At 39.3% G+C, this 144,179-nt stretch overlaps 5 protein-coding genes and 1 non-coding gene across 11 annotated transcripts in view; 3 read left to right on the top strand and 3 right to left on the bottom strand.

The window, feature by feature from the left end:
- Positions 1–13,453, bottom strand: part of LOC116255123 (protein SCO1 homolog 1, mitochondrial) — a 21,865-nt gene extending 8,412 nt beyond the window's left edge. The window contains exons 1-3 of the mRNA XM_031630881.2: positions 11,563–13,453; positions 10,706–10,879; positions 8,669–8,759 (exon numbers count right to left, since the gene is read on the bottom strand). Of these exons, the coding sequence (XP_031486741.1) occupies positions 8,669–8,759; positions 10,706–10,879; positions 11,563–11,796 (499 nt within the window). The 5' untranslated portion in view covers positions 11,797–13,453. The remainder of the gene's footprint in view (positions 1–8,668; positions 8,760–10,705; positions 10,880–11,562) is intronic.
- A 12,639-nt stretch (positions 13,454–26,092) lies between these two features.
- Positions 26,093–26,166, bottom strand: TRNAN-GUU (transfer RNA asparagine (anticodon GUU)). The gene has a single exon. It is a non-coding gene; the product is annotated as a tRNA-Asn (tRNA).
- Positions 26,167–35,676: 9,510 nt separating this feature from the next.
- LOC116254347 (anaphase-promoting complex subunit 1) lies at positions 35,677–106,996 on the top strand. 6 transcript variants are annotated; one of them, XM_031629724.2, is made up of 36 exons: positions 35,678–36,029; positions 36,245–36,308; positions 36,585–36,669; positions 37,177–37,451; positions 38,073–38,178; positions 38,258–38,421; positions 38,740–38,927; positions 39,011–39,080; positions 40,105–40,275; positions 40,361–40,848; positions 42,632–43,091; positions 53,700–54,038; positions 54,969–55,052; positions 57,223–57,315; positions 57,410–57,469; positions 59,045–59,143; positions 59,293–59,433; positions 65,102–65,182; positions 71,598–71,669; positions 73,434–73,505; positions 75,521–75,614; positions 77,446–77,531; positions 78,740–78,817; positions 78,908–79,029; positions 79,113–79,273; positions 86,606–86,682; positions 86,774–86,887; positions 88,053–88,151; positions 93,909–94,049; positions 94,132–94,305; positions 94,509–94,572; positions 94,666–94,805; positions 94,869–95,023; positions 95,573–95,651; positions 95,721–95,819; positions 106,511–106,996. In XM_031629724.2, the coding sequence occupies exons 1-36, from the start codon at positions 35,797–35,799 to the stop codon at positions 106,901–106,903; spliced, it is 5,421 nt and encodes a 1,806-aa protein (XP_031485584.1). In that variant the 5' UTR covers positions 35,678–35,796; the 3' UTR covers positions 106,904–106,996. The 6 variants fall into 6 exon arrangements, 2 of the variants coding, with proteins under 2 accessions (XP_031485584.1, XP_031485583.1); XM_031629723.2 differs by having other exon boundaries at positions 94,866–95,023; XR_004172684.2 differs by lacking the exon at positions 106,511–106,996 and having other exon boundaries at positions 35,677–36,029; positions 94,866–94,949.
- Positions 81,768–83,066, top strand: LOC126410060 (uncharacterized). Its single transcript, XM_050077784.1, has 2 exons — positions 81,768–82,309; positions 82,606–83,066. The coding sequence occupies exons 1-2, from the start codon at positions 81,808–81,810 to the stop codon at positions 82,641–82,643; spliced, it is 540 nt and encodes a 179-aa protein (XP_049933741.1). The 5' UTR covers positions 81,768–81,807; the 3' UTR covers positions 82,644–83,066.
- An 11,655-nt stretch (positions 106,997–118,651) lies between the features above and the next one.
- On the bottom strand, positions 118,652–123,342 carry LOC116255097 (ABC transporter I family member 20). Its single transcript, XM_031630847.2, has 7 exons — positions 122,876–123,342; positions 122,640–122,773; positions 119,929–120,048; positions 119,630–119,725; positions 119,374–119,526; positions 119,144–119,221; positions 118,652–119,043 (listed from the first exon to the last, which is right to left on the bottom strand). Exons 1-7 carry the CDS (start codon positions 123,021–123,023, stop codon positions 118,807–118,809), a joined length of 966 nt encoding a protein of 321 aa, XP_031486707.1. The 5' UTR covers positions 123,024–123,342; the 3' UTR covers positions 118,652–118,806.
- Positions 123,343–142,316: 18,974 nt separating this feature from the next.
- The window catches only part of LOC116255011 (protein PMR5), a 9,319-nt gene continuing 7,456 nt past the window's right edge, over positions 142,317–144,179 (top strand). Inside the window, exons 1-4 of the mRNA XM_031630702.2 lie at positions 142,317–142,698; positions 142,788–142,959; positions 143,100–143,278; positions 143,368–143,526. Of these exons, the coding sequence (XP_031486562.1) occupies positions 142,388–142,698; positions 142,788–142,959; positions 143,100–143,278; positions 143,368–143,526 (821 nt within the window). The 5' untranslated portion in view covers positions 142,317–142,387. The remainder of the gene's footprint in view (positions 142,699–142,787; positions 142,960–143,099; positions 143,279–143,367; positions 143,527–144,179) is intronic.

Genomic DNA, 144,179 nt, shown 5'->3' with positions numbered 1-144,179 from the left:
GCAACTCATTGCATAGATTTTGTTAGAATATGTTGCTGTGGGAACCGGGTCCATTCCTGGACCCGGTTCTATGGGGTGCGGGTATCGAGACGGGCTCGGTACCCTAGGCGGCTTCTCCTCTCTCCCTCTTTATATTGTCACTTGTGTTTAGTGTTGAATTAAGTGAAATATAATTTTCTCTCTCCTAGGGTTGCGGTGAGCCCCTAGGTCAGAGCCTCCCCGTGGTTTTTCACCTCTTTCTGAGGTTTTCCACGTAGATTGTGTGTTCGTTCTCCACTCTCTCTCTCTTTGTGGTTCGTGTTTCTACATGGTATCAGAGCCAGCGGAGTTGGAGAAGCGTTTTTTCCAAGAATCGTCAAGTTTTTTCGTCGCCCGACGCCGTTGAAGTTCCGGCGCCGCTGCTGCCCTTGTGACGTCGCCCTGCTCTGCCGCCGCTGTCCTTTGTTCCGCCGCCGCCGTTCTCTGTTCCGGCGCCGCTGCTGCCCTTGTGACGTCGCCCTGCTCTGCCGCCGTCGTCCTTTGTTCCGCCGCCGCCGTCCTCTTTTGTGCCTCCGCGGTCCTCCGTTCGGCCCGTTCTTTGTTTCTGCCACCGTGGGTGGCCTCTGTGTTGCGCCGTCGCCTGCTTTCCGTTGCCGCTGCCTCATTCCCGCCGCCGTCGCCGCTGCCTCCTTCCCGTCGCCGTTGCCTCATTCCCGCTGCTGTGCCTCTTGTTGCTGTGTGCTTATTTGTGATGGCAGAAGCGATGGGGACTCAAAAAGATGCCGTTCTTGACACGGGCAGTGCCTCCAAGACTGAGAACGTGCCGATCCAGGTCACCTCCATCCGTCTGACCAAGGACAATTACCTATCTTGGTCTGCCGCTCTCGAGATTGGGATTACTAGCCGTGGGCGTCTCTCTTACATCACTGGCGACAAACCTGCGCCCATCAAATCTGATCCTCAATGGGCGACGTGGGCGTTGGAGGACAGCCAAGTGAAGGTGTGGATTATCAGCTCCGTGTCATCCGATATCCAGCCCCTCATTCTGCGGAAGCCGACCTCTTTTGATATGTGGACTGTGCTTGCAAAGATGTATGGTCGCAAGAAGAGACATCTGCGCACCTATCAGATTAAACGCAGTATTTACTCTCTGACACAGGGTGAGTTGTCTGTTGCTGCCTTCTATGCTGCCCTGAAGACCAAATGGGAGGAGCTAGATTATCATGTGACTGATGAGTGGATGTGCGGTTCAGATCATTCCCTCTACTGGGAAAAGGAATGGATGGACCGTACGTTTCTGTTTCTGGGAGGCCTGCGGGATGAATTTGAGTCTATTCGTAGCCAGATTCTTAATGGTGATGAGATTCCGGGGATAGAGGAAGTATATGCTCATGTTGAGTCTGAAGAACAACGTCGCCAGGTGATGCATCTTGACACCGGTCATGGCCCTTCTGCCTTTGTCAGCCGTGCCTCAGGGACTGGGCAGCATCCTGCCCGACATTGCACTCATTGCCACAAGTTGGGGCATTCGGTGGATTTCTGTTGGGATCTTCATCCCGAGAAGAGACTGGTCAGAGGTCGTCCTCCCTCTGGCAAGCGTAGCCCTTCTGTGTCTGATTCCAGTCAGAGCAATTCTTCTAGTGGTGCAAAGTCCAAGTTGTCCCCTGCTCAACTCAAGGAGCTACAGGCGTACATCAGCCGTCTATCTACTACCCCTGAGGAGTCCTCCACGTCTGAAGGGGCTCAGCTAGCCCAATCCCTCGTTGCCTCGACTGATCAAGGTAACCCTTCTCTTGGTGATTGGATTGTTGATAGTGGAGCCACTCACCACATGACAGGGGACTCTAAACTCTTTCAAGAATATCAACTTTCCTCTGGCAAGCAACGCGTGTCTATGGCAGATGGGTCTTCTATCTCTGTGGCTGGGAAAGGGAGCTTGTCCCTGTTGAACAAATACCGTCTCCACAATGCCCTGCATGTTCCAAATATTCCTGTGAACTTACTCTCTGTCAGCAGTATTACTAAAGAATTAAACTGTAATCTGATTTTCTCTGCTGATCATTGCTCCCTGCAGGACTTGGTGACGGGGAAGAAGATTGGGATTGGTTCGGTTACTGATGGGCTCTACGGGCTGCCGGTACAAGTTGCTTCAGCATTGATTTCTGCCACGAGTGGTCACTTGTCTGGTGTGAACGATAGATCTACTGTTCTGCGATGGCACGAGCGACTTGGACATCTCCCCTTCCAGTTAATAAAGAAGTTGTTTCCTCATTTGTTTGCTTCTGTCTCCATTGACTCCTTCGCTTGTGAAGTGTGTCAATTGGCTAAACATGTCAGGGCTTCGTACCCTATTTCTTTGAATAAAACCACTCATCCGTTTGCCTTAGTTCATTCCGATGTTTGGGGTCCTTCTGGAGTACCCACGTGTGGTGGTTGTCACTATTTTTTGACGCTTATTGATGATTACTCTAGATGTACGTTCGTGTACTTGTTGCGAGAACGTAGTGAGGTTCCAGCAGTTGTGAAAAACTTTGTTGCCTTTGTTGAGACTCAATTCCATACTACTGTTCAAGCTTTCCGTACGGATAATGCAAGGGAATATGTCTCCCAATCCCTTGATGAATTCTTGAAAGGCAAGGGTATTGTTCATGAAACCTCTTGTAGTTATACCCCTCCTCAAAATGGTATAGCTGAACGTAAAAATCATCATCTATTGAATGTTACCCGGGTCATTATGTTCCAACGTCATGTCCCGAAGCGGTATTGGGGTGATGCACTTCTCACTAGTGCACATCTCATTAACCGTATGCCTACTAGGGTGTTGGATGGTCAGTCTCCTTATTCTACCCTGTGGCCCACTCAGAATCCGTGGCCTCTTACTCCTCGTGTCTTTGGGTGCAGTTGTTTTGTGCATAATCATAGCCCTACTCTCAAAAAACTTGATCCCCGGTCTATTAAAGGAGTTTTCTTGGGGTACTCTTCCACTCAGAAGGGGTATAAATGTGTGGATCCCACTACTTCCAAAGTGTATGTTTCGAGGGATGTCACATTTCATGAACATGAGTCGTATTTTTCGGTGAATCCTCTTCAGGGGGAGTGTCTTGGGAACAAAGGGGAAGAGTATTCCTCTAACCAGCTGATTCAGTTTATGGAGTTTTTGGATTACAAGGTTAGTCCCAGTGTGATTGACACGGTCACGGTCAGTAATGAGAAGGGCAGCCATATGGAAGGGATCACGGTGGATGCTCAGCCCACTGTTGCCCGGGATCACTTGTTTGGCCAGGTTTATGTCAGAAAGGAGAAAGCTACAGTGGAAGATGTTGGTGATGAGGATAGAACCAATCCCAATCCTGTGATCTCCCTGGATGACCCAAGTCCATCGAATGAAGAGCTCCCCATTGCTTTGCGCAAAGGCACCAGGTCATGTACTTCTCACCCTATTCAGAGATTTGTTTCTTATGCTAAGCTCAGTACAAATTACAAATGTTTTATCACAACCTTATCCAAAGTTGTTATTCCCAGGTCGGTGGATGATGCTAAGGATGATCCCAAGTGGTTACATGCTATGACAGAGGAGATGGGTGCGTTAGCTAAGAACAAAACATGGGAAGTTGTTGATATCCCTAAAGGGACACACTTAGTTGGCTCTAAGTGGGTTTACAACGTGAAGTACAAACCTGATGGCACTGTAGATCGATATAAAGCTCGTTTGGTTGCAAAGGGGTTCAGCCAGAAGTATGGGATCGACTATCTTGAGACCTTTGCTCCTGTTGCAAAGTTGAAGACCGTGAGGGTTATTCTTGCTCTTGCTGTGCACAGGAAGTGGCGCATGGACCAGCTTGATGTTAAAAATGCGTTCTTGAACGGCCATCTGGAGGAAGAAGTCTATATGAGCATGCCTCCCGGGTATGTTCAAGAGGGAAAATGTTGTCACCTCAAGAAAGCTTTGTATGGCTTGAAGCAGTCGCCTAGAGCTTGGTTTGAGAGACTAAGGATCGTTATGAAGTCTACTGGGTACAAGCAAGGAAATGGAGATCATACCCTATTCATAAAGCAGAGAGATGGTCTGGTGAGTCTTCTCCTTGTCTACGTTGATGATATGATTGTCACTGGCAGTGATGAAGAAGAAAACAGAAAGATGAAGGAGAGATTAGCTAAAGAATTCGACCTCAAGGATCTGGGTAAGCTGAGATACTTTCTGGGGATAGAGATTGCTCGATCAGAGACAGGGCTGGTTATGAATCAAAGGAAGTACACTCTTGACTTACTAAAGGAGACAAGTAAACTTGGTTGTAGGCCCTATCTTACTCCTATAGAGTCGGGAACTAAGATAAGTATCAAGACGGGCACTATTCTGGATGAGGAAGGAAAAGGGCGATATCAGAGGCTAGTAGGTAAGCTTATCTATCTTACTCTAACTCGCCCTGATATCACGTATGCGGTAAATGTGCTAAGTCAATTTATGCATGCTCCCACGGATTGTCACTGGAAGAGTGCAGAAAGAGTGTTGGGATATCTACAGAATGACCCAGGAAAAGGACTGCTGTATACTCGACAAGACAAACTTACTATTGAGGGCTACTTAGATGCAGATTGGGCAGGTTGCACTGACACAAGGAGGTCTACTACAGGGTATTGTATCTTTCTTGGAGGTAACCTAGTTGTTTGGAGAAGTAAGAGGCAAGAAGTATGTTCGAGGTCTAGTGCTGAGGCTGAGTACAGGGCTGTTGCAATGGGGGTTACAGAGATGCTGTGGCTGAAGATTCTTTTGACTTATATTGGTGTGGAACTGGGAGATAAAATGAAGATGTACTGTGACAACAAGTCTGCGATTAATCTTGCCAATAATCCAGTTCTACATGACAGGACCAAACATGTGGAGATTGACCGTCATTTTATCCGGGAACGCATTGACTCAAAGGAGCTGATTCTGCCATATATGAAGTCTGAAGATCAAGTTGCAGACGTCCTAACTAAAGGGCTTTGTACTTCTTCATTCGAAAAGAATGTTAGCAAGCTTGGCATGTTTGACATGTATGCCAAGCTTGAGGGGGAGTGTTAGAATATGTTGCTGTGGGAACCGGGTCCATTCTTGGACCCGGTTCTATGGGGCGCGGGTACCGAGACGGGCTCGGTACCCTAGGCGGCTTCTCCTCTCTCCCTCTTTATATTGTCACTTGTGTTTAGTGTTGAATTAAGTGAAATATAATTTTCTCTCTCCTAGGGTTGCGGTGAGCCCCTAGGTCAGAGCCTCCCCGTGGTTTTTCACCTCTTTCTAAGGTTTTCCACGTAGATTGTGTGTTCGTTCTCCACTCTCTCTCTCTTTGTGGTTCGTGTTTCTACAGATTTGATGTTTGAAGATATAAGTAAATTAACAGCATAGTTGCATTTGTGGATAGAGGAAAGAAGATTACAAAGTTCATCCATAAAATCACACTTTTGTTTTGAATCTAACAAAGACTCAGTTCACCAACAATAAGGAGACCTTGAGACCACTTATTGCAAGACTTGCTACTAATTTTATCATGTTCCAATCATAGCCACAAAAAGCAGATAATATTTAGAAAAGAAACGCATTTAAAATGCTAAAAAACTAGTAACCTGAATAAAATGCGAAAAAAATGTATTTTAAAAAAAATGTAAAAAATATGTTTTATTCCCGTTTTATTCGTTTTTTTTCATTTTTCCCGCTTTTTCATTGTTTGATGTTTCACAGTTTTTTCATGTTTTTTCAGTTTTTAGTTAGCAGATTTTTATTTTTATATTTTCAGCATTTTATTTTTAAGATTTTGGCCACCTTTCTTTTTCTTTCAAAATATTAATTGTTTTAAAATTTGCCAAAAATTTCTCGTTTTTTCCCATAAAAAACAACTTTTTCGTTTTATGCCTTATCAAAACCTCATCGTTTAAAACCCAAAAATGATATTTGTGGCTATGGTTTCAATCTTTGTTAGAATATTGTGTTGGTCTCAAAAAGATGGTTGCATCATCCAAGTGGAATGCATCAAAATCTATGTCACACGGGTACTCCTCCAAAGGAGGAGTACCCGTATGGTACCGGTACGACGCGGGTACCGGTACGGGTACGGGGTTGGGTACGCCTTTTGAAATGATCCTTGTTTCTATTGGTTTTGCGGCTCTTTTGCTAGGTGCTTTTCAAGTTTTCATATAAGTTGTAAATTGTAATGACTGTATTAATGAATATGACAATATGTTATTCTGATTGTGTAATTTTTGATATAGATATGTGCAAATATGTTATTTTTCTGCATTTTTTGACATATATATGTGTGTGTGTACGGCCGTACCCCCGTACCCAAGTTTTTTGAAAATGGTCCATACCCGTACCCGTACCGGCACTCGTACCCGTACCCATGTGACATAGATCAAAATATTCAATATTCTAAAGAAAAAGAGATACATGATATTATATTGAATAATATTTTTTTAGGATTGTAGAATCAACTGTGAAAACCGAAAACAATAGAGCCTTTAGACAAAGTTTTACATATGGTAGATGGAGAAGAAAGTCCAACAATTGGATATCATTATGAAGCTATGGATAAAGCTAAAGCAGCTGCGAGAGAAATCTATGATAATGATGAGAAAAAGTAAACCTTACTGAAAAACAATTGACAATCGTTGGAAGCATCGACTACAACATCCTCTTCATGCAATTGCATATTATCTCAACCCTAAGTACCATTATAGCCCTCACTTTTCTAAGGTGTTATATATATATATATATCTTATTCACTTATTCATTCTTTGAAATCCCATGATGTAATTATATGTGTTCTAATTATCTTCTTAAATTTTAATATATATTTGCATTATTTTTGCAATCATAATTTACAATTTATAAAGCATCCTGAGATAAGGTGTGGTTTAATTCAATGCATTAAAAGGTTGGAGATAGACATCTCATCTAGTGTAAAGGCATGCAAGCAGGTAATGGGCATCAATCTATTTAATTTTAGACTTTTAATTATTTAATGTTTTAGTTTATGATTTAATTTCAATATTACAACTACATATCTTTGCATGTAGTTGTTCACTTCTATCTTTAGCTTGATCTATTTGAAGAGGCAAGTGGAGATTTTGGTACTTCATTAGCTGTCATCATTAGGAAGGAGCACAAGCCAGGTAATACCCTAACAAGAGTTTCTGAGTGAATGTGGTGACAATCTAAAGTCACTTAAAGTTAAAGTTTAACCACACTAGACAACTGATAATAGTAGTTGTGACATATGTGTTTTGGCCTTGTTCTGCAGCAATGTGGTAGAAGATGCATGGAATTTGTGCTCTTGAACTTTAGAAAACTGCTATTCATATACTTAGCCAAACATGTTCCTTATCTGGATAGTGTTTGTGCATTATAATTTTCGCTTGAGAGAGAGACAATTGAAGAAATCCTATTTTGATCTCATTTCCTTGGATAATATATATATGTGCAAACACCAATGGATGAATGGGTTATGCAAGGAGTTTTAGATGGAAATAAGGAAAATTTATTTGACTATTATACAATACAACAATATATTTCTTCTATTTTCAAAATATTGTCTTTTTTGTTGAGTACAAAAGGTAATTGAGTGTCTTTTAATCTTATTTTTTTGACTGAACGACTCTTTAAAGAAATTAGAAATGAAAGCTGAAAACGTTGAAGAAGCAGAACCCCAGATTGTTGGCAATGAAAGTGATAAAATAGCAAATCATGATTGTGAAAACGCAGTAGAAAATGATCCAACTAGTTGTACTCCAATTGAAACATCATCTTCCGCTGATAACTCGTTGAACAAGAGGTTGAATAAAAGTATAGAAGTTGAGTCTTGGAGGTTTGGAGTCGTGTCTAGTTGTCTTGGAAATCATACTTTTTAATTTCTAATTATTTCTTCAGTTTAGATAGTTTTCAAACTTGGCTTGGATTTTGGTTGTACGCTATGTTTAAGACTTTAAAGTTTCAAATATGAAGTACGAACTATTTTTCTGAATTTTGCAATTTTCATCCTAAGTCCTTCGTAATTTTTGGATTTGTAATTCAAACTTCAACAGTATACTTGCTTAATAGATGTATGGCTTATAACTTCATATACTTTTAATGTTTACCTGATGTATTTGTAGGCTGCAAGTGAAAAGTGGAACCTGAAATGTAAAAGTTAATCATTTGAATCTTTGATTGCGCTCAGGTATGGACATGCCTTAGTCTTCAATTATTAGGTGGCTGATGCAAGTGCTCATATTGTTGGGATATGCAATTGTAGATAGCCAAATGATTAATCATCCCATTTTTTGTTACTAAATGAAAAAATCTATCTTATTTATGACTCTACCATTGGACTTGTTTATCAAGTGTATAAGTAATTAGACCATTTTACAGTTTTTTTATGCATACACAATCTATAAATTGTTTTCCTTCAAAACTAAAAGTGAACAAAACTTGGCAGAGGCACCAAGTTGACTTGCCGAGGCACGAGTCACCAGTGGACCAGTTAATCTGGATGTCATTTATGTGGATAATTTTAGGTAAAAAAAAACATGTTGATTTTTGTCATTATCCGTGTTCTACATTTCAAGTAGAATTTTTCTTTTTGCAAGCGAGACATTGCAAGAACCCTCTATAAAGGCATTCTTGCTAATAGCAATCATTCCTACCTAGTACTCACCCAAACTCACCAGAATAATCTACCTTCAATATGGCGTTTCTTCTCCTTGTCATAGTAATATACTAGTCCAGCTCCAGTAAGGGCAAGTAATAAAAAACTCAACCATGAAATTGGCTGCAGAGAACAGCAAAAGCTTCATAAACAAGTGGAGTAAAAAAAATTCCAAACAAATTTATGTGGAACAGCAGATGCATTTTCAGCAGAAGCTTATTTGACTTAATAAAATACATATGGTCATAAATGGGGTGGCCATAAGTTGGTTGTTAGCTATACCATATGAGCTGAGGAATATGGAAATTTGTATACGATTGCAACTCAATTCAGAATTTACTTATTGCAAGTGTCATCACATTACTCATGCAGGAAAAATAAAAAGAGCAATTAAATCATGGTTTTAAAGGTTGCAGTTAAATTTCACAAATGTTGACCCTTAACATCATCTCCAGGTATTCTTCAATATGGGATGTACCAATAGGTCCAATTTTGCATATGAATCTGCAGAAGTGTCACATTACTGCACCAAATGTATTTCCATACCATTATGACCCACATTGAACAACAGAAGTCGGCATTTTCGAGCTAGAATTATGTGTGAAATGTGAAGAACCATCACCTTGTCCACATTTATGTGGGAGGATTTTCAAGCTCTACAAAGGATAAGTCAACAAATACATTCACCACACAAGCACATCTTTTCCAGTGGGACTGTTAACTGCTTTGGCTGAACCAGAGTAATGACTTTTAAGATCAAATAAGTTGGCAGGAAAAAGACATTATAGCTCACAAAGAGCATAGCAGATGAAAACGAGCCTGATCGAGTGCAACAATTTGTCAAATCTGAGAGGACACATGCAAGACGTGAATGTGATGGAGTTTGAACAGAATGATGGAGTAAGCACAGAATGAGAAGCAAAATCAGTCCTTGATCAGAATATAATCTAATTAAGCAACAAAAGAAAAATGCTCTCCCAATAAAAACACATATACATTAATGTCAAACACTAATAAAAGGACACGGACTGTGTATGCCATCAAAATGGTCTGAACAAAACTATTGAGATCAAAATAGATGGGAGAAGGCATGTATACTTGTTCTCCACTGGAGCCAAACTTTTTATAGCTGACAAAAGTAGCAGTACAACAATAACCATAGATCATATAGAAAAAGAAAAAGCTGCTGTTATTTTTCCTAAAACTACCTCGCAGTGTCTAAACACTACTAAGTGGTTTTCCGAATGAGATGATGCATGCTTTTATACATTTATGTGCTAGGCTATGTAACATTGATGCCCCTAAAGAGCTGCCACACCTGCATAGGCATGATGCAGGTGCAGGTATGGATGCAGCATTAGTGCAGTGCCGGACGTGGTCAGGACACATCTTGGTGCGGTCAGCTGCACTGGTCCCTATTGTCCACATTTAGACATGCATCTGACCCGTCTCCACTGCAAGTCAAGTGTGGACAACCTGCATCAAGGATGAAACTAGTCCTCTTTCCATTTGAAGGACTAAATAAATAAGTAAAATACTGGAACGGGCTTAGGGTTTGAATAGCCAAACTAAGTGATTTATGCTTGAGTCTTTATCTAGGAAAGGTGCAGAACCACCACAATAATGATGTATTGCTGAAAGCCACACCAAGCTCATGCCCTGTGGCAAAGGCTAAACACATGCCTGTGGCAAAGGCTGTACATGTTTGTTCAAAAGATCATTTCTCAAGAGAAAAGAAATGGGATGCGGCCCAGATGCTTTCTCTCTATAACTAATCTCTTTTATCCCTATATAAAGGATCAAAGGGTCCATAACTCAGTTATCATTCTTACATTCGACCACAAAAGGGATGCAAATTAATATTTTCAACAGATAGTCTCCCTTATCTATAAACTAGACAAAAAGAAACTATCTCAACAATTATGTAGCAAAAACTTTTATGAACATACATATAATGGGACTTATTTCTTTTCCCTTTACAAAATAAAAAAAATAATAGAACTAAATTGCATGACTGATAATCCAGATTAACCCAAACAGATAAGCAAGAAATTTGTTTAGAAACAAACCCCGCCACGGACTGGCTTTCCTGCAGGTCCACTCGCATCTGAGCCCCTTTTCTCTTCTCCAGATGTTGACTTTTCAGTTGGATCATTGTGAGAAGACTCATGTTTTACCGCAGCGCTAGATAAAGTTCTAAAGATAAATGTTGAATTCTGTCCTCTGTTTTTGGATGGAGCGACCTATTGAATGAAAAACAACAACCTTATAAAGCCTTTTAAGAAACCTAGAGAGAGTGCTGCAGTTAATTAGAATCCAGCAGAGAAAGAAACGAAAAGGTGGAAATGAAATTGTACGGTGCTGCTTGTTACATAGGGGTTGTTGATTTAGAAAATTTAGGCACTTAACTTGGTTCACTTGCTACGAGAATGCTTCAAGGCTTTAAGCAAAGATAGAAAAAGTAGACATTTAGCAAAGATAGATATATCACACTAAGCCCGATGAATTTCAATTGTATCAATAACACCATCCTTCAATTGCCTCCCTACCCTTTCATTTCGGAGACCTTATCAGCTCCTCATCTCACAGAAAATTTAACCAAAATGCCGAACAAAAGAATTTCTCAAAGCCTCTTGTTTATGTACTTCAGGCATGCCCCCAAGATAAGCTCACTGGAACTAAAGAGGGGGACTCCAAAAAGGACAGAGGCAATTGATAGGAGGATGAAAAAATTAACTTGCCGAAGCGCATATAAACAACGACATTAATATAACATTTTTCATCTGAAAATGAATCATGCTGGAGAATGAAATCTGCAACGAACCGAATGTGCAAATCCAAGTAACGGGAACCGCACCATAACAAGGAAATCACTAGTCTTCCAAGAATCAGATCTGACTATTATTTACCCAAGAGAGGCGCTTACCACAGAGCCAAACTTTCCGACGGCAATGTAATGACGGAAGAGTCCAATGGCGGGACGAAGATCGCATGAGGTGAAATGAGCCCCTGCTCTGAGCAAGGAATAGTCGAGGGCTTCGCCACTGGCAGCAGCGGTAGCCAGGGACGCCGCAGCACCAGAGGAGGAAACAAACGTACTGCCGCCGCCACCCTTGGTAGAGACGTGAAGTAAACCACGCAATGAACGGCGAATAAACATGATGGCACCACAAGCACCGCTCGCCGGCAAGGCAGCCAGATAGAAGACTGGCGAGGACAGAGAGCACAGCTAATTAGGAGACCGCCTCCCACTCGCCTTGGTTTTCTGAATTCCCCCACTCCGATCACTGCCACAATCCGGCGGATGAAACCGAATAGAAAGAGCGCCAACAAACCTCATGCGACGACGAGGCCCCGCTCTGTGACTTCCTGTGGGCGGAGATGGCAAGCACCGTGGCTTGCCGCCCAAGCTTCTTCCACCTTCGGGTTCTCGTCGAGACGTCGACCCGGTTCCCTCTCTGTGTTTACAAGCCAATCCGGCTTCGGTCCCAGTTATTGGGTTGCAGTTCAATAACATGCAACAAGCCACATGCAGCTCGCTAACCCAGGCTGTTGTTCAACAGATTGGACTGCTTGACTTTTGGGTATTGTTACGGACCTTCCTCCGGGACAGCCAAAGCTCTCGGCACTGGCCGAGAAGACGGCGCCACACGGCCTGTTACGAGCCAAAATTTGGACGACCCTGCGGGTCGAGCCATGCCCAGCCACCATGCCCCAAAACAGCAGCCAACCAGGGCCAAGCCGGAAGAGCAGCCACCTTTGGACTCCCAAGGCCTTCAGGATGCAAGGGAGGTTGCATCAGCCAAGGATGAGGCGCGAACTCAGAGCCGTGCAACCAGCCAAGTTAACCCCTGCCCCCTCCGCTGTCCTAGTGGCAGCAAAATGCTCTCTGCACTTTGGGCCATATCTGGAGATTCCTCCATCAGAATCTAGAGAAACCAGTGCCGTTCTCTTCTTGACTTCCCCAGCTTTCCAGCAAGCTACTGCATGCAAAGAACGGAGCTGGAAGTCAAAATCTGTAGACGTTTCTCAGAGGCCCTGATATTCTGGAAACAGGCCGGCAGCCGCAGAACAGTTCCAGCTCGCCAGTCCCAACCGCACAGCTCTGCTCAGATCTCACTCTCTCGCTGGTACCATTAGAACCCTGACATCTCAGGCTTTCCAACCAGATATTGAGAACCCAAATCCGAGCTGTGGTTGAGGAGAAATGCGTCTGAGAACCCAGGCCTAATTCTCGGCATCCTCAGGCTAATCGGCCAGCATACACAAGAAATGCATCTCTGATCAGAGACCAATATCTCGATGATCCAGGATCATCTTCGGGCAAATAAGGTACCATTGGAAAGCTTGTCTTCTCCCGGTTCTAACAAGATATTGTTTTCCCAATTCCGAGCTATACCCAGAGAGATATGATCTACCGAAGCCACTACTGTCTGTCGGTCAGAACCAGCGCAGAATCTGCCTATCACTACTAACGTGAAGGGCTTGTCTGGCCGAGTCAAGGGCGGGTAATCCAGGAAGCTCCCAACCTGGGGACACCACAACAGGACACCTTGGGGACACTGAAGCAGGGCACCGTGGAGGACACCACCTTCTAGAAGGTTCTGGTAGTCTTCCGTCGAGATTGACCGAAGAAGCCCAAACGACGAGTTATGGCTGGTGGTTTTCCCAAGAGCAGGTCGTTGGCATCTTCAACTCCCTTCTTTCCCAGCTCGTGCCTTCCGCAAACCCATCTTTATGATAGACAGCAAGGACCTGGGCAACCGTTGGAGCTGAAGAAGATTCTTGAAGCTCCCTGTGTGACTTCCCAAGGTTGGCAATCAATGCCACCAGCCAGCCTTGCGTGACTTTGGAATGGAGCGAACAGGCTGGCAGCTCGTCCAGGAAGCAGCACCCGAATTTCCCGTTTTTGTTATAAAAACCCCTCTTAGCTTAAGTTGTAGGAGGCTTTGATCAATATACTTAATCTATATTTTCTGTAAACCAGAAGGGTTCATCGACGACTTCAAATCGCCAATGGCTCGATCATAGCTTCAATGAAAACTTTCTTTCTCCCTTCAAACTCTGTACTCTGTTAGATATTTCCTGTCGCTATTGTTTGCTCGACGGTGAAAAGCTTGCAGCATATAGACTGTGATCTCCAGCAGCGTGGACGCCACCGGCTATCCCAGCTCTTCGATTATCCTTACGACATTCTGGAACTCCTTACGCAGACCGGGGAGATTTCCTGGCGGTGACACCCCGCCTAGACCGACGCATTCAACCTCTCCTTAACTGTGGCATGGTACACTCCAGTAGAAGAAGAAGAAACATCTGAAGTGTGTCCCTTCCCACGGCATGGTACGCTCTGGGGAGCCTAACAGCTTCGCACACTCCGACACTCGGGTAGGATCACTGTGCTACAGCGATCGTGCTGGCAACGAAGCTCTCGTTGCCTCGACCTCAACTTCCCCTTGCACCCTGCCCTGTCCAACGGCAGAACAGTCCCCTTCCATAACGCTTCCGCAACCATTCCACTTCCGCATGCACCTCGTCAATCCTTGGCTTAATTCCATTCCACCAGAAGCCAACTCCATCTCAAGCATTACCCTGCCATCCACAGGTCGAATCCCATCCACATTCGGCCCGTTCACTCCCTTTGGGCCTCTCCTGTTCCAGGCGAGACTTAAGCAGCAGTGGCATCAGGCCACTAGAAGCAGACAACCAGCCCAGCTGAACGTGTTCCTGGCTTGGCGACCGACCTCCAAGACCTCTCCAAACACCCCCGAAAGTTGGAGGGTGACACGGCCACAGGAAACAGGCCACAGGCCGAGCAACAAGCAATAGCACTGGCCGAGCGTGATCGGCCATGCGCGCAGGTGAGAAGGCTGACAGACTTGACCAGGATGGCCGAGAGTGAGTAGGCAGCAGCAACAGCGCTGGCTGAGCAGCGGCCAGGCGCCCAAGCAGAGACGGACAACATCAGCAGCAAGGGCCGGGCACAACAGTAGGAGGCACAGATAGCAGCGACCAGTTGGCGAGGTTAGGCGAGCTAAGCAGATCGGCATCATGGGGCAGAGCTCAAGCAGTGGAAGACCGGACCCAAGTGAGCCAACTAGAACCGAGCTCAGGTCGACTCCAACCCAAGTCCTCCGCGGTAGTCTAGGATCGAGTTCCGTTAGCGCTGAGACATTTTCAAGTCCATCTCGGTTCGGTAATTAGTCAAGTGTGTTTGCTTTCAAATTGACTCGAGTCATTTACTTTGAACCATTGTACCATCTAGGTTAGGTCTTATAATCTGAGGCGCCCTAGTACTATATAATTGGTATATTCTGAATTATTGAAGTAAAGTTGTTTGAGGTTCTAATTTTTTTCCATCTGTGTGGTGTTTAGTCCCTTGTCGGAAGGTGGTGTAATCTGAAGCTCTCCAGCCCGTGGTTCTGGCCGGAGTGAAAAAAGGTAGTGCATGATGGTGGTGGTTGTTGGAAAACCGCCATTGCCGACGTATTCCTACGAGCAATTCCCTGATGCATAGCAATCTCATCGCGGTGCAGATGCCTTCGAACACGGAGGACTTCTAAAGGCCGGTTGTGATTTTGGGAAGGCCTGCGAGAAGACCAGTTGGAGATTCCGGTTGGCTAGTACTCTAGGCGGCGACAAATCCGGCAGAGAAAAGCCAGGTAGGTGCCGATTTCTCTCCTCAGTTCCCACCAACTTCTTGTCGTAGATAGACTAGGCGAAAGACTGCCCTAGTAGGTTGTTTCTCCCCTGGAACATCGGGAGGAAAGCAGCTGGAAAGGTAGGCCAGAGTTCGGTCTAAGCGAACCAGCTAAGTTCGGCTCTAGTAGGCGGCATTCCCCTTGTATAATCCATGGAGTGTGTGGCTGGAAAAGTCAAGCTACCCAGCTTAGCTAGTTCTTGTGTTGAAGTGAAACCGAGGGGAGCGACGGTCCTCACCGGTTGACGGCCGGTAAAGATTGTGGCGTTCTCTAGGCGGAACTAAGCCGAGAACTGATTCGGTGTCGCCTTAGCTCTCATGCAAATCTGAGAGCGGCACCGAGTGTGGAGAGGAGCTGCGTGTAATCTAACAGCATAGCAATAATCACCCAAACGAAATCTGCACATTGGGCAAGGCTGCATCCAAATCCGACCTGGGGCAGAGGCAAAGTAAGAAGTGCCAGAATCGCACGGACAGCATCTAGAATTTTTGTCGTTGCACTCTTTCCGATGACGCCTCGTGGACCCTCAACCAGACTCCCGAACTGCCCTTCGTCATTAACTTAATCTTCAATTTGGTACCAAAGTCGAGGAGGGCAAAAGTGTCATTTGGCAAAGGCATTTAAGCTAATAGCATGGCCCGGAGAGCATTAACTCCTCGCGCGTTCCCTCGGTCTCCCGTGTGTCAAAGTTCGAAGCACTCATTCCTCAAGCCCTCCATCCCCACTGTTCCATCTGCCATGTGTCATCATCCGAGGGTCCAAGCCCTTCGAGTCCCCTAGGTGCATTCAAGGTAAGTCATTTATCTCACCTCGCGAGTCCCTCCCTTCTCGTGAGCTTCTCCCTTCTCTTCGTAATCCTCCTTAGCCATTAATCCCCCTAACCACCCTCGATCTCCTCTCTTAGCCTTAACCATCTTGACCGAGATCTTGTCCCAAGCCCTTCGAACCCAGTCCTCAACTCACTTATCCTAAGCCTAGCCTACTCGACCTAACTTACTACGCGAGTAGTCCCTAAGCCGTGAGTGTCATAGCCTATCCTAGTTCCCTCATCACTTCTCACCTTTGAGCGCATCGACAGTAAGAAGGCTAGGAATACCCAGCCACTTTGGTCATCTCCCTTCCATCTTCCTATTTCCCCCTTATCCATTGCTTCGAGCTTAGCCTTGCTAGGCAATTCCCTAGTAGGATTCATCCCAGGTCCATCGTGTCCATCATGGTGTGGATAGCCTAGCTTCGTAGTCCCTCGCCGATAGTTGCTGATGACGGTCGACCGAGGCTGCAATAGGAGCAGATTAAGCCCCGACACCATCGTCGTCTCCCTCGGCCAGGCAGGCTGAGCCACTAGCGTCTCCACCATCATCCTCAACCAAGCGGGTCGAGCCTCCAACGTCGTGCACAAGCATCCTCCCTCTTGGCTAGGTGGGCCGAGCGCGTGCTGCGTCCCACCGTCGCGCATAGGCGTTAGCTTCGACCAGGCGGGCCGAGACCTCCATCTACCATGCTGAATTGATCAAGCCGTAGCTGAGCTACTGGTCTTTGCCTGATCCCCTTGCTGAAGCCGAGTCTTCGGCCAGGTACGTTCTTACCCCCTATGGAACGTGGGCAGGTGTTCCAAACCCGGCACTTGCCAATTGCCACCAATAGTGGTCCATCGGTGGCCCATTGCCTAGGATCTGGCTACGGGCTAGCAAGACCACCTAAGGGCGGGTGTGGTTTGGCCGATTAGGAGGTGGTTTGTTGAGTGAGACGAGTGAACTTGTGTATCGCCAACGGTTGTAAGGCCTTAACCCCTAGTATTGTAGTAGGTTGAGACCGTGGGCGGGTTAGCCTCACTTGTATCTTTACCCAGGGATGTCTTTAAGCTGGGGATTCATGTCCGGCGGGTGTTAACTTGTAAAGATTTTAAGTGATAGGCTTGACCGACGCTACATCGATTGATCTTGGGATAGCAGATCGGCTTAGGGCAGTGGTTCTACTGGCTCTATGTGAAGGGTCTGCGACAAGTATCAACTGGGCTCACTCAGCCCAGCACTGCTTGACTTTTGGGTATCAACTGGGCAACTCAGCCCAACAGCGCTCACTTTTTTTTGAGTAAGCGAGAGGTTAACAATCTATCATTTAAAAAAGAAGCTTAAGCCTCTTCTATTCCTCATGTTTTTGGAGTGTTGGGTTGCGTCGGGGTTAAGCAAATGGTCGCCTTCAGCTCGGCAAGGTGCCTTCAATGGAGACAAGCCGTCAACCTACTTCTCGCTCTGACCAGCTATGTTACACCCCCTTCACCTCTTGATAAAGGCAAAATAGTTCTTATTTTGAGGGAGAGGAAAGGGGTAGTGCATGATAAATCTGTACTTGGTCAATTGAACTCAATCCACAAACTTGAAAGCCTGTAAATAAAAATTGAGCATTTCAAAAATGGCCTTGAGCTCAGGTCATAACGTGCCAAACAAACTACAGGGACATTCCATAAGTGGCTTTGGGCTTATGTTGATGAGTGAAATAAATTGCCGGCATTTTAAATGTTCTCATGTGTCTAGAGTTTGTATAGTCATTTGCTTTGTTATGTACTTCCTATGTGTATGTTGAGTCTTTGGTTTATGCTTGAGTGTTCACCTGCGATGGAGTACCCTCTAATCTAGTACCAAGTGTATGTAATGGGATTCTTGTTTTGGGAGATCGGCATGAATCTTATAAGTGGCTTCGGCCAACCCTATGTAAGGAAGTTGAGATTATTCTCTTTTTTTACCTCCCTCATGATATACAAGTTTTCCAAGAGAAATACATTACAAGTTTTCTTTATTCACACTTTGTGTCCTTTATACACTTTGTTTTTCAAATGATCTCTGTGCCCTTTTCGATTGTTTTAAGATTGATGGCATAAGGTACTTGCCATTCCACACAGATTGAAGTTGTCTACTCGTGACAACTGGTATCAGAGCCAGGTTCGCATATATGGCAAGGTGGGACGATGTGAATTGAGTTTGTGTAGATGTAGCTGACAGTTAGTTGCAATTCTTGGCAGCATGACGGGATATCAAATAGGTTCATCGGTTGAAGGTGGATCTCAGACTCGTTTGCAGAAGAAGCAGGGAGTTGGTGCTAGATGTCAAGCACACCAATAGAAGCTCGACTAGTTGCGGTCGAGACGGTAGTTGAATCGCTCAATAACTCTATGTCAAAAGCGGCTAGAAGTTTTGAGGATTACAATGTCGGGATAAATCAGAATTTGGAACATATGAACGTATGCTAAAGGATGCTATGGCACGCGTTTTTTCTTTGAATGATGCTTTGGCAAGTGTGGCAAGATGAGGTACACGTCCTCAAGGTTCACAATAGGTCCTTGGAGAATCGGTTCACTTCCTTGGGCTAAGCTTGAGGTGTTGGTGTGGCACCTCGATTGAAAGTCCTTGAACCAAAGAAATACAATGGAACTCGAAATGTTAAAGAGTTCGAGAACTTTCTCTATCATGTGGAGAAGTTTCTTAGGGTAAACTGAATCTTTGATGATGACACAAAGATTTATATGACAACAATGTTCTTAGGGGACGATGCCATGCTTTGGTGGCGTTGAGGAGAAAGTGATATGGAGAAAGGTCTATATGTTATTGACAGTTGAGAAGGATTTAAACAAGATATGTGTGACTTCTTTTTGTTCAAGAATACTGAGTACGCAGCTAGACAAAAACTTATGGACTTGAAACAGACATGTTCAATCCATGACTAAGTAAAAGCCTTTTCGGGGAAGATGCTAGAGATTGCAAGTATGTCAGATGAAGATAGACTTTTCCACTTCATGAATAGTTTACAATCATGGGGGGAACAAGAACTTCATCGGCAAGACTCGAATGATTTGAGCTGTGCTCTTGCGACTGCCGAACGGTTGATCGACACAAATAGACGACACAAGTTTGAATATAAACCCTTCAACAATGCAAAAAAAGGTGGGAACACTAGCAACAATAGAGGCAGCAATAGTAGGAGGACGACAAAGAAACTAATAGTTTGACTTTCCAATAAAGCGGTGGTGGAAATGAATTAAATAATAATTTCAAATCTTATTGTCCACATCAACAACCATTGAAGTGTTGGTACTATGGTGTCCCTCATCTCATTTAGATGCACATCTAAGGGAACAACCAAGCAAGTTCTTCAAAACAATCAGATAATGCAGTACAATGTGAAGAAGAAGAAGGCCAAAGATGGATGTTCTCCAACTTTTGAATGCTTTGAAAAGAGCGGGCAAAAGCAAAGGTGACAACACCTTCAAATGGTCTTATGTATTTAGACATCCTGGTAAATAGAAAGTCCACAATGACTATGGTGGACACAGGTGCAATGCATAACTTTATTTCATATGAAGAGAAGAGGAGATTAGGCCTCACCCTCGAGAAGAGAGAGTTACGCATGAAGGTGGTGAACTCAGAGGCAAAGCCCATCTGTGGAGTAGCCCGAAATGTGGTCATGAAAATTGAGAGTTGGTCAAGTAAAGCCAACTTCTCGGTGGTCCCGATGGATGATTTCTGGATGATTCTAGGCATTGAGCTCCTTAGCATGGTGAAGATGATCATGATGCCGCACTTGTGCAGTACCGACATTCTGGATGAGAAATCCACCTGCATGGTCCCAACAGTGACGTTAAAGAAAAACAATGGTAAGGCTGTGATGTTGTCTGCTCTACAATTGAAGAAATGTTTGAAGCATGATGAAGATATGTACTTGGTGGCAATTAGGGAAGTGCCTAATGACTCCGCTGGTTTGGTCTCACAGGCACTTGCGCCTATCTTAGAGAAATTCGATTAGGACAATGCCTATGGAACTCCCTAGACAACTGCCACCTTGGCATGAGGTGGATCATGCCATAGAACTCGTTTTCAGTGCCAAACCCCTGGCGATGACACCTTGTAGGATAAGCCCTATTGAATTGAAGGAACTTCACTAACAACTAGATGAGATGCTTGTTGAAGGCATAATCAGACCCTCCAATGCTTCTTTTGGTGCACTGGTGTTGTTTTAAGCAAAACTTGATGGCTCCAAAAGATTGTATGTGGATTATAGGGCATTGAACAAGATAACAGTAAAGAACAAATATCATTTACCTTTGATTGCAGATCTTTTCGATCACCTTGATAGAGCATGAGTATTTTCTAAGTTGGACCTTTGATCATGATATTGGCATGTTCGGATTATTGACAATGATGAGCCGAAGACAACCTGCATCACTCACTATAATGTCTATGAGTTTTTGATAATGTCATTCGGGTTGACGAATACCCCTGAAACCTTTTCAATTTTGACGAACAAGATATTATACCTGTAGTTAGACAAATTCGTGGTGGTCTATCTTGATATTGTAGTGTACAGCAACTCTATGAAAGACCATGTAGGACACCTGCGAACAATGTTCAAGGTGTTGAAGAAAAGTGAACTCTATGTGAAGCGTGAGAAGTGCATATTTGGATAACAAAAAATAAGCTTCATTGGTCATATTGTGGGAAATTGTCAGCTGCGGATGAACACAAAAAAGGTAAGAGTTATTTAGGACAGAAAACCACCAACCAATGTGTAAGAGTTGCATTCTTTTCTCGCTTGGTAAACTACTATTGATGATTCATTGAGGGTTCTATTTGATAGTTACGTCCCTCACTGATTTATTGAAGAAGAACCAAACTTGAGCTTGGGCAAAACTTGTAGGAGATGCCTTTGATCAATAAAAGAGGGCCCTGATGCATGAGTCAGTGCTCAGGGTGCCCAACCACACCAAAAAGTTTGAAGTTCACACTGATGCTTCGGATTTTTCCATTGGTGGAGTGTTGATACAGGATGATCACCCAATTGCCTATGAAAGTAAGAAGCTTAAAGACGTGGATCGACGCTACTTTGTGCATGAAAAAGAAATGACAATAATTATCCACTGCCTTTGCACATGGAAGCATTATTTGTTGGGAGCTTAGTTTGTGGTAAAAATAGATAATGTAGTCACAAGCTACTTCGAGACCCAGAAGAAGTTGACCTCGAAGCAGGCCCGATGGTAGGAATTTGTGGAATTTGACTTTGCCTTGGAGTACAAGGCAAGAAGGACTAATGTCGTAGCCAACGCGCTAAGTCGGAAGGCAGAGTTGGCAACTACTAGAATGGAGACATCTGAAGCTCTGCTTGAAGGTGCTCCTCTCAGGCAGCAAGAAGACATGAAGCAGGACTCTATGGCGAAGCATTTGGTCATGGCAACTAAGGCAGGAAAGACGCGGGGATTTTGACTACGTGACAGACTTTTGATAACAAAGGGCGGACATGTGTTTGTGCCTAAGTGGGGCAGCCTTCAGCGGGAGTTGCTAAAGGAGTGCCATAACATGTTGTGGGTAGGCCATCCGGGCCAGGAGTGGACATTGGCACTCCTTGAACGTGGCTATTACTAGCTACAAATGCAAGATAATGTTGATGCATATGTGAAGACTTGCTTAATTTGCCAACAAGGCAAGGAGACGAACCGAAAGACTACCAGCTTCTTGGAGCCTCTTTCTATTCCAGATGACCATGGGAACGCCTCTCCATGGACTTTGTCGTTATTTTGCTCAAAGTTGATGGTTTCAGCTTCATCCTTATGGTTGTGGATAGATTTTTGAAGTATGTCATCTTTATCTTAGTCTCTAAGGAATGTCTCACGGAAAAAATGACAGAGTTGTTTGTGAAGCCCATAGTGAAACACTGGAGCGCCGAAAAACATTGTAAGTGATCATGACGCCGCTTCATAGGTAGGTTTTGGTGCAAAATATTCTGCTTGTAGGGTTCAGACTTGTTGTTCTCAACAAGTTTTCACCCGCAAACCGACGGTCAAACTGAACGCATCAGTGGCTCATTAGAATAATATCTTTGACACTATGTCAGTGTGTCAGTGCAAATCAAAAAACTTGGGTGAAATTGCTTGATGTAGCTCAATTTTGCTATAACTTACAAAAGAACAAGTCTTCTGGGCGTAGTCCATTCGAAATAGCTATCAGGCAACAACTGTTGATGTCGCACACCCTTGCTGCTCAGGAGAAGGGATGGTCTACCTTTGCCTATCAGTTTGTCCACGACTGGCAGGAACAAACGGAATTGGCCAAAGCGTTCTTGTACAAGGCCACCAAAAAGATAAAGAAATTTATAGATCAGACTCGAAGGCATATGAAATTCCAAGTGGGAGACCAAATCCTCTTGAAGATTTACCCTGACCACATGGCTACCTTCCCTCATATTTGCGGGTGTTAATCTGCAAGTATGAAGGACCTTTTACAGTACTAACGAGGATCGAAAAGTTAGCGTACAAGCTAGACCTACCGACAAACTTCAAGGTGATTCAGTGTTCCACGTTTGTAACCTGAAACCCTTCTATTTTGATGATGAAGACCCTGATAGGAACATCCCAGAATGAGACCCGATCATGCAGCGAGCCCTACCAATCAAGCAAGAAGCAGACTGGTAGATGGAGCAGATTCTTCGACACAAAACAAACTATCTAGGCGAGTCGAAGAAGTACCATTTGAAGTGGATAGAAGAGCATAACCCAACCTAGGAGTATGCATTCCGTATCAAGCAGCGCTACTCATTGGAGGTCAGAGCTTACTACGAAGCTACTGGTGTTGAGGACGGCACATGATTTGAAGGGGGGAGTCTGTTCCCCTATATCTAAAGTCTGTATAGTCATTTACTTTGTTATGTACTTTATTTGTTTATGTTGAGTCTTTGGTTTATTCTTGAGTGTTCACCTGCAATGAAGTACCCTCCAATCTGGTCCCAAGTGTACGTAATGAGATTCTTTCTTTTGGTTGGTCGGCAGGAATCTTGTAAGCGGCTTCAGCCAATCCCATATAAGCAATTTGAGATTATTCTCCTTTCTTACCGCCCTCGCGAAATACAAACTTTCTAAGAGAAATACATCATGATTCTTTATTCACACTTTCTGTTCTTTATGCACTTTGCTTTTCAAATGATCTCTTCGCCCCTTTCGATTGTCTTAAGGTTGACGACATAAGGTGCTTGTCATGCTGCACAGACTGAAGTTGTCAGCCTGTGACATAAAAAACGCCATTGTTAAATTTTCTTAACAAAATGTACGTTCTGCACAAGTTCTCACCAACTTTCGCACTTGCGCCACTTGTTTTAGGAAATCTTCTTTCATTTTTATTTGGACAGGTATTTGCTAAATGGAATTACTTTTTCATTTCACCCAAACTGGTCCAATAAAGGAAGCATCTAACTAGTAGGGAAATGAAAGTGATTAGAAGTCCAATCTCTTGAGCTTTATACTTGATGACTTGTACATCTTCCTATAAATAAAAATGAGAAAGTATGTAATGTATTGACCTTATGCATGACAACGGGTTCTTATTATGTTACAATCTAGTGCATGCAATTTTATTTTATTTTGATTCAATAATATAGGAAATTTGAATGGTGAAAAGTGAATTCCAATGTTATGAATAAAAAATTAAGTGGAACAAATGTTGATAGGTCACAACAGTGGTCAACAAAAGACACAACAAGTTCTTGCACCCACATCTCAGTGCATTTGTAACTCGCTGTCATATTGTACTTGAACACCATATCTAAACATAGTATAATTAATTTAGACGTCATGTGTAACTCAGTTTGACATTTTTGTATATCAATTAATGTACATTGAAATTTTGATACTATGACAACATATCATGTTTAGGTTAATTATGGTTTGTTAAATGCAGCTGCAAAGATTTGCAATGAGGACACAAAAGACTGGTGACATAGTTGTGGTTGAGGATGAAAATGTTCTCATATATTTTTGCATGCAAGAACATGCCAACAATTACTTTGATACATGTGAGAAAAAGTGTTACAATCTACAAAAGTCACTATAATGAACTAGATTTTGCACATGAGGATCATTTTGATAACATTGTAAGGCTTCTGGTGTGGTGGATACCAACCCACTCCTAGCAGCTTTGGTTTAGCTCCAAAAGGCTAGAAACCTAGAACACTAAATACTTAACAACTGCATTAATAAGTATGTAAACTTCTCCTAGTGAGGCACTACAATCCACCCCCTTAAGACACACAGATTCACATGTGTAGGATTCTTGGGGCACATGTTGAACCACCTCTAATACCACTCTAGCCCACTCCCATATTGGGTTCAGGCTCCAGTTTGGTGGAATCCAACTCACCCTTTGGTATTAGAGCAACTCTTACTCTACAATGGATCAGTCCTAATCATGCAAGCATGTCTTTCACTTTGATAATAAGTTGATTTATTGGAGATTTCTTACATTTATAGATGTGTTTAACTATTATTGATGTTTAGTTGTGTGGGAGAAAACTGATGTAGATGTGGATATATAATTATAGAAATGGAACTGACGTAGTAGACATGACACGTTGCACTTGTTAAGGAACTAAGGAGGAGTCAGCAAAGACAAGTGCCATTCGAGTGAGAGAGGGCAGATAAGACTGACAACTCATATGACCCTGCTATTTTCTCGAATGCCTTGCATACACTTATTGGGTCAGTATAGAACAATGCTCCACAAACTACCCCAGCCCAGACCACAACGCCTCCACCATCAGCACCACCAATACCACACACATAGTATAAACATTTTATGAGTATGACCCATCCAATTTCATGGTCAAGGTGGGGATGACAAGGCTAAAGAATGGTTGAAGAGGATTGAGAAAGCCTTTCTGATGTCTGACATGCTTGACAACCAGAAAACCAATTTGGCCATATATACCAGTTGGGGATGCAAAGAATTGGTGGAGTACACTTAAGGAGATGCAATTTGTAGGTTTCATGGTTACTTGGGAGGAGTTTTTTGTGGCTACTTACATCGCTAAACAGGTAAGGAAGAAAAAAATGCAGGAGTTCCTTAATCTAGCCTAGAATGGAGGAAGTCTATAGGATTGTATTTTGAGATTCTAACACCTCTGAAGGATATTGTCTGTGTACCTAGCCCACTAATTTGGATAAAGCAAATAATTTGTCTTATGATCTGTCGTGAACTGTGAATTATAGTGATAGGAAGTAAAGCAACAAACTTGAATGAGGTGATTAAAATTGGTCTGTGTATGGATCAAGAATTGATTTGCATGCAGGAATGCAGCAAAAGGAAAAAACAAGACAATAACGATTCATCCCAAAACAAAGGTATGAAGCCAGTCATCTTCATGAAAAAGTGTTCCCTTCTTCACAAAAATATAAACCAAGACTATTCACCAGACCTGGAAGGGTGGAGTGTCCTACCTGTCGACTACCTGAACAAAGGAAAGCAATTGCAACAACAGCAACACATAAGTCAACCACATGAAGGAGCACCAAGTCATATTGAGGACTTGGATAAATACCTCCTCAGTAAAAGTGAACATTCCTTGTTAATTAAATTTGAGGAGCTTCGTTATCTTTCATATTTCAGAAAATTACATACTTATATAAAACAATTGTATACTATTTTGTGTGTATTGAAGATGGAAATGAAAATAAACTTAGTCATGGCGTGTCTTTAGGAATAAGGTTGTGGATGCGTACAAATCCTAAAGGCCACCTTAACAAAAATGTCAACTCCCTAAAATAATGCAGTAGAAGCGTGGTGCTCGATTCGACCATTAAGTTTAATGTTTGGGTGTTCACAAGGATGTGTTCATCGCTTAAATTTCGGAAAGGTCTTTTTTCATCGTTGACATAATACTTTGTTCTTTTGAGCCAAAATCAAACTGACTAATCCACAGAGCTATGCAGTCTTGGCACATGGCTTCCGCTAGAAGGAGGGCTTGAACCTCCGACCTTGTGGTTAACAGCCACACGCTCTAACCAACTGAGCTATTCCAGCTAATTATTTTGTTATGGACTTTATTTTATTTAGTCAATGAACTTAAATTTTTAATGTTCATCTCATATACGTGAAAACGGAAGCATCGTTCTAGATTAAGCTGATAAAGCTTGATGAAATATGCCATTTGTATAAAGAACCAAAAAAGTTTCAATGGTGCACAACCATTTTAACAAGGGCAACTCTCAATCCTTAATATGATATTAGGATAATATCTTTCACAATCAAACCGGGGAAGTGATTAATACACACGACACAGTGCGACTAGTTGCACTACCCATCACTTGGTGAAAGAAAAAAAAGAAAAAAAAAACAGAGAGAGTGATTCGGAAACGTGAAACCCTTCATTTATCTAAGGAAATGGAGCTTTGGATGAATCATCCTCTGGTAGGGCTTGCAAGTTGCATGTACCAACCTACTCCCCACATACGTGTCAAATATAATTTTTTTAGGGTTGGGTGGGAAGGAATTTTTTCCATTTTTTAAAAAGGAATAGACATTTTGATAATTTCTATTTTCCATTTCTAGCAGATAGTTATGGCCATTATGCATTTAATTGCACCAAAAATCATGCACAAGGCAGTCTATATAAACAGGTCCACACATCAAATGAAGGGAGCGACTTGGGTGTTTAAGCACTCTCATGTTTTGACCCATATAACGTGATTGTGAGGGTATTTTTGTCTTCTTCTTTTTTGGTGTCATTGGGGAGTTCTTGTTTTTAATGATAAGTGAAGGGTAGTCTCAAAGTCTCAAGAGCCGGCAGGGGCCTTCAAACCAGGACCCGTAGATCCCACCAGGTGGCCCAATGACCTCTTTCACCCTTAAACTCTAGAGAAACCTTAGAACCCTGAGAATTGCCTAAAACAAGTCTAGATAGAACAACTCTAGCTCCACAAGACCCCATGAATGGTTAGGGTTAGCTCACCCGCCTTGCCACCCAATTCAGGTACACTCACCAAGCATCACCTGCTAAATTTAGATCTCCTAACGTGCTGAACGTAGAACTTGGCCAAAATGAGCTGATCCTACTAGGATCAACTTGGACCCAGCTCAACCTAAACCAGAATATCAGCTCTGGCTTAGAACATGCAATTCATTGAATTATCCCTCTCCTGCCTAAAATAGACTCGAGCTGCACCTAGCCTTGACCAAGTCACGTCAGCTCAAGTCGAGCTAGGATCAAGTGCGTTACTGTTAGATCTACTTCTCTTCAAGTTTAGATTCAAAAATTTATTTCTAACTAACTTCTAATGCAAATCTCCAGCTCAAACTGAAAATAAAGTCCACTGAACTGGAGTGAACCCAGTTCGGACTAGAGGTAGACCTGCCATGATTCAACTCTATTTTCGTTTAGTTGGATTTCAGTTCCTTCACTTCAAGTTTAGTTTATTTCAGTTCCTTGGCAAATTGAACTACTTTGATCAGGACTTTAAATTCACTTCTTTTTGAACTGATTTGAACTTAAATAATGAGTTCCAAATTGAATTTTAGATGGATGTGTGTTTGTATTGAACTTGATTCTATATTCATAAGTTCAAATCCTGAGAATCTTGTATTTAGTAAAAAAAAAATCCACTTTTGCGCCTCACGTAAGACACTTGTGTCTTGTTATTTCATTTCATGCATCCTATTTTCTGCATAAACCTATGATATACGATGCATACATGTAACTGCATCATATTTAGACCTCAAAAACTAAAATCCAGATCTTCTAATCTCAATTATAGATTTATGATATGTACTTTGTTTGAATTTGAACCTTTGATCTGAGTCTTTGATCCAAATCGTCTATTGAATCTGGGATCCATTTTTTAGAACTTTCTTTTGATTCATATCTCACCCTAGATCTCTCTGGTGATGATGCAGATCTGTGATCCAAGTTCATTAAACCTGGACACCTCTCATTTTGGTGCCACATGTGAATGACATACTTCATACAGTAAGGTATCTGCACCACATGTTCTCATTTTCTCTGTCTCCTTACAGGTTGTATGAGTTTTTTCATCCAGAGCTTCTTAGTAACTCTCCAAGATCGATCTCTTGCTTCTTTTTTTATTTTTGCTGGGAAAGGAACATGAAATCTTGAAAATATGATCCAAACCTAGGTTTAATACATGACATTTTATGATCTTTGTTTCTCTAACCTATGGCTTGATGTGAGTGGCAATTTCTGAGCACCAACCTTTAGTCCCATATATCAAGTCTTGGAGGGGTCGACCGCCACTAGAGTACTATAAAAAGGGGTTGGCCCCTCTCTACTGATAGTTTTCAAGGTCTAATGAAAAGCAAAGTTTTAAGGTCCCAGCCTCCCAGGTTTGAGTTAAGTTCTTGGTTCAAGTCACGGTAGTAATAAACCAAGTTTTCCCAAGCTCAATGCCTGTGTGGCCACCTCGTGCTTAGGAAGATGGTGCAGGTCAGTCGGGGTTGTCCAGGGTTAGGTATTTTCCTTCACTTTTTTTTTGTCTTTTCCTTTTTGTTTTATTAGCGGTATGTATGCCTCAGGTAATTTTCCACTTTCCTAGTATGTTTAGTGTAATTTTCCTTTCTGCTCTAGGATAGTTTACTTTTGTTTTATATTCCTGCGCCTAGGCAAGTTTGCTTTATGCTCATACAATATATTCATCTTTTAATGTCTATAGGCCAAGCATGGAGGTCAGGTACGCTTCCTCTTCGTTATCTTCTTTATTCCATTTTAGTACTTAAATTCTGAATTATATTTTCTCCTTGTTCCATGCACACATATAGTTTCTCTTTTGCCGTATAGTATTTAGACTCATGCATGCATAGTCACTAAGATTTGATCTAGCCCTATGCACACAACACCATTTACCTACGGATTTTGTCAAACATGCTTAGTAACATGTCCTTGACAGTTGTCTAGGCACATGAAAGCCTTAATTTGTTCTAATTCCTAATGAACACACACATTTAAATAATGTTTTTGAAAGTATTTCTCAATTCAAAGGCTCATCTAAAACCCTAGATTCATGCATGGTCAAGATGAAACCCTAGTTTAAGTCCTAAAACTGAGCTCAAATTATAAGGCCTATCCAAGACTGGCCTTAGAACCTATGACAGTAAAATCCTAGACTTAAACCCTAGCTCAACCTAACTCAGTACAACCCAAGGTGAACCCTAATCCCACATGGTCCCTATACTAGGCCGATCCAAGCCCTGATAGGCCTGAAGAACAAAGAACATTGGATCTGAATTGTATGAGTTTGGACAATGATTTTGGATCTACAAATCTTGAATCTTGGATGTGGACCTCCACAACCTAGAACTCAATTTGAACCTTGCATCTTGACATTAGAATATGGATTTTAGTACCCTTGATCTCTCGAATATTAGATCTCAAAGCCATGGAATTTTGCATCAATACTTTTGATATGGATTTGGATCTCCACGGCTTTGAAGATGATTAATTTGGATTTAGATTTGGATAATATGAACTTGAACTGTGATGTTAGATTTTAAATTGAATCTCATGGATAATGGATTCCCAAACCTAGGTCTTAATTTAAACTTAGTGATACTTCATTATTTTGCACTGGATTTTATCTTAGATGAATTTCAATTTGGATCATTAGATAAGACAGAATTGGATTTGGAATCAGTTTTTGGATCTCATATGATTAGGACATGGGATAAAACTTATTTTGAGACATTTGAAACTTGATATGAATTTATCAGGGCCTGAAGAACAAAGAACATTGGATCTGAATTGTATGAGCTTGGACAATGATTTTGGATCTACAAATCTTGAATCTTGGATGTGGACCTCCACAACCTAGAACTCAATTTGAACCTTGCATCTTGACATTAGAATATGGATCTCTCGAATATTAGATCTCAAAGCCATGGAATTTTGCATCAATACTTTTGATATGGATTTGGATCTCCACGGCTTTGAAGATGATTAATTTGGATTTAGATTTGGATAATATGAACTTGAACTGTGATGTTAGATTTTAAATTGAATCTCATGGATAATGGATTCCCAAACCTAGGTCTTAATTTAAACTTAGTGATACTTCATTATTTTGCACTGGATTTTATCTTAGATGAATTTCAATTTGGATCATTAGATAAGACAGAATTGGATTTGGAATCAGTTTTTGGATCTCATATGACTAGGACATGGGATAAAACTTATTTTGAGACATTTGAAACTTGATATGAATTTTGGATCTGGATCTCGATGTTGGATCCTATGAATTGAGAATGTGAACTTATGAAGTCTGGATCCTAAAACTATAGAATGTTTGAAATTGAAGTTGAAATCAACTTAGATAATGGATTTGGTTTTGAGTTTTGCATCAAAACAAGATTGTTCGCACACCTCCTTCCGGCGGTGCGGACACAGGGAACATCCTGCGCAAAGCAACAAAATTTGGGTTTTGCTTGAAAAATAAATTTTAAACCAAAGGAACCCGCCCATTCATACAAGGATTGATCGTTCCTACAATCATAGCTTGAGTGGATCCAGTTCTTGGTGGAATCGATTTGATGAGATCATGGAGTCTGATTCGTTGCTCATTTAAGGAGTAGGAAAACCATACATACTTACACTCAACTTTCTCTCGTGGCATACATCATTCAAGCCATTCAACACATAGACGAATGACGCATCTTTTCTCCTATGCGTGGTATTCTTTTCTTCACGATTGTGTACAAACAGGACCTTTTGAAAATCAGATTTTTGTTAATGAGATCATTTTTTTTCAAAACATTATTTTCTGGTTTTCAAAACAGCGATTTGGTTTAGATAGGTTGTGAGAATTGCAGGAATGCATGCACATATGCTTTTAACATGTACATTTCTTTCATGGTGACCCAGTGGACATCATTCCCAGCTTTTAAATTGAGAAAATTCCTTCCCACTCCGCACGCGTTGGCCAGATTCATCCACCATTTACGTGAGGTATTAGCATCAAACGTAATGCCATAACATTTTATTGACTAGAATAAAAGAGAAATGCACCAAGGATCTTGTTTTTAGGTCAGGGAATGAAGCTATCGATTTGGATGAATCGAATCAGCTTTGGTTGGGAATATCTTGACTTTTTCGAAGTGCATGAGTCAAGTAAAATTTCTGCAAGGCATGAAATGAGAATGGCCAAGTGACGTGTGGGTGTGGCCATTCCTAGCCGATTTTGAAGCCAGCTCAACCAAATCACCAACTCATGGCATGGTGAGACTAAGATTAGATCACTATAAGCTGACCGCAGAAATTAGATAGGCAGGTTAGGGTCTGGTTTGTGGCGTCAAGCGCGCAGAAATTTGGCAAGCTAGTGGTCCGCCTAGCTGATTATTGCAAAATAGCAGAAATATGGCCATTGACTTGGGCTTTGGTGAGCCAAGGGCGAAGTGTGCTTGAACCCTGACTTCCGCTTGATAGAGGATGGTGACAACCTCACCATGACTGCTGCGAGTCACGCCATGGTGAAGGTGGTCTAGTCATGCTGGCAGCCAGCCTCTCAACGGCTGCTTGGCAAGACCAACTCCTTACTTTCTTGTTGAGCGATCAGCCATGCATTTCAATCGATTGAAATAATATGTAGGGTGAGGAGAAGACTGACCTGAGTCGATGGGGGGATTGAGGCGAACACGAGCTGGAGTTGTGCCTAGAACATGGTACAGAACAGGGGACGCTGGGCTTAGCTCGGGTTCGACTTGAAATCTTCTAAGTCACTTTACTCGAACCGCGATTTGAATCAAGCAAGAGCCGCTGCTGGACTTGACTTGAAGGCAGAGAGCAGGTAGATGTCAAGCAAGTGATGCCTGGACTGGCTTGAGGACGCCTGGACCAGATTACCTTGGTGGGACGTGACAGGAGAAATTGGCTGGAGGAGATCACGCCTAGAGCTGGACGACTCCTCCTTGGCGGCTGTTTCAGCTAGAGTGAGGTATTTGCTGGCTGGTAAAAGGGTTCCTCTTGCTGGTTAGCAAGGGTCTGGTTTTATAGGCACCATGTCATGATGAGTTGGTGCTGGGAGTTGCACATATTTATTGGAAACGGGTGAAATCAAGAGACAAATTCTCTTGAATTTGGCATGTGGAAGAAGGTACCTTTGCATGCAAGGGGCACCTCTTCCCTTACCAATCGATTTTCTTGCTTTTGTTGGCTTGTTCGTCTAGTTTAGCTCGAGGAACATGCAAAAAGGGCAGGCTCGTCTCTTTTCTTCACTTTCAAGAATTTCATGTCGGCTGGAAACCAGTTGATTTCTAACCAGCTCATTTGGTTACCAAAGATAAAATGAGAGGCAGAGGAGGATGCCATTTATGGCTGTTTCCTCTCCTCTAACCAGAAAATTTTCTGGTTTCACTCTTCAAACCATGTTTGAATGGCACACCCAGCAGGTTGCCTTAATTAAAAAATTTAGATTTTTAGTTTTTGATTGTGCATGTTAGTTAACTGAAAAGTGTAGTTCATATTTTCCTTCACTCATAAGTATATTCACGTGTTATTTTAGTGAAGTTTCTGCAGCAGAATCATAGGTTAGATTCTTATCTAGTAACACCCTAACGGTTTTCTAGTTTAACGTTATTTTTGATCGCTTATGTTTGTGTAGCTAGCAACAGGCATAGTCTTGGATAAACATAGTTGTCGTAGGGATTTGCTTTCATTGATTGATATTTGTTTAGTTACAGTCTCAGTTTTTTTTTGCTATAGAAGGTTTTATTTGTGTTGGTTGTTTGTTACTACTATCAGATTTGGTTTAATATTGTTGTAGTTTGCCTTGTTTAGAGTAGTTGGTGAGTGTAGAGCTACCAACTAAATTACAGGCCTACAAGCTATAATATAATTAATTTAGAATAGCTAACTCTAATTTTATAGTTTAAATCTTTTTTTTTATAGTTAGAATTAATGATTGCATTTTGTGTGGATCAGTTTTTAAGCAAAAAATCATTGTTAATCTTTAGTTATAGCAAATTTAATAGTCCAAAACTGTTTTTTACTGTTTTCAGGTTCTAAGTGTAGTGCTTTGGTGTTTTACTTTGGCTTTCCCTGCAAGTTTACTGTAATTTCTGTTGTAGTTTGATCTATTACATGGTTATCTAATTAGTTAATATAGTTTTAGCATGAAATTTAGTCTTAAGTATGATTTATACTTAATTCTACTGTTTGGATTGCTCTTTACTGCATTTTCCTGCTTTAGGTATATATTGTGCAAGTTATTTTTACTTTAATGCAGCTTTTACTGTAATTTCCATTGTAGTTTAGTAGATTGCATAGTTATTTTGTGTTTAAACTCGTTTTTTTTTTAAACTAATTGTTTGTTATTAGATACAGATAGTTTAAAAGTACAAACTGCTATTTGCTGTGTTCTATGTTCTTGAGAGAAAAACCCCATAATTTTGTGTTAGGTGTTGATTTTGGCTATAATTTTTGTGGTTTAAAGTATAGTTTAGTAGGAAAATAAGTCATCTTTTGTAAAAAATAAAGTTTTAAGTGAAAACTACTTGTTAATTAGTAAATATAATGAGTTTTTTAATGTAAACTGTCTTAGAGAGATAAAACACACATTGTGTTTTAATGTTTGTAATGATGATACGTTTCTAGATTGTTGTTTAATGGAACATATTATTTTTTATGCCTAGTTGTGTGATTTTGCAATTATTTTTTTGTTTTAGCAACCTACGTCAGCACGAGTTCCATATTTTTTTGTTCACATACGAAATGTCATGGAAAAAATCTAGACTTTGAGTAGCCGGCATTAACTAAGTTTAGATGTTTTGGACATAAAAAACACCCTAAGCCAGTTGTATTTTGCGTTAACATTTGGTTAGCACACACTTATATGCATATACATAAAGTGTCTTATTTTTGTACTTCGACAGCCTTGTATTGCTGTCATTTTGTGCTCTAACTTGTTGTGTAGCTTAAACTTCTTTTGTGCATCTTGCAACCAGTTCAAAAAGGAAGCAAGACACGTCAAGCAGGATGTTGAATTATCCATGTTAGAGATTGGAGGCGCTATTTGGCATTGAAGGGTTAGCAAACATCTTCAAAAGAGCCACCATTTTTAGATTTAGGATTTTAATTTCGTCTTGTCTGCTAGGATAAGTTGTAAACTTTTGTATTGGAATTTCATTATATTTTGAAGGCATTCTTGTACTAGTTGGAAAGAGCCTCTGCAACACCGTTGAGTATTATTGAACTATCTTGTGGATTTTTAATACTTCAATTAAGTAATACTATGTGTGTTCTATATTTATTATACTTAACATGCACAAAGTCTTGACTATATATGTCCAATTGTAATATTCTCTAGAATGTTAATCATTTCTATGCAGAAATACAATCAGTCCTACATAAGTGCCCACTTCTTTTTGCCTATAAACAACGTCTACAACGATTGGTGATTCTATAATTGGTACATGTTAATAATGTCTATTCACATTCTTTGAACCTAAATTTCTAGTTAACAATGTGATTTATATTTTTCACCGCATTTTGAAATATGTCCCACAAGCAAATGTGGTGATATGCATGTGGCCACACATGTATTATCACACCTACAATAATGTTGTCTCATCATAGGTGCGTGAAACATGTTTATTGCCTCAATAATAATGCAAACAACCTCACAAAACTATCTATCATTTGTTCATATAGAAAAACACCATGTAATAAGCAGCTTTGTGCATGATAGTTGATGCCCACTGATGCCCACAACCGTTCTCCTTCATAGCATTATCTCTTATTTGTTGAAGTTGTTTTTCAGGTTCAAAAGTACGAAAGATATAATATGGTGTTCACCATCCCACTTATTAATATAATTGCCAACTTGTTAACATAAATATCAACATCAATACTAACTATTCTATTGTTGGTGCAGGAGCATGCTTAAGCTTGGGCATCGGGCCGACCCAGCCCGATAAGGAGGCGGGCCCACGTCGGCCCAACACCTGAAACTCGGGCTCAAGCCTAGTCCGACCATGAAAGCGCGAGCCTGAGCCCGAGCCTGGGTCAAGCTTGACTAGATTAAATTGAAAAATATAATTTTTAATATAAAATAATATATAAATATAATTAATCATAATAAAATATTATATATTTATATAAAAATTAATAAAATAAATATTAAAAAAAATTATCGAGTCCACCCAATCCCAACTTATGAGGGGTACCTGCCGGCAGCCCCGATACTTATGCTTAAGCATGCGTCACCTTTTAATGTGACTGCAATTAATGAAAGAGCCAACCGGTTTTAATGTGACCTCAACCTCGAGGCAATTAATGAAAAAGCCAACCGGTAAGTGTGATCAACAAAAAAAAAAAAAAAAAGCGTTAACATAAAATCTGATGTTCGGGAGCCTCCTAAACACCAACTTTTCATGCCATACAATTCCTAAAGTTCCTCCACCGTGGGGCATGTGAAATGACTGTTTGGTCCTTACTGGCGTTGGGCTTTTGGTGAGTGAGTAGAGAAGCGCGAAGGTTCCTCCTAGTAAATTGCCGGCGACCGATAACTTACTTTCAAGTGTTCATCAAGCTGTTCTAAAAAGCCAAAGCGCGGGAATTACGATCCTCCTCACCCCTCCATCCGTTTCCCGGTCCTTCCCTTTCAACCTCGACGCCTTGCGGGTTGCGGCGCCTGGCCGCTGGAGGCTCTAAGGATGTCTGCGGCGGCTGGAGTTCGCACTCTCTCGGTTCTAAGGAAGTTCAAACCCTTCGGTCTCACCGTGGAAACCATTGACGGAAATCCCGAACGATCGGACCTCCACGAAAAGTATGCCTATTTTCTTTTCAGTCCTGAGATCACTAGGGATCGGAACAACGCGTCAGAGTACGAGGCGGCCTCTGCCTCCTGCGATTCCAGCGACCACGAGATCTTCATCAGAGGAAATCAGTGAGCGCCTCCCTCCCTCTCCTTCTCTCTCCACAAGTCCGGTGCTTTTGCTCGATCTCTATTTCCTTTTCGGTTGTTTCCATACAAAGGGAATTCCTCACATTGCTTAACAATCAATTAGGGAATCCGCTTTTATATATTTTTCATGTTTCATACGTTTAATTGCACCTTCCGAATTATCTCTTGTAACCAGTTAGTTTCTGTGTTTGTCGCAGGATCATATGGAGCGCAGGTTCACGAGTTCATAGGAGGTACACCGCATCTTCGCCGATTGTCATGGTACTTATCTTCAAGGCTTAACACTTGCAAGTTGATCATAAGTCTTCCGTTTATTTTGCACAATCTGATATAAGTAGGGGCCTTGTGGCAGCATTTTCTCCTAAGCCTCTTATTCATTTCTCATCAATAACTTTCCGTATCTATCTGGTCGGGCTTCAATATTTTGCCTGACTTGAGAATCATTCCCCTGGATTCTTTCGTTAGGTTCATGTACTGTTGTAAGGTCCTTGTTACTCTTCTTCGTGCTCTTGCTCATCTGAGATGTGGCTTCTACAGGCTTGCTGGTGCCGTATGGAGACACTACCGGAGCCAACGCTCTGTGTGTTGCAAGTTGAGACGCTAACGATGTACAGGCCGTCCGGTACGTTTGTATACCCAACATCATTTAAAACTACTATTGACTATCTGAAACGCCGATCTGTCCGAGGACAGATGATATGGAGCATAAACGTATGTCCTGTGGAAGATGTTTTATTAGCATTGAAAGGAATAACCATCTTTCTTTGGGTACGTCTGCAGGCGAAAAATGAGAGAGGTATAAGAGGACGTTGGAATCACCGACTTGGACTTATAATCCCTTCCATAAAATTGAAACATGCACGAAAAAATTATATATGCAACGAGCCTAATTGAGCTTAAACAAGCATGCACAACAGTGCGTCGCTCATTTAGTATTCCAGCTTAAAGATTGAGATTGAATTCAACTTGTCATCATATGAATCGAGCATGAACTTACCGTTTCTGAAGCTGCACGAAGTTCAAATTGCTCCCTATTTGTAGGACACTTGTTTTGTATGGAGATGTCTATTTTATTTACATGTATACCTGTTAATTTCCAGTATTAATTTCCATACGGTGAATGTTACAGGTGAAGTGGTACGGCTCCCACTTACACATTCCATCTCATCAATTTGGTCACTTCCATTTGGTTTGCTACTTCAGAGGGCTTCAGACGGCCTCTGTCCTTTTACCGCCTCCAATCCATCACTATGTACTAGTGATTTGTCACGTATAAATCGGGAGCATGGTGCTATTCCTCAGTATGATTACAGTTCACATTGTTCTGCTGGTTGCAGTGTTGAGTCGGAGCTGTCTATTACGGCGTCTCATTTTATATTAAAGCATCCTTTGCAGGAACCCCAAGTAAGCTTCATTGGTTCTTGCTCGCTTGTTTTTCGTAAGTAAAATTAAAATGTTATTGTTTTTTTCAGGTGTCATAACATTACTTATCTCTACTTGTTTTCTCATCGATGCATTATTATAGTACACATACTGCAGTCTTAGCCATGATTGAATATATTTCGTTTGTCGTAAGTGGATGATGTAGTGTATGATGGTTGATAATTCTTTGCTTTTATCAAGTAAACATTTTTTTTTGAAAACTAAATATGCAAAAAGTGGTACTCAAGGGTTTAGAATTCAGATCTTTAAAACCATGGTACAGTATTCATCATAATACGAATACCTAGATCATATCAAGACTCCTGAAGAAACAAGTACCAATTGTTTCTTTTGCTACATGTCTCTGCATTTGCCCCATCCTATGGCTGGTTGGGATTCCTATGAATGATAAAATTAGATGGACTGCATTTTGCCCGGCACAAAAACTGAGTTGCTATTTGAATTACTCAAACAAAGTGGAATTATAGTATCTTGCCTTCTAAATTGATAGCTAATATCTATGTTAAGACAAAGGCAATTGACCTTCAATTTCTTTACAGAAGGCTATTAGTATAATTTGTTGTTTATTTTGTATTTTTACAGGTAATTATTGTTGAAGAAAGGGGGAAACCATCCATCATGAATGATCTTGATGAAAAGATAATTTGGACCGGTGAAACTATTCCTTTAGTTGCATCATATAATAAAGGTCCATTTTTATCATAGATAACAATGTCTTTGTATGTAAGTATGCTTCATTCTCTTATCATATATGCATGTTTATGCAGGCAAGATGCAGCATTGTATTTGGAGAATTGATAGAGTTGTTTATAATTCTGAAACTAAGGCTGCATGCTTAAGAGATCATGCTCATTCTCCAGATGATCTCTCAAAGCAGTTTTGCTTTCACAAGATATGGCAGGGAAAAAAGTCTCCTGCTCAAGCTTCTAAGGTGATAATGTTATTCAATGACTTGCTTTTGTTATAATCAGACAACAATGGTCACATAAACTTGTTTACAATGTTTATGAAAACAACTTGTTGGCATTACTTGTGAATCTTCAAATTAGTACTGATTGCTACAGTTTCACTCTAAGGCTCCTCTCTTGAAATAGATGTTTTGAATTTGCAAACAAGGACCACATGAAAGTTCTTTGGGGAATCACCAATTAGTAAGACTACAAAGGTGTCTTGGTTGCTCCTGTGATCATGGTATAAGATAAACATTTATCTTCTTTTTGTTTCTGATTTCCTACCTCTTTCTTTCCAGGTTTTTTCTGCAACCGATGGTGATGGAATGCCAATCATTTGTTTTCTGCTTCAAGAGCAAAAGTGTCTTTTCTCTGTTAGGTTACAGACTGGTGAAAGATTCACTGACATTTTCTATGATGTTAAGCCTGAAATGAGCTGGAGTGTGCCTGCTATTGCCGCAGCTCCTGTTGTTGTAACACGCCCAAGGTTTGTAAGACCATAGGTCTTATCTCTGCTACTCAAATTTGACCATGTCCATTGTAAGTAATATTTCTCTTTCCACATTCCAGAGTCAAAGTAAGTTTACTACAGTTCTCTGATGTGCTTGTCATCAACAAGGAAAAAGATATTCTTCTTTATGTAAGTTTTCATTGTCACCTTGAGCTTCAATAGTCATCAGACTTCTTGAGATTTATATTTATAATTTCGTCACACACATATCAGAAGAAACTCTGGTCTTTCTTTTCCATAATCATATACTTCTGTAATTCATTCATGTCTCCAGTGCCCCTTCCAACATCTAGCTGGCCTTAGATTGGTTGCATCAAGCTCATTGTGTGTTAAACTGTTAGAGCTAAGGTTAGGCATCAGCCCGGCTTGGCGTGGCCCAAAAAGAGCCCCTCAGTCCTCAAAGGCCTAACATGGGCTGATAACATACTGGGTCTGATAAAAACCTGGCCAGGAAAAGAGGGTTGGGATTTGGACAGCTTTATTGGGTCTTTGCTCTTTATGCCAACCTACAACCTGTTTGGGAGCCCAATTCTGGACCTTCTGAAGAGGGAGAAGTCCTATCAGAAAAGGGGTCAGCTTCTTTCTGCCCCTTGAGCTCAACTCTGGGGCTTCTAAAGAGAGAATAAACCTGCTAAAAAGGGTCAACCTCTTTTCCAGCTGCAGAGAGGGAAGGGGGGAGGGGGGGGGGGTGGAGATGTTCTTGGAACTGTACATGAGGCTGACAAATAACATGATGTGAAAAAGCTGGTTTTCTTAACCTGTGCTCTATGTTGCATATGTGAGCTTGACTTTGGCCTTAAATCTTGATGTGAGCCAGGGTAATTTTGCTTGCCCTTAACTAACAGAAGCTTTCTGATTTGTTGCACATGCAGCTAAAGTATCTCTAAGCTTTCTGATTAGATTTTTCTCGGAATAGAAAACTGATGGACGTTGGGCACAAAAGAAACAGGAAAAAGCATGAATAAAATCAGTGGAAGGATTCTTCTTATAGTAAATAAAAAGTCATAATAGCAGCAACTCTATGTAACAATATCATGTAATTCCATGACAGAAGATTAAAAAGAGTTCTGCCGGATTTATGGAGTAAAACTGCAAATCTCATTCCTTTTCCTGTACAAATCACATTATTTTTTTTTATGCTGTGATATGCCAGTCTGGAAGGCAATGTTTCTGTAAATACACATGGCCTATAAATATTCAACTTGGAGTCAATCTTGGACACCCAACCTGTCTTGGGCAAGCAACAATTGGAGTCGAGCTGAAGGTTACAGGATTAGCAGATGCTGTGGATGGGAGAGTTAATTTGATCCTAGAGAATGGCCAAGTACTGATTTTGTCATGTGACTCTCCATAACAAAAAGACATTCGCATATCCTGAAAATTCTAAGAGTTTTCTTCTGTTTGGCCAGATGTTCAGGTGCAACTTGCAAACAAGACCTTCTTCTTCACTGGTGAATGACTGTATCACGGCATTAGCTGAAGGGCTGCACCCTACTTTCTATAGCCAGTTTGTAGTTATGTTATGGGGAGATGGTGATCCAACCTCCCTAGCTAAGGCTGATATTCACATTAATTCAGAGTGGGAGTCTTTTACTAATGTGATCATGGCCATGTGCAAAAGACTAGGTTTCAATTCATCAGCAAATTCAGACACAACACAGTCTTCGTGGGAGTTCCTTATTCAAAGTCAGTACCACCTGAAGTACTCTAGTAGGCACTTCTTCTCTGGCTTTTCTATTGGATCTATACATGAGCTAAAGGATTTCAAGAGCACTATCACATGCAACCTTGCTGAGCAAAGTAGGGAAACATCATTTTGTGTGCAGTTCCTCACAGAGGCACTGGATGCACTGCATGCTGTTTATGAGAACTATAAACTTGACAATCTACGGAAGGGGTATGTTGTGATGGTCTATGTAAGATAAAGTTTTTTACTTATAAATGATCAACTGGAAAATTCCTCTGTTCGCATATATATTCTCTAAAGAACAGTAGTTTATCCACTATGTTCACTGATTACATTTTCCCCTCATTGGAAAGTAGAGAGTGAATTTTCATTGATCCATGAACAGAATTAATTTGGATTCTTACCAGGTATTGAATCCCTAATTGAATGGTATAACGTTACTTGCATGGTGGTTCCAAGCTAAATCCTTGCCTTTTCCATAATGTGTTATCACATATACTGTGGCCTGCTTAGAGGTTTTCCATACCACCAGTTTTGGGCATTTACCCAAACATAAGATTGTTGGTTCATAATCAAGCTTCAATCTGAAAGGGATTTTAGATACTTAAGTTATTTTTTGGGTGATATTGCAGTAAACATTCTTTTTGACAATTTCAGTTCACAAATTTGGACTATGCGATTTTTTTTTTTTACATCAAACTGTAAATATGAAACCTAAATATCCCAAATCAAATAAATAGAATACAGAACAAGCAGTAGGAAAATGAGAACGTCCTCTTTCCTCCTTTTGTGTTTTGAAATAGGAACTAAGTGACTGTTTTTGTCCACAGGTGTATGCTCTCTTTTTCTCATGTATCAGGAAAAATTTGTATGTTGAACGTAACAACCAACATATTTATGTCAAAATTTTCTATCCTATATAATTCCATCCGTATGAAATGTTTGCTTTCTGAATTTGAGATGTAGTCCTGCTGTTTTTAATATTACTTATAATTAACCTGTTTTGCTGAAATTTGTGATGCAGAACCTTCTGATTTATTACTTTGACTTTTTGTTGGATTTGTAATTGTCCCAGCCATTAAATTTCTAGATATATGTTGTTAAAATCATGTTTGAAAAATTATAGACAATTTAGGAAACTAAAATATCTGAGGAACTTGAGAATGTAAAAAGAATAATATTCTCAAAGGATTGAAATTATGGTATAGCATATCAACCATTATGAAGTGCATAAAACATCTGACACACAATAACCAAGAGCATACACTATGAACAATACATGCGTCTCACAAGAAAAAATTTAAATTAAAAGTTAATAGCTGAGAGCTGATTCATAATACCTAGAGAACTTTGCAAAAAGCAGTTTTTTTCACTCATGAGATTTAGTGGGATTTGCAGTCTCACACCTTAAATGCACAAGGATGTTTCGAGTACTGCCAAAAAGAAATAAATATAAATAAATTTAACGTGTGGTTTAGGTGCATCTTTCGATGCGTCCTGTAGAATACATGGTTTATCTTTGAGAACAGCCAGGGGAATCTTTTACATGCATGATTCGTGTTTCTGGTTTGAATATCTGACCAGAAACCTGTCCATGGGTTTAACTTGCTTTCAACTAACCTGTAATTTCATTAACTTTTTGTAATCTACACATTCTTAATGCCTTCTATGTAACCTAAAGTTGCTACTATTTTCGCTATGCCACAACTTTTTGCTTTATAGCGTTTATATATTTAGCTTCTTAGGGAAACATGCGAACATGCCCTTATATGATAATTAGCATATGAATATAGACATCTCCGTGGTGGATAGCATATGAATGTTGACATCCTTGGAGAGTTTTTGCTTTGTTAAATTGCTTCATTGCTTATATCTGTATTCTTTAGATTCTGCTTCTTGAATACTATTATCTTTATTTAATTATTCACTTATTCAGCATATTGCATTTTATGACATGCTATTTTGTAATTGAGCTACATGTTTTCATTTATAGGGACATCAATCTCCTAGTCAGCCTCTTGCTTGGAGTTGCTACTTCTCTTGGTGAGTCAAACTATGTCGATCACTACATACGTGATTTTCCAGTTCTTTTACTGGAAAGCAGAATATTTCAACCAGCATCAATTCCCAGGATGCCACCATGTTTATTCAGATGGTTGCAAGCTTGTCTCAGAAATGGTTCGAACTTTGCCAATTGCGATGACCTTCCACCTCTATTGCGTAGGGATGGAAGTCTTGTGGTTGACTTTTCTCGTAAGATTGTGTCATTTTATAGCCTTTTAATGGGAAGTGAAAGAGTTGGAAGAAAACTTTCTTCTGGAGTATACTGCAATCTTGCCGAGGGATCTGCATACAACAATGAGCAAGTTGTTGTGCTTGCAATGGTTGCGGAAACATTTGGACTGCAGCAGATGGATCAACTACCAGCTGGCATCTCTCTTCCCTTGCGTCATGTATGTTATTATGCCATATTTTGCAGCTCTTCATTTCCTTTTAATTGAATGAGATTCTTGTTCCATTAATTAATTTTGCATTTTTCTAGAGTTATAGTCATTACTATTTGCTGTCCTTCTATGCATTCATTGGTACTGAACAGAGTGAACCAAAGAAAGCTACATGATATGATAGATCTCACTTTCATTATTTCACATTAATGCAAATTTATAGATGCCTTAAATTAGGTTATAAAATAAATTGTTTTTTGAGGGATCCGTCAACATTGAACAATAAAAAAGCGTTTGCGTAACAAGACTGAGGCTAGGCGTCTTTTATTTGCTAGTTTCTGAAGGGGGTTTCCTATAGATTGGGGGTTGAGGTATGCTCCATCTATTCAGGAAATACATATTCAGGAGCTTAAAGGGGCAAAAGGGAGTGCCCAGGTAGGGACTTGAGTTCCACAATTTCGTGCTGTGACAAATAGTAGAGGCATTGACACCAAACTGTTAATATCTATCAGTAACACAGAGACAATGGTGAGTTATGTTTAGATGACCATCCTCATCATAGGCTTACATTTTAAGAGTTGCAAAATGAAGGGTCTTAGATTTCTTTGCTTATAAAATGATGTTAGACTTCGGGAAATTGTGAACTGTTTCTTGATTCCTAGATTTTTGAATATTTCAAAGGCATATATGCAGTTAAGTTCTTGAAAAATTTACAATATCACTAGGCAGCCCACCTTGGTGGATGGCCCATATGTATAGTGGCAACCAATTTTTATGGATTTTACTCATTTTCCATTTTTCTTGTAAACCAAACACATGGATGTTATCTTTGTAGCTATTATGGTTTTGACTAATTTTTCTTGTAAAACCAAACATATGGCGTTTGATCTACAGCTAAAACATTACAAATCGGTATAAAATGGACATTTTCTAAGTGTGTACCTAAGATTTTACAAAAAATTAATAATTAACGGCCAGAATTTTTTTTTTTTTTGCTTATAAACCTTGTTCATATGTCTGAACAATACGATTTTTATATTGGTTTTTATATTTTTGGACATGAACATTTTGCATCATTAGTTTATGTGAAAAAAAGCGTAAAAAATTATCTGATTGGACAGACCAGCTACTCATTTCTCTCTCTCCATTTTCTAAAAAATCTAACTGCATAGTTGAATATAGAATGTTGGAAACATAAGAATAAAGAAACTCGCGTTTGATGTCCAGATTCCAGCCTGATCGCAACAGATGGGAAGATAAATTAGACAGTGATTAACATAGTCCCAATTATTTTATATATATATATATATATATATATATATATATATATATATATATATATACATATTATATCATAGCCACAAATATCTCGATGTTTAAAAAATATCATGATATTAATGAAAAAAATAAAGAAAACGATAAAAACAGGAAAATAACGCAATATATTAAAAAACGTTAAAATGAATTTATCACGATTCCAACACAATTTTTATTTCATTTTCTGTTTTTATTTTTTTGAACTTTTGTTTTGTTGTTTTATTTCCTCTTGTTTTAGTTATTTAACACAACCTCCTAAATGCAATACAATACTTTTTACTTTTTAATCTCTTGTATTTTTGGCTAACATTTTGATTTTTTATTTTTTAGAAAACTCCAAGATTTTCCCCAAAAAGAAAACAGCTTTGCCAATAAATACCCGAGAAAAACCCGCTGATAAAAACATGAGAACAATATTTGTGGCTATATATATGTGTGTGTGTGTATACATATATTGTATATATTATGTATGTATGTATTTATATTTTCAGCAAACAGTTATACATTCATGAACAACACAATGCAAAGGCATTTCTGGTAAAATGGTTCAGGATAAAAATACAACTATACAGGTGAAATGGTTGCACAAAGGTTTTATCAGATGATAAACGATATGACACATGACTTGGCTAAAGTTGCCTGAATCCAGAGGGGACTTTATTTTATAAACCAATATATCTATGCCTCTTCGGAGGAAAAAGGTGTTTTATCAGTCATGCTGCAACTACCCATTGGACCAGAGTTTCTGCAAATTAAATTGAAAAGTTTTGGCTCCACACCACATAGTCTTTTGTATGAAACCATTTAAAAGTAAGAAGTCCCTGTTGTGGATTACATGAGTCTTATTCAAAAAAATATGCTAGCATGTTCTGCAAAATCAGCTTCTTGTAGACCTTCCACAACATGCACCCAAGTTGGTTTCACACTTTCACTTCATGATGTACTCGGTGTTGTGAAGAATGCTTCACCCTATGTAACACGGGTACTGTTCTCTCTTAAAGAGCAATACCCGCACCTACCGGTACGATACTGATATGGGTACCCGTACATACTCGGGTATGTCCTGGGTATGGCATTGACCGTACTGGGCACGGTCAACGTACCCGAGTACATATCCGTCAATTTTCAGACTTGGTCAAAGTTGACCGAGTCGAAAATTGGCCACAGGTTAGGGTTTACGTTTTTTTTTTTTTACTTTAAAGAACACACAACATCTGCGTTTCACCCACAGCGAACAACAGTGCTCACTGCTCAGGCGAACAGTAAATGCAACTCTCGCGACCTCCGTCCATTGTTTTCTGGCACGTTAGCGAGTATTCCTGCGAATGACGACTTTCTCCGTCCAATGTTTAAGCTTCTTCCATCTCCGACAGCCTCACCCATTGCCCGATAGCCTTTCCCGTTGATTGGCGGCAAGTATTTTCGTCCTCCATCGACTTCTTTATTTCTGCCAATTTCCCTTTCTTCAATTTGAATTGCTCTGTTTGCGGTTCACACACTGAAAATAAGCCATTGTCTCCTGATTTGTGGGTTTTCTAGTCCGTTGGAGATAACCTAACTTGTACGTTTTCCAGTCAACATCATTGGAGTTGCATCACATAAGTGCACGCTGTGCACGTATGTGTAGTATCTATAAATTGATTTTGGATCATGATTTATGAATATGTTATTCTGTTTGTTTGAATTCCAATTTTTTGATACACACACACACACACACACACACACGTGTGTGTGTGTTTGTATGACCATACCCCCTCACCACCCAAGTTTTTTGAAAATGGTCTGTACCGTAGCCACACTTGTACCCATACCCGTACCAATGTGACATAGGCTTTACCTGTTAGAGCATATCAGCCATGTCACACAGGTGCGGGTGCTAATCTTCATAGCTATTATGGCTTGGACTCATTTATTGTAAAACCAATCTTATGGTTTGTGATCTATAGCTAGAACATTACAAATCCATATAAAATGGACATTTTCTAAGTGTGTACCTAAGATTTTACAAAAAAATAACAATAAACGGCCAGAATATTTTTGCTTATAAACCTCATTCATATGTCTGAACAATATGTTTTTTATATTTTTAGACATGAACATTTTGCATCATTAGTTTTTGTGGAAGAAGTGCAAAAATATCTGATTGGACAGGCCAGCTACTCATCTCTCTCTTTCTCTCTCCATTTTTTGAAAAATCTAACTGCATAGTGGAATTTCGAACATTGGAAACTGTAGAAACATGCAACACACGAAAGAAGAAGAGAGGAACACACGATATACGTGGAAAAACCTCAGAAAGAGGAAAAAACCACGGGAAGCTCTGACCTAGGTGCACACCGCAACCCTAGGAGAGAGAAAATTATATTCACTTAATCACACAATTACACTTAAGTGAAGATTATATAGGAGGGAGAGAAGAATGCCGCCTAGGGTACCGAGCCGGCCTCGGTACCCGTGCCCCATGGGACCGGGTCCAGAAATGGACCCGGTTCCCCATTACATCTATTTTAACACTCCCCCTCAAGCTTGGCATACATGTCAAACATGCCAAGCTTGCTAACATTTTTCTCAAATTGAGATGTACATAAAGACTTAGTTAAAACATCAGCAACTTGATCTTCAGACTTCATGTAGGGCAGGATCAACTCCTTAGAATCTATGCGTTCCCGTATGAAATGGCGATCGATCTCCACATGTTTGGTTCTGTCGTGCAAGACTGGATTGTTTGCCAAGTTAATAGCCGACTTGTTGTCACAATACATCCTCATCTTCTCTTCCATTTTCACCCCAATATCTGCTAACAGAATTTTGAGCCATAACATTTCTGTAACCCCCATGGCAACTGCCATGTATTCAGCCTCAGCACTGGACCTGGAACAAACTTCTTGTCTTTTACTTCTCCATACCACCAGGTTACCTCCAAGAAAGATGCAGTATCCTGTGGTAGACCTTCTAGTATCTGTGCAACCTGCCCAGTCGGCGTCAGAGTATCCTTCAATACTGAGTTGACTTTGTCGAGTATAGAGCAGTCCTTTCCCTGGGTCATTCTTTAAGTATCCCAATACTCTTTCAGCACTTTTCCAATGACAATCAGTAGGGGCATGCATAAACTGACTTAACACACCCACAGCATACGTAATATCCGGGCGAGTAAGGGTGAGATAAATGAGTTTACCAACCAGCCGCTGATACCTCCCTTTTCCTTCCTCATCCAAGATCGTCCCAGTTTTGATACTTATCCTTGTGCCAGACTCCATTGGAGTAAGAAAGGGCCTGCATCCCAGTTTACCTGTCTCTTTTAGAAGGTCCAAAGTGTATTTCCTTTGGCTCATAACAAGACCAGTCTCAGATCTAGCAATCTCAATTCCCAAAAAATACCTCAGTTTACCCAAATCTTTGAGGTCAAATTCAGCAGCTAACGTTTCTTTCATCTTCCTTTTTTCTTCTTCGTCATCACCTGTGACAATCATATCATCAACATATACTAGTAGGAGGCTCACCAGACCATTTCTCTGCTTGATGAAGAGGGTGTGATCACCATTTCCCTGTTTATATCCATTAGTCTTCATCACAACCCTTAGTCTTTCAAACCACGCTCTAGGGGACTGCTTGAGGCCATACAATGCTTTCTTGAGATAACAACACTTTCCTTTCTGCGCATATCCAGGCGGCATGCTCATATAGACTTCTTCCTCAAGGTGCCCATTCAAGAAGGCGTTCTTGACATCAAGTTGGTCCATGCTCCACTTCTTTTGTACTGCCAGAGCTAAGATGACCCTTACTGTCTTCAGTTTAGCAACGGGAGCGAACGTCTCAAGGTAGTCAATCCCATATTTTTGGCTAAACCCCTTTGCAACAAGACGAGCTTTATAGCGTTCTACAGTGCCATCAGGTTTGTACTTCACAGTAAACACCCACTTGGAACCAACTAAGTGAGTTCCATTAGGAATATCAACAACCTCCCACGTATTGTTCTTTGCCAGGGCGTCCATCTCCTCTGTCATGGCCTGTAGCCATTTGGGATCCTCCCTGGCATCCTCCACTGACCTGGGAATAACAGCCCTAGATAAAGAGGTAATAAAGCACTTGTAGTCTTTACTGAGTTTAGCATACGAGACAAATCTCTGAATAGGGTGAGAAGTACATGACCTGGTGCCTTTGCGTAGGGCTATGGGAAGATCTTCATTCATTGGACTTGGATCATCCGGGGAGCTCACAAGATCGGGATTGGTAACATCAACAACCTCCATCACATCATTCTTCTTCCTGGTGTATACCTGACCAAACAAATGATCACGGGACTGTTCTTCCACAGGGCCCCCTTCCATCTGACTGTCTCTGTCCTCACTGACTGTGTCCTCCACACTCACACTCGGAGAACTAGCCGTGTAATCCAAGAAATCTGTGAACTGAATCAACTGATGCGAAGAATACTCGTCCACTCTCTCACCTAAACACTCCCCCTGAAGAGGATTCGCAGGAAAGTAGGCCTCGTGTTCATGAAAGGTAACATCCCTGGAGACATAGACTCTAGAAGTGCTAGGGTCAACACACTTGTATCCCTTCTGAGTGGAGGAATACCCCAAAAAGACCGCTTTGATGGACCGAGGATCAAGTTTCTTGAGAGTGGGACTATGATCATGGACAAAGCAAACACACCCAAACACCCGAGGGGTCAAAGGCCAGGGACTCTGATTAGGCCACAAAACAGAATGAGGGGAATGACCATTCAACACACGAGTAGGCATACGGTTAATGAGATGAGCACTAGTGAGAAGTGCATCACCCCAATACCGCTTAGGGACATGACGTTGAAACATAAGGGCCCGGGTGACATTTAACAAATGACGGTTCTTCCTTTCAGCCACGCCATTCTGAGGAGGTGTGTGGCTACAGGATGTTTCATGTATAATACCTTTGCTTCGCAAGAAGTCATCAAGGGATAAAGAGACATACTCTCGAGCATTGTCAGTACGAAGGGTCTGAACAGGGGTTTGGAATTGAGTTTCAACAAATGCAACGAAGTTTTTGACAATGCCGGGAACCTCACTACGTTCTTTCAACAAGTACACGAACGTACAACGAGAGTAGTCATCGATAAGAGTCATGAAATAACGAAAACCACGATCGGTGGGCACTCCCGAAGGACCCCAAACATCAGAGTGAACCAAAGCAAAAGGACGGCTGGTTTTATTGAACGAAATAGGGTACGAGGCCCTAACATGCTTAGACAACTGACACACTTCACAGGCGAAGGTGTCCAAAGAAACAGACCGAAACATCTTAGGAAACAATTGTTTAATCAACTGAAAAGGAAGATGACCAAGTCTCTCGTGCCAGCGCATAATAGCGGATCTGTCCTCCACGTTAGATAACTGTCCACTGGTGGCTGAAATCAAAGCAGAGGCAACCTGTACTGGCATTCTGTAGAGACCATCAATAGCCGAACCAATCCCAATCTTCTGCCCCGTCCCCAAGTCCTGCAGTAAACAACGATCAGCAGAGAATATTAGATTACAGTTGAGCTCTTTGGTAATACTGCTGACAGATAACAAATTCACGGGAATATTAGGAACATGCAGGGCATTATGAAGACAATATTTGTTCAGTAATGAGAAACTCCCTTTTCCAGCCACAGAAATAGAAGAACCATCAGCCATAGAAACACGCTGCTGCCCAGAAGTCAACTTGTATTCTTGAAACATCTTAGGGTCCCCGGTCATATGATGAGTAGCCCCACTGTCAACAATCCAATCACCAGGAGAGGAATTACCTTGATCACTTGTAGCAACAAGAGCCTGAGCTAATTTAGCTCCATCAGACGTAGATGTGTCCTCTGACGTAGTAGAAAGGCGACTGATGTAAGCTTGTAGTTCCTTGATTTGATCAGGGGAAAGCCTCGATTTTTCACCACTTGAAGAACCACTCTGAGTTGAGTCCTGCACAAGAGGACCTCGCCGACTAGACGGAGGGCGACCACGAACAAGTCTCTTCTCAGGGTGAAGATCCCAACAAAAGTCAACAGAATGTCCTGATTTGTGACAATGTGTACATCGCCTAACAGGGCGTGGTCCAGACACAGAAGAACGGCTAACAAAGGCCGAGGGACCAGTCCCGTGACTGGGGTCAATTTGCATCACTTGACGCCTTTGTTCCTCTGATTCCACTCTGGCATAAACATCTTCTATTCCAGGAATCTCATCACAGTTGAGAATTTGACTCCGAATGGATTCAAACTCATCACGCAAGCCTCCAAGGAAGAGGAACGTCCGGTCCATCCATTCCTTTTCCCAGTACCGAGCATGATCAGAACCACAGTCCCAGTTATCATTCACATGATAATCAAGTTCCTCCCACTTAGTTTTCAGGGCTGCATAGAAGGAGGCAACAGACAGGTCACCCTGTTTCAGAGAATAAATACTGCGTTTAATCTGATACGTACGCAGAACCCTTTTCTTGCGACCATACATCCTTGCAAGCACAGTCCACATATCAAACGAAGTCGGCTTTCGCAGAATAAGAGGCTGAATATCAGCAGACACAGAGCTGATGATCCATACCTTAACCTGACTGTCTTCCAACACCCACGTCGCCCATTGAGGATCAGTTTTGCTGGGCGCCGGTTTGTCGCCTGTGATATAGGAAAGACGACCACGGCTCGTTATCCCAATCTCGAGAGCAGCAAACCAAGAAAGATAATTGTCTTTAGTCAGACGGATGGGCGTGACCTGAACCGGCAAGATCTCGCTCTTGGGAGCGCTGCCCGCGTCAAAGGCCATATCACTTTTAGGTGCAAGCTCTTCCGCCATCACAAGCAGTCAAGTCAGACACAACCCCAGGCAGCAACAAGACAGCACGGCGGCGGCTGAAACACCAGCACCACACGGAAGCTTAGGTGTCGGCGACGGTGCTGGATCGCCCGACGACGGCGACGCAGAGGCGTGACGGCGCTGGACACCCACGGCAGCGGAAAGATGGGATGGCGCTGGATCGACCGACGGCGGAAAAGGAGACACCCACGGCAGCGGAAGTCACAAGCGGCAACAGGCGGCGGCGCTGGATCGTCTGACGGCGGCGGCGCAGAAGATCCCAATGGTGGCGGCGCGGGGAACCCTAACGGCACAGGCGGCTGCGGTGCAAGAGCGACTACGAAAATACGAGACGAAGCCGAACGATCTCACGGCTCTGATACCATGTAGAAACATGCAACACACGAAAGAAGAAGAGAGGAACACACGATATACGTGGAAAAACCTCAGAAAGAGGAAAAAACCACGAGAAGCTCTGACCTAGGTGCACACCGCAACCCTAGGAGAGAGAAAATTATATTCACTTAATCACACAATTACACTTAAGTGAAGATTATATAGGAGGGAGAGAAGAATGCCGCCTAGGGTACCGAGCCGGCCTCGGTACCCGTGCCCCATGGGACCGGGTCCAGAAATGGACCCGGTTCCCCATTACATCTATTTTAACAGAAACATAAGAATAAAGAAACTTGTGTTTGATGTCCAGATTCCAGCCTGGATCGAAACAGATGGGAAGATAAATTAGACAGTGATACAATAGACCATATATATATATGTGTGTGTGTGTGTGTGTATATATATATATATATATATATATATATATATATATTCAGCAAACAGTGATACATTCATGAACAGCAGAAAGGCATTTGTGGTAAAATGGTTCAGGATAAAAATACAACTGAACAGATGAAATGGTTGCACAAAGGTTCTATAAGATGAGAAAGGATATGAGACATGACTTGATTGAAGTTGGCTGAATCCAGAAAGGGACTTTAGTTTATAAACTGATATATCTATGCCTTTTTGGAGGGAAAAGGTGTTTATCAATCATGCTATCAACTATCCGTTGGACTAGAGTTTTGGCAAATTAAATTGAAAAATTTGGGCTCCACACCACATGGTCTTCTCTATGAAACTATTGAAAAGGAAAAAGTCCCTGTTTTGGATTACATGAATCTTATTCGAAAAAAATATGCTAGCATGTTTTGCCAAAGTTTGCTTCATGAAAAACATGAAGAAATGCGATAAATAAAATTGCCGTTTAAAACTAAAAAAAAAAACACATTAAAAAAACATTAAAAACGAAAAGAATGCGAAAAAATGCGTTTTTAACGCAATTTTAACACTTTTTTTTGCATTTTCCCCTTTTTTGGTTTTTTCATTTTGTTCATATTTTTTTAATGCCGAACATATTTTTTTCATTTTCTATTTTTTATTTGTTGCAAATCTACTTATTTTTTGATGTTTGTGTTTTAGTTTCTCATTTATTTTATTTCTCTCATTTTTACTTTTTTTTTTTAATTTTTTTAAAAATTTACCATTTTTTTCTTTTTTTCCAAGCTCACCATATTATACCCGAGAAAAACCTCGCCGTTCAAAACTCTAAAATGTTATTTGTCACTATGATGTAGACCTTTCACAACATATGCACCCAACTTGGTTTCACTTCATGATGTACTCGGTGTTGTACGAATGCTTCACCTATTAGAGCATATCAGTTGTGACAGTGCGAGTGCAGTTAGAATATATATATATATATATATATATATATAATTGTATCTATATATATAGTTTAATTATTTAAATAAATTTGTCTAAAGAAGCTAAAAATAAAATCATTCACAAGTAATAAAAATAGCAATTAATGATTAACAAACTATGAGTTTTCCAATGATTCAATGAAAATAAAATAATTGTTTGTTTCCGCACCCAAGTTGCACCCGAAAAGCATCCAAGCTGCACCCGATAGGACTCGGGTTCAGCAACCTTTTTGAAGAGTCAGTGTTACTTCACATATTGGCCAATACATAGTTACATGCTATATTGGGGATTTGTTGGTATGATACAAACTTGGTAGCTATTTATTCTTCTATACATTTTTATTTTTACATCAAGTTAAAATAAATTAAGTTATTTTTGAATTAAAAATGGTACGCTATAAACCAATACGTAATGCCTATCCACTGATATGTTGTATAGGTAAACAAACTGATGTGGCGCAATGCCATTATTTGCAACATTGACTGTATTAACTTGGTGAATCATCCCTCTCTCCCAGAGAAAAAGAAATCATTTATTACAAACTTAGCAATATCAACTTTATAAAAATAGCAATAAATGCTGGAAAAATTGTTAGGGATTTTGTGCTTCATTTTAGAGTGTCATGATTTCTCACAGGTCCTAACGTTATATTTCTATTGCAAATGCCCTCTCTCTTTCTTCTAAGCATGTTTTGCTTCTGACTAGTCATTTTTGGTTCTACCTGTAGGCCTTGGACAAATGCAGGGAGTCACCACCTGATGATTGGCCAGCTGCGGCATACATGCTTGTTGGGAGAGAGGATTTGGCTTTGATCTCTTTGGGCAGTTTCATTAAATGCAGAAAACGTGAATTGACATCTGAAAATAATTTAGTTGCCTTTTCCTCTCCTTATCTGCTAAATGTCCGCTCAGTAACTATTCCTTCCTCATCACTGGATAAGATAGGAGTTAACAGCAACAAGATGGATGATGTTGACACAATCGATGGTTCAGTACCAGATGGCATGGAACATGTTTTTAGCTCCAGCACGCAGATGCGTTTTGGCCATGACTTGCGTTTACATGAGGTTAGTCTTGGCAGTAAAAAGTTCATAATTACCAAAAGTGGAATTTAGTTATCCATCTGAACTGTCAGGTACTTCAATTTCTCTTTCTTGGGAAGATAGGGGGAATAATATTCCGTTTAGTACTTTCTGTAGTAAAAATTGAATTGTAATTTTTGAGCTCGAATATTGCTACTCTCAGAATTGCTGGCCTGACTAGGTGGATGCTTTGATGTTCCTTCTGGTGTAGATTTTTGTTGTATTTATTTTATATGGGGCTATGTCTATGCCTGGAAATTTTTATAGCTTGGACTTCTGCTTTTTCTATGCTTTGAAGCTTACTGTTGAAGCTAACTAGAAAATTTCCTAGTAGTTTACGGTTCAAGTCAGTCTCCATTTTTAAATGTTTTAGTTTAGTGCAATATTTTGCAAAATTTTGAAATTGTGTCCAACACCCAATCATGGGCTACAAAGTATCTTCTTTTCAACAATAGCAGATGGGGCTTATAATTTTTTAAATTAATTTCCCTTAATTACTCCAATAATAATTAAAGAAACAATGGTAAAGTTGAAAGGCTTTACAAAAATACAAAAATACAAAAATGTCTTACATATTTAAATATGGTATTATATAAGTACATACACACTAGGTATAAAGACCAAATATATGAAGATTCAATACAAGTGAAAATTTTATAGATAAACAGAGAAAGGCACGCACCAGTACAGTGGCTACACAAATATTATCACTTAATATGGAACATGTGGTGAGATCATGGGTGATAATAGCTGATGGGGGTTGAATTTCTGAGAGAAATAGGCTTTTCCTTTTCCTCGCTCCTTGTTTCACCTGGAAAATTTGAATGTTGCTTGCTGTAGGCAACTTATGCTTCCCATTAAAGCCATTATTATGATTATAGTCATTCCATTATATTGATGTGCTTTCATGTGCAGGTTAGACGCCTGCTCTGCTCAGCGAGACCGGTGCCTCTGCAATCATCTGCCAGCTCCAATTCCTCTGAACAAGATATGCAACAGGTGCTTTTCCTTTTCTGTTTTCTGAATTATATTTGTTGTTGATATGTTTCACTTTTTCTGAATATTGGTTAACTATTTGATGATGTTTCTTATTTTAGAGCTCAAGACTCGGCTTTTTTAAAACAAGTGGTGGCATTTTAAATACATACAATGACAATAATTTCATTTCATTTTGTGGATAGGTTCAACTATGTTTTGGCCTACATCACTCGTGTGGGTGCAGTGTTTTCTGAAAGCTTAAGTGCGAGTACAACGAGGGTTTACATTATTATAATCTGGTGTTGATAAAATAGACAACAACAAAAGGAAGAAGGGAAAGAGAAAAGAAGAAGGGAAAGAGAAAAGATGAAAGGGAAGAAGAGACTGAATAGAAGAGAAGAAAGGAGAAGAATAGAGAAAGAGAAAAAGAGGGAGACATAACAAGTCATCCTAATTACCATTACAGCTAATCCCTTCTTTAAAGTAGGATTAGTAAAGAATTAAAAAGCAGTCCACTCATATATTTATTATATAGAAGTGATGTTGTGATGCATATTCTAGAATCTAAACCCTCCCTCAAGTTGTACATAGTCATGAATCATGTACAACTTGCTCTTCAACAACCAGAATTGGCATCCTATCGACCTTTTAGTGAATAAGTCTGCAACTGGATCTTTTGTTCTAACATGGCGATACAAAATGCTGGTCAATTTCAATGTATTTTGTCCTACTATGTTGAATGGGGTTGAAAGTATTATTGATTGCACTTTGATTGTCACACAAGAGCAAGGACTAGACAATCTCCTTTCCTAGGTCATTCAACAAATGTCTAATCCATATAGTGCCCTCAACCATCTCCTGGTATTCTGTTTCTGTACTAAATCTTGTCATGGCCTCTTGTTTTTGACTCCTCCAAGACACTTGATTGTATCCCTTGAAAACACAATAATCAATCACCAACGTCCTCTGATTCTCAAAACTTGGAGGTTGTTCCATGAAAACAGCCTCATTCAAATCACTATATAAAAATCCGGTATTCACATTTGACTGACGCAGACTCCATCCGTAATGAATTATAGGTTAAGGGCTGTTTGTGTTGCTTCTTCCTCTCCATTGTCAACATCCTAGTCTTTTTTTTTTCTCTATGTTTTCCTTATTTTTTTTCAATTGCGTTTTTTGACCCACATAAGCATTGTGTGGGCCTTTTTGAAGGTCTGCTGTCTGTGCCTACCTAGTGATTACAACTCTTAAGGGTCAGACACTAGTTAATTTGGACTGTCGCTACAATTGGTGTTCAGTATTTGAACAAAGGTCACACATGCACAGTCAAGTGTGCGTTAAATAGAGTGAATTTCATATTCCATGTGTATTAGTATGAAATAGCCCTATATTGAAGATTTTGAATACTGTTGTGTGGTACTGCTACTCATCCTGTTTTAGCCTTTTTGAGTTTGAAGCATACCCGACCCGGACATGTGTCAGTTTCAGACTACATTGTTACAATATTTTCATGATACTGTTTCAAAACAATCTCTGATGTCATATTTTCAAGCACACAACTATTTTGTGCTTGTTTCTTTTTATGTTTTCATTTTTCAACGAGTGTTGCTTGTATATTTTTTGAAAGAAAACACCCAAAAGTCTATTATCTTCTGTTCTTTTCGTTCCTCATATTTTCCATGTTTTTCGAGATTCTGCTAGTATTTTATGAGACAACCACTTTTTGGAAAAAGAATTCTGGAGGAAAACATCAACAAGGAATGCTGAGACTGACATTTGTAACTATGTTTACACTTATGGTTGTAATGCAACAGGCAGAGTGCATTATTGTTCTTTTGAGCACTTTTTGGCCTTTTAGTTAGACTTAAAAGTTCATTGTCACCTTTTCCAAGTAAATATCGTACATTTTTCTACAACTTCATTTTTCTTGATCATGTTTTTCTACAATTTCATTTTTCTTGATCATGTTTGTCTTTTTTTGCATCCTTGTCTCGTAAAATGGGACAATAATGACCTACTGTGATTATTTTAGTTTTTGATAGCATCTTGAGAGTATGGGTAGTTGACAAGGAGGGTCAATATAATTGTGTTAACTGTTAATAGTTGCTTTGAGAATGTCTATGTGTGGTTTTGTGTTAGATTTAGGATTTCACCGCCATTCATGTCTCATATTTATTAAATTTTTTTGCAGGCCCACTTATGGCAATTAGCTCATCGTACCACTGCATTACCTCTTGGCAGAGGAGCATTCACTCTTGCAACCACTTGTACTTTCATGACAGAGGTAATCTTCCCATTCTAATTATAATATTTCCTGGAATCGTGCATTTATACTAGGAAGCTACTGATATTTGTTCTGATTGGATACAAACAAACAGGCCCTTGTGGTCCCAAAGCTTGTTCTGGCTGGTCACCTGCCATCACAGCACAATGCAACTGTATGTTTTTTCGCTGTACCAGTTGTTTATTTCTTTGTCAGTGGGCTATTATATGCTAGTCACAGTTATTGGGATTGGTTAGCTGCTTAAACATTTAATGCTTATAATGGAGAAAATTTGCATAATATTGTTCTTTTGCTTTTTGACTGTTCGAAAGCTGCATTTGTTTCAGCCAAAGTCATTACCAACTGCATCACTGTTTTAAAGCCCAGTGACTTGGGACTTGAATCATGACTCAGCAGGTCAACACAGTAACTTGGGCCGGGATTTGCTAACTATTGTTTCTGAAAAAATAGCAAAATACAACTTGACATCTATACGTAAAAGTTGTAGAATGACTTGACTACATGTATAATTCCTAAACAAGTCAACCAAACATCAAGTGATAACAAAGTTATATTTACTCATGCAATAAAAAGAGACAAAACAATTAAGTAGCAAGTATCAATATATCAATGAAACACAAGTCACGAAAAAAAACAAACATTGAAATCAAAATGTTCAATAATTACAATCATCCAATAGATAACAAACTTAACATGTATGCATCTACAATTAAAAGTCCAAAGTGAAGAGCCCCATGCGCCAAAAGTTAACATTAACTAGATAATAATATATGAAGCTAAGCCTAATCAGCTTTAACTTTCATTTGTAATTTGCATTATTGAAATTAGAAAGTTTATGTTCAAGTTTGGTAGCTTTCTAGTTTTTTTTAAAGAATTAGAGTCTTCTTTGGTCATTACACACACACACACACACACACACACACACACACACACACATATATATATATATGCTCGGCACCAATTGAAAAGAACCACAACAATTTTGAAAAACTACTGTTCAGGATCAGAACTGAACAGAAAACACGACCCCATTTAATCTTTCAACACCAACTCCCACCTTTGTGCAGAAAACCAAATATTCACGACAAATGACATAAATCATCCTTCCCTTTATAATAATGACTCTCAACAAATTCATTTACTATTTAGTAGACCCTATGAATCTCTTCCTCTGTGTTGTTGTCCAGCTTTTGGTTGGAGCAACGACTTTTTAAAGCCTGACTAACATTTATAGAACTATCGGCTTTGATACTAGTTGCCATGGGCTGGCTTCTTGCAAGCTTGTGAGTGCACAACGATCCCTCAAATGCCATAAGTGTCCATTTGCTTGCCTTACTTCTTTTATAGCAAAATTAAAAAGAAAGCGAAAGAATATAGAAAGAATACAAGAGAGCAAGAAAGCAAGTAGAAAAACACTGCAGTCAGTTTGTCTCATCATAATGAACATCACTTGAGGGGTACCATTAAGGCACTTTAAGAACAAGTCTAGGGCAAAACCACAAAGGTACCTACACTTGGGCCATGTTTAGGGCACTACATTAAGAGCAAAAAAAGCATAGCACTACGTTTTGACTCAAAAAAGCAAATAGTATAATGACACAAGCACAGGGGAACATGTCATTCGTAGTCAATATTAAGTGGTTTTGGTGATATGTGTCACTCTAACAGTGTTTTATTATGAGCCTTTCTCGGCTCTTTGACAAACTCCATTGATTTATGCATTGAACAGGTAAACCTTGATCCAACAATGAGAAATTTGGCAGAACATAGATCTTGGCCAGAATTTCATAATGGAGTTGCTGCTGGACTAAGGCTAGCTCCTGTGCAGGTAATTATAATTATAATGATTTTCTCTTCCTATATCAAGGTTCTAACGTTTGGTTATTGTCTTTCCCCTAGCATTTGTATCCAGTTTATGAACATGAATTCTGTTGTCCTTCATCCTTCTCATTAATTAGGAGGCTCTGGTCTATGCAGGGCAAGATATCTCGAACATGGATAGTATACAACAAACCAGAGGAACCAAATGCTACTCATGCAGGGATTCTGTTGGCTTTAGGTTTGCGTGGGCATTTACGTGTTTTAATAATGACAGATGTTTATCAATACCTTTCACAGGTTTGCTGGTTGATCAGTTTGTATTGCTGTGTTCTCTTTCTTGTTTTTCATATTCATTGATCCTTGCATTATTCTATAACTTTTTAAATTTACTGTGTTTTAATCAATTTGTTAGTTTGTGCTTCATAATCATGCAAAGAGGCAAGAGAAAGAGTGCAAATTGAGGCGTTCTGTTTAAGAAAACAGGGTTAATCCTTTACATGTGGGTTCTCCATTTTTAGGCACACTAAAGCTACACAAGAACAATCCCAGTGGCTTGATTTCTTGCAGTATAGACCCGTCCTTTAGAAGAACGAAGTTATCAAACTGACTTATTTACCATGCAACCAGATATTTTAATGAGGCTGCTGCACCTTTGTTGCACCCACACCAGGTGCTGGTGCTGCTGTGCCTCTCACTAAATTCAAATTTATTCTCTGAAGTGCAAAACTACATAACTGCACATTGGACATGACTAACGCTGAGTTTTGCATCCACTGGCAAACGGCGGGTTTTGCATCCACTCGGCGTTTTCACAAACAGCGACGTTTTCATCCACTCCAACGTACTCGACGCTTTCTGCGTTTCACCCATAGTAGAGCCATTGAACACAGGCTTTGTGAAGGAGAGGGAGGGAAAGATGCTATCTTCTTCTCTAGTCTCGCCCTTAACCGTGTGCCCGAATTGAGATCTACAGTAGGAATGAGGAAGAACATCTAGCACACCTATGCAAAGTGATGTCCTTGTTGGCCCAACACCAGCTTAAGGCAAGGCTGTCCAAATGTTCATTTGGCAATACAAAAATATCCTACTTGGGGCACGTGATCAGTCTTGGCCAAGTGAGGATGGGAAATGAGAAAGTGTCAGCGGTAAGAATTGGAAAAGCCCTACCACCGTGAAGGGACTAAGAGCCTTCTTGGGACTGGCGTGATATTACCGCAAGTTCATTAGGGGATATGGATTACTGACTGCCCCTCTAACAGCACTGACCAAGAAGGGAAAGTTCTCATGGGACAACAGGGCTGAGGGTGCATTTGAGGGCCTGAAGGAGGCTATGACAACAACACCGGTGCTATGGATGCCTGATTTCCAGGCGACCTTTGTTGTTGAATCGGATGCCTCTGATTTGGGGGTAGGGGCAGTCCTTAGTCAAGGACAACACCCCATAGCCTTTTTCAGCAAGGGAATGGGGTGGCATTTGCTGCCAAATCCACCTTCGAACGAGAATTGATGGCTGTTGTTCTTGCTGTCACCAAGTAGAAGCACTACCTAATGGGCAGGCACTTCACAGTGCTTACTGATCACAACAACTTGCGATTTTGTCTGCAACAGCAAGGCTTGACAACCACACTCCAAAAGTGGGTGCTCAAGCTATTGGGTTTTGATTTTGAGATACAGTATCAAAGAGGAAAAGAAAATTTGGCAGCTGATGGCCTACGTGCAGAGGTAACTCCAGGTCATGTGCTGATGATGTTGTCTAGCGTACAGGTGGAATTGTGGGACCAGATCAGGCGTTACCACCAGAATGCAACCTCAGTTCTTGAGATTAGGAAGCAGTTGAACACAAAACCCTTGCTTTGTTATGGTTACTAGTGGGCAAATCCCTATTTGAGTTACCAGGGACACGTCTACATCCCTCCTGGGACAAAACTGCCACAGACCCTCATGACTCACTACCATGGGACCAAGTCAGCAGGTCACGATGGGGTAGAGGGCACATACCGAAGAATACGTGACACCTCTTCCGGCCCGAGATGAAGAGGGCCATTAGGGATTTCATCAAGAACTGTGACATATGCCAACACAATACATATGAAACGAAGAGGCCAACAGGGTTCTTACAGCCCTTACCTGTTCTGGAACAGATTTAGGAAGACATTTCAATGGATTTCATCGAAGGTGGTGGACAAACTTTCTAAGTACGCCCATTTTATTGCCTTGGCCCATCACTGCACAACAAAATTTGTTGCTAAGACATTCCAAGTTCATGTGGGAAGGCTCCATGGCATGCCTAGATCGATCACTAGCGATAGGGCCCCCTTGTTCCTAAGCAATTTTCGGAAGGAATACTTTCAAATGCAGGGCTGCAAGCTGCAAATGAGCACAGCCTATCACCCTCAAACTGATGGGCAAACGGAAGTCATCAATCGTTGTTTGGAGACCTATTTGCAATGCTTTGCTGGCCAAAGACCTAAGGTATGGGCCGATTACCTGTCATGGGCTGAACTTTCATACAACACTCATTGGCACTCTTCTACAAGTGTTAGTCCTTTTGAAGCTGTCTACGGGAGACCCCCGCTGGACGTTAGACAATGTCAACCAGGAACAGCCAAGGAGGCCACAATTGATATTCACCTTCGCTGCCGCGATGCCATCTTATATGATCTGAAACAGCATCTAGTGCAAGCCGGGAACCGCATGGTTATTCAGTACAACCACAGGCATCGGGATCAGCAACGAGGTAGGGCCCTGGGTGTACCTATGCAGGCCAATTCAAGGGACAAGATTTAGCTCACAAAGGGACACTCCAAGCTTGCATCTAAGTATGTTGGTCCATACAAGATACTGAGGCGTATGGGGCCACTTGCATACAAATTACAGTTACCGGAAGGGAGCGCTATACATCCTGTCTTCCATGTATCAAAGCTTAAGTATTGCTTGCAGGAGATAGCCTGGAGCGAAGCAGCTAATGCCCCAGCCTTAAGTGAAATACCCAGCATATACCCCTATTGCAGGTTCGGGACTAGGTCTGTAAGTAAAGAGGGCAAGAAGGAAATGGAATGGCTCATTGAATGGTTAGGCCATGAGGATATTCCTGCTACCTGGGAACTAGCTGAAGACATACAGAAGAGATTTCCCGATTTCCCACCTTGAGGACAAGGTGTTCCTCCTAGGGGGGAATATTGTTCGGCCCATTTTATGGCAGCAGCCATGCATATTGGGTCTTTGCTGTCTGAGTTCTCTTACTGGTTCTGTTTTGTTCTATTTTCAAATTGTTTGCGTTTCTTTGCTGTCTTCAGGAATAGAATGGAAGGAACGGGTCATGAGATAGACCCTGATCCTGTAAGTGGATCTTGTAATAACCCACCCCTGAGGAACTATAAGTATATTATCTCAGCAGAGATTAACCCTAAGCAAGAAATGAAACTTGAGTTCTTCCCTTAATCGAAGCTGGTCTTCATGGGGGTGTGAATGTGTGTGGGTCGGCTTTGTTGAGAGCTACCAAGTAGGAAATATCATTATTTTTTCAATATCTCATTGAAACAATCAAACAACTTTACATCGTGATATTATTGTCATGTCTTCCCATCCGTAAAAAAGAACTACTCTACTTCAACAAAAGCAATTTTTAGGTGGGAAATTTAAAAATTTAAACTTGAAAGTTTTTACATCTTTTCTTAAAACTACTAAAATGGCAATTTCTGGTTTGCCGTTGCAAGCACCATAACTTTTCTAACACATGATGACACTTGACAAACAACAACAAATAGCCTGGAAGGGTCCTCCTTCTATAAAGAATTAGTAGGCCCCCCTTCTTCAGTTTGTCTTAGAGGAAAATGTCCCGATAACTGTCTATTGTGACAACCAAGCTATGATGGCATATGCATAGAATCAAAGTTTCCATAGTAGAAACAAACACGCTAATACTGAATATTAAGTTCTTAGATGATGTTGTCCAGAAAAGAAAATTGTATAACATTATCACAAATGTAGACAACATTTTGAACTTTGAAGTTATCATGATATTATCACTGAAAAACAAGTAAATATGTTTCGTAGGAAAGTATCATGATATTTTCAAAATGTTGTTGAAAAACAAAACAGATTTACATTATGAAGTTATTGTGATTTCTCCCCTTCTGTGGAAAGAAAAAACTCTAGTCACCAAAAGTAAATTTCAAGTTGGAAATTTGAACAACTTTAAATTTGAAGGATTTTACATCTTTTCTTGAAAGAACTAAAATGATAGCTTTTGGTTTGCCATAGTGAGCACCATAACTTTTGGACACGTAATGACACTTGACGAACAACAAGACATAGCCTTGGAGAGTCCTCCTTTTATAAAGAAATAGTAGATTCATCTTCTTTCCCAATGTTGTAATTGGTAATTGTATCAATCCGTGTTGGCTGCTACATTGTGTATCAGTGAAATGACACGATGAGAAGGCAGGTTAAATGATGCTCTTTCAATATTTGCCAAAAAGAGGTGCATATTGACTAATATAACCCCATTTCAATTGAAATGTGGATAAAACATTATTAATTTAATTTTTTAGGTTTTCACTTCAAAAATAGTTTATGATGACCTCAACAAGTTGATATATGCCAATGTATATGTGACAAAATACTCTCTTGATGTGATTTTTAGAACCCTAGGGAAACCAGTTTTACGTTATGGATGTATAAGATTAAACTTAATGGGATAGTCCGTACTTCTTATGCAAGTGTATTGACAATCCATCTCAATGTTCTTTGTTTGCTCATAAAAGTATGATTGTTGGCTATGTAGATTGCATTGTTGACAACTTGTAACTGTAAAAACTTGGATATATTAATTCCTATACATTCGAGAAGAGTTTTAAACTACCAAATTAAGTTGTAATTATTGTTATTTGTAGTTTGCCTTTGCAGAAGACAAATACCTTTGACCACTTCTTGCATCACCATGAAATCAAGGAGCCACCTAGAAACACATAGAGCCTGTAGTTGGGTGCCTATAACTAGTTTTCCAACTCAATCAAAAACTCTGTAAGAATCAAGATATAAGAGAAAAATCTCCAGGTGCATCAAGAAATGTGAAGATAAAAGGAATTGGGAGCTATGTCACATGAGTGCGGGGATGCGGTGCCAGCGCGGCGTATCCCACAAAATTTGGGTGCGAGGGTGTGGCAAGGGTGTATATATATAATATATTTATTATATATTTATATATATATAAATGTATGTGTTCATAATATATATAATTCTAGCTTGTTTCTTAGCTTAATCTGTCCTTTTTTTTTACTTTTATTACTGCACATAAAGAAAGAAAGGGACAAAGAGAAGAAAGAAATAATAGAACATATTTTGAACATGCATAAAAAAGGATGTGGTTGGGGTGCGTGTCGGAGCCGCACCTGTATGAGCACCAGCATCGTGTCGACATGGGTGCGGCCCCTTTTTTGAAGAGTCCGTGTGACATACATTGGGAGGTTCTCCAGCCAGGTGACAAAGAGGGAATACCTTCTATATATACACAAAAAGAGAATATTTTGAACACAGCATGCTTAAGGCGTGGATTACAAAGAGGATTTATCCCTCTGTATGTACACAACAAGAGCTGTTGGAAGTTTGGAACTGTCCAATGGTTAGATCTGCTCAACGTGAAAGACTGCTCTTGATCTAAGACGAGAACAGAAAAAAAGGATATTAAAAAAGACAAAAAAAGATACAAAGGAAATAAAGAATAGATCATAATATATCTACCTTATATGTATTCATATTTCATATACTAAAGATGCGTGCATGTTCTTATGCAATAAACATATATACATACATACATATTTACATAAATTTTAACACTATATTCTCATCTCAGTCTGGTTTTATGCATTACTTTGGGGATATTTGAGATGCAAGTTTTCACAAAATTCTTGAGTTTCTTGGAGTAGATTAGTCATTGACTTTCTTCTCTTTTTCCTTGATTTAGCAACATGATATCACCACAGTGGGCATACTCCTTGGTGTGGCAGCATCCTTTAGAGGGACAATGGATCCCGCTATCTCAAAGGTAAACAACACAATTTTGTACTTTATGCAATGCTGAATTGTTTCAAACTTTCAATATTTTACAATTTCATGGTTGATTGTTAAGATAAGTTTTAAATGTAACACCCTGAGCCACTCTCAACATCGAGCTCCTAGTTTGACGTATCTCAACCCGCTCCCTAGTAGCTTCGGTTCTATTTTGAGAGAGGTTAGGAACCAAGACAACCAATCAGTTAACCAATCCTTTTATAAGCCCTTAAAGATTTCCAACAATCTTAAACATGAGACGAAATTTTCATAATAGGATGTTACAATCCACCTCCCTTAAGGAAAATTCTGCTTCGTATATGGTAAAAGTTTTGAGATTTTTTAACAGTTTAATTTCATCATTAAAAACCTAAGAATCATATTTCTGACAATGCACATAAAGAAGCCTTCTACTAAAGGGAAGCATATATTCTTAAAATAGGGAAAAAAGATAATGAAGAAAATACAAGAGCATGTCAGTGAAGGTAGCCATGTACTATGGAGCTCGCTACTGACTAAGAAGACTAGCTGGCTAGTTGCCTAAGTTGACAGCGCAAATTGATATTGGGGCTTAAATTGGATTCAACCTAGGATAGGTACACATGCAGGTCAGGATGAATCTGGGACAAATAATAAGGTAAAAACCCCCTACGGATCCAATGCATTACAAATCTTATTGAGAGGTGGGCAGTAAAGCTGAACCACTCACACACCAAGTCCTTGTAGAAACACGAACAAGGAGAGGAAGAAAACAACAATCACGATGTAACGTGGAAAAAACCCTCAACTAGAGGGAAAAAAACCACGGATGAGGAGGAGCTGGTGCCCACTAGCATCCAGACTCTCTCTCTCTAAGATTTCATTAACTTCAAAGATTAGGGTTACAATGCTATAAGTATGCCCTAATAAGGACATACTGGATCGGGTCCAGATTTGGACCCGTATACCAATAACCTTCAACACTCCCCCTCAAGTTGGGCATACATATCAAACATGCCCAACTTGGATACATTTCTCTCAAATGAAGTTAAAGATAGAGCATTCGTCAGAACGTCAGCGGTTTGGTCTTCAGACTTCATGTAAGGTAAGATCAACTCTTTAGCATCAATCCTTTCACGGACGAAGTGACGATCAATTTCAACATGCTTTGTTCTGTCATGTAGAACAGGGTTGTTGGCTAAGTTGATGGCAGACTTGTTGTCACAGGACATCTTTATAGGTCATTCAATCTCTATTCCAATATCAGTCAACAATATTTTCAACCATAGTAACTCTGACACTCCCATAGCAACGACTCTATATTCTGCCTCTGCACTAGACCGAGAACATACATCCTGTCTCTTACTCCTCCATACTACAAGGTTTCCTCCTAAGTAGACACAGTACCCTGTAGTAGACCGTCTAGTATCAGCACAACCTGCCCAGTCTGCATCAGAATACCCCTCGATCTCAACAGTCTCTTGTTTCACATACAAGAGTCCCTTGCCAGGATTTCTCTTCAAATAACATAAAACTCTGTCCACAGCCTTCAAATGTGCGTCAGTAGGTGCATGCATAAATTGACTCAATACATTCACTGCAAAGGTAATATCTGGTCTCGTGAGAGTAAGATAGATCAACTTCCCAAGACGTTGATATCTTCCCTTAGCTTCTTCACCGAGCAGCTCTCCATCTCTAAGTCTCAACTTGTGCCCTGTGTCAAGTGGGGTAGAAGCAAGTCTACACCCCAATTTACCAGTCTCTTCCAACAGGTCTAATGTGTATTTCCTTTGGTTTAGCACAAGGCCATTACTAGATCTAGCAATCTCAATACCAAGGAAATACCTCAGCTTGCCAAGATCCTTGAGGTCAAATTCCGTAGCTAGTAACCCTTTTAACTTGATGATCTCCTCCTCATCATTTCCTGTGACTATCATGTCATCCACATAAACAAGTAGAATAGTGACCCTGCCCTCTTTTTTCTTCACAAATAGAGTGTGATCTCCATTCCCTTGTTTTGTACCCATGATGTTGCATTACTCGTCTCAGTCGTTCGAACCATGCTCTGGGTGACTGCTTGAGGCCATATAAGGCCTTTTTCAGCTTACAACACTTCTCCGGTTCTTCATATCCTGGAGGCATATGCATATAGACTTCTTCTTCGAGGTCACCATTGAGGAAGACATTCTTAACATCTAGTTGGTACATTTTCCATTTCTTCATCACAGCTAGGGATATAACAACTCTAACTGTCTTCATTTTCGCAACAGGAGCAAATGTCTCCAAGTAGTCAATCCCATATTTTTGGCTAAACCCCTTGGCCACAAGACGAACTTTATACCTTTCAACACTACCATCTGGTTTGTACTTGATGGTATACACCCATTTGGATGCAACTAGGTGAGCCGTCTCATGAATCTTCACAACTTCCCATGTCATGTTTCTTCTCAAGGCTTCCATTTCTTCTTCCATAGCATCAACCCACTTGGACTCACTTTGAGTTTCAGCAACGGTCCTGGGAATCACAGCCAAGGAAAGAGAAGAAACAAAACACTTATAATCCTTGCCAAGTCTGTAATAGGATACAAAATTACCAATAGGGTGTTGAGTACATGACCTGAAACCCTTTCTCAGGGCAATGAGAAGATCTTCATTTTTCTTTTCACCCTCATCTTGAGACTTCAAGGTAGGACTTGGTTCATCCAAGGAAGGAGTGGCATTGGTAGTAGATCTCGCACCACAAGTCACATCCTCTGTCCGAGCACCTTGTCTAGAGTAGACCTGTCCAACCAAACGATTGCCTTCCTTCTCAATACCAGTGTCACACCCTTCCTCCTTCTCAGCCACATCAACAATAGTGAGAGGTTCTGCTTTCCTGTGGTCCAAAAAATCTGTAAATTGGAGTTCCTGACTCTGAGAATATTCTTCCCTAACCACAGACTTCTTCCCCTGAAGAGGATTCTCACCAAAGTAAGAGACATGTTCCAAGAAGGTAACATCCCTCGTAACATAAACTCTACCAGTGAGGGGGTCAATACACCTGTATCCTTTTTGAGTAGGGGAATACCCAACAAACACACCTTTGATAGACCTGGGATCAAGTTTTTTTATATTGGGGCTGTGATTATGTATAAAACACACACAACCAAAAACACGAGGAGGAAGTAGAAATGGTGGACGATTGCCAGGAAGTAATGAATGGGGAGTCCGACCATTCAGAACACGACTGGGCATGCGATTGATGAGATACGCACTAGTGAGAACAACATCACCCCAATAGTGTTTGGGAAGATTTCTCTGAAACAGAAGGGCCCTGGTGACATTAAGAAGCTGGCGATTTTTCCTTTCAGCCACTCCATTTTGTGGAGGGGTATAACTACAAGAAGTCTCATGAACAATCCCCCTTTGTCGAAGAAAATCCTCAACAGACTGACACATATACTCACGGGCATTATCGGACCTGAAGGTTTTAATATTGCCACCATATTGAGTGTGTACAAGAAGGATGAAAGTCTCTATGATATGAGGAACCTCACTGCGATCTTTTAACAAGTACACAAAGGTAGCCCCGAGAGTAATCATCAATAAAAGTGATAAAATACTGAAAACCTTGATGGGTATGAATTCCCGAAGGCCCCTACACATCCGAGTGAACCAAAGAAAAAGCTTCATTAACACAACTAGTAGAAACAGGGTACGAAGCCCTCACATGTTTGGCAAACTGACACACATCACAAGAAATCAACGACAAGTTCAAAGAAGAACACAAATCGGGAAACAACTGTTTCAAAATCCCAAAAGGTAAATGCCCAAAACGTTCATGCCAGTACAAAAAAGACTGAAGACAATCTTCTCTCCGTTTTTCTGTCTTGCTAATCGCTCTCATAAGAGCTGTAGCCACATGTATGGGAAGACGGTATAGGCCATCAGACGCCAAACCAATCCCGATCCTCTTCCCTGTCACCAAGTCCTGCAAAACACAACGGTCGGCAGAAAAAATAAGTTCACAGTTCAGCTCTTTAGTAAGTTTACTAACTGACAAGAGATTTAAGGGAAACTGGGGAACATGTAATGCTCCCCGCACATGAAATTTATCCAACAAGGACAGAGTCCCTTCGCCTGCCACAACAGTAGATGAACCATCTGCGAGAGAAACTCGTTCCCTTCCCGAAGATAACTTATATTTATGAAACAATTTTGGGTTACCTGTCATGTGGTGAGAGGCACCACTATTCACCATCCATTCCCCCACAGAAGAGTGACCTGTATCGCCAATAACTGCAAGAGCTTGATTAGCCTTTGTCTCATCAGGTGTCGCGGCCTGGTTGACATCGATCCGACCCAAGTAGGCCCTCAGTTCACGAAGCTGGTCAGCAGAAATGGAGACTTTTTCTCCACTGGATGTTTGCACCTCAGACACAGGCGTCCTCCCAATAGAAGGCCTCCCTTTGTTTCCCTTCTTCTCTGGATGAAGATCCCAATAATAATCCACGGTGTGACCAGTCTTCTTGCAGTGAGTGCACCGACGAAGGGATCTAGACGGGCCGCCAGGACCACGACTCACAAGAGCGGATCTCTCATGATAGGGCACAAGTTCCCTCTTCCCCTCATTTGTAACAAGCCTTCTCTGTTCTTCCGCTTCAACACAGGAGTACACATCTTCAATACTGGACACTTCTCCTGAATTCAGAATCTGGCTTCTAACACCTTCAAACTCATCATTTAAACCTGCAAAAAAAGAAACACCCTGTTTTCCCATTCATGAGCAACATAAAGTGCCTGATCTTGGGGACAATGCCAAGGAATATCAGAATGATAGTCAAGCTCTTCCCACTTGGCTTTCAAAGCCCCATAGTACTCTGCAACAGAAGTGTTCCCTTGTCGAATGCCATAGACTGTCTTCATTACTTGGTAAGTACGAATTGCCATTTTTTTTTTGCCATACATTTGCTCTAGGACCACCCACATGTCTCTAGCAGTCTTCTTCCGAAGGATAAGGGGCTGAATATTGGCAGAGACGGAGTTGACAATCCAAGTTTTCACTTGATTATCCTCAAGAAACCAAGTATGCCACACACCACTTGTTCTTGCTGGTTCGGGGTTGCTCTCGTCGATATAGGCCATTCGACCACGGCCAACAATCCCCATAGTCATAGCAGGCGACCACGAGAAATAGTTCTTCTTTGTAAGGCGAAGAGTGATGACCTGCATGGGAACATTCTCAGTTCTAAAAGCCCCGATTTCAGTTTGATTTGTGTTGACGGTTGACGAGGAAGAAGCCGCCATAATCACAGACCAGTCTAGCAATGGGCACGGGCGGAATACCAAAGGGCGATGTCCGGTTGGCAACAATGGCAACGACAGGGAGCAAGTCTCGGCAACAATGGAGACAGGAAGCAACAGCACAACACAGCACAAAAAATAGCAGATAGGCAGGGAGCAGGCAACGGAGAAAACGGAGGAGAACGCTGAAACCTCACCGACGATAGAGACAGCAAGAGGGCGGCGCCGGAAAAACGAGAGAGCGGCGCTGGGCGGGTCGTCAGAACCAGGCGGAGACAGACCACCGGAACCAGGTGGAGGCAGAGGCAGAGCGGCGCTGGGTGGGTTGCAGAACCAGGCGGAAGCAGAGGGCGGCGCTAGATCGTCGAAAAACGGGCGGCGCTGGGCGATGCGTCGGGTGACAGAAAACGGAAGAGAGGGACGCCGTTGAGCTGGTCGTCGCTGGGCGGAGGCTGCCGGAACCTGAGCGGCGCTGAGCAGGTCGTCGCTGGGCGGAGGCGTCGGGTGCGACGGACGAAGCTCGGGCACGAGCGTCGGGCGCAGGCGTCAGGTGCGTGCGATGAACAGTGCCGGGCGAGACGATGAACAGTGTTGGGCGAGTCGATGAATAGTGCCAGGCGATGGACAGTGTCGGGCGAATCCTCCTCCAACACGAACAAAAGACAAATGACTAACCAATAACGCTGGAACTTCACAACTCTGATACCATGTAGAAACACGAACAAGGAGAGGAAGAAAACAACGATCACGATGTAACGTGGAAAAAACCCTCAACTAGAGGGAAAAAAACCACAGATGAGGAGGAGCTGGTGCCCACTAGCATCCAGACTCTCTCTCTCTAAGATTTCATTAACTTCAAAGATTAGGGTTACAATGCTATAAGTATGCCCTAATAAGGACATACTGGATCGGGTCCAGATCTGGACCCGTATACCAATAACCTTCAACACTTCTGTTTAAAATGTGGCATCCATCTACTTAAGAAATCTAGAAAGAAAACCACTCGTGCACCAAGTCCTGTTTAAAATGTGGTCATTTGTTGATATGAATAAACTGAAATGGCATGCTTCTTAAAGATTCCATGTTTTTGAGGTGTTAAAATTACTAAGCTGTCAATTCCCATTTTCATAAGCTATGTTTCTGTGCAGATGCTTTATGTTCATGTTCCTTCTCGGCATCCAGCATCATTTCCAGAACTGGAACTACCAACTGTTGTACAGGTACTAATTAAATTCTAGTTTGCTAAATCAACTTTCTTCATCACCTTAAGATATCATTACTATGAGGCAGTATAAACAATTTGGTAATATAAATGGACATAGTACAAATTCTAAGTCTGCATCATTGACGTGTAGTCTTACTTTGTTTCAGTGAATTGCTTTAAGATTGTGTCATAATCTGAATAACGTTTTCTCCTATTTTATGTTGTCAAGGTGCCAAGGCTCTGCATGTGTTTCATTTTTTTTTTCTACTTAATTGTGTATACTGAGTTTGATGGGTGAGGAGATGTAAACGGTTGCTGTTTCGCCACTAGTTTTTGTGTTTCTATGGGTGACTGGTGAGGTAAAACCGAAGTGTGGTTGATATCGTGGAGGTATAAGATGCATCTAAAAGTTTCTCTTTCCTCTATAGAAGCATGGTATAGGGCAAAGACTATGACTATAATGGAAATTGTCTATTTGAAACAATTGATTCAAGATATTAAGACTTGTCTACAAATTCCTATTAAGTTGTATTGTGACGACGTTAGTGCATTATAGATTGCTAGTAACCATACTTTTCATGAGGAAAAAACAAGCATATTACAATGCCTTGTCATTATGTAAGACAAGAATGCATAAAAAATGAATACTGAACTTGCTTATCTTTAGTTTCAGCTAGCTGACTTTTGTACTGAAACCTTGACCCTTTTGAGGCTCCATTTTCTTTTTGGCAAACCTTCAGTTCCTAGATGCACACACACATTTTACACATCTATTATTTACTATAGACATGTGTACATAGAGCTGTATATATCTTTTTATGTTGCTGTATATATAATTATATATACATGTTGTAAGTTTATTTTGTGTGTAAGCTAAACATGTAACTTTTTTGTCACTTCTTTTCCGTTTATGTTTTTATTTATTATGACTTATTTTGAGGTCATTTTTAGCCTTTGGCCGGCAACTCAGGATAGTTTTGAGCTGTATATGTTTAAGGGGTTTCCTATTTTTTGGCTATGCTTTGTTAAGAATTTGGCCTCTAATAAAGACTGTTTCCTTATGTTTTGTGCCTTAGTTCCCTTGTGAGTGATTTGTTTTTGAGTTATGTCACATGAGTGCGGGGTGCAGGTGCGGATGCGGGTGCCGGTGCGACACATCCGAGAAAACTTGGGTGTAGGGGTGTGGTGAGGGTATATACATATATATTTATTCTATATATATATATATAATTATATGGTTATTTCTTAGCTTAATATGTCCTTTTTTTCTTACTTTTGTTGTTGTAAATAGAGAAAGAGAGGGGGAGAGAGAAGAAAAATAAAGAACGAAAAATTTTTTGAACACGAATAAGAGATGGTACAGTTGGGGTGGGGTGCATGTCAGAGCCGCACCAGTATCTGCACCCACACCCACATTGTGTCGACGTGGTTGCTGCTTGTTGAAGAGTTCATGTGACATAGTTTTTGAGTGTTAATTTATCAAGGTCATTACTTGAATTCTTTTGAGAGCCATTTTTACAATTGGTGACCGTGCTTCTGGCTTGTGGATGAACATGACATATTTTAAGCTTAATCTTGGTTTTTTAGAGATTAAGCAACGTTGATGTGAGCTTGTAATCGCGTGCTGGTTATATGCATCACTAGTTTTTTGACAATGTTTGGTTCTACCTCTTTGTTGATACTTTCACTGGGCAAACCATGGGCATATCAGCATTTAAACTATTTTATCAATAATCCTGTTCCTGTAATTTGAATTAATTGGCACTTTACGATTGTCCAGTCTGCTGCACTCTTGGCAATTGGTCTGCTATATGAAGGATCTGCACATCCTTTGGCAATGGATATTCTGTTGGTATTCCCTTCATTCTTTCTCTTCTTTTTGGTTGGATGCTTTCATCTACCTGGCTTATTAATTGCTGCTTATAAACGAAGCATTACTAATCCTTGATTTCTTCAAATGCATCTAACTAGAGTTTCGTAATAGTCATCAGAAGTTTTTTCTTTAGCAACACTGTCCTGCTGGTAATGCCATACATTTTTCCATGTATGGCAAACCATGAAAGGGGCTTGGTTTTAGCATCAAAATTAGTTCAAAATAACTTACTAAAACCAAGTGTGTCAAATGATTTTTTGTTATGAAAAAGAAAAATCATCACAAAACAGGTATGTTCTGATTGTACATATTGACATGGACTGGCTTATTGAAAGCCTGTGGCCATCCAACGATCCCCTCAAATGACGCAAGTGTCGGCTCATCTCACAATTTACAACAAAAACGAAAAGAAAGCAAAAGAGAATAAGTGCGAGAAAAATAGTAGAAAAAATGCAATAAACTTGACTCAGAACAAAAAGAATTACATGAAGGGTGTGGTAAAGCTCTCAAGGACAGGTCTATGACCCCAGTGTTTAAAAATTCGTGGAATCCACAAGTTGACCCCATAAGGAGACTCGGTTTTTGCCAAAACTAGGGATTACTCGGCCGTGACTCGGTCTGACTCGGCTTGACTCGGCCATGACTTGGCCGAAACTCGGGTTGACTTGGCCGTTCGGTGTAGTCCAGTGATAAATTTTGTATTTGGTAACTAACAAGGCCATTTGTTTATTAATTACTTAATTACTTAAATTTTGCACGACTGTTCTAACTTATTGAAATATAAGCATTTAGAATTATTGTTCATTTAGTAAATTTATACATTACAAATGAAAAGGTAAAACTAATTAGGTTTAACTTCTTGTATGGTGCATTTATTTCAAGTTTTAGGACATTGGACTCTTCATTTTTGGATTTTTAGTTTTATATCATATTAAGATATATGTTGTATTTGTTAACCATTAGATAGTTGTAAATGTTGAATGTGTTAATCAGAGTTTTTGATTTTTATCGGCTTCCTTTTTGTTGATATGTTGATTATTGTCACACAATTTTCTTTGAAAAATGCAATTATAGATCTTGTTATCAAAATAGATAATATAACTTAGTTATTACTTGATGGTATGAATTATACATGTATCCAAGTCATTTTACAACTTTTTTATATTTAAATGACAAGTTGTTTTTCTTTTAAAACAATAGTTAGCCAACCTGGCCCGAGACACCGAGTTAACCCGCTGAGTCACCAGTCAAGAACGAGCAAGTTGAGTCCCAAGTCACCAGGTTTTAAAACATGGTTAATGATACAACTAGAAAGGTACATCAAATTTGGCCTCTGCCACATGCACTTAGACTAAAAAAGAAAAACACTACATTACAACAAAATGAAAGCAAACAATCTAAAGATAAAATTTTACAACTTAGGGGAGCGTCCTCTCTCCTTCAAATTATGCATCGCCTTTGGTGCCAGTTTTCATGGTAGAAGAATGCTTTCGGGTATCTTCACTTGAGGTGGAAGATATTCTCCCACATCAGCTCATCTGCCCACTTTGGTTGGTACTTCAGCCTAGGTAGTTTACCTTGTGCCAAAGAATTCACTCCTTCCTTTGGTTTTCTTCCCACTTTGTTGAAGAGGAGCTTTGCAAAATTGGAGTCCGTTGAGACACACTTGGCTTAGGCTTGATTGTGTCTTAATGTGATGTTTGTTTGGTTACCTGTTGGGACACTACTTCAATTATGAATATAAAAAGGAAGAGTAATTAAGGTAAAACAATTTTCATCCAGCCCTTTTTTTTTTTTGGGTGCATTTGCACCAGGAAAATTGCTTTCATGATCCAGCTTATTGTTTCTAAATTACTTTTATTTTGTAGCTTTAATCTTCTTTCACATGTATGGTTGTGGCTCATGGAGGATTGAGAGCTATGTTCCTGTAACTGGCATATACTTCCGTTCATGTATATTTATTAATTGGGACTATGGCTTTTGCTATTATGAAGGGTGAAATAGGACGCAGAAGCTCTGGTGATAGTGTCCTTGAAAGAGAGGGTTATGCAGTTGCAGCAGGATTTGCGTTGGGGCTGGTCTGCCTAGGTAATTTCACTGTTATAGATAGTGATGTCAAATTCATCAATGATCTTCAAAAATCTGACGAGTCATGTTAAATCGATGTGGTTCAGTAGCAGAGTGGGTGAATTAATTCAGTTGCTATTTTTAATTATTTTTTACTATTTTATTCTTTTTGCCTTGTTTTGCAATAATTTATTTTTTTATTTTGATTAAGTGAACTTTATAGATCATTTAGTAGTTTGTCTTCATAATTTTTAACAAGTCCTTTGATAAATTTTTTCTTGTATTTATAAACACATGGATTAAAAAAAAAAAAATTCTAGCTTTAGCTGTTTTGACAAAAATTGATTCTTCCTGAGCTGAGTCTTGAGCTATCGATTGTGAAGTTCCATTGTTGCCTCCACTGGTTTTTTACATGCACTTTGAAGACATAATGCTCAAATCACGGTTTTTAACTATCATGTACCGGGTATACTATACTGTACATCCTTGTATCTTTTGTGTCATACAGCGTGTAACATGATTGCTCTTATGCTGGAAGTCTGTCATTCGAGGAATTCTTAGATATCAAACAAAAGAAGAAATTTAAATTTGATCTGATTCATAAAAATTAGTCTTGTGGATTTTATGTGCCTTTGCATTTGCATGTGCATGCGTTTTCTTTTCTTGCCATCTATTTTTTTTTTTTTTTGAAAAAGGGGAATTTTATGACTATTGAATTGCTCAAGGGAGTATTTTGTTTTCATTAAAGTTTGTTCAGTTTGTGTTGTCTCAGCATTTGGGGTAATCTAGGTTGTTAGTTTTTATATATTTCTTTTGAAAACATGTCTTTTAGATTTAAGTATTTGGAGCTATTTAAATTGTTAGATTCAGATATGTTCTAGTGAAAAGATGCTGTTAATTATAGCATATCTTTTGTTGCTGGATTAAATGCTTCACATAACCAATGACTGTTGTAAACTGTTAATCACATTTTGCAGCCTATGTTTTATAGATGCAGGTATGGCCGTATGGGTGCTGACAACAATGTGAAGCATTTTTATAAAAACTTAGGTGCAGGGACACAGCTATCACGACAGTGTGTGTGTGTGTGTATATATATATATATATATCTAAAGATTCTAAGCAAACAAACACATACACTTGTTATTATATTCATAAAATACAAATTACTAAACAAAAGTACCAAACTACATAAAAAAACATAAATTGTTAGTCAGATCTTTCTTGTATCCATACCTGCGTTTGTGTAGCCATGTTGACATGGGTGTGGTGCCATTTCAGGCATATCTGTGTGTCATAGTTCGCAACTAATATCATTATTTTCTGCCATTTGTTCTTTTAGGATTTGTCTGAAACTTTTCTTTTCTTTTGAATTTGATGGTCTTTTAGGATATGCTATGATCGTTACATGCCTATGTTTTTGTAGGTTCAACAGGCTCGAGCTTTTACATGCATGATACACATTTTATAACATTGTTTCTGGTATTTTAAGAATTTCGATCTTTTGCACTGAACATGAATGTCCATCTCAATCTTCTTGTAAAAACCCAAGTGTGAGGTTTGGGACAGGAATCTTCCCATATATAAGAGTTTGAGATGTAGTGATGACTATATATATGATGGTGCTACTCTTTTTAATATCCTGCATCATTGCCCTTTTTGGTTGCAATATGATGCCAGCCACGTGGGTTGGGATCCACCATGGTGGGTACCTGGGTCAGATTTGCAATGGGTCATTATGTTTATCATTCTGCTTCTACATTGCTTAAACATGATTTGCCTCAAATCTTGCAGCATCTCCACTATCATAATCTTTAAATTGCAGTGCAAACTAATTTTGGTTATTCTCAAGGTCGAGGATTAGATGCTTCTGGTCACATGGGTTCTTGTGTGGAGCAGCTCTTCCGATACATTTATGGCAGCAGAAAACCTTATAGAGTATGTACTTCATTCTGGTCTGCTTCCTCTTGATGCCTGGTCTGTTTTTATTCTAAACTCCTTCCACATAGTTTCTTCACAGGTAAGACCAATTTTTGTCCATTCAGGTGACCCCAGTAGTAGTGCTGTGCAGGTTGCATGAAATGCTTGATCCTAAATTTTCTTGCTTTCATGCGCTCTCATGAATCATGATAGTAACATGTTTTTGATATTTTGCAAAAATGACTTGGCTTTTTTTTGCTGCACACTGCAGCATACATATCCTATAAGAGTCACTTGAGACACAATACTGCAAGTCATGACACACGTGTACACACATTGAGATACTCAAACACATGCATGCACACACACATACACATGTATGTATATATATATATATATATATATATATATATATCAGTAAGGGTTTACAGTGCCCTCACTTCATATGTTGTACGTTAGCACTTGCTGCCTGATCTTAATAATCAGACAAACTCCTTTTTTTTTTTCTGATCACTGAGTCATGTTTTGACCACAGTGATCAGACTTCTGATCACACAAATGGAAAGCAGTTCAATCCAGAGGAATGACCTGCAGAAAAAGGAGGAGAGAAGGAGATAAGAGATAAGGAGGTGGGGAAGGAAGAGGGAAAAATCATCAACAACCAACAAGGTGACATCAAATAATACTATAATACAAGGTATTGGAGGAAGAAGAAAAGTTGTATTGAATTAGCCTTAATCACCCTTAATGAAAGACTAGTGTCAGGCAAAAAAAAAAAAAAAAGGTCCTCCAAAAATATTTAAAATATTAAAAGACCACCCAGAATATATTCTACTTTCCAATGAAACCCTCATGATACTAGGCTTAAAAAATGTAAACCACAATCTCTGAGCCCATTGCTTTCTTCTGCAAGTTATATATACCTTTTAGTCATGCCTTACATAGGACACCTCTTCTGCCTTTTGTCAGTAATCTACTTAGATCAAGATCTCCAAAATAAAGGATTGCCTCTCCATAAATCCATTATTTGGTTTTCATAACATAATCTTGATGAAACTTAAAAAAAAGAAAATCATGATGAAAATTTCATTGCCAGTAAGTTGCTTTTGTCATACTGATCTCTTGTCAATTTTGTTCTAGCTTGTAAATGTTGTACTTACACTTAAGTACAACAGTATTTTTGTTAACCTTCTGAATATTATGCTTGCTTATCTTGTCTTAAGTAGATGATGGATGATACACTTGTAAATGTTGATGTTACTTCACCAGGGGCTACAGTTGCTTTGGCATTGATGTTTTTGAAGGTATGAGTTATATTAGATGCAAAAAGTTGCATTTTCTGAGTTTCTTTTCTTTTACATGTTAGTTTGCAAATAAATATTTCAATTTTCCAGACTGAATCTGAAGTGGTGGCATCACGGCTTTTGATTCCTCAAACCTGCTTCGACTTGCAATATGTGAGGCCTGATTTTCTTATGTTGCGTGTTATTGCTCGTAATTTGATAATGTGGAAAAAGTAAGTTCTTCAAAATTGGAAATTTCATTGACAGTTCTAATACAGTTGAAGAAATGTTGAGTTAGATGCATTGTTCCTTGCAGTATATGCCCAAGTCAGGCCTGGATTAATTCTCAGATTCCTGAAATTGTAAAGAATTCTCCAGTTTACCTGAATGTTGAGTTTATGGACAATGATGATGCAGATATTGGCGCATTGGCACAAGCTTTCGTGAATATTTTGACTGCTGCTTGTGTTTTGTTAGGTGACGCTCTCATATGCATAGATGTTTATTTATGGTTTTCTCTTGTTGGAAAAGGACAGGCACAACAATTTTTTTTTTCAGTTTTTCTCCTGTTTGTTAGTTCCGTACCTGCTTTTCAATCTTGAGATGTTCCTAATTAATTAGGTTTTCCATTGTGTTAGTTTCCCTTGTCTTCTTGCTATGCTTTATGAGCAGTTGCTTAATTGTCTATTGTGAAGTCTCCTCACATATTATCTCTGGTGAGTCAAGAAACAAGCGGAGAAAAAGAAAGAAATTGCTCCTTTGAGAAGGTTGCTTTGAGATATAACAACCTGTGACAAATTTCAAGCATGACACTTTTGGGTGAGATTTGATTACTTGGGACCTTTTTTTTCTCACGAAGAAGGAAAAGGGTTTGTTTTGGGTTTTTGGCTGCTTTGGCTGTAGATAACAATAGACAGATCATATTATGTTAAATTTGGAGGAATCTGATATCATTTTCCACCAAAAATTATCCTTGCGAGAAAAGGAGGAGAGGCGTGAGATGCTTGTGTTCTTCTAAGTGCGTTTACATGCAGTCTTACACTGGTTGATAATATCATAATACCTATCGACACAGACACTCATTACAAACATGGCCATATTAAAAGGATATAAACTGAAGTTGGATCTGAATCAGATCTGAGTTCAACTCCAGCACCACTCCTCCAAGTTCTATATGGTCTTATCTTGTGTTTCGGGAAAATTGTCTTTTAATAAATTTTAAATTATTTGAGGCTTATTTTGGCAATTTAATACTATTTGATTTTTTACCAATTTTTTGTAATAAAATTAGAAAAACTCATTGTTATAATTTTATTAGTTTTTATTTTGAACCTAAGATTTTTTTTCCTGATAAAAAGAAAGTTCCTGACTAATACTCAAGAAAATTTCATCAATGAAAACCCGATAACATGATTTATAACAATTTATTAAATCAATATGATGAAAGTTATATTGTACAATTTGGCAAGCATGCCAAAATATCCTTAGAAAGAATGTTGGCTTGGTCAAATTTAGACAAAAAAAGGGTGTCCCTCACTACAATCTACAGCTGAGACTCCTTTTTCCATGTGTAACCTATGTTTGGAGCTGATTCACATTTAATACTTTTAGCTCTCCCTTTCTTTCTCTCCCCTCCTGTTAAGATGTGTTTATATTCAGTTTTAGGTTTAAGAGGGTACTTTTGTAATAACTTTTCCTTTAGATGTTTCTCTTGTAACTTCTCTCTCTCCTCTAGTCTATATAAAGAGGAGTTAGGGCAGATTTCGAGGTTAATCAAAGATTATTCTTTCTAATCTTATCATGGTATCAGAGCAGCAGCCGTCTCCTCCTCCTTGGAGCGCCGATTGAGCGGCGCCGCCCTCCGCCTGACCGCGCCCATCGCTGCGCTTCCTCCACCCGCTCGTGTCCACCCATCTCCGCCCGTCGCTGACCTCTCCACCCGACGCCTCTGCCAGTCGCTGTCCTGACCTCTCCGCCCGACGCCTCCGCCCGTTGCTGTCTTCTCCACCCGACGCCTCCGCCCGTTGCTGTCTTCTCCGCCCGACGCCTCCGCCCGTTGCTGTCTTCTCCGCCCGACGCCTCCGTCCGCTGTTGCAGTCATCTTCGCCGCTGCCTGCCATGGCTGTCACCTCCGCCTGCCGCCGCCGTCTGTCACTGTTGCTTCTCCGCTGCCGCTGCACGCTGCATCGCCCTTGCTGTCTCCACCATTCTCCTCTGCTCCGCCGCTGCCCTGCACGCTGATTTTCTTCTCAGCGTCTTCGCTGCATCGCCTCCTCTACTCCGCCGCTGCTCTGCACGCTGATTTTCCTCTCAGCGTCTTCGCTGTCGCCTTTGGTAATCTGTCTTCGTTCAGTTCTGTTGTTGCCTCTTTCAGCCGATCAGACTTATGGATTGCTGCCCGTGTTAACTGCTTCATGATCAGCATGTTGTCTTTCGATATGTGATTGTCTTCTTTTTTTGCCTGCACTTCCTATTCCGTGGCTCGGTTTCCTCCATTGTGTTGAGCGATGTCTGAAATTAGCAGCGGCGCTAATACCTCTTCCTTTGTGTCGTCGGGAGAGATGAAGAGTTCCCCATTTTCCAGCTTTATCACCAAAATGGATGGGGGTAATTACGAGATGTGGGCCATGCAAGTAAAAAGAACCTTGATCGCTCATGAGAAGGAACATCTTATATTGGAGCCCGAGCCCGTACAGAAGGTAGGAAAATATACTACTTGGTTTAAAGATAATTCGTTGGTTATGGTATGGATTGTTGGTACTCTTACTCAAGACATTGCCAATGAAGTCCTGCATAAGGAAAGTGCAAAGGATATGTGGGATTCCCTTGCAGCCACCTATTCACAAGCAAGGAATGAAACCAGAATTATGCAGCTTCATCATGATATTCATCAGATGCGCCAAGATGGTCGCCCTCTACATACTTATTATTCTAGTCTCAAGTCCATGTTTGAGAGACTAAATAGCTACTTTCCTGCATGTAAGTGTGAGCAACAGAAGGCATACAGAGATATGCTTATGGTCGGAGTATTTCTGTCTGGATTAGACTCTGTTTATGAATCAGCAAAGAATCAGATGCTCACTAGTCCCTCGATTCCTCCTATTGATGAAGCTTATAGTAGGCTAAGCAGAATTCCAATCCCTTCATCGACTGTTCTTGATACCACTTCTGCTATGCTTGCTACTCGTGGCAGAGGTGGGTCCCTCTTTGCCAGAGGACGAGGATACCGTGGCCGTGGCAATACCCCTTCGCGCCCAGTATGTCAGTTTTGTCATCGCATTGGTCACACTGTGGATAAGTGTTGGCAGAAACATGGTCGTCCAGCTGTTGCCAATCAGACTGTTTTTACTGATTCTCCAGAGCAGCCTAAGACTCAACATCCTGTTTCCTCCAGTGAGTTACGTGCAGATGATATTATCTCTCAGTTGAGACACTTGATTGGAGATAGACCTCAACAAGCTCCTGATCCGACCACCTCTACTATCACTACTGCTGCCAGTGCATCTTCATCTGGTATGTATTCTGACACTACAGATTGGCTCATTGATTCGGGTGCATCGACACATCTCTGTGGAGACAAGGCACAGTTTACTTCTTATGTCCCTACTCCACCTGGTCGCTCGGTTATTCTAGCAGATGGCAAATATTCTCCCGTTGTTGGACTTGGAGAGGTCCAACTTACTTCATCATTACCATTGCAACATGTTCTTCATGCACCAGAATTCCCACATAGCCTACTATCTATCAGTCAGATTACCAGAGATTTAAACTGTCGTGCGATATTTGACTCCTCTTCTCTTGTGTTTCAGGATATACTGACGGGCAGGGTGATTGGCAGTGGCCGTGAACAGGGAGGTCTTTACAGGCTAGTGCATCCCTTTCCCTTTGCTGGATCTACCTCTGCAGGGTCGTCCTCATCCTCGGCTTATACTTGGCATTTACGTTTTGGACATCTACCGTTTCAGAAACTGCTGCATGTTCTTCCTCAGCTGTCTCCCAAGTCTTCTTTTCAATGCGAGTCTTGTCAGTTGGGCAAACACCATAGGTCATCCTTTCCTCCGCGGCCCAGTCGAAGTAGCCATTCTGTGTTTGAGTTACTTCATTTTGATGTTTGGGGTCCGAGTCGTACACCTGCTCTTCAAGGTCATCGATATTATCTTGTTGCTGTCGATGACTATAGTCGTGTTAGTTGGGTTTTTCTTATGAAGCATAAATCTGAAGTGGGTCATGTAATCAAAAATTTTATCAATGAAATTCTGACTCAGTTTGATACTTGTGTCAAAATTGTGCGCTCTGACAATGCTCTTGAGTTCTGTGCTTCCTCTTTGGAACAATTTTTCAGGGATAAGGGTATCATCCACCAAACTTCTTGTGCCTATACCTCCCAACAAAATGGGGTTGCTGAACGGAAACACCGTCATATTCTTGATGTTGCCAGAACCATTATCATACATAGCCATGTTCCCCATTCTTACTGGGGCGATGCTGTTCTCACAGCATGCTATCTTATTAATCGTATGCCGTCATCTGTGTTGGGAGACCTTATTCCTATCTCTGTCCTCTTTCCTGACAGAGACTTGTTTTCTGTTCCACCTCGTGTTTTTGGATGTGTTGCCTTTGTTCAGTTGCTTGGTCCTGGGCGAGATAAGTTGTCTCCTCGGGCCATCAAAACGATCTTTGTTGGTTATTCCCGCACTCAAAAGGGATATCGATGTTATGATCCTTCTACTCGTCGGTATTATGTGAGTGCTGATGTTACATTTTTTGAATCAACCTCTTTCTTCTCCCCAAATGGAACTCAATTAAGGGCGCCTGCATTAAATGATGAAGTCCAATTTCCTCTACCTCTCATGAGTTGTCCAAACCCAGTTGATCCACGTTTTGGGGCTGTCTACCATCGTCGTACTAAGCCTGCTGCGCCTGTTCAATGTGCACCTGTGCCTTCACCCAGCACGCCCAAGGTAATTCCTGACACAAACTCAACTGACAATGTTTTATGTAATGATGACATAGGAGTATGTCACGAGCATGTTCCTGCTCCTAATGAACTTGATGTGCCCATTGCTCAAAGGAAAGGCAAACGCAGTTGCACTTTGCATCCTATCTCTGGTCATTTATCCATGGATAGACTCACCCCTATGTACCGACAGTTTGTCAAGGGGCTGTCGGCTATTGCTCTTCCACAGAATCCCATGGATGCTTTCTCTGATCCCAAATGGGCAGCGGCTATGCAAGAAGAGATGGATGCTCTTCAGTCTAGAGGCACCTGGACCCTTGTTACTCCTTCAGTTGATGCAGCCATTGTTGGTTGCAGATGGGTCTTTACTATCAAATACCGAGCAGATGGCAGTATTGACAGATATAAGGCTCGTCTGGTTGCAAAAGGCTATACCCAAACTTATGGGGTTGATTATTATGATACCTTCTCTCCTGTGGCACGACATGCTTCCTTACGGATTCTCCTTGCTGTGGCTGTCAGCAAGAATTGGTCCCTCTCACAGCTTGATGTCAAAAATGCCTTTCTCTATGGTGACTTACATGAAGAAGTGTATATGCAGCAACCACCAGGGTTTGTTGCTGAGGGGGAGTGTCAGAAAGTGTGCAGATTGCGAAAGGCGATTTATGGTCTGAAACAGAGTCCTCGAGCTTGATTTCAGAAATTGTCAGAGAATATTGAGAATGAGGGCTTCAGACGTTCTTCGGCCGACCATTCCCTCTTTGTCAAGAAGACTTCTACAGGTACGGTGATAGTTCTTGTTTATGTTGATGATATCATTGTTACAGGGGATGATGATCAGGGGATTTCCAACATCAAGGATGTCCTTGGACAACACTTTGTCACCAAGGACCTTGGTGAACTACGTTATTTCCTTGGTATTGAGTTTGCCAGAAATCAAAAGGGCCTTATCATGTGCCAGAGGAAATACGTTACTGATGTTTTGCAAGAGACAGGGATGCTGGGGTGTCGGCCTGCATCCACGCCTATGGATATCAATACCCGCTTGTATGATGATGATACTGAAGATGTTGATGCAAGACAGTATAGAGGGATTGTTGGGAAGCTCCTATACATCACTGTTACTCGACCTGACATTGCCTATACTGTTAGCAGAGTGAGTCAATTTATGGATAAGCCCAAGAAAGTTCATTGGGATGCTGCTATGATGATTCTTAGGTATCTAAAGAATTCACCAGGAACGGGACTCTTCTTTCAGAATGGTACCTCACTCACTATATCTGTGTATGTTGATGCCGACTATGCAGGATGCCCCTCGGACAGGAAATCCACTACTGGATTTTGTGTGTTTATTGGATCCAACTTGGTTACATGGAAGAGTAAGAAGCAAACTGTGGTTGCCAGATCAAGTGCAGAATCTGAGTATAGAGCTATGGCTCAGGGTACTGCTGAAGTTATGTGGGTTAGATCCCTGATGTTGGATCTTACTGTCGAAGTGCCTCTTCCTATGCAACTGTTATGTGATAACAAAGCTGCACTGTTTATTGCTAATAATCCGGCTTTTCATGAAAGAACCAAGCATGTTGAAGTAGATTGTCACTATACTAGAGACATGATTCAAAAGGGGTTTGTAAGTACCTCACACATTTCAACTACAGGGCAAACGGCTGATATCTTTACTAAGGCTCTTGCAAGGGGACCATTCCAAAGCTGCTGTTCCAAGTTGAGCCTATTTGACATATACGCTCCAACTTGAGGGGGAGTGTTAAGATGTGTTTATATTCAGTTTTAGGTTTAAGAGGGTACTTTTGTAATAACTTTTCCTTTAGATGTTTCTCTTGTAACTTCTCTCTCTCCTCTAGTCTATATAAAGAGGAGTTAGGGCAGATTTCGAGGTTAATCAAAGATTATTCTTTCTAATCTTATCACCTCCCCTTTGATGCATGGCACAGAATATTAATTTGTAATGTTAAATCATGAAAGTGACCCTTAAAGTTGGTCTTGCATGTTATGAAATTATTTTGTGGCATGCTAAATGTTTCATCTTCTTGTTTGACATAGGGGTAGATCATAAGCATAAAGCTATTACTTTTCTTTTATATCATGTATATTTGCACGTTGCATGTGAATACGTTGATTAACTATTTTTCTTGTTCTTTGATGATTTCTCTCTCTCTCTTTAACAAAAACAAGATTAACTCAGAATTGGACTCTTTCAGCATTCTTCAGAATTTATTTTCTTGAAGGCAGATTCTCATGTTGCACTTACATGCTTGATTTTTGCAACTCATATGTTCTTATTTTATTAGAACAGTCCAAGTTGAAAATGTTGAGGTTCTCAACTTCTGCGACTTCCAGAGACTTGCTGTAGCCTTATATGATCAGGACCTTAGGTCTATGAATTCATCATGTTGTTGCACATTGTATGTATGCATGAGAGCATCTGCATGTAAGCATGTACATCTTGAAAATTTGCTAGCTTACCCTCTGCATATAAGTTGAATTAAAAACATTATTTTCATTCCTCTTGCGAAAATCGAAATCATGTGAATCACAAATGGTCTCATATAATTTATTGGAATAAATTGTTGCCTAATTTGGATATGAGAGAAGGTGACTTAATGTATTGAACCATGTATTTTATATTTGTGATCATCTTGGTTTAATGATCATCTTGGTTTAATGTGCCCATATTAAAAGTGGACTGCCTGTTTTTCTTCCCTCTCATGTAAAACTAGTCATTTTTCTTCTATGTTTAATTTAAGTGGATGGCTGGAACTATTTACTTTAATTTACGGTTCAAGTTTTCACCTGTTCTGTTCACTTCAGCACATATGTCCTATTGTATGCAGGGTTGAAGTATGCTGGCTCAAGAAATGCAGAAGCGCAAGAACTCTTGTATGACCATGCTATCTACCTTCTGTATGAGGTTATGTTATCAGCAACCATTTGTGGCTTTATTTACCTTTATTATGTTGCTACAGTAACACCACAAGGTTAACTTTATGCATGTTCTACAGATTAAGCCACTGTCTGGGTCAAATAAAAATATCTATCCTACGGGACTTGTGCAACATGTGGATCGTGGAACACTAGAGACTTGCCTTCATATTATTGTGCTCTCTCTTTCTGTGGTCTGCAGCACTTCTCTTCTGTAGCAAAATTTCCCACTTGGTTTGCGTTTGTTTACTGATTAGTTGCACATATCATGGTGTTTATGTTTGACACATCAATGATTCTTCATCTCTTACTAGGATGTGTCAGCATAGTTCATAAAGAGTTGTTTAAATATTTATTTGTTTTGATTCAATTTGAATTTAAAAAAATGGTGTGTAAGCTCAAAATTTGAAACCCCTATTCAGTGTTGATAAAGCTTTTTGCTTTATCACTGCCTACCAATGCTATGTTGTTTTCCTTACCCATTATTGAATAGCCTGTCACTTTTGATTCATAGGAAATTTATTTTTACTGCCATTGGAAAGTGAAGAACTATTGTACTAGTCAAATGACTCGAATCTTGTTTGCTCTGTCATCCTGGTCTCCAACATGTATATCTCTTGGGCTTCCTAACTCTTTAGGGTGTGGGTTGGGAGAGAGGGGATATCCTGTGGCTAGTTAGAAAGAAACCTAAGGTTATGAAGGACAACCATACTAATTAAGATGACAGGATCAACTAACTGGAAGACTAACATCGCCTACATGGATAGCATCTTAACAGTGCTGGAAAGTGTTCAGAGTTGGCTAGCTTCTTTGCTATGAAAAGCATACCTACAAGGTAAATTAAAATCAAATTTCTGGTACTTGGTGTATTCAGGGTGATTAAGAAGTTGCATTTTTTAAGCTGTGTCTGATGCAGTTATCTTAGAGCTTCTCTTGATGGTGGGAGATTGGATTATTCTGCTGTCATTATCACTGGAAAGAAATAGGTGCTTAGAAATGGAAGCATTAAAAAATGAGATTCCTTTTGTCTGCGAACATGGTTGCCATTTGATGGCAAAGGTTAAGCCAAATCAAAGGGATAACTTTTAGAATGACATTTTTTTAAGGAATCTTGTTTCCCAATGCACCAAGTATATTTTGCAGATCCCGTTGAACCGGAACTTATGCTGTAGTTGGAAGGACAATGCTTTTTCACCGATTTCTCAGTTCATCTTTTCATAAATTTTATTTTCATAAATCTGCATATCTTGCACATTTTCTGCATGTGTTTGTCAGTCCAGCTTCTAGTTTTAACATTGTGCTACCTTATTTTTTTTTTATTTGTCCACCATGGCATTTATATATTCTCTTTTGCCAAAGGTTATGGCTGGCTCTGGACATTTGCAAACATTCAGGCTATTGAAATTCCTGCGTGGTCGAACTGTCGATGGACAAATGAATTATGGGTTTCAAATGGCAGTAAGTTTGTCTCTGGATACTTTTAATCAAAATTTAATGTGCTTGAATTTCTTGATATTCCACTTTCCGCTAGCTCCAGCATGTTCTTTTTCTAGCTTCCTATGAAAAATCAGAACTAGTAGTTTAGTTGCCTTTTTTGATTGGATAGACCTGTCACATTAATTTGTATATATTTTACACTTTTTCTTGTAAAATCAACCCTATGGATCTGATAATCATAACCACAACATTGTAAATCCAGATAAAAATATCATTTTCCAAGCATGCAACTAAGATCTTATAGAAGTTGATTATCAACACTTAAAATTTTTTAGTTTGTAAAACTCATCTTATATGCCCAAAAAATATGATTTTATCTTGGATTTCATAGTTTAGCCATGAAGAGCACACCTACAATATTATGTATATAAAATCTTGTGTGTTGAACCTAAAAATTCAGCATATTTTTTTCAGCTGAAGGAACATGTATGCTTGTTATCACTGAAAGAACAAATCAAATCACTCTTCTATTAACCTTATAAAATGAGAGTTTCTACATTGGTTTGAGCAATAACAGAAAAGAATATGATTCAGAAATTAAAGCCGATCAAGCATTGCATGTCATCATCAAGCCTCCAGCTGCACCATCTCATAATATGTGTCTAATTATGAGCCTACCTAAGGATCAAATTGTTTATGGAGTCTATGGACAGACATAGCTCAAGGGTTGGGGGGGGGGGGTGTGTTGGAATGCCAAGAAGCTGTATGGCTCTCGAGTTGGTTTAGATAAATATTACTGGGGAACTGCAAACTAGCCCTTTGCAGCCGATTTCTTTTTGTTGGGACCAATGTTGTAAAAAAGCATATCATAAGTCGTACCGGTCCGGCCGGATACGTTGTATCGTAAAGTATCATAATGTATCATACATGTATTGTAAACATATTTTTTAATTAAAAAATGAAAAAACCACAAAAATAGAGAAAAAATCAAAAAAATAAAAAGTATGTTTTTTATAAAAAAACATGTTATACATAATGGCACGGTCGTTTAGCACATTGTAGTCGGTCTTTCATTCAAAGTCTTGTTGCAGACGGACTATTACAAAAGTCCAGTCTAAGTCCTGTTAGTGAGTCTAGCATGTGCTCAAGTTGTCATATTTGTAAGAGTCATGCTCTTCCTTTTCAATCAATAAATAAGCGAGCTTCGAAGTTATTTGACACCATTTATTTTGATGTTTGGGGGCCTGCTCCTATTTCTTCTTCTTCTGGGAGTAAATATTATGTTGTTTTCATTGATTCTTATTCTCATTACACTTGGATTCACTTCATGAAAAGCAAATCAAAAGATTTCCGCTTGTTCATCCAATTCCACGCCTTGGTCCAAAACAAATACTCTAGTAATATTGAGACAGTCACAAACACTCAGATGGACAACATACCTTCATCTACTCAGACTAACAGCATGAGCATCACTTCACCTAATCGGTTTTCAGGAGTGGTGTATAATCGATGATCAGTTCCAGCTGATCCAGAAACTGCCACTACTTGTCCACGTAGATCAGAACGTGTGCGGCACCCTATTGATAGATGAGCAGGTTATGATGATTTCTCTTTGGATTTTCAGCTCTTCATGACAGAATTGAACAAAAAGATGGAGCACAAAATGCTATGACCAAACGTGCAAAAGATGAATGAAGAAATGACTGCCTTAAATGAATGTCAAACATGGGAGGTTGTTCCTCGTCCAAATGTTAAGAATGTAGTGGGCTCAAAATGGATTTACAAACTCAAGTATGAACTTGATGGAAGCATTGATAGATATAAGGCTCAACTCGTGGCTAGAGGTTTCACTCAATAGTACGGGGAAGATTATGATGAGACTTTCAGTCCAGTCATTAAGATGGGAACGATTCAAGTTATGATCTCTCTTGCCGTCTCGTATGGTTGGAATTTATATCAGTTGGATGTTGAAAATGTTTTTCTTCATGGCTTTCTAAAGGAAGAAGTTTACATGGAACATCCTCTAGGATATGCTACCACTGATCCAACCAAATGGGTGTGCAAATTACAAAAATCGTTGTATGGGCTTAAGCAAGCATCTCTTTCATGGTTCGATAGATTTTCCCTCCATATACAGTAGGCTGGTTTCCTCAGAAGTTTACTTGATCATTCCTTATTCGTCTATCACTCGGGTGAAGTTACCACTTGGCTACTCATATATGTAGATGACATAATTCTTACTGGAAGCTCTTCATGTCATATATCCCATGTTAAGGAGGTATTGCAATAAGAATTCAAGATGAAGGATCTCGCCGCACTGCGGTATTTCTTGGGTGTTGAGCTTGATAGAAAATTAACTCTTACACAGCATAAATACACTCTTGATATTTTGGATAGGGCATGTATGACAAATTGCAAGCCCATAAATACACCTAGTGTTCTCAACACAAAATTAAATGCCTTTGATGGGAGTGATGCCTACCCAAATCCTAGTTTCTATCGGATTATAGTTGACATGTTGCAATATCTCACTTTTACACGCCTAGACATAGTATATGCTGTGAATCAAGTCTCTCAGTTTATGCACGCTCCCACAGAAGGGCATATGGATGCTACCAAACGTATTTTGCGTTATCTTAAGGCTACTCTTGAGGATGAACTCATCTACACAAGACAGTCAACTGTTTTGCATGATCACAACATTTCCATTTATACTGATGCAGATTGGGCAGGTGATCTAGACGATAGACGATCAGTTTCTGGTTATTGTCTCTTCCTTGATTCCAATCTTATTTGTTGGAGTAGTAGGAAACAACATGCAGTTGCTAAATCTAGCACTGAGGCAGAATATAGGGCAATGGCTGCAGGCACAGCTGAAGCTTCATGGTTACGTCATCTGCTTGGGGAACTCTCTTCCCATTGCTCAGTCATTTCTATTTTGTGACAATCAAAGTGCGATCAAGATTGCCTTCAATCCTGTTCTACAGAATTGCACTAAGCATATAGAGATTGATCAACACTTCATTCGTCAAAAGGTTGCGGAAGACGAGATTGTTCCCACTTATATATCCACGTCTGAATAAGTGGCTGATCTTTTTACCAAGGGACTCACAGGGCACCATTTCTGGGAATTGAAGAACAAGTTGTGCATGATCAAACCCCAGGAACAACTTGAGGGGGGTTGTTATGTTTGTACAATATGGATCGGGTCACCCAGACCCGACCCATTTGATCCACATGCCCAACACATCATGGGCGGTGGCATACTTGTAAATCTTAATGTCATTTTGTGTATTTTATGATGTACCCTAAATCGTGATTAGTATATAATGATAACAAGAGGCAGACGTCATTTGTTGCTGCTCTCTTTCATCTCTCTCTTGCTTGGACGTGCAGCCCACTTCTCTCTTCCTCCTCTTGCATTTAACTTCATTTGGTGGTTTGGTATTAGATATCAAAATCTTACACTATTATCTTCTTTCTATGTGATATACTTCCCTGTTTTAACAATTGGTTCATCTTCTTCAATGACATGGCCCTTTCGATGTCCTAACACAGATATCATGAACATGTACAACCAATTTCATAGTTGTGACCATCTAATTTCAGAGTATAACCATAAAAGAAGGGGTTCTCAACAACTTTGTATTCATTATGGGACTCAATCTTAGTGTTGTCAGCCATATTAGGCTGCTGTCCAAGGTTCCTCGTGAAATTCATAAAACAGAACTACATAGACTACTAGAAGATGCAGCAGTAAATTGGTACTTCCCATGGATTGAAAAGAACCATGCAGCAGCAAATAATTAAGAACTTCCTGCTGATTAAAAAAAATACCAATTTATATGGTAGAACTAGCTATGTCACATAGGTACGGGTACGGGTGCCGGTGCGGGTCCGGGTACGGACCATTTTTAAAAAACTTGGGTACGGGGGTACGGCCGTACACACACATGTATATATGTCAAAAAATTTCAAACAGAATAACATATTTGGACATATATTAAAGAAAATTAACGATCACCAATGTAAGTAGATACAGTAATATATTTTATCTAAAAAGTTTGCATATAAGTGACACTTTCTAACAGTGGAGCCTATGACTATTTTCCTGATCAACTTGACACTGACATAAATTTTATAACCACATGGTAGGCCAAGTTATAATAAAAATTTAGCTTGGTTTGTTCCCTACACAAACCACCTGCCGTTGCGGTGAGTCAGGGTTCGTGTTTCTTTTTTGTCTTTCATGCATCCTGACTTTTTAAACCGGCGGCGGCAACCATTATGGGAACTAATAGGTCAATCGATATATGGCAACCTTTTCAAACCTGTTCTGTCTAGCAAGTGCTAACCTCTCCTATGGCCTGCTTCATACTTTTTTTACAAGACTACAAACTGACGCAGGATAGCCATTGCGCTCAATTATATGATTAATAGTTTATGGTTGATACGACCTGATATAGAACATGGGCAACCGGCCAGAGCTTACTGTCCCTTGTTTTCTGATGAGTCCTAAACGAGCTGGAATCGTTTGACAACGTCCACCATGTTGCTTACTTGCTTTGCTCTAGCTTTCTACAAGACAAGAAGAACATAATACGCATCTACATAAATAAATTAACATGCAACTATTCTCATTGATCGTCATCGTTATGCCATCCATCTCTCGCGTTGATGGCCGATGAAAATGAACTAAAAAATGATAAAAACAAAAATATACCGCCGCCGTTCGCCTCCTGCCGTCGCTGATCGCCGTCGCCGTTCGCCGCCCCTGCCTGTCGCCGGTCGCCGCCCCTGCCTGTCGCCGGCCATCGCACGTTGAGAGGAGAACGAAACCCTTAAAACGAAAACATGTTTTAAGGGTTTCGAGCTTTCATTTTTTTTAACGTAAAAATGGTTTTAAACGATAAAATCTAAAAATCTTTAAAATTTAAAAAAGACACATTTGGACTCGGTCAAAGTTGACCGTGTCCAAAAAAGGTTAAAATTGACCTCCGGTGCGTTGACCGTATCCGGTACGGTCAATCCGCACCTACGGCGTACCCAACCCCGTATCCGTACCGGTACCGGTGTCGTACCGGTACCATACGGGTGCACTCCTCCTTTGGAGGAGTACCCGTGTGACATAGGGTAGAAGGTTGGTCCACGATAGACAGAAAACTTGTCATCTTTGGTCACTTTTCATGCTCCGTTTAACTCTGCATGCTGTTCACGACAGTCTGATTACATATATCAGACCTAACATCCATATCATGCCACCACTTGAGGGTCTGATAACGTATTCCACTTCGACGTGATCAGACTCCTCTAAACGCTTACTGCTGCTCCCATGATGAGCAGGAGGCCACGATAGAAAAGGCCGGGTGGGGAAGAGAGGAGAGAAGAGAGGAGAGAAAAGAAGAGAGACGCCGGAACTTAGCAAAGAGTCACTGGCAATGATGGAGAGGCTGTTGTAGTCACTGACGGCGATGAAAAAGTCTCCTGTGCTCTAATACCATGTTATGACTGGTTTTTTGTGGGAGAGAAAAACTAATATGATACTCGTTAATCTGCCCTAGTCTCTTGCTAAAAGAGAATTATGGTGAAACTAGCAAATTATAAAATAAGTCCAAGAGGTCCAAGACTAAAACAATTATTAATAAAGAGCTGTTCCTAAAACTATTAAATATTGAAAACACCACCTAACATAAATGTTATTCAACAGTTCCAAAATATTTTCCAAGCCTTGTCATGACTGTAAAATCTGTCGTGTCTTCATGCTTTCCTCCTTTTCAGGTAAGTTTAGCCATTGGATTCTTGTTCCTTGGTGGGGGAATGCACACTTTTTCTACTGGAAACACTAGTATTGCTGCATTGCTGATTGCTCTTTATCCACGTTTACCTGTTGGTCCCCATGACAACCGCTGTCACCTTCAGGTAAGTTGAACTGCTTGCCTAATACTAATTGATTTAAGGTTATTATCTGTTCTCATCTTTTGGATGAATTGGATTTCTATAGGCATTCAGACATTTGTATGTCCTAGCAACAGAAGCCCGTTGTGTGCAGACAATAGATGTTGACACAGGTCTATCAGTGTACACTCCACTCGAAGTCACTATCAGGGAGGCAGAATACCATACAGAGACAACCTTCTGTGAAGTCACCCCCTGCATTCTCCCTGAGCATTCTCTTGTATGTCCATTTCATTTTCACATTTCTGATTATTGGCCTGGATTTTGGTAACTGATGTCTTGATGATACAGAATTTGCCATATTTAATAAATTTCTGTCTTACTGTAACCCTGTTTCTTGGGCTTGTATTCGATGACAGTAAACTGGAGTAGAAAATGCATATTCTTGAATGATTGATTAATTGTGCTCTGTTTCTTTTGCAGCTAAAATCTGTTCATGTTTGTGGACCACGTTATTGGCCCCAAGAAATTAATCTTCTGCCTGATGGTAGTTGATGCATTTCTTTTCCTTTTTCCTCCCTTTTCCTCCTTTTTTTGTTTCAATTTTCTTTTAATGTTATTATGTTTGTGTTCTTGAAAGACAAACAGTGGTTGGATGCTGGAGGCAGGATTAATCCCTTTAGTGGTCAAACAATCTATGTTAAACGAAAAGTTGGAGCTTGTTCATATGTAGATGATCCTATTGGATGTCAGTCTTTGCTGTCCAGAGTGATGTACAAGGTTTGTGCTTAGACCTTATCATTTTGTCAAAGTCTGGGACGTACTGACTCTATTCCTTAGCAGGTTTTTGATATACACAGCATCAATGCTCCCAGAAGTAAGGGTGATAATGGTCAACCTGGAGTATTTAAAGTCGATCAATTGGTTAGCACTTTTTCTGCTAATCCAAGCCTAATTGCTTTTTCACGATTTTGCTGTGACAACTTGTGGACAAGCAGGCATGTATTCTGTAATTCCTTCATCATGATTCTTGTACTAAAAATTTTGTGTAGCTTCTTGAAGAAGCAGTTCCTGCTAGGGATGAAATGGAAGGCCGGGGCACTCAGCTGCACATCGAAAGATGGATGATGCTTCTTTGTGTCTCTCTGGATTGATGAAGAAGCTCAATGCATCTCCGTCACACAAACACAATAAGCACATGCCAGTGGCATTTAGATATAGTCTTCAACACTAAGATCATATAAACTAAATATAACATGCCATGAGAAAGAGGAAGGAAGAGTGAAGAGTTGGGGGAGGGGGTGGGGGGGGGGGGAGAGAGAGAGAGGGATCTGGAACCCATGGAACTACCTTCTGCAGTTTCTGAATATGTTTTTTCTTGATTTTTGGAAATTTGAAATGAAGGTCCTTTATGCATAAATAAATATGGTACTACCTATTGGTCAAGGTTAAGAACAAAGGAAACATTTAGTTCTTTCTCTTATTAAGATTCCATCTGGCCTTCATTGATGATCATAGTTCGCATTTGTTTGTGTCCATATATGCAGCTCGGATGCTGATTTTCGTGATTTTTGTGCCCAAATGTTGTTCGACTGTATGAGCAAGGACAGGCCTGGTCTTTTGCAGGTAAGTTGCTTCCAGAACAAAAAGTGGCTCTGTTTTGTAACAACCTGACCTGAACATCAATTGTTACAGGTGTATCTTTCTCTGTACACAATTATTTTGTCAATGTGTGAGCAAGCAACAAGCAACAACATTCTTTTCAGTGACACACTGTTTCTCTCCAGCCTAAAGGTTCTTTTTTATCTCTATACAAGAAATGGTTCATTTCCTTATTGCTGCTGACTGGTTGGCATAGTTGGCAAACCCATGGACCAAACCTGGATTGGCTGATCTCTTAGTTAATGGGTCAGTAAGTTGGCTTGGCTATGCATCGGGCTCAGAATACAAAGTTTCAGTGTTATTTTGTTACAAGTTCATGAACAAGTTGAACGTAACTTTAAAGTAACAATTAAAGATTGTAGCATAAGAAGTTGGGAACTGAAACACAAGGACTGATGGCTTATAAAGTACGACCTATAAGAACTGGAAATTTGTAGCATAAATGATAAAATTTGATGCTTTTATCATATTTAATTTAAATCGCATGATACTAAACCAATTCTTTTGGAGATTCAATTATGGATGGATTAATAATGCAATGCTGCCCGCTGACATGCTGTTCTGGGTTGGCTCAAGCAATTCCAGGGTTGAACTCATTGGCTTTGCCAACTATGCTGATTGTTTCCTTCTAATGGGGCTACAGGTCATTTAAATGCAATTATTTCCTCATGTTCTTTGTTGGAAGTTGACTATATGTTTTTTTTATCTATTTTTTTAGTAGGATCCTTCTATTAGATCATATATTTACCATGCATAAGATATAGAAGATAAACTGACATTGGTTGCCTTTTCCTTGTACAAGTTTCTGGTAAATCCCGGTTGACATAGGTGGCCATTCCTTGTACAAAATTCTGATAAATTCCTCGTCCATTTGGTTGCCATTCCTTGTACAAAGTTATGGTAAATTTACCTTCAGATATAGAAGATGAACTGATGATGAATTACACTAGTTTCTTCTGGAAACAATGTAAACCGCCTATTGCTTCTGGTAGGAAAAAGTATTCATCTGGGAACCATCAGGGTGAAAAAATGCATGGTTTTATTGAGTTGGTCAAAATTTATGTTCCACTGTCCTTTCTTGGTGTACGATCCAACAACTTGCTCCAAGGTGGCCTTATTTTGGTTCCTTGCTTGTATTGGTCAAGCTTAGTGATAGAAATCTAGCACCAATATCTGTAACCAGAAAACAGCACTCACGCAGGAAGATAGAGATAGAGAGAGAGAGAGAGGGAGAGAGAGAATGAAAACAAGAAGAAACTGAGGAGAAGAAGCCGTAGCCAAAATGGTTTGCACGGCCTCTATTTATAATCCCATTTCCAGAATTCTAAGAGTCTCAAATCGTAGAATCCTAGGAGATTTCACAAGCTCCAAGGACATTAATTACATCATAGAAACCTAAGAGACTTCACATATTACAAGGATATTAACTACAACATAGAATCCTAGGAGACTTGATATTAACTACAACATAGAATCCTAGGAGACTCTTCACATGTTACAAGGACATTAAATATCTTAACACATTTTACAAGGAGGTGGAATCTTAAGAGACTCCTCTTCAACGTGCTGGTGAAGGATTTATATTTTAACACCCTCCCTCAAGTTGTGCATGGTTTTGCACCATATACAACTTGCCTTTTAGAAACCAGAATCGTTCCTTTGTTAATCCTTTTGTAAATAAGTCTGCAACTTGTTCATCTGTACGAACATAAATAGGCTGAATCTCCTTGTCTTCCACCTTTTGTCTAACAAAGTGTTGATCAATCTCAATGTGCTTTGTTCGACCATGTTGTACGGGATTAAAGGCAATGTTAATAGCGCTTTGATTATCGCACATTAACATTGATGTTTTAATCTTTTCTCCAATGTCTTCTAGCAAATGTCTAACCCATGTAACTTCAGCAGTACCTGCAGCCATGCATCTGTATTCAGCTTCAGTGCTGGATCTTGCTACTGCCTTTTGCTTTCGACAACTCCAAGACACAAGATTACGTCCAATGAAAATACAAAAACCAGAAATGGACTTTCTTTGATCGGGATCTCCAGCCCAATCTGCATCTGTGAATGTCATAAGTTGATGTCCAGTAGTTATATTTTCACTCTTACCATAAACTAAGCCATCTCCTGCTGTCCCTTTAAGATATCTTAATATTCTTTTGACAGCATCCATGTGAGTATCTCTAGGTGCATGCATAAATTGAGATACTTGATTCACAACATATATAATATCTGGTCTAGTAAATGTAAGATATTGAAGTGCCCCAACAATACTTCGATATTGCGTAGGATCTTCATATAACTCCCCATCTTGAGCACTTAGTCTTTGATTTAGAACACTAGGAGTTCCAACAAGCTTACAATCAGACATACCTGACTTTTTCAGCAGATCCAACGTGTATTTCTGTTGTGTCAATGTGAGGCGATTATTGTGCCTATCAATCTCCACTCCAAGAAAGAATCGTAAATCACCAAGCTCTTTCATTTTGAAGTTTTGCATCATCAATACTTTAGCTTCTTCTATGTGTTTTTCTGAATTGCCTGTGATAACAATATCATCAACATATATAAGAAGTAAAGTAAATATGTTTTCCTTTCGATAAATGAAAAGAGAGTGATCTAGAGGACATCTCCGAAAACCACATTCTTAAATCTTGCAAGAGAAACTGTCAAACCACGAACGTGAGGCCTGTTTAAGTCCATAAATAGATTTTCTTAGTTTGCAAACCCATGCATGAGAGTCTCCTTTCGTGTATCCTGGAGGTTGTTCCATATATACTTCCTCCCTTAAATCACCATGAAGAAAAGCATTCTTCACGTCCATTTGATGTAGTCTCCATCCATATTCAACTGCCAATGATATAATCACGCGAATTGTTTCCATTTTGATCACAGGGCTGAATGTCTCATCATAATCTTCTCCATATTGTTGTGTAAACCCTTTTGCTACTAACCTTGCTTTGTGTCTTTCTATGCTGCCATCAGGTTTGTATTTAATTTTGTATACCCATTTGGAGCCCACTACGTTCTTTTCGTGTGGCCTCGGAACGATTTCCCATGTTCCACATTCATGCAAGGCATCCATTTCTTCTTTCATAGCCTTTCTCCAATGATGTGATTTTGATGCTTGATCAAATGAAGTAGGTTCTTCCTCCTTGCCAACTTTTGCCATGAATAACTGAAAATCAAGTGATAAAGAATCATAGTTAACCCACCTGTGAATGGGATGACGAATGCGTTGGGATCTTCTAAGGTGGGGCATGTTGTCTTCTTCACTGTGAGCATCTCTGTCCCTTAGTCGTCGACTGTAGATAAGACCCGAATACCGATGTGCATTGTTGCTCTGTTCTTCATTATTGTTTTCGTGATGACTTGATGACTGTGTTGGATCTTCTTGATTTTCACTTTGAGCCATATCCGACGGTTGTATTGCTCTCTCTGAATCTTCACTTTGAGGCACATCATTTTCTATAACAGGATCTGCATTGAATAACTGTGTACTGGTCCAGGGATCATAAGATTCAATGGTCATAGGCATTTCATTTGTATTATCAAAACTATGTTCTTCAAAAATGACATTTCTTGAAGTTTTGATACGTTTAGATGTTGGATCATAGCATCGAAAACCTTTATATTCATCAGCATATCCAACGAATCTACATTGAATAGCTTTGTCTTGAAACTTGTTCCTCAAGGCAGCATCAACGTGAACATAGCATATACAACCAAAAACCTTCAAGTTCTTGTAATCAGGTTGTTTGCCTAAGAGTGTAAAATATGGCGATTTAGACATCAAGAGTGTCATAGGCAAACAATTTATTATGTATACAGCAGTATGGAAGGCTTCAGTCCACAAGGAAATGGGCACATTAGTATCATGCATCATGCTCATGGCGCTTTCAACTATATGTCGATGTTTCCGCTCAACTACACCATTTTGTTGTGGTGTGTAAGGGCAGGAAATTTGTCTAGTTATCCCTTTTTCACGTAGAAATTCAATCAAATCAAGCGAGGAATATTCTCCCCCTCCATCACATTGAAAATGCACCACATTGGATGAAAATTTAGTTTGAATCATGGCATAGAAGTTTCGAAATATGTGAGGTACTTCTGATTTGTGTTTCATGAAGTAAATCCAGGTGAAACGTGAGTAAGAGTCAATGAATAAGACATAATATCTTGACCCCGACATGGAATCAATAGGGGCTGGCCCCCATACATCAGAAAAAATAGTTTCAAAAGGTTTGGAAGCCCTTTGATTTATATTATGGAAAGGTAAAACATGACTCTTACAAAGTCCACAACTTGAACATTTTTTGACACTTGAAGTAAGAGGTAAACTTGATCTTGGAATGAGACTATCTGTGACAAGTTTTTCAATGAAATGTCGACCACAGTGTCCTAGCCGACTATGCCACAAATCAGACTCCAAAAATTGGTTAGGGCCCCTTACTTTTGATTGAAAATGGCAAGAACTTGGCACTGATGACGCATTATGAGAAAGAGAAAATGTCTTCAATCCTATATCAAAAGTGGATGAATCCTTGGGTAGACATTCCTTGAGGACGTACATATTCCCTTGACGCTCCCCTCTAGCGAACATTTTCTTCGTTTGGAGGTCCTTGACATAGACAGAAGAAGGTGTGAATTCAACAGAAGAGCTTGTATCATCAATGAGTTTAGAAATGGATATGATGTTCTTTTTGATATTGGGAGCAAGAACAACATTAGATAGTGATAGAGACGAGGATGACAATGGAATATGTGCATTTCCAATATGTGTAATAGGATGAGATTTTCCATCACCTGTTATAATGCAACTTCTACCGTAATGAGGGGATAAGTTAGTCAATTTACCTGCATTTCCTGTCACATGGGTAGCTGCACCTGAATCCAAGAACCATTCTCCCTGCTCATTTTGCTTTGTAGTCATCTTTGAGAATGCGGTCATCAATAGCTGTTGCATATCTTCAGCGGTGGATTTAGAACTTTGTCCTCCTTGTTTATAATCATGTCTTATCCCTTTGTTTTTATTTTGAGGATTAAACCAACATTGTGCCTTCATGTGTCCTTTCTTGTTGCACTGAAAACAAATTGGTATTTTTCTTGAAGTATCCAAAGGAGACATACCTTGGTTATGTGGTGTTGGTAGAATGCCACGACCACCATGGTTGGAGTTCCCATGGCTCTTACCAAACTTTACATTCATAGCTAACACATTTTGGGAGTTCCCTTGATCAGTCCTTTCAATGACTCTTTTCATATTCATTTCATGTTGGAGAAGTTTATCTTGTAGTTCGTTGAAGGAAGGCAGAACAAGAAGGACCTCAAGAGCTGTAATAAAAGCATGATAATCATGCCCAAGTCCATTCAAGGTTTGCTGCACCTTTTCCTTATCAGAAATGTTATTCCCTGAGGCAGCAAGTTGGTCTGCGACGACCTTAATACGCCCCAAATAATCCATGATAGACGTTGAACCTTTGCTCAAATTCTGAAATTCTTTCTTTAAGTACATAATTCGAGCTTCTGATATTTGGGAAAAGGTATCAGCAAGGGTTTCCCATAATTCTTCTGCAGTACAATCATCAGAAACTGAAAGTAACACTTGTTGAGATAAAGTGGACAAAATATACGCAACCAGACTTTGATCACGTCTCATCCACATAGCATGTTCAGGATTGTTGTCTTCATGAACAGCAATAACTTCTCCTGCCTCATTTTTTATTTCCTGTAAGACGGATATTGGTGGAGCCTTTGTTGAACCATCGAGATGTCCAAAGAGGCCTGGACTTCTTATGAAAGGCATGATTTGCCTTTTTCCAGATCAGATAATTCTCATGGTTGAGTTTTTCGGTAATAAGGTGAGGAAGAAAACTTGAGGACATGCTAGAATGCGAAAGGTTTTCCATGACAGCAGAAAGGAATGGTATATAGGTAGAAGATGAGAGAGAAAGAAGACACGATATAACAAGATGTGTCCTTGGGTAAGCAAGAAGAAAAAGGAACAAGAATTGCGCAAGAGAAAAGTAAATTCAGGATAGAGACAAGATGAGAAAAGAGTTCTAACCAGATCAGACCTGTTTGGGCATTTCGTTTGGTAGAGATAACGTAACCTGGCGCTCTGATACCATGATAGAAATCTAGCACCAATATCTGTAACCAGAAAACAGCACTCACGCAGGAAGATAGAGATAGAGAGAGAGAGAGAGGGAGAGAGAGAATGAAAACAAGAAGAAACTGAGGAGAAGAAGCCGTAGCCAAAATGGTTTGCACGGCCTCTATTTATAATCCCATTTCCAGAATTCTAAGAGTCTCCAATCGTAGAATCCTAGGAGATTTCACAAGCTCCAAGGACATTAATTACATCATAGAAACCTAAGAGACTTCACATATTACAAGGATATTAACTACAACATAGAATCCTAGGAGACTTGATATTAACTACAACATAGAATCCTAGGAGACTCTTCACATGTTACAAGGACATTAAATATCTTAACACATTTTACAAGGAGGTGGAATCCTAAGAGACTCCTCTTCAACGTGCTGGTGAAGGATTTATATTTTAACACTTAGTGCTTCATGACGAAGCATAATGTGTTACTCATAAATCCAAGTTAGTATTTTAGCCTACATGGATTAGACTCATTGGCTTACATAGGTTTTGTGGAAACAAGGTTGAAAGGAAAGAGCAATCAATCTTCATTAGAAAGCCCTAATCATGTTTTTATAGTGATTAGGGGCGGTAAATAGAATTACACCAAAAGTCCAGAAAGAAATAGAAAATTAATAAAAACTACCACACGACTTCTAGATAGTTCATAAAACCACCTAATGGCATTTGTTTCTTGACACTCCCTTTCAAGTTGGAGCATATATATTCAACATTGCTCAGCTTGTTACAATATCTTCAAAAATAAAAAATAGGAAGAGGTGTGGTGAATGTTCAACTTTAACCTATGAGGCAACATGAATAGTTAATATAATTCCTGCTTGAATTAATCCCTGATTTAATGACAATCTATTTCAATATGTTTTATCCTTTCATGAGAAACCAGATAGTTAGCAATGTACGTTGCAGCTTTATTATCACACATCATCTTCATAGGCAAAGAGACTTGAATTCCCAGGCATGCAAGCATCAATCTCACCCATGTCATTTCCATCGCAGTTTGTTCCATACTTCTGTATTCAGATCCGATACTTGATCTAGTTACTCCTTGTTTCTTACTCTTCCATGATATTAAATTTTCTCCTAAAAAAATACAAAAGCCAATGGTGGGATCCTACATAATCAACATCAATAAATGTAGTAATATCAAGAAAGGAACGAAGGAGGATTTCAAATACTTGAGCACCATCATTGTGGAAACCCTATGCACCTTCTGCTTTTTTTTTTTAACTTAGTTTCCCAACTACCATGGATATATTGGGCTTCGTGACAATAACATATAGGAGTTTACCAAATATGAATTAGTATCTACATATTCTAAATTCTCCATGTAACTGAATTCTAGAATTCATAGGAAAGGATGTAGGTTTTGCTCCTAACATCCCTGTCTCCTATAAGAGATCCATAAGATACTTCCTTTGAGATAACATAATGCCTGCCTTATTCTTTGCAACTTCAATTCCTATGAAGTATCTGAGATGTTTAAGATCTTTTGTAACAAAATTCTACTGTGAATATTTCTTGGTTGGTTGGATAGCAAGTTTACTATCACCCATCAAGATAATGTCATCTACATCTACCTCATGACCACACAATCCCTCAAAAGCTTCTTTTCACAAAAAGAGAGTGGTCAAATGGAGATCTCTGGAAGATAACCTCTTATGTTACCTCAAAAAGTTTGTGAAACCATGCATATGGGCTTTCTTTCAAACTGTAAATAGCTTTCTTCAACTTATACACATCCCCTATCACTCTTTTTTCAAATCCAGGAGATTGTTGCATATACACACTTTCAGATAGATCACCATAAAGGAAGATATTTTTCAAATCAAGCTGCATTGTAGTACACCCATAATGAACTGCAATAGAAATGACTAACCTGATGGTCCTAGGTCCGGCGACAGGTGAAAATGTTTCAGAGAATTCCATGCCATAACTTTGTGTGTAGCCATTGGTAACAAGGCGCTTTGTACCTCTCCTCGATACCATCAGACTGGTACTTGATAGTTACCCACTTGGAACCTACAATATCTAACTTGGGTGGAGGATGTACAAGCCCCTGTGTTCCTTGTGAAAGCAGTGCATCCATCTCCTCCTAGTGGAAATGCCAGAACCACGACCACGACCTCCAGTAACTGTCAGAATAGAAGACGTTGAATCACCTTGGGATTGAGGGAGAGATAGAGCAAGGAGATTCAATATGTTATAAGCATATGCCAAGGTAGGAATATCACTGCCCATGAGCATTTGTACCTTAGCAACATAATAGTCAGTACAAAGCCTAGACAGGAAAATGCAACCATCGTGTACTCTTGATAGGTCTTCTGCTTATCACAACACGAGAGGCGCAAGGAATTGAGTCTCTCATATGCTGATCTCACTACGGCAAGGTACCGTGCCAAGTTAAAAGTCTCATGCTCAACCTACAGGGCACAACAAATATTTTTGTCCTCGGAATGAGTGTCGTGTAGAACATCCCACATCTTCTTGGTTGTATTGAAATGCATCAGTTGGCTAGCAATGTGTGGCTGGATGCTATTCATGGTCCACACCATCACTATGTCAGTCTCAGTCCATGTAGCATACCTCCCTATTTTCTCAGTGGGTTCTGTTTCAACAAGAATGTGCTTGCGGCAGTGCCCTGACGCCATAAAGTTCATCCACCAAATTTCATATATTATCATCCAATTTTACTGATAAGAAAACGGATTACCAAAGGCTTTATAATCTATGTTAACTCAGATTTCTGCTCTCCTTCATTCATCTTAATTTCAGTCATAACAAAAACTTAAGAGGTATTGATATATCAGTCAGACTATTAAAGACTTTAACAGCAGGAAGAAACAGTCCAGCAGTATGTTCACAGATAGTAATATAAATCAGTTCACTGTCATCCCAAGATGTTGATAATGCATGGCCGATGAACTCAAATTCACTAAATCTGTCCCCCACCGACAAACGATTTCAGAGTCAACAAATATGCCCCGCAAGTTAGGTTTCAGGGCGCACCATAATTAAATTTTATCAGACATCTAAAACATAAATCCCTTATATCAGCACACTTTCCAATCTAATTCTAAATATACTTCAATGCGGATGCATTATATTCTTTACAAAATCTGCAACAGCCTGGTTCAACTCTTCCAAAGAAAAAAAAAAAACAGACATCAAGTAAGAACAGCAAAAATTTCAAGTTGAGGACACCAACTGCAAAAAAAAAAAAATTCTGATGACCCAGATCAGCTTCTCATAGGTTCATGAGTGACCACGTGAAGAGCACTAGCAACGATTCTAACGACTAGAACAACATCCTTAGAGGTCCACGACAACATCAATAGCATCAACGCAACTTTCGAACAGTTGGCTTCAATAAACAAGGCAGATTTTAACATCTCCCTATCAGCTTTCTCAAGTCTGCTGACACCATCTATGCAGGCTTGAGTTCGTCCAACAGCAACAAGGACCAAGATCAAGGGCTTCTCATCACATCCACGTACTGAAATTGATGTGAACAGATCCCTGATCTTGCATGAAGGAAGAAGAAGATCTCAGACCAGACTTTGGTCTGTCAATGCAACTGATTGAAGGGAGAGGAAGAGGATAGATAGATGGAAGAGGCTCAACCTGGATGGCATCAGAAACTCCTACGAACTTATGGCTCTGATACCATGTTGAAACCAGGTTGAAAGGAGAAAGAGCATGCAATCTTCACTAGAAAGCCCTAATCATGTTTTTATAGTGTCTAGGGGAAGTAAAAAGAATTGAAACAGAAAATTAATAAAAATAAGCACACTTCTAGATAATTCATAAAACCACATACTGACATTTGTTTCTTAACAGGTTTTCTATACAGGGAACTTATTTGTTTTGTGTTTTCCAATTTGCTGATGTGTTTTTCCATGCATACTCACTTGCAGAACATTATTATATCTCATGGTAGACCATGGTAACTTCCACTTTCAAGCATCAAAGCTTGAGTGTGAATCTAATTATGTTTCCTTTCTTTGGATGTTCTTTCTTTCTTATATACCATCTATTGCTTTCTTCCCTAATGGGAGCATCACCTAGCCTGTACACACGTACAGTTAGTACCATAATTACAAATATCTCCAATATGTTGAAAGAACCCCACTATTACTGCCATTTAAAAGGTGGCCTTTAACACTAGAAAAATATCATGATCCTTTCAAAATATTGCCAAAGGCACAAATTGCTCAAGATTATTGCAATATTCTTCTGTGATATTCCCATTATCCTTAAGACTCACAAAGGTCCCTTCCATTCTTTTGAAGCATGTGGTTGGTTTTTCTTTTTGTTTTTTTTTTTTTGCTTTTTTATTCTATCAAAGAGTTTTTCCACTTGATTCTGTATACTTTTGCAAGAAAAGTATTAGAAAACTGTACTATGCCATGACTTTTTGGCTTTTGTGTTTTTCAAATTTTTAGACTTCTGAGATCCTTTTAATATTTTATGGAAAAACCACATCTCGAAACAACCTCTTGAGAAATCTTGGTAAAAATTGCCCAGAATGATATTAGTCATTATGCTTGGTATCATTTTTGTGTTAGGTGGCTTATAGTTTACCAATGCAAATATCTTGCCCTTTTTGTGCCTAATGATTGACCAAACTTGGTGGCCTCAATTATTTGTGCAGGTTGCATTAGCTTATAACGAGGCTCTTGTCAATGGACTACTTAATCATTCAACTGGTGTAATTCAGTCTACCTTTCTAGCCTCTTTAGGAAGAAGGATAGAAGATATTTTAGTGAGCTGGAGTGGGGCTAGTGGCCATCTGCTCAAGTACTTAGCTGATGGCAAGTGTCCTTTTGAGGACATGGCCAAGGATCTGAGATCAACCCTGCTTTTGTCATGTTATCTACAGTGGTTTGAAATTCCATCATCCTCCATTGTTCAGTCAGCAGTATCAAAGATCAAAGTCAAGGCTGTGATACCTTCAGTTCCTTTTCTACATATGCTGCTTCCTGCCACACATATCAATGCACTTTCTTTGATTTACAAGTTACTTGTTCCCAACACTGTAAAGTAAACACTGTTTGTATATTTGAATTTTCCTTTCTCAAGCTTTTTTGTCAATCACATCTCTTGATAAATTCCAATGGCGATACACTTATTTTTTGCAGCCTACTTCTTATTTCTCCACAATTCTGCATTGTCCAAGGAGCATGATGGCAAGCAAGAGAGAAATTTGATCTTTAGGACCCACTTTCTGCTTGACTTCAGATATTATTATAAAAATAGTCTTTTTCTCTAGTTTTCTTGTTGAATATACTATATCATAATCAACATGTTTGGCTGCTTGCTGCATTTGTTCGGCTCAAGGGCAAAAACGTTTTATACTTTCAGAAAAGAAAAAGAACAACAATGGTCCTACATGAATACTCATCCATATCGCCTTTGATGAAGTCAAACCTGCACCTCTTTTCCGCCACCCCAAGGTCTAGGGTTACTTCGGGAGATGGGTGGACCTACAGTAACTCATTCATAAGTGGCGTACTCCAACCTCCAATAGAACCCTTAGAGGCCGTTTGATAAGCATGGAATGGTAGGGAACAAAGATGACAGACCCAAAAATCTGAATGGAGACTCAAACCTCATGGAACTGAACCGACAATGAGGCCGGGAAAAGGACGGGTATAAATTTTGGCATTGTTCGTGCTCATTCCATGGTTTAGATCAGAACAAACCATAGAATAGCTTTGAAAGCCCTCAGAGCTCCCCCGATGACATATCTCCACCTTTAATTTGGGTCAAATTTTTGAATTTTCTATTTTATCATCAAGGTTGGACTAAGAAGAAATCTCGAAATGACAACAAGATTATCATAAATACTCCAGTCAGGAAGTCTCCACCCGTAGGAAAGGTCCCTAAGGATCCCTAAACAACAAAAATCTCAATGCAATATGCTCTCAAATCCAATATTTAACTGTACTAGCCAATATTGCAAAAACAAGTTAGGAGGAATATTACAAGATATGAAACATTCTGATTACCATTAGCCAGCCACTGCAACGTACATTTGGAAAGCAAATTATGATGCTTTTTGGCATCCTGCAGCAAAGAAAGACACTGCAACAAAATTTGAGCTTAAAGGTGTTCAAGTTACAATTTGACAATTTAACTGCTGTTGGAAAAGAAGTGGGCTTCATCATGCTTGCCCTGCATATGGGGACCAATTTTTTAAAGATTTCCTACCTTCTAGAAAATAAAACTTGCCTGCATTTTTAAATTTTATGGAAAACTTGGGAGTTAGAACCTGCTTACTGGTATGAGATCTGTCCATTCCTCATGCTTTTGTCAGCGGTAACTAAACCAGGGATTGGCTCTTATCTGTACTTCAATATTGTTTTAAATCCCAATCGTGAGTGGAATGCCGTGGCATATGTGAAAGGTGAGAATTTTGAAGATAACGCACATTGAACCAAAGGAATATAAGAACGGGCTCCTTAAATGATGAATCTGCTAATAAATTTGTTTTAAATGAATGGGAAACATTGACTTTGAAATATTAGAAAGATACTTAGCTAATGCAGTCAATCAACAATGTTTTTGCTAATGATTTTAATAGTATAAGAATTCCTAATTAATTTGAATAAGGAGAAATTTTATTGAAGAATTATTTGGAAATTAATGAAAATGTTGAAAGGTTTATGACTAAAAACCAAACTGGTTTTGAGAGAGTTCTGAAGAAAGACAAAGGAATTTAGAAAAGAAATATGGACCTTCAGATTTGGTTCTTTCAATTGGATCCTCATCATAAGGCTAGAAAACCAAGGAAATGAAAGGACTTTTAGAAAATGGAGAATAGTTTGGGCCTTCATATTACAGCCTTCATCATTAGGCCTGAAAATGAATTTTGAGGTAGATTTGATAAATATTGTTGAAAATATTATCTGCAACGGGATTCATTTTAATAATTTCTATTGGAATGTATTTGAATGACTCAATTTGAAGACCAGTTTAGACTTAAATTGAGCTGCCTAGAATTGCTTTGAAAGTTAAACGTGCTTCCCATGGCTATTGAGAATAAATCAAATGAGATAGGTTGAACACCATCAAGCATAGAATGACAAGTTGAGATAAGATGGCTACCCAAACCAAAATCTGAGAGCAAATAAAGCACAAAATCATATAATACTGAAGTATAGAACTACCCAGCAGAATAAACCCCATCTCGAATTCATGATACATTCCTCACCAAATCCCAATAGAAACCTAACTCATGACATGGACAATCCTGACTAATCAAGCATGTGTATCTATCATATGGCACCAAACAAGATCATCGTCAGTCACAAACTCTTGTTCAATTACAAGCACATTGAACCAAATCTGTAATCCGATATAACAACTTCAAAGCCTAAATGGTTGGTCAAACCTCATCACAAATGCAAATAAACCATTTATTTCAAATACAGCGCAGGTCTCGGCCAGTCCTAGGCGAGTAAAGTCGGTTGTGAATTGCGATAAGAAGTAGCCCTACAGCAGATTTAATGCTTGGATACAATCACTGGTGAAGCCATAAATTTTGGGTAGAAGGCCAGTAATTAGATAACTTCAATCGTTTTAGGGAAACTTGCACATACAAACAAAAAAATATTTCAATACAATAATATAAAATTAAACATATTTGTGAGTGCCCACAGCAGCCCCCATCTGTCTCCGCTGCTGGAGGCAATGGATGCTCGATGATCGCCCATCGCTTCTTACATGCCACATTGCTGCTGAGTGGGTGTGAGTGAAAACCAATTCTATGCTTCATTTTCTCTTGAAAAACTACCCCCCTGGTGTCGAGACGTTGCCCCTTTGTTAGATATGTTTGCCTTGAAAGCCCATGCGATGCTCAGTTTTTTCCTCTATCCTCCCCAAGCTCCTGCGATGTTGCCCAACACGAGACTCCTTCCATCGGGAGGATGTTCGTTAACGCTTTGTTGTCTCTCTTGTCTCCCTCAAGCTCCTGAGAAGAGAATGCTGGGCACTATGAAGCTCCTTCATAGAAGAGCTAGAACTTTGCCGAGAACGAAGAACTGCAACTTGGTTCTTCCTCTTTTTAGGGTTTTGTTATTGTAAATCAAATATTTTAATTAATTTTGCAGATTGGTTACAACAGCAGGAACAAAGGCAACATTAAAAACACGGACATTCAAGTGCATTACAAAGGAGAAGGAAACAACACAAACTAAGGTGTTGGGGAACAAAAAGATAGGTTGATCAGAAGATAGAATCAAAGAAGAAGACAAACCTATAGAAGATGACAAATTTGATAAACTAGGTCGTTAGAGCATAGAAGGACTTAAAGAGGAGAGATATTCTTTTGCAAATACTCCCAAACAAGGTGGATATGCATATCAATGAAATAGAATTTGCTGGTGACACACTATATGGAGTGGAGGCAGTGTGAGCGTCCGTTCAACCATCCCATGGTCAACATCAGGACATGCCTACTGTGGCCTTTACTGGAAGCAGCAAAACATTTTCCAAAGGCAAAAAGGTCCGACTTTGTTGAAGGAGATGGTTGACTTATAGTAGTGGCAATGGAAGATGAGATTAGAATGCAACTGGACAAGGTGGACAAAGAACATGTTCCCCATAACTATAAGTAGCATAAAGGCACCAGTGCAGGTGCATGCGAGTGATTATCCAATAGATGGAGCAAGAAAACTGATATCGGCAGAGGATTTGTCATTAACTAACTCTCTAGTGACATCTAGTGAAAGCATCCCGGAAGATTAAGAGCTGGAACTGGACAATGCCAATATTCCTGCAGTGGTGTAGTGAGGAATAAGGAAAAAAGTGTCTACTTCTAGTCTTGTTCTTATTCAGGGAAATGAAAAGAGACGAAAATTGGCTGATGACAAAATAAAACTAGAAGAGTAAACAAGAAAGATCGGAAAGGAAAAGGAAACTACAGTACTTCTCTCCAATTGTCTACGCAGAACTTCATACTTTGGCCAGAATCAACCTTCCAACAACTTTGACTTTTTATTAATTTTCACTTAACGATATGAAGCTTCTACCAGCAAGAAGTGACAGTTTCCACTCCCCTAAGGGTTTCAAGCCCACTCCACCTTCCCCTTTAAGTCTGTAAATCAATTTCCAAGCCATTAGGTGCAAATTCTTCCTCTCTTCATGTTCTTCTGCCCACAAGATACTTCTTCTCAATCACTCATTGCCTTCAACATTATAAATGCCTACATCCAGAACGTAGGCAGTATTTATAAATTGTTTTTTGTTAAACATAAGTGGCCCCTATACGATAAGAAATTAACTTTCCAGCTGGTTAATCATTCATCAATTTTTTCCAGTAAAGACATGCATAATTGATCTCAAATTATTCCTATAAATAAAAGGACCTCCAAATATGTTATGGGCAGATTATTGACACCCCAAACTAACTCAGTCCCTAATCTATTTAGTTTATCCTCACATTGATGGGCAAAACTTTCAGACATAGAATTATTTACTAGATCTGATCCCTACTCTTTCTTTACCATCCACATTGGCTGCTTTATTCCCTTGAAAATTCTCATGGTACTCTGAATAAAGACTAGAATGTCATCCATTAACACTACAATTCCACCCTAAACTTGATATGATGGGAGCTTGGGGTCCATTATTTCCTCTATTCTGCCTTAAATATGAAGACCCTAGTGATGAACCCTATAATCACTGTAAAAGGATAGAGGGAAAGAGGGTTCCCCTGTTTCAGCCTTCTATTACTCTTAGGGGCTGCTTGGCAATAGTACTAGTTTGTTATTATCTCATAAATCTTCTCTCGAAAATTTGGCATATTTGTAGAACACTGTTGCAGCCTTGAGACATGGAGAGAGAAAGAAAGAGTTGAAGTCATGAGAGTTGGGGAGAGAAACGTACTCTATTCACTAACCATAATCTCTATTATAAAGAGATTAGGGTAGAAAGGAGATTTAAAGGTTACATCAATCTAAAATAAAGAAAATATTAAAGAGATCTTATAACTCTTTAATATTACAAAGAACCACCTAGAAACATAAACTCCTATAATTTCAACACTCCCCATCAAGATATGCTCAGCTTGCTACAACATTTATATAAATCACCAATAGAGAGAGCTTTGGTGAAGACATCTGCAGCTTAATCTTCTGAAGGAACATGAATAGTGGAAATGGTTTCTCATTGAACGAGATCCTGAATGTAATGGCAGTCAACTTCAATATGATTAGTTCTCTCGTGAAAAACTGGATTGTTTGCAATATATGTGACTGCTCGATTGTCACAATACATCTTCATGGGAAGTGGAATCGACACACTGGCTAGATAGCATGGATCAGCTCAAGTCATTTATGTTGCAGTTTGAGCCATAGCTCTGTATTCAGATTCTGCACTAGATCTTGACACCACACCTTGTTTTTTGCTTCTCCATGATATGAAGTTGCCTCCCACAAATACACAAAATTTTGTGGTAGATTTCCTGTCTGCGACTAAGCCAGCATAGTCAGCATCACTATAGGCTTTCACTTCCAGGGTCTTGCCTTTTGTAAACAAAAGGCCTTTGCCAGGAGACGATTTCAGATATTTAACCACCATCAAAGCAGCATCCCAATGAACTTTCCTGGGTTTTTCCATAAATTGACTTAGCTTTCTCACTGTAAAGCTAATGTTTGGTCATGTCACAAAAAAATAGAGTAGTTTTTCAATAAAGGATTGTAAGATCGAGAATCTACTAATTCTGTTTGGACATCATGAAGGTGTATACGTGGATTCATAGGTAAATTAGCTGGTTTAGCTCCTAGCATCCCTGTGTCCTGCAATAAATCAAGAACATACTTCCATTGAGAGAGAACAACACCATCCCTATTGCGAGTAACCTCTATTCCCAAGAAATATCGTAGTGGACCAAGATCTTTCGTCACAAAGTGTTTTTGAAGAAACAACTTTGCATCAGAAATTTCTTGATCGGAGTCACCTGTCAGGATAATATCATCAACATAAACCACTAGAACGGTAAACCCCTGGAAACCTTCTTGAAAAACAGAGAATGATCAAAAGGAGATCTCGCAAAGCCACACTTTGAAACTACCTCGAAGAACTTGTGAAACCACGCACAATGACTCTGCTTGAGTCCATAAATAGCTTTCTTTAGCTTGCACACTTTGCCACACTCCTCATGTTGTTCAAGCCCTGGTGGTTGTTGCATGTAGACATTCTCATTGAGATAACCGTACAAAAAGGTGTTTTTGACATCAAGCTGATACATGTGCCAGTCATGGTGTACAACCACAGAAATGATAAGACGAATGGTTCCCAACCGAGCAACCAGAGAGAAGGTCTCAAAGAAATCCACACCGTAGGTCTGCTTGTAGCTCTTAGCAACCAACCTAACTTTGTATCGTTCTATAGAACCATCAAAATTATATTTCACTGTGAATATCCACTTAGAATCAACAATGTCACAATGAAAAGGAAGATCAACAAGTTCCCAGGTGCCTTGCTAAACTAAGACATCCATCTCATCTTGCATAGCCAGTCTTCATTGGGCATCTAATAAAGTTTGCTGGTGACATGTAGAAACTGTATGAGCAGCCAGAACTTGAATAAGTTGTTGCATACTTTTACTAACACCGTTAGTAGACACAAAATGAGATATAGGATGAAAAATACATTGTCGCCTGTCTTTGCGAAGAGCGATGGGTAAGTCTTGACAGGGATCACATGGACTTGGGCTACTCACTTCAGATGAACTTACCTCCTGAGAAGCGGTTGACGAAGGATCATGAGAAGGGTCTTGTTGACGTGTGTAGACTAGCGAAGGATCATGAAACTTGGACACGACAACCAGAGAGTCTTTAGAAAGAGATTCAAAAGAGAATGACTCTAAAGGAATATGAGGAATAGGTAGTGAGTCTGGTGACGGTGGCATTTCAGTAAGGATGAGAGAGGAACTATAATAAGGCTGAAAATCAAAGAATGTGACATCCACACTGATATACTCCTTTTGAGTCAAGGGGTCAAAGCATTTGTAGCCTTTATTGTTCTGGAGTAGTCTATAAAGATACACTTAATGGCTTGGGCACCAAATTTATCACGTGTGGGTCCAAGTATGTGAACAAAGCATGTGTAACCAAATACTTTGGGAGCCACTAGAAATAAGGGTCATTGTGGATGCACAAGTTTAATGGGACCTTGTTGTCAATAGAAGATGAAGGTAAACGGTTGGTTAAATAACAGGCAGTGAGGATGACATCTCCTCAAAAGTATGTAGGTAAATTAGTATGAAGCATTATAGAATGAGCCACATTTAAAAGTTGGCGATGTTTACGTTCAACTACTCCATTTTGTTGGGAGGTATGAAGACAAGTAAACTAAAGACAAATGCCATTATCAGAGTAAAACTTCATTAAGGTAGAAGCCTTGAACTCAAGGGCGTTATTAGTGCAAATGCTTTTAACAAGAATACCAAACTGGGTCTTTATTTCAATCATAAGATTTTTGAGAGTACATACTACTTTAGACCTTTTCTTCAAAAGGAAGACCCAAGTGACTCGAGAATAATCATCAACAATGACAAGAAAATACCGAAGTCTTGACCTACTAGCAACTCTGCTAGGACCCCACACATCAACATGAAGAAGATCAAAAAGTCCACAACTGGATGAACTAAAACTCGATGAATAACTACTACGGGTGTGTTTGCCAAGTTGACAGGCTTCACACTGGAACGACTCCAGTACTGAAAGATGAAGAAGAAGGTGAGAGAGCTTGGAGACAGATGGATGACCAAGTCTGAGATGCCACTGGAAGGAGGAGGACAGTGAGGTGATCGATGATGCTGCAATACCGCAATACCCACTGGATCCGACAAGAAGTAGTTGCCCCCTTTTTCATAGCCTCCACTAATCGTCTTCCCAGTTTGCAAGTCCTAAAATGAACATAAACTATAGTCAAATGTAATACGACAATGTAAGTCATTAATCAATTGTCCAACCAATAACAAATTTGTTGGAAACTTAAGAACATATAACACATTAGGAATAGTCATGGACTGAGAAATCTTGATATCACCATAACCCATAATAGGTGACCATCTACCATCTGCAAGTTTCACATGACGTGTCTGAGGTAATGAGTGTAGCACAGTAAACATAGAAGGTCTACTATAAAAGTGTTTCGATTCTCCTGAATCAATAATCCAAGTAGAACCTGTATCATGTGGGACAGTATCAACAGACATAGCACTATCTATCATGACCGTAGAGGCCAACGACTGAATAGATCTGTGTGCTAGGAAGTCTTCATACTCTGACTCGTTGATACTCACAGTCACTGTCTCAGGGTGAAAAGGAGATAAAGACCAATCTACAACTGATGAAGCTGCCTGAACTAACCCAATAGAAGACTGTAAAGAATTCTTGCCCTGCTTAGATGCAACATTTCTTCCTAGAGATGTAACGGAAGGACGACCATGTTTATCCCAACATCTGTCTTCTAAATGTCATATTTTTCCATAATAGATGCATTGAAATCTCCCTCGACCTCCTCCTGACCCTCGACCTATGCCTCTCCCCCTGAATGAACTACGTCCATGACCTCCTAAGGCTACCAAGACAAAGGCATGGATATCACTAGATGGCTGAGAAAGGGTCACAACAAGACGACTGAGTCTATTGTAGGCTTTAGTTAGGTCAGAGATTTCTGCTCCAGTCAACATCTGAGCCTTGGCTACTGCATGTTCAGGAGAGAGACCCTGTAAAAACTTAGCAACTATAAACTTTTCACCATGAGTCTTATGACATGTTGGACATGGGAGATGTAATGCTTTAAGTTGTTCATGGATGGACTTGAAGGAAGCGAAGTACTGAGCAAGACTTTGGTCACCCTGTTGCAAATTAAGTAATTCCTCCTCCGCCTGCAACATCTTGCTAACATTCTTGTCATTTAAGTAAGTTTGTTTCAAGAAATCATATAATTGTTTGGCCGAGTTATAGTATGCAATAGTTGATGCAATCTATGGTTGCACACTATTCATGATCCACGACATGACAATATTATTATTCCCCTTCCATGAACCACATTTTCCACTCTTTTTAATAGGCTCATATTGTTCTATAACATGTTCATTCTGATGTCCAATCACAGACATCATAAACACATGAGACCACTTTACAGTAGAACCATAAGAGAATGAATTTCCTCCACTTTTAACCTCATGAGAAAAATCAGTTTTGAGATTTTTAGCCATCACAAATCTGTCCACAAGAGATCAACCACCACCAGCAAGAGAATATATATATATATATATATATATATATATATATATATATATATATATATATATATATATATATATATATATATATATATATATATATATATATATATATATATATATATATATATGTATCAATCAACTAGAACAGACGAGAAGTGAAGGAGAAAGAGACAGAAGAAGGGGAAGGAGACGAAGGAGGTGGAAGAGATAAAGCTTGAGAAGAGAAAGAGGGTTGCCGAAAGTTTGCTTCACATTGCCAGTCACGTCCACTGCTCTGATACCATGTTGCAGCCTTGAGACGTGGAGAGAGAGAGAGAAAGAGTTGAAGTCGTGAGAGTTGGGGAGAGAAAACATACTCTATTCATTAACCCTAATCTCTATTATAAAGATATTAGGGTAGAAAGGAGATTTACAGATTACATCATTCTAAAATAAAGAAAATATTAAAGAGATCTTATAACTCTTTAATATTACAAAGAACCACCTAGAAACTTCTCTAATTTCAACAAACACTATAAGAAGTGTTCCATGGATCTACTTCATTTTTTTGAGGCAAATTTATGGGATATTAACAATGTAGTACTGTTGCACTAGGTTGCAGACGGTGGCAAGCACAACACTGGTGTTGATGGGTATATCGGTCCACTCAGGCCCCAAACCAAGGGAGAACCTTGAAGGCATAAGGTTATGACCTTGGGGGTTTTACATCGCAAGTAGTTTCTCTAAGTAAACAATAAAAAATAAATAAAAGAAAAAACAATGTATTACTATTGTCAAACAACCCTTTAAATGATCTACCCTTCACTCTATTTGTTAAAGATGACAAGAAGGCAGATCTAATGCATTTCAAAATTGTAGCAGTCCAAACCCCATGAACACCCAGGTTGAGAAGCCTTGCCTCCAAAAAATTCCACGAGATACAATCATATGCCTTTGCACATTTTAAGAAAAGAACATTTTGTTTACTCCTACTAAACCAGTCCATCATATTATTTGCCTGTAAAATTTGAGCATGGATTATTCTCTGCTTTATGAAAGTTCCCTTCTTTACATCTACAATCGACACCAGCACTGACTGAATTCTCAAAATCATTATTTTGGGACATAAATTTGTAGACGTTGCATAGAGCAATAGGTCTACAATCCTCAATTCTTCTTGCACCCAAAAGCTTTTGGAACGACATTAAATTCATATGGTTTATACTTTCTACTAACTTCCTGGCTGAAAGAATGAAATATAGCTCACTCACTTCTACCCCAATTAGCTCCTTCATATGCTGAAAAAAGAAGCTGGGCATGCCATCAGGACACGCAGTGATTTCACTATTGAGACTCATCACTGCCTCTTCACATCCTTCATAGACAGAGGCTCCATGAGAAACTGGTGATCCACTTTTTCATTTCCACACTCTCAAACAGCACATCATCAGCACTATCGGCATTGAGAAACTTCCCATGATAGCAGCTCTGCTACCCCGAGGATCTCATCTGCATTCTCAAACTGCCTCCCTTGCACTATCAACGCTTCCGCCCTGTTCTTCTTTTCACTGTGATTTGCATTTGTCTAGAAGTATCTCATATTTCGACCCCCCTCTCCTTGTCTAATGCTCTTTAGGTCTGTTTTTCCAACAAATTTCTTCAGATTCAGCACCTCTTGAATTCCCCCTCTTAGTCTCTGCTCTTCCAATACACTCCCTACCACTGCCCCACTTAAATCCCAGATTAAAGTAGCAAAAGTATTTGTACTGTTCCTTAAATGGTCGTTCTGGCACGACCCTTTCCAATAGGCACTTCAAAATGACACGCCATGTGGCTAGTACCTTTCACTTATGTGAAAGATTATCCACAGATTCGAAGCCTTTTTTATGCCTGAGCAAAATCATCTTTGGAGACATAAAACTCAAATCCAGACAATCAGAGGTATGAAACTTGTAAATCATTTGGCTCAGTTTCAATTGCTAATTTCAAGCCAGTTTGATCGTTCAAGTCTGGAAGTAAATCAGGAAATTTTCCGCACAACTCTAGAAAGTGAACCTGACTCAAATGGAGATCTCCAGAATCCTCGACGCCCCAATTATCCTCAAATCCATCACAGATATGCAGGCAGCACTCAACGTTTTGAAATCAGTTTAAACCGTTTTCGAAAGTTTAGAAAGTAAAGCCTGCACGTTCTTAACCGAGTGTAGTTCCATACAAACAGCATCTCGAGCCCACACCTTTGCATCACCTAGTTCCAATTATTTCGCATGCATGAAAATCTTGATGCCAAAAAAGGACAACCGCCTAGAATAAAATGGCCTGAGGTGAAATCCTTTCCTGTGCTTTTCCAAACTCCTCTTGCTCTCTCTATTAATGCCGCTAGATTGACACTTCCCAACAATAATACCCATTCCCTACCATTTCAAACCACCAACACAGCTTCCTCTAGGGTCGCGATATTACCCTGTGCTTGTGTATGTCAGAGAGAGAGAGAGAGAGAGGGAGAGACTGTTTTAACAAAAAAAAAAATGGTATATGGAAAGCAAGAGAGAGATAAAGGAGTACTATTGAAAACTCCACGTACAAGCTCCCACCGAAAATTATTGGCATTGCTTGGACTCTCGAAAAACCACTGAACAAAAAGTCACACGTACGCACTAAAAAGCTGAAATGTTGTTACAAGATGGCAAGTGCAGCTGTATCGATCATTGTCTTAGGACACTGTTGGAACTAAACAAGTAGTTCTCTTGACCAGCTATAGTAGAATTCAGCCTTCCTGCTGCCCAGCCATTGTTGATTGCTTGGACAGCCTTCCGACCAGGGTCACTAGTTACCCTGTTGTCATCACTACACTCGTCATATTCAGGAAGACCTTCAGCCCCCCTTCCTTTTCTTCTTCTATCTTCATCTCTTTCCTTCCTCAGCCAGCTCTCCACAGTTCTCTAGCATCACAATTAGTTACGCTAAGTTAGTAACATTTTCGCAAACTCTAGTAACAAAGGAATCTCACATATCCTTGAATACACAAAAGGATTTACTGACCATTAATGACAAATTACTGGCTTCCTTCACAACCTCCATAGGCAATGCTAGCTGAAGCTTGCCATGAGCAACATAAACCTGCAATTCGAGGTCACAAACTTAGAAACAATAACATCAGAATTCCACGGGTGAACCTTTCTTTTGATAGTGAATCAAGGACTAAAAACACTTCTAAAAGCAAAATTGCACCCACACAAGACGCATCTGCAACATATGAACATTAGACTTACAATATGTGACGGCCAATCTTCAAGACCATCAAAAATATGTGTGGCGTAAATAATGGTTGCTCGACGCTCCAGGCATTCTTTCTTCAGAAACTTCAAAATGCTAGCTCTTGCTAGCACATCCAAGTCAACAGTAATCTCATCAAGGAGGAGGACCTATAACCATCGTTTTGTTTCATGGAAAAAAGGAAAAATTAGTAAAAACTTAATAGTATGTTGATTTCAGCACCTTCAGCTTAGTAAAATGAACGAATGCTACCTTAAATGGCCTAAGAAGGCCCATGCAGATCTGCACTCGCCGTCTCTGACCATCTGATACCTTGTGCATCCGCCAAGATAGATCAATATCCAATACCTGCGAGAAACTCTCATGGACAAAGTTAGGAAGAAGCTGTCACAAAATCTCTGAACCACCTTTTACCGACCAAGATGCCCTCATGGACAAAACTAGAGCTCAAGCATAAGAATGACAGAAGATGAGCACAAAAGCAAGAAATTGCAACAAAATCTCTGAACCACCATTGCAAGTAAGGGGGCCCAGAGAATAAATAGCTGTACCTTTATGAGTTCTTCTCTTCTTTGATGATCAATACCAGATACTCCAAATATCATTTTCTCTGCTGAGACATCCATCTGAATCGGTACCTCAAAACCAGCAAAAGCAATATCTCTTCTCCACTGCACGGAAATATCTAGTACTCTTAGGATGTCTTATATTTTGATTCCATGTACTGTCTGACATGTAAAAATAAAAATGTAACCAAAATTTGTGAAACCACAATTTAAACACCCATGAAAATTTCATTTTTCGTTTGGCAAAATTGCAAGAAAATATCATCAGCTTTCCAAGAACATGAGAAAAAATGGCATAGGACAATAAATGCAAACGTTAGTCTCAAAATAGAACGTGGTCATTGCTAGCCATGACATTGTTCAAGGCATGAAAGGCAGTATGACCAGGGTCGGAACCTGAAATTTTTCATGAGGGGGCTCAAATTATCATTTAAATTTTTGACAGGGCCAAATATCATTGTTGAAAATTTATATATATAATAAATACAATATGTCAAAAATTTTATATGTAAATTTAAGATTTTTCTTTTTTCTTTTTTTCTTTTATTGGAGGGGGGACCAGAGCCCCTGCAGCCCCCCCTTTATCTCTGCCCCTGAGGATGACAAGGGGTGCTGCCACAAGCCAAGACAAAGACTTACAAAGTATGAAAAATTGGTTAAATGTCAATGAGGGCAGCATTTGCCAAGAACCATGGGTTCAGAATGGCTACAAACATGGATGGCCCAACCCACATGGCGCGAAGCAAGGAACAGTTGCAAGGTGTGGCCTAGAACACAACCATCATGAGAGTTGGAAGTTTCTATGCATGGCCTATTCCTGTGGAGCCAAGGTACATAATGGGGTGCCACGAGAGGGTGGACCCAAAGTGACATGGTGGGAATAGTTAAAGGAATCATGCAAGCGGGTCATGGCCATGTCATAAAATGTGCAAGGTAAGTCAGCAACATGAAATAAGGTTTCCAATGAAAAAGATTAATCTTCTCATATTACTAAGGCCAAACATCAAGAAGTTGAGCATTTTTAGTTGCAACCTTTTGATCCATAGACCATACGCTTTCACACGTAAGTTTCTATTCTATTTCTTCCACCATAACAATAACCATGTGAACCTGCTCTTTGAGTCGGTGCTCCATTTACTCGAAACAAACCACCTTTACAATCCAAACAAAAGGGACATTCTGGCAATAAGCAACAATCCCATGAATCATGAGAGGGCGAGCTTGCTAAAACTGAAAGAATCATCTGCACAGAATTGCCCTCCAGCAGTCAATTGCAGGGGTGAGGGCTGCCAGCCAACCATTTTTGGCTGTTGACCCTTGTTGGCAGCAGAGGTAGAGACTGAGAGAGACAGAAAGAGAGAGCTCAGGACAGAAATGAAGGAAGATGGTTTATGCATAGGGAAGGTAATGCAGACAGTGGATTATGCAAACGACGGGAAAGGAAAATACAAAAGGAAAACAGTGGAACAGGGGCTTCTAACTTTCATGGTGAAAAAAAAGGTTAAAAATTTAAACATTTTAAAACAAAAGATAATAGTAACATGAGGCATATTCATCAAGCACCATGCGTAGTTTTTAGAGAGGCTTGCACCTCACTAGGGTGATGTGTACGCCTCAGGTAGAATGCATCCAACCGTTGCACCTAGGAACATCTCGAAGAAAAATGCATCAAGGCGTATGCTTCGAGGCATGAAGTATATACCTTTAATAACATTGGCCGAAACGTTGGACCATGGCTGGACCGACACCCAGCTTCAGCTCAGTGTTCAACCATACATGGGATTCATATCACCTTGCAACATGGACTTGAGAAAGAAGAACAATGTTCCACATGGCTGCTAGTGGTGTCTCGCCAAATGAGCGATTCGACCATCATCATGGTTAAGATAACTAACCAGCCATGAGCTTAGTGGCAGTTGGAAGCTAGCCCCCACATGGCATTTGCTCCTATAGAGGGCAGTCAGTCAATCATTTAAGGACGAGAGGGAAAAGAGATAAGAGAGTTGTCACAATTCGAAAAAATACAAAAGGGCTCTCTGTCAAGCGTAAGGGCTTCAGAGGTGACTTTGTTAAGCATGCAGATTGTATGCTTTAGGAATAAAAGAGAAGGGCACGGTAAGTGCCCAAGGAAGAGTGTAACTAACAGCTTGTGTTCCAAATTCCGATCGCTTGCTGAGTGGCCAAAAGCCTAGACATCAGGTATTCTCTTTATACCAATATTTTCCTGCTAAATCCCCTCAGTGGACAAGGGAGAAGGGTGGTAGCTTCATAAGGAGTAAGGATGCTATGTCATACACATGGTGGACGAAGTTTAAAGTCCACATGCGATAATTGGTATCAAAGCCAGGTTCTTCCTTTGCACGTTAACAACTCGAGAGACGCTTGTGGCTTGTCTATTTGTTTCTCAAAATTTGATGGGCTTCAACACTTGAGATTGCCGTGTGATTGTAACATCAATACTAAAATCAAAAGGTTCAGTTGTGTTCTACTGTGTTTGTCCAGATCATCAAACGTATTTATACTGATTGCAGTGATACGAGACCACGTTCAACAGAATTGAAAAATATATGAAAGCGAGAGGGAAAGAAAAAGAAAAAAATGTATGATGAACTCGTCGAGTTCGGGTAACAACGCATTTTTTCCAAGAATGCTCTATGAGAAGCAGTAAAGTATTCCAGTGAGATGAAAAAGTATACCTCACCCCCCAAATAACATAAATCTCCTGAAGCAGAAAGGTTGGTGTCATGGAAAGCAGATCTCCCAAGAACACGAACCATTTCGGGCTCGACCATATGTTTCCCCCCCAATATCTTCAGAATGGTAGTCTTCCCTGTACGTGGACAAATCGCAACACAACCATGAATGAAAGATTACACCTAAAAAACGTAAGGCAATTCCAAGCACCATGAAAGAGAAGACGGAAATCTAAAACCTGCGCCATTGGAACCCACGAGAAGGCAACGGTCCCCAGCATGAAGGGTGAGCGAGAAACCCTCGATTACGGGTTCGGCGCCTGCAGGTGGTTGCCCGTCTATTCCTGGGTACGTGAATCTGAGATTGTCGATGCAAATGGTTTCCATCTCTCTGTCTAGGAGAGACTTGCAGGCAAATGAAGCGTCGGATGCTTTCGCACCCAAATTCTGCCCCTTAATTGAGAAACTGTGCGCGGTTTGTCTGTGGAGCCTATGGAGTATCCTCTTCCATCAAACTCGGATCTGACATCACATGCTTGCAGAGCTTCCAATATAACAATGATTGCGAATGATCATCCCCAGTTGTGGACATTTGTCTCCCACGTAGAGCGTTGGCTACGATCACCGTTACCGAACCGTTCTGCCTGAGGCCGCGTTTCATCGTAAGGTGAGTGTTGGCTACAGCCACCGTTGCCTACCTGTTGTGGCGGCGGGCGTGTTTAGTTGTAAGGTGGTGCACGGGTCGAGTTTTACTCTAGCTCTCTCGTTTATAAAGAGTCGAGTTCAAGTAAAAAAAGCTCCAAATGTTAAGCAAGTGGAATTTGAGTTGTAAAAACTCGCTCATTTAAAACTCTGTCTCAGTTCAATGTATGAGAAATAGTTAAACAAGTAAAAAAGACGAGACAGACTTGGCCAAAAAAAAAAAGAGTTAAACAAGTTAAGAGAGTCTAACTCGACGTTATATCATCGAGTTGAATGAGTCTAGCTCGACGTTTATCATCGAGTTGAATTCGAGCGTGTTCTACGTAAATCAGCTGGAGTTCAAACCAAATTTGTGTTCTGAGTTTTTTTCAGTCGAGTTCAAGTTGGCCTGGCTCGTTTCCCTGTGTACCCCCAAACGCCAAAAAAAAGAAAAGAAAAGAAAAAAAAAAAGGATCAGCACAATCATTTGTAAGTGAACTTTACCATGACAAATAGCGACCGGGGGTGTCCAAGTATTTATCCCAAAATATTTCGTTGGACGGTGCCTCTCTTTGCAACTCCAATGGCTTCCGCTCCCGCCACCGGCGGTGGAGCCAGGGGGGCGGCAGGGGCCTCTTCCTGCCTCAGTTCTTTCAGGCTAAGGAATGAGAAATTTTTCTCGCATGAATCAGATCAAATGTTTCATTTCATCCGAAAAAGTAATTTCTTTCTCAACAATTTCTTGCTCATTGGATCCAATAGCATTCCGATAGGATTTGCTTTTCTAAATAGGGAAACCCAGGGCCCCATTTATCTTATATAAAAATTATATTTCTTGCTAAAATTTTGAAACTATAATTCACCCCCTTCATGAAAATTTTTTACTCTACCCCTGAAACCGAAATAGCTCCGGCTTTTTGACAAAAAAGCAGCACCAATGCGATTGATCCCACACTTAATCTGTAGCTTCTTTAAACAAGGATACAAACATCAATCGAAGAAGAAACTGAGAAAAGGAACAGAGGAAATTGCCAGACGTTCGACTAAAACCACCACCACCGGAGCTCATTGACAGTGTGAGGCAACAAATCCTGATATCTGGTTGATTTCCAAAAGACAATCCAATGGAGGCCACTCTTGAAGCTCCTAAACCATCCCAAGATAAACCATCCCAAGACCAATCTGGAACACAGAAAAAGCAACAAAAAGAAACTGACCGCAAGCATTTGAACGAGAAAAAATAAAAAACCAAAACAGAACTATCCTGAAAACGCTTTGGACTCACAATCAAGAAAAATGGCGGTTGCAACCCACACAATGATGAAGAAATAGATGGTTGAACCTCCGATGAGCCGTCTGCCCCAGCCGGCAAGCTAGGCCGGCCCTATATTTCCTTTTGTTTTTTTTTGTTAAGTTTGTTTTTCCTTTATAAATGATGATTTTAAACTACCAGCTACCTATTTGCCCTCAATAAACGGGTATTTTTATTTAAACCGAATTATAATGCAACTTTGATTTTTTTTTTTTTTTCGTTTTTCTGCTTTAACGCAAGTAAAAAAGCTTAATGAAAAAAAGTCTGCTGGTCATCGTTTTGGTTGAGTTGTTCTTTGTTTCAGTATTAAAATTTCATCTATGTTAGAACATGTTTTCAATCCTAGTAAATGTAAAGTTGACGGAATCTACCGTCTACATGAAGTGATTTTTGGGGCCACGACTTAGAACTAGCTTTAGATTGCTTAATGTAGATAAAATCCCATGATGAAAATCATGGTTTCAAGCTTAAGTATCTAATCATTCTTTTATCTCAAAACAAGTACGCCTACCACTAAAATAAATAAATAAATAAATAAAAATCTGATGATTATTGAAATGTAAACCCACTAAAAATAATATAACGACTGTTAATTCCAATAGCAACAGTTTTCTCCCTTTTCCCTTACGCTCACTCGTCAAACACCCAAAAAACTTTTCCTTTCATTCTTTTTTCTGGTTTATCAACATGCCATGAAAAAAGTATCAAAGCCACTATCATCTTCATATTTATCAAACACAATAACAGGTAGCAACCAAAGTAATGGATAAGGAAATGGAAGTACTATGTCACAAGACCGTAAGAAGCATTGAATAGATCTTGGTACCATTGTGTGTTCTTTTTTTCTTTTTCAAGTGTGTGCAATTTAGTTACATTGTTGTACGGTGATTGTAGATCCAGAATTTCACATTGATGGTTGGATATTTGAAGAAATCGAATGAAGATTTATACTGATTGTCAAGCTCGCTTCTTAAATGCGACAGTAATAATTATGGAAGCCACCCAAATGTTCTAGCCACCAAATCTTGGCTGGTAACTAGTTGGACACTAGAGTTGATCACTTGATCAATCATCTTGCAACCAAGTCGCACATCTTGGAAAGAAATCATGCATGTTAAACCCAAATTGCACGTTGTTTTCTTTACCTAAACTATTGCCACCACCATTGGCTACCTCACTAATCTTAAGTAAAAGCTAAGTGAGTTGGTCCAAGAATTAACCCAGAGGTGGAGAATTGCATTCAACTGCCTCAATAACCGATACCAGAAGACCACACCATAGTGTATATATGTGCAACTTTACTCAATCACTCAAGAACATGATTTCCCAAAACCAGTACAGTTATTTTCTAGAGTTAAAAGATCAAGCAGAATGGCATGAGAGTGGATTGGAGGATGACACTATAGAACCTCCTTTTCTTGCAGGAAAGAAGGATGAGCCTAAGTAAGGGACAAAGTGACTTTTACTAGTGTAGTTGCCATCAGGCCAGCTAACAAAAAGAATAATTCAGTGGTGGCAAAAAGTCAGACAATCGGAAGAACAACCAGTAGTGGTAGGGATCTAAAAATCAGGATTCTAATAAAAGTAGGAAGCCTTAGTGGTTCTACAATCGAGAATTCACTCCCATCAAGCAGACCATTTCATGACTGAAGATGACCTACTTAAACTACTGTTCACTTGCAAAATTTTTCAATCTTGCATATAGACCATTTATAGATTTTTTTTTTTTTAAAAAACGTTACCTATACTTGCCACCGTTTTCATGCAAGAATCCTAAAGACAGGACCCGGCCTATCGGTACAAGTCTAACAATTCATTGTGCCTTTACCAAGGGTAATAAAATCAATGACTAGACATAGTGTTCAAAAATCTAAGTAAAGATTATTTTTTATTTTATGTGCATAAAAAACAAACATGTCCTGAATTTGAAAGGTACATGTCTAGGGTCTAAGTGGACCATAAAAAATAGCACTTATGAACTGAGAAAGACTCAAAATAAGACTTAGTTCATGTCCAGCTCATCATTGATCCATGCATACATGTCCTAAACTAGCCTGATGCATGTAATCCCAGGTCAACATGGTTGAGTCTCGATTACTAATGTTTATGGGACATGGCTTCAAGAAGAGAAAAAAAAATCCAAATATGGATCCAAAATCCATTATTCAAAATCCACACTCACGATTTAAAATTTTAACTTGTAAATGTGGATTCAAAGTTTATTTCATAAATTTTCATGGTTCAATTTCAAGATTTCTCCTAGAAGATGCATAGATTTTGAGGTTGTGGAATCCATCATTAAGATCCAGATTTTAAGAATCCAAATCTTCAAGGTCTGGATTTGAAATCGAAGGTTCTACAATCCAAATTCAAATCTTTTAGATTGAGATCAAGGGGATATATCCTATATCATTGTCAAGATCCAAATCATAATTGGACTTTACCTAGATACAATATTTCAAATCAAGATCAAGTCCAATTTTAGTAAGATCTAATCTCCATTTTTTTAAAGTGCAGCATCTAGTTGCTCGAGAACTGAGATCCATTCAACAAAGTTCTGATTTAAACTTGATTTAGATTAGTTATATCTTAGGGTTTTAGAATGAGCTGACTTAACTATGGTTTTAAGTTGATTAGAATAGAGTCAACTTGACTAGGGTCTAAGTCAAGGTGAAATCAACCTCACTAGGTTCTATACTGAGCCAAGGTTTGGTTTATGATAGTGACTCAATACCAAGTCTTAGTTTGGACCTTGAGAGAAAATTAAGGGTTAGCTTGGGGAATTCTGGTGCCAGTATGAGCTAGGCCCTAAAAGAGTTAAAGCATGGGTGGGTTCTTGACTAAGTCTCAATATGTATGGATGTAGAGGTTTTGGAAAAACTTTCTTGAAAATGAGTTTCGGTTTTAAAAAATTATTTTGACATGTATGATTTTTAAAAAAGTGTGCTCAATTAGAATTTAACTTAATTAGGGTTTTTTCATACTACCATCAAAAGCACATTACTATCCTAATTCTCGATAATTCCTAATTGATATGTGGATGTGCATTGTTTTAAATCAAATATGCATAATATTAAATCTACATAATATATGATTTAACTAAAATGATAAAATAGATGATTGATGCATGTATAAAGCTTGAAATGGAAATTTCAATTAGACCTAAAAATACACAAGGAGAAGAGGAAAGGAGGCATATCTGGCCTCCATTCCTACCCTAATTTGCAACAATTTGAAATCTAATCTAAGGTAGAACTGATAAACTATACTAAACATGCTAAAAGAAAATTAATTAAACTAAGGCATGCTGCATGAAATTAAATAAATCTGAGAGCTAAAGAAGAAATAAACTAAACTAAGCAAGCAAAAACAAAAAAGAAAAAACCTATGCATGCTTCTAAGAAAACTAAGAAAGAAAGTAAATTGCAGATAAGAAAAGTGAAAAAGATGCTCCACCAACTGAGCTATAGCCTTTGTGATAGATATCTTATCATATAGATAATTTCTAGTCAAGAATGGAATCACAAAAGGGTCCCAGCCTAATAAAAAGAGGGATATGGCAAAATTGCCATATGCTATGGAATTGATTGAATTGAGTCTTGGTATGGAAACCAACTAAGTGGTAACTTCTTGAAATTCAAAGAAACCTTGGATTTAAAAATGGGCAATCTTGAGCCAAATATTGTTTATGGAAAACAAAGGTTCCTTTCTAAAAAGTGAGAATAAAAAAAGGATAGGTGCAGAGACTCTCTAGAAGTTGTTCCAAAGAATAAGGTTGAGGGGTTGGTAGAAGAATCTATTTAGTGGAACTATGAGGGGATGATCTTATGTACTGAAATATCAACTAAATATCAAAAGTTTTCAGCAACTAAATGCAACATATGCCCAAACAAACATGTACAAAAATATACAAGCAAATCCCATTATTGAATCATTCATAGTTCATATCCCGTACGAATAAAGGTTTTAAAAAAATCAAATAATAAGAAATCCCAGGACTTATAATCTTTAGTACTTTAAATGAATTGACATGGATCCATGTGCTTGGGTAATATAACATGTAGAGAACAGTTGGGATAGCTCAGCTGGTAGAGAAAAAGACTGGAAATCATCATGTCAGTAGTTCCAATTTGGTTCCTAGCATATGGTTAATGTATCAAAATGTATATATGCAAAGAAAAGATGGATATGGATTGAAATACAATACATATTTGTTACATTAATAGTTTAGTAGCTATTCATCGACATATTTACAACATACATCCTGGCCCTTGTGGATTAGCAAAGGAATATATTCCTTCTTTTTTTGGTTTATTCCAATTATAATTCCTTTGGCTCGTGTTAATTCTCCATACATATCTGAAGTTGTCTAAAAGAACATAGAAGTCTATAGGAATAGTTAAGATCATTTCTGGTCTAGTAAAATTCCAATATGATCTCTTTTCATTTCTTAATTTCTCAATTTTCTAGCTCTTTCCCACATTTTTTGCTTTTTGCAGCCCATCTAAGTGATGTGTGTGGCACATAGTTCATGATGTATCTTTGGTTCATCCTATTGATGATGTCCATCCACCAATGGACATGATACCTTGCATTGCACATTGGGTAATATTGATTTACTCAACTTTATTGTATATAAATAAACCTCGAAACCCCCTCTTTTATCCAACAAAATAATGTAGATACCTCAAATTTTTCATTGTACAAATGATCATTTTACCATCCATTTAAACATATTTCATCTACACAGGCCAAGGATCACAGAGACACAAACCTCATAATCCAAATGTTAAAAAATTGGACTCTGATTACCCAACCTACGTTAGTTATACAAACAACCATTTTGCCCCTGATCACCTCATTTTACCCAAATTTGATCTAACTTTCAGAAAATAGCACGAGAACCTCTGAGAATCATGTCCTACCTTATGAAAATCCTCACATTTGTAAATCACCAAGAGCTTCCACAACCCATTTTTCAGTTCACATTTGGTCGAAATTTGACTCAAAATAACCCATTTTTTGTTGTATTTCAGCAATTTCTTCACACAAGATCATCCACTGGTCTCACCAACTTCACTTTCAAACCAGTAGACATTTGTTAGTAAAACCCCAAATTTCTAGGGGCAAATTCTCATCAGAATTTTTTCATTTCCCTCCATTTTAGCTAAAATGAGCTCACTAGGTTAGTAATTCACATAATTCTTAGCAAAGACATATGGTTAATACCTATGGAGCTCATATTAAAGTTTTCTCAGTGCCAAGAGAGTACTTTCAATTGACTCCTCTTAATTTGAGATCTAGAGTTGTCCTAACATCCAAACCACTCTCTCTCCTCCATTTTCAATGTCTCAATTGAAATTCTCTAAAGCCAGGGTTAGTTAGCCTAGGCCAAGCTGGTAACATGTTTTTTAGTGTCAGTATCTATCTTTAACTCAGTTCAAACTAATTCATCTAACATTTAGCTCATTTTCTACTTCCATTCATTTATCCATTGGAGCTTTTAGTGATAGCTCAAATTTTGTGATTTCTTCGCATCAATGTGATTAGAAACATTCCAATAGAGTACTATCAGCTTTATTTCAGATGGAGCGCTCCCATATCATGAAATTCATTACTATTCTGAGCCACTCAACCTTGTGTGAGTCCAGACATCATCACTTGTTGCTTCAGAGCTAATTTATTATCAATCCAGGATTCTTGTTTTCAATTCAAGCACACTGATGGATTAAGTGTTACTCGAATAGAGTATCAATACATTTATTTCTCACAGACAAGGCCAAAATCAATGTTTTTCATTTTACCCCTCACATTTCCATTTTACACCTTGGTCAACTTTGAAAATTCTAATTTTTCAAGGGCAAATCAAGTTACTTTTCCATAAAATTTCACATGAGCATATGTTTTTGTATTGTTTATGATCCTGCGTAGTTTAATGCCCACCCCTCACAAAACATGGTTTTTGTCCAGGGGAAAAACTGTTATTTGGCCAAATATGCATTACTTTCACAATTTCCTCATTTAGGAACTACATAGACCTAACTTAAATATTTCATGCATCAAAATTGAGCCCATTATGGCTCACACAGAGCTTGAACTCAACTCAAAATCTGCAATCTGGATTGTAATCTACATGGTTTTAGATATGGATCTCATATCTAATATCCAATTTCACTCTCCTTGATCCACAAAAAGATATAAACCTTTAATTCTAATCCAAATCCATGCTCAGATTCAGATCAGAATCTAGGTCAAGCATTAGATCATGAATCCAAAGCTCTGATCCAAATCAATCCTGACTATCCATCGTAGGGCTAGCTAGCGTTTTTCATCATTTTAAAAGAACAAACCCTAGGAGTGTCGTCCCCACTCCTATCTTCTTGCAAATAAATTTAAAAATCAATTTTATATGATGAAATATGGGCCCTTGATTAGTTTCAAATCAAATCTCTGCCATTAGATTGCTAACACCTCAACAATCCACAATTTTCATGTTCTATGTTTGATTGCCTAGAGTTGGCTAACACCTCTATTCTTCCTTTTTGGCACATTTTTTCAAGATTCTTTCAAGGCTTTCCAGGGGGTTTGGATGTGGACCAGCAAGGAAAAAGAAGAAGTAAGAAGGAAAAAGGAAGGAAAAGAAAAGAAGAAAAAGAAGAAGAAAGGAAGAAGGAAAGAAGAAGAAAAATACATGTTTTTTTTTTCTCTCTCTCTCTCACTCTTTTTCTTCATGGATTTCACATGAGCATCACCCTTCTATTCCACAGCTCTTTCTTCTTCATTAGCTTTCTTTTTTTTATGTAGGACACAATGCACATGCACATGCATGTAGTGCCTTATTTCCATGAATATGCATTTGCTTTGCATGATTTGATTCATGTTTAGTTTGATTTATATGCTTAGATGATTATTTTATTTTTTTGCTTTTAATTCTAGTAGGAGTAGTTGATTGATTCACATGATTAATGTCATCACATTTGGAGATTTTCATTAAAATCTAGTTTAAGAGATGTTAAATTTAAGTTAAATGCAAACTGAACGTGCTGTCATAAGCTCAATTTTCACCTAACTTTACATTATTATATCTCTCAAATCACAAATCATGTTTGTAATCACTAAAAATACCTAGTTTTGAGTATGTCTCTAGTATGTTCTACCAATTTTCATGCATTTGCATTGGGATTTGACCCATCTATCACACCAACCTTTAAACTCATTTTTTTTTCCCAAATTTTTGGTAGAACTAAGTCTTGAAGTTTTCTTAGATTAATTAACTTAATTTTTTCTCAATCCAGAGGTTTAAATTGAGGCATGTAAAAGCCAAAAGTTCATTATAGTGTCAAATTTTTTCACCTAAAACTTCATCTGATTTTAAGTTGATTTGACCCCTTAATTCAACATTTTGGTCATATATGTTTTCTACAACCTTTTTTAGAACTTTGTAACATAATTTCTACTCAACTTTGTACACATTCTATTCTTTGTGTGATATTCATTTTAAATGTTTTGAAGTTATTTTGTTTTTCTGTCATGTCATGAGTCTACCCTCAAAGTTTTAGTGAAAACTAAATTTTTTAACTCATTCAAAAATGATCATTAAGTTAGGCATCTAAACAATTCATTGATGAAAAGATGATTTTTAGTAACTTTATTACTTTCTTATTTTAATATTTGAAGTTCTTTTACAAATCTATAAGTTGATGTAGGTTCTGTGATATGTAGAGAACCTACAGACCAAACTTCAAATCAAGATGGGCTCTCGAACCCTACTTTACATCTCTTTGAAATTTGTGGAGAAACTATTGTAATAACATGGTCATTTGTACATAATTCATGTTTTTTAAGTCTACAACAATTTATTAGATGTATAATTACCTCATTTGTGAGTATTCTCATGATTGTATTCTCATGATTTCGAGTCTTGTAGATTGTTTAATGTATGGAGAGTCTACGGATAAAATTTCATGTTAATGTATATAGATTTAATATGTCTTTAACATTGACAAAGTTTGGCATTTGAACTATTTTATGTTTTTCCTGTTTTCTATTTTTCTATAGTTTAATACCTCATGTTATTGTTTCTATATCTTTTTGTCCTCAAAAGATTTTTAAAAAATTTCAAATGTGGATGAAAGCTTGATGTACAGAGAGTTAGTATACTAAGTTTTGTGGTCATTAAACATTGTTGCATTAAATTTTGCATTCGTAATGTGAAGTTGTTTCACTATTTTGGTACTTGAGTCAAATTTCCAAGTTTAGTCGCAAGTTGTTATTCTATAGAAACTTTACATATCAATAACTTTTTCATCACTTATTATTTTTTAGATATTCAAAGTCCTACTGATTCTCTATTATGCAGAGAATCAGCAGTCCAAATGTCATGTCAATCCAAGTTGTTTAGATATGTTAGAGTCATGCAAAAATCATAGTAGCAAAATTGCTTTCTACTCTATTTTTTTTTTACAGAAAATCTGTTTTCTGCACTAGCTTTTTTGCTGAATATCTTTTTGCAGAAAATAGATTTTTTCGATTTATCATTTGGAAATGATTATCTGATATGTGAAGATCCTTCACTCAATAATTTCACATGATTGATTTAAATTCTTAGCTTATAAATGAAAATCCAAAGTTCATTTGATAAACTTTCATGGTTCAATTTCAATATTTCTTCTTAAGGATGACCAAAGTTTACCGAACGTCGTTCTTGCCAAGGTTGTAGGTCTTTTTTCAAGTCCTAACTTTCAATAAAAAAAAAGAATTGAGATTGCGGAATCCACAATTGATTAAATATCCAAATCTTTAAGGTCTAGATTTGTAGTCTAAGATTTTATGGTACAAATTCAAAAATTTTAGATTTGAGATCAAGTTCTTTTATCCAATATCATTATCAAAATCAAATTCATAACTATATTTTGTCTAGATTCAATATTTCAAATCATGATTCAATCCAATTTCAATAAAATCCAATCTCCAAATTCTAAAAATTTAATATTGACTTGTCTGATATATTGGATCCATTATAAAATTTCTGATTTGAAGTTGGATTTAAATTTAGCTAGATTTAGGGCCTTATGATGAGCCAACCTGATTGTAGTTTTAAGTTGATCATGATAAAGATAACTTGATTAAGGTCTATGTCATGGTGAAATCAACCTGATTATATTCTATACTGAGCTAATGTTAGGTGTGTGGTAGTAGACTCAATGCCAAGTCTTAGTTTTGGTCACTGAGAAGACCTAAAAGAGTTGGCTTAATGAATTAAGGCTAAGAGTTTAGTGGGTTCTAGACATGATCTGAGCTAGGCCCTAGAAGAGTTAAATTATGGGTGAGATCTAACTAAGTCTCAATCATGTATAGACCTAAGAGTTTTGGAAAACATTTAAAAATAGGTTTAATTTTAAAATCATTTTGAAATCTATGTTTTAAAAGTGTGCTCAATTAGAATTTAACATGAGTTAGGGTTGTACGTGCTTTGGCTACAACCAAAAGTACACTGCTATCCTAATTCTCACTAATTCCTAATTGGTATGTGCATATACATGGTTTGAAATCAAATATACACGATCCTAAATCTAAACAATATATGATTTAAATAAAATGGGACACAATATGATCGATGCATGCATAAAGCTTGAAAATGAAAGTTGAATTAAACTTAGAATTACACAAGGAGAAGATGGAAGAAGGAAACCCTAATTTGCAAGAATTTAAAATCTAATCTAAGGGAAAACTAAAACAAACTATCCTAACAATGTTGTTGGAAGAAAATTAAGCTAAACTAAGTAATGCTTTAAACCACTTATCTAGTCCAAATCTAATTCCCTTGTTCCAATTATCCAATTTAAAATTTTAGTTTTCCAAAGTAAATTGTCAAATATAAATAACATGGTTTAATAAGGTTTTTAAAAACCAATAGGGGTACATGTGAGGAGTACACTCATGACTTTGAAATGTCATCGAGTCTCCCTCAAGCAACCAATATCCTTTCATTTCTAATATATTTCTTTCATGCTTTAGATTAGGATTCATTCATATTGTTTATTTTCATAGAAAATTATACATTATTGCACATGCCTTTATAGATGGGATAACAAGAATGTGTGCACACAACACTGTCCTTCAAGAAATTAATAGGTGAGGTGAGCACTCAGGCTACGGAATGGATCTTAATTCAACAGTAGAAAGGTACCATATCTCTAATATCTCCTAAGGTATAAAGGTGTCGAGGACGGTTGGACATCATAATGACAGGCAAATCCCATCTCTTTATTTGATCCCGCATTACCAAAAAATTGAGGTGAGTTACTTTTTTAGATGCCCTTTTTCATCTATTTCAAAACCCACATTCACAAGTAACCATGACCTCCCTTGTTGCGAGTGGATGGAGGCAAAATCCACACTCAAATTTTGCATGCACACAGATTTATGATGACCGTGAGAGGACATTCAAATTTTTCATGTCCACATGATCCTATAGGAGCCAGCTTTTGCACTACATGCAGATATACATCTTACCCTCAAGCAGTTCAAATTTTCTCATAAAAAACATCTAAAGAAAATAGTAGCCACTTTTCTCCAAAATAACGGCAGACACTAGTTTCTATGCACATGGAGTTTACAACCGTTGTTCTTTTCTTTTCTTATGATATGGGCATTAAACATTTACTGTATTTTGTGACGCTAATTGTGTACATCTGCCAAATGAAATAGCATTCAGCTTTTGTCTTTTTGTGTGTGTGTATATATATATATATATATATATATATATATATATATATATATATGAGAAGTTGGTAAAAACCAGACCCTTTGATTTTTTATTTTTAAAGTGTTTTTTTTTTTAATTTTTGCAATCCAACCTTATTGATGTGAACTTAAGAATGGATTGATGCAAAACATATACTAAGTTGATTATTTATTGTACTTTAATGGTGTTCTTATATAAGAAAAAATGAGCTGCCCCCATGACACCAAAAAAAAAAAAATCAACATTTTTCATTAAAACAACTTTAAACAAAGCATGTTTTATATCAAAATAGTTTTTATAAATATATTAAAGTGTTTATATTATATTTAAAATGGTTTTTGAACAAAAAATCAATGGGTCTAGTTCTTGCCGTCAAGAAAATTCTTTACCACACTCCCGGCGGTTTGGCAGCTGCCGGGTTGGAAGCCAAATGGAATGCCAACGGTTTCACCAGTCGGAAAACATAAAATTTTCATCCCAACGGATTCAACTGTTGGCAATGGCACCTGCTCATTTCGACAATCATGAACAAAGATTTTCTTGACGGCAAGGAATTCATGGGCATTGCTTGTGCTGAGGAAGTTCTTTTTGATGGGGAGGAAGTCACGGCATTCCATTTGCTGACGGTTAAGCGTAGTTTTTGCCAATGACCGAGGCCGGATGGTTGTATGTGGCAACGTAGCAATAAGGTATAATCTGAGACTCCACTGCCTAGGCGTACGATAATCATCAAATAATGTACAACCACCAGCCTCAACGGGGGAAAAAGGAAAGAAAATCTTGGGTTTTTACTTTCAAATCGTTTTCATACTAATTATTGAGAGCTTCACCTTTGTCTTACTATTAATTCATCCTTCGTAGTCAACAATGGCGACAAACTTGTCAAGTTCACATGGCGTAGAAATATATATATATATATATATATATATTCTGCTTCATTTTTTTGTTTCTCTTTCTCTAAAAGTACATATGGCCATTCACCCAAAAAAATGATAAACTTCCCTTTATGTGAAATGTCATGGGAGGGGAAGGAGCAGGTAGAATCTGATTAACAGCCCCTAAATTTAGACGGAGTTCACCTAGTAAAGAGAAATGGGTTCAAATCCTGATCAGGCTTGGGCTTGCAGGGTTTTGGTGGGGGAATCCGAGACTCTAATAGAAGTCGTCTGGCATGGATTCAGAAATTTGAATATCAGCTTGACCAATTGAATCCGACTACACCCGAATTGATAAGCGGAGCTATGTGGGAGCTTGGGTGGGCAGTTGCCCACATAAGTTCACCAAATTTCCGTTCTTTCTATAAATGTTTTCTCAACTATCGATTATTTATATATTGGTGCCCCTTAAAACGTGAGAACTTTTAAAATAATGGCCGTTACGCTAAAAATTCCAGCTCCACCGCTTGATATAACCCACTACCGTCCCTGCACATGCTTGGGTAAGTAGTACTATTTTTAAGTTTGTCATTATACAACTTATGCAAAACTATGATATAAAAGAGGCAGGGAGGGGCGAAGGCAAGGGGTGTCGGTAGCCCTTCAGATTTTTAGACAATAAAAATATTACTTGTAAACTTTAAAACTTTTAGTTTAACCTATATAAATAATTTGAAAATTTATTTTTCACCCCTTGTTAAAGTTTTGAAACTATCGGTCGGTGCCTACAATGAAAAATTCTTACCTACCTCCACCCCTTTGAAGGCAACTCACGGGGCCGGACCTACCATGAGGCACATAAGAGATGAGAGAGAGTGTGCAATAGATGAGAAGGGACAAACAAGTTGTTGCCTCCCCCTCCATTATAGCATTCAAGACGGCTTACTTCTTCTTTCTTTTCTTATATATACGTATATCAGAAATTGGTAGAAACCATACCGTTGAGGGACAAAAAGCAGTCACTTTATTTTTTTACTAAAAATTTGTTTTAATAAGATATAAACATCTTAATAGGTTCATAGAAACTACTTTGATATAAAACATGTTTCGATTCAAGTTGTTTTTACTAAGAATGTGGATTCTATTATCAAAATGTTGATGCTGTGGGAGCCATTTATTTTTCCTTATTACAAAAACACTATTAAAGTCCAAAAAAATATCAACTTAATATATGTTGTGCATCAATGTATTCTTAAAATCATATTGGTAAAGGTTATGCAAAAAAACTTTGAATATAACATTTCAACAGTCTAGTTTCTGTCCCTAAATCGTCTGATTTCTACACACACACACACACACACATATATATATATATATATAGAGAGAGAGAGAGAGAAGAATTGGTAGATCCCATTGTGTAATTTAAGGCTGATCACAATTAGTGAAAAGCGGTATGAAGATGTCTTGTAGTGAAAACACAACTCATGATGTCACAGACATTTGTTGTGAAGTGATAAAGCGATTTGGGCATTTCTATCGCCATTACCTGCCTAAACAAACCAACGCATTATGAAGTACAGGAAATTTTTAAAGCGGGACAATGGGAGAGACCTCAAAGTGGAACTAATCGTCAAGAATGTCATGGCTATAATGCACCACATTATTGTGGGCAGTGTATTAGTATTCAAGCAATTTAAATTCCCGATGAGCCTTCCTTGATACAACTTCAGCCCCTCAAAAGGTAGTGTTCAATCTGTAAAAGCAAATACGCAACCATGTCAATCATCCCTTGCTCGTGACTTTTAAAAAGGAAAAACGCTTTACGGTACGAGGGGCCACATACATAATTGCCAACAAGCGCCAAAAGGAAATGCCATTTGTGTCCGGCATATGCAAATCTAGGACACTTCAATTAGGGATCTTGAACCAATCCAGCCAACTCGAGCTCAACTCAAACTCTGCCGCTAAACTCGACTCACACTCAACTTGTGTATTAAATGAGTCGAATTCGAATCAAGTAACATACTCGCTTAAATAAATGAGTTGAGTTCGAGCTAAGCAGGGTCAACTCGTTTATACTTGTAAACTTCTAGAAAGAAAATATATAAAAAGGTGGGAGTTCCTCATGGCTGGCAAGTATCATGTCATGACTATAAAACTTGGGTGTTTCCTCTTGTGGTGAAGAAATTTTTTTTTTAATGACAGCTTGCAGATCTCAGCTCAAGCCAGTAGTGGTGGAGCCAGAAGAATTTTCTCGACTCATATATAACAGAGTAAATATTTGAAAACCTTAATGTAAAAATAAAAGAAAACCCAGTTGCCCACACCAGCGTATATGTGTCTCTGCCACTGGCTCGAGCATAACCGAGACAAGTTTGAGCTGTTCTAAGTCAAGTCAAGCAAGCTCAAGCTAGGTAACTCCAACTGTGCTCGAAACTGATCCCTTTGGCACTCAAGCCGAGTTTGAGCTGGCTCAGCTAGGCTCTTGTACATCCCCAGCGCTAGTCAATGGAAGGACCCACACTCACAGTAATGTTGCCATTTTCATCTCCTTGTCTGGTTATACAGTTGTTCCTGCTAAGCAGTCAATACTTGGACGAAAAAAGGTGTAAGGCACTATAGTTCATTCATCATTCTTGGAAAAAGTAACTTCCAAAATAATAAACGGTTGACCACAGGAGACATGTCCATAAGAGAAACATTGAAGCAGTATGCTCCTAAATGAAATGATCTGACAAGATTGTTTGGAACCTCTCCAGAAATGGGAAAGCAACATTTACTGAATGTGAACTTCAAGCCACCACCAAGAAAATATCAACTTTGGATGCATATAGAATTCACGTTACCATGCCTTAGAATTTCTAATAGTGCTACAGTGGGGGTTTATGATGCACTGTTATATGCATGTGAAGCAGCACATGCTACATTCAACACTTTCTGGTGGTACAAACAAACATCAAATTAGTAATTTTAGGAAACTTAGTTTTCTACTATATTACATTTTCTTCTGATTCCTGCAGAAACCCTTATTTTAGCAGAAGACTGTGTGGATTATGACTCATAATCTAGGTGATGCTTTTTTATGCTTTCACATTGGTTCGGTCCCTATATGACAGTAGCAGAGCCAAAAATTTCTTGCTAAAGGGCACTTTTATCTTTAAATTTCAAATGTTAAGGGACACTCACATGTAAAAATTATGAAAATTAACGAAGTTTTTATATGTAAATAAAGTTGCTTTTCTCGATGTCGCTTCGCCACTGCTACATGGGGCTAGGATTAGGAATCCAATTTAGGGCCCACTCTAAGTTCGTTTCATAGTGTTTTAGCTTAAAACCAAAGCCCTTTCATTTAGGACAATAGTTAATTTCCTACAGATTTCAGACAAAGCATGTAATCTTTCAAGTTCACATAAGAAAGAGAAAGGATTGTGCAATGTGGGCGGCGGCCCTTCATGGCCGTCAAGTGTCATTGAAGCAACCCCATGTTACGTACATCAACGCATGTTAATGTTCATATGCTACTGTTTTTATGATTTTATGTATCTTTTTACCCATAGTACATTTTAATTATGATTATAGTTCAGGCAAACATTTCATATAATCTAACCATAGTTCATGCATATCCACACCGTTTGCATCTATCCATAACCATGCAAGAATGCACAGTATTGCACCTCCCTACAGGAGATTGGGAAAGACGGCTAGACTTAATTCCAAATCAAACTGGAGGATAGGTCTCCCACCATTTTATTAATAGGGGCGAAGCTAGGAATTTTTCATGAGGCACGCTGAATTAAAGTTTCTAAATATTGACTAGAGCTGAGCTATCATTTTTTAAAATTTTTATATAGAACAAATAAAATTCTTTAAAATTTACATATAAATTTAGAAAAAAAATTAAGGTGGGGCCAGGGCCCTACCATGACTCTGCCCTTGTTTATTAATATAAATACCAAAAGTTCAAGGCAGAGTAATGCCAGTTAAAGGCAAGCGGAATTTATAGGTTGGAGAACGTTGCAATGGTGTCAAAACTAGGGTTGATACGGAGAATAGAAAATCTGTGGCTGACACTTCTAATGTTGGGAAATAAGGAAGATGTTCATGTCATAGATTTCCACAAAAGGCTGCAAAATTTTCTTCAAGAACAACTCGGCCATCTTTCCACCATGTTTGACACGCTTTGAGCCAAGCTCAATGTTCAACCAGTAGATCCTGACTGGATACAAAAGGCAATCTCTCTCTCTCTCTCTCTCTCTATATATATATATATATATATATATATATATATATAACATTGACTATAATTTGTATACATGTGTAGCATTATGTATATACATATAATATATATATTCATATATTATATCAATAGTATAATAGGTATATAACATATTAACATATTAAGGAAAACACCCACAATGTACAAAAATTGAAGGGATGGAGATTTAGAGATTTCGAAACTAATGTATGAACGATGAACTCTTTCGACTCTGTCAACAGTTTAATCTTCACCTGCTTTTGTGCTTGCTGCTTTTCATTTGGCACTTGAGTGATTCTTCTTGTGTCCACAGCTTGCGACCAGCCTGCAGAAAAATCAATGGAAGTGTTCCTTTTATAATAACAAAATTAAACCCTACCAAAAGTTAAGGGGTGTCTGATTGAGGCCGGAATCAGAATTCTGGAATTAAAATTTTCATTTTTGATGAAATGAAAACTGTGTTATCAAACAAAACAAAAAAAATTGGTTCCAGAATTATATGTTTATTCTATAATCAAAATGATGGAATTATAGAATTATGGTTCTAAAATTTTAGACCTTTTTCATATCTATTTAGGGCATAAGTCAGGCAGGTCTAATTCACGAATTATAGATTTTTAATTTCTGCTTTATCAAACATATCACTTTCAAATCTAGAATGAAAATTCCAGACTATCATATACAAAGGAAAACTAGAACCTTCTAGAATTTTACTTTTTTAGAATCAAAATTCAAGGCTGCCGGAAGCTCCTTAAAGAGGGAGGAAATAGATCAAAAGCTAGACCAGGCAAAATCTCACAAAGAAATTGTTGACCATGTTATCAATAGAAAAAATACTGCCATGTTCTTCCTACTTTGTTCTTCTGTGTCCAATAAATGAATTTTATGTTGACGTGGAGGCAAGCAAACAAAAAGGCATTAGAGGGACGAAAGGACAATACATAGTAAGACGCCCGGTTGGCTGAACTAATATAAATCAAAGGTTCGCGAAAGAAAAGTCGCCCATCAAAGGGTACCTGTAAAGGCTGAGTTGTCCAAAGGACCATCCAAGGAAATGCTGAGTGACTTTTGATAGACGATCGTCCCACCGTGGGGCCGTTTGCAGCTGGAACACTCACGCAGCCTGGGACAGTAGGAAATGCATCGATGGCAGACTTAAATACTCGACCCCTACCACGGTTAACCATAGCCTTTCTCCAATAACATAAGGTACATGGGGATGTCAAAACATTTGATTTAAATCGGATATTAGATGGGACCGGTCTGAAATTTGATATATAAAAAAAATACTATTCGATTAAAAATCAGATCAAATTTGAATTTAAGAAATAACAACCAATTGAATTTCGATTTAGTTTGAGTTATATATAAATATTGGATTGGATACCGATTCGGATTGATTGAGTCAGATTTAATTTTACATTTTTAAATTTAACCGGTTTTAGATTGTGAAATCGGATTTCAAATTCATATTAAAATTTGCCTTTTCTTCGCTTATATTTGAAATCCGAATTTTAATCCGAGTACATGAATATTTGAAAGAATAGATATACTTAAAATATATCGGATCGGATCGGTTGACATTCTACATGTACAACGAGCCATTTTTTTTTTTTTTCATTGTCAGAGAAAAGAAAAAAATTAGATTCTAAATGAAAACGCAATGCATAACCTCCATCGGTAAAGGAGGACAGTAGTGTTGTAGAGCCAAACAATGACTGCGGACGTGGGCCCTTCACGTGTTCACTCGCCGCCACGGTGGCCGTCCGCACTACGCCGCCCACCGCTTAAATGCTCCACTTCATGCTGCTTGTAAGAAGCGAGCCTCCCATTTCTCTCTCCACCCATCTCTCTCACTCTCTCTCTCGCTTTCTCATCATCATGTCCTTCCGGCGGCTCTGGCCGTCCGTTCTCCTGGCATTCCTCTGGTTTTCCCCGGGAGTGCAACCGGCATTGCTGCTGGCGAAACATCACAAGAAGGCGTCGGCTCGTACTCCCCGCTCGCCGCTGCCCCGCAACGCATCGGCGTGCGACATCTTCGTCGGGAGCTGGGTGGTCGACAGAGACTATCCTTTATATCCATCTTCAGATTGTCCATACATCGACCCCGAGTTCAATTGTCAGTTGTTCGGAAGGCCGGATTCTCAGTACCTCAAGTATAGATGGCAGCCCTCCAACTGCGACCTACCAAGGTAAAAAAAGCTACTGTGCCTCACCAGCTAGTGAAGACCCTCGGCTGTGCTTAATAAGTCTTTTTCTCCTTGTTGGTTTGGTGGGGAAGGTTTGACGGTCAGCTTTTCCTATCGAAAATGAAGGGCAAGTCGATGATGTTCGTGGGGGATTCTCTTGGTCTCAACCAATGGCAGTCGCTGATCTGCATGCTTTACTCCGCTGCCCCTAAAGCCAGAGTTCAGATGAGCAGACGAGACCCCTTGTCCACTTTTCAGTTCCTTGTAAGCATCTGCCCTTCTTCTAATTACATCTCTGCTCTTTTTGTTTCTTCTCCTTTTGATTTCCTTCCCTTAGAGTTGGGGATCGAGAAGGCCGAGCAAATAACATAAAAGGTTTTCTTTTGATGAATGTGGTGGTGTAGGATTATGGGCTTTCCATATCTTTCTACAGGGCACCGTATCTGGTGGACATAGACATCGTGGACGGGAAAAGAGTGCTGAAGTTGGACTCCATCGCCGAGAACGGCAACGCCTGGAAGGGTGTGGACGTTCTATCCTTCAACTCGGGACATTGGTGGACTCATAAAGGAGCTCTTCAAGGGTAAGTAAGAGAAGTCCAGAGTTTTTTTTGTTGGTATCACTGAATCTGGTTTCTGAAAGGGAAAAGTCGCCGGAGAATGCGTTTTTCAGGTGGGACGTGATGGAAGAAGGCGGAAAGTATTCGGAGGACATGGATCGGCTGGTGGCATTTCAGAAGGGCATGACAACGTGGGCTCGCTGGATCGACGCCAACATTGACCGCTCAACAGCAAGAGTCTTTCTCCTGTCGGTCTCGCCAACTCATTACACGTGAGTTTACACCCTCCCCCTTCTCCCAAAGTTAAAAAAATAGGTGCCAACCACTCCAAAAGTTAATAATATTGACAAGTTCCCTGTTATTATAACAATTACGAATAACTTACTTTCCTCGTTATTTGGTCTCGTTAATATCACGAGCCTTGTCGTTTGTGGTTATTCGCATTGATGACTTGAACATGCCCACGTTATCTCTGCTCACAACAAGGCTTATATCCCAGAACTTTGTGAGACGGAAAAGTTCTGGATCCGTTATCTTCACCAATGTAAACTAATCTTAGATAGATGTTTAGAACTTGTGTTGCAGTGAAGTTGTGGTCGGGTTTGGAGGAAAGGGAGTGTCGTTGCTTCGTGGCCACTCATATCTTGGCCTTCTACTGTTGCAGTTGTGGGGAAGTGGGGCCCACACGCTTTCTTTTCGCCTATGGAACTTCGGGGGCCGTCCTTTGCTTTTCGGCACGCCGCCGGCGACGGCCTTTTGCCCCATGTAACCGGTGTTTCCGTTAGGTTAGTTACACTTTCAGGGTAAGAGAGCGCTGCCGACGCTCGATCCGACCTCGGAGTTCAATGTATTAGAGTTTTCGTGCCTCGATTGGCCCAGGCGTCGAAGGGCCCGCAGATGGCATGACCCTTTGCTGGTAAGACTA

The sequence above is a fragment of the Nymphaea colorata genome, chromosome 5, assembly GCF_008831285.2.
Source record: "Nymphaea colorata isolate Beijing-Zhang1983 chromosome 5, ASM883128v2, whole genome shotgun sequence".
In the NCBI taxonomy this organism is placed as follows: domain Eukaryota; kingdom Viridiplantae; phylum Streptophyta; class Magnoliopsida; order Nymphaeales; family Nymphaeaceae; genus Nymphaea; species Nymphaea colorata.
Note: the sequence above shows the minus strand (reverse complement) of the source record. Positions and strands in the feature narration are given on the sequence as shown.

Coding starts and splice junctions, on each gene's coding strand:
- LOC116254347 (XM_031629723.2), top strand. CDS start 35,797: ATGTCTGCGGCGGCTGGAGTTCGCACTCTCTCGGTTCTAAGGAAGTTC. Junction 55,053..57,222: donor CTGAACAAGATATGCAACAG/GTGCTTTTCCTT, acceptor ATTTTTTTGCAG/GCCCACTTATGGCAATTAGC. Junction 71,670..73,433: donor AACTACCAACTGTTGTACAG/GTACTAATTAAA, acceptor ACGATTGTCCAG/TCTGCTGCACTCTTGGCAAT.
- LOC126410060 (XM_050077784.1), top strand. CDS start 81,808: ATGCTTATGGTCGGAGTATTTCTGTCTGGATTAGACTCTGTTTATGAA. Junction 82,310..82,605: donor TGCCAGTGCATCTTCATCTG/GTATGTATTCTG, acceptor CTTGTGTTTCAG/GATATACTGACGGGCAGGGT.
- LOC116255097 (XM_031630847.2), bottom strand. CDS start 123,023: ATGGAAACCATTTGCATCGACAATCTCAGATTCACGTACCCAGGAATA. Junction 119,527..119,629: donor GCCTTCTTAGGCCATTTAAG/GTAGCATTCGTT, acceptor CGATGGTTATAG/GTCCTCCTCCTTGATGAGAT. Junction 119,044..119,143: donor CCAGTAATTTGTCATTAATG/GTCAGTAAATCC, acceptor TTGTGATGCTAG/AGAACTGTGGAGAGCTGGCT.